General features: G+C 46.4%; 8 protein-coding genes across 9 annotated transcripts; 4 read left to right on the top strand and 4 right to left on the bottom strand.

Moving 5' to 3' along the window:
- Positions 1-27,823: 27,823 nt before the first annotated feature.
- On the bottom strand, positions 27,824-36,009 carry rab15 (RAB15, member RAS oncogene family). The gene is made up of 7 exons (XM_067242063.1): positions 35,742-36,009; positions 31,500-31,560; positions 31,012-31,072; positions 30,628-30,705; positions 30,112-30,201; positions 29,942-30,007; positions 27,824-29,490 (listed from the first exon to the last, which is right to left on the bottom strand). The coding sequence occupies exons 1-7, from the start codon at positions 35,863-35,865 to the stop codon at positions 29,332-29,334; spliced, it is 639 nt and encodes a 212-aa protein (XP_067098164.1). The 5' UTR covers positions 35,866-36,009; the 3' UTR covers positions 27,824-29,331.
- A 419-nt stretch (positions 36,010-36,428) lies between these two features.
- Positions 36,429-44,438, top strand: fntb (farnesyltransferase, CAAX box, subunit beta). Its single transcript, XM_067241736.1, has 12 exons — positions 36,429-36,623; positions 37,281-37,345; positions 38,677-38,749; positions 39,175-39,266; positions 39,680-39,826; positions 39,993-40,076; positions 40,339-40,425; positions 40,674-40,803; positions 41,927-42,059; positions 43,430-43,541; positions 43,802-43,916; positions 44,053-44,438. The coding sequence occupies exons 1-12, from the start codon at positions 36,525-36,527 to the stop codon at positions 44,179-44,181; spliced, it is 1,266 nt and encodes a 421-aa protein (XP_067097837.1). The 5' UTR covers positions 36,429-36,524; the 3' UTR covers positions 44,182-44,438.
- A 506-nt stretch (positions 44,439-44,944) lies between these two features.
- Positions 44,945-51,010, bottom strand: max (myc associated factor X). Its single transcript, XM_067241490.1, has 4 exons — positions 50,876-51,010; positions 47,555-47,662; positions 46,604-46,742; positions 44,945-46,417 (listed from the first exon to the last, which is right to left on the bottom strand). Exons 1-4 carry the CDS (start codon positions 50,909-50,911, stop codon positions 46,230-46,232), a joined length of 471 nt encoding a protein of 156 aa, XP_067097591.1. The 5' UTR covers positions 50,912-51,010; the 3' UTR covers positions 44,945-46,229.
- Positions 51,011-54,464: 3,454 nt separating this feature from the next.
- On the top strand, positions 54,465-59,286 carry LOC136947373 (hepatic sodium/bile acid cotransporter-like). The gene is made up of 9 exons (XM_067241411.1): positions 54,465-54,579; positions 54,941-55,004; positions 55,261-55,470; positions 55,556-55,642; positions 56,148-56,260; positions 57,774-57,978; positions 58,258-58,436; positions 58,536-58,735; positions 58,897-59,286. The coding sequence occupies exons 1-9, from the start codon at positions 54,548-54,550 to the stop codon at positions 58,965-58,967; spliced, it is 1,161 nt and encodes a 386-aa protein (XP_067097512.1). The 5' UTR covers positions 54,465-54,547; the 3' UTR covers positions 58,968-59,286.
- A 147-nt stretch (positions 59,287-59,433) lies between these two features.
- On the bottom strand, positions 59,434-63,989 carry srsf5b (serine and arginine rich splicing factor 5b). 2 transcript variants are annotated; one of them, XM_067241412.1, is made up of 8 exons: positions 63,884-63,989; positions 63,233-63,369; positions 63,053-63,123; positions 62,856-62,969; positions 62,531-62,603; positions 60,980-61,053; positions 60,712-60,819; positions 59,434-60,521 (listed from the first exon to the last, which is right to left on the bottom strand). In XM_067241412.1, exons 2-8 carry the CDS (start codon positions 63,356-63,358, stop codon positions 60,206-60,208), a joined length of 882 nt encoding a protein of 293 aa, XP_067097513.1. In that variant the 5' UTR covers positions 63,359-63,369; positions 63,884-63,989; the 3' UTR covers positions 59,434-60,205. The 2 variants fall into 2 exon arrangements, with proteins under 2 accessions (XP_067097513.1, XP_067097514.1); XM_067241413.1 differs by having other exon boundaries at positions 62,531-62,600.
- A 417-nt stretch (positions 63,990-64,406) lies between these two features.
- On the bottom strand, positions 64,407-84,012 carry susd6 (sushi domain containing 6). The gene is made up of 7 exons (XM_067241604.1): positions 83,869-84,012; positions 79,198-79,371; positions 68,217-68,411; positions 67,934-68,128; positions 67,640-67,778; positions 66,738-67,144; positions 64,407-66,607 (listed from the first exon to the last, which is right to left on the bottom strand). Exons 2-7 carry the CDS (start codon positions 79,328-79,330, stop codon positions 66,582-66,584), a joined length of 1,095 nt encoding a protein of 364 aa, XP_067097705.1. The 5' UTR covers positions 79,331-79,371; positions 83,869-84,012; the 3' UTR covers positions 64,407-66,581.
- Positions 84,013-84,267: 255 nt separating this feature from the next.
- On the top strand, positions 84,268-86,502 carry acot20 (acyl-CoA thioesterase 20). The gene is made up of 3 exons (XM_067241602.1): positions 84,268-84,891; positions 85,070-85,275; positions 85,423-86,502. Exons 1-3 carry the CDS (start codon positions 84,369-84,371, stop codon positions 86,029-86,031), a joined length of 1,338 nt encoding a protein of 445 aa, XP_067097703.1. The 5' UTR covers positions 84,268-84,368; the 3' UTR covers positions 86,032-86,502.
- A 1,739-nt stretch (positions 86,503-88,241) lies between these two features.
- gpr176 (G protein-coupled receptor 176) lies at positions 88,242-92,926 on the top strand. The gene is given in 5 exon segments (XM_067241601.1): positions 88,242-88,334; positions 88,337-88,457; positions 89,899-90,151; positions 91,704-92,358; positions 92,360-92,926. Coding segments are annotated over 5 exon segments (1,689 nt in total).
- The last annotated feature ends 25,900 nt before the right edge of the window (positions 92,927-118,826 follow it).

Below are 118,826 nucleotides of genomic sequence, written 5' to 3'. Positions count from 1 at the left end.
AGAGAGAAAGAGAGGAGAAAGAGGAGAGACAGAGAGAGAAAAAGAGAGGAGAAAGAGGAGAGACAGAGAGAGAAAGAGAGGAGAGAGAGAGATGGAGCAAGCGAGAGAGAGAGAGAGAAAGAGAGAGCCATAGTGTAATTAACACAGTGGGTGAGAGGCTGGACTGCCAGGCAGGGGGGACACAGGGAGACTGAAAAAGTGAAAAAGGTTGGCAAGAATGAAAGGAATGGGAGTAAATTAGAAAGAAAGAAGAAGAAAGTGCAAGACAAAGAGAAAGAGAGAGAGAGTGAGAAAGGAAAAAATAATCCTAAGCAGAGAGGAGGAGGATGGGAAGAATGCAAGAGAACACCATGTGACTCCAGTCGTCAGCGCGCTGGAGAGGTGGAGGGAAACTTGGAAGAGGGCCAGAGATCAGGCCAGAGATCAGACCAGAGATCAGGCCAGAGATCAGACCAGAGATCAGGCCAGAGATCAGGCCAGAGATCAGGCCAGAGATCAGACCAGAGATCAGGCCAGAGATCAGGCCAGAGAAGGTGCTGCTGCTGGGGCTGGAAAGCTATCCAAGGTCTCAGGGAAATCCAAACAGTGGAGGAGATCCGGTTTCCAAACATAGAGGAGTGAGAGGGGCTTAGCTCCTGCACTGCCCCCCCGGCCTGGGCCAGAGGAGCGGAGGGAGAAGGGAGGGGGGTAGAGGAGGGGGGAGGAAGGTGATAATTACAGGATGTCACCTGCCGCTCTAAAAACACCAAGGACAACAAACTGGACCAGAACCTCAATGACTCACCTCCTCCCTCCACCCCCTCAAGACGGACAGAAAGACGCTAAATCACAGGTAACAACAAGGCTATTTGTGTGAGGAGAGGAAACCTGAAGGGGAATAGAGAGGACGAGGACTTGAGGTGATGATCGGCAGCCTTCCATGTCTGGTCAGGTCTTCCACAGGCGGCCTGATTAAGAGACCATCACGCTGCTGGGCACAGTATCCAGAGTCGTACGCAGTTCTGTTGCTGAGATCCAAAATGGCGCCTGTGTGTCTGTGTGTGGGCGATGGTGTGTTGATCGGTGTTCTGGAACAGCATTGCGGTGGGGAGGAGAGAGAGAGGGAGGGAGAGAGAGACAGAGAAAGAAAGACAGAGACTAGGGGAGAATCGCTCTCACTTCGAGTCTGTCTGTACGTTGACTCTGCACCACCATCGCTCAAAGCAGGGGAGGGACAGGCAGGCAGGCCGACAGCTGAGTAGGAATGTAACCTGGCGTGTACGTTTGGGAAACATCCTGCTGAGAAAAAAAAAGCTGGCAGCTGGTTGGTCCTGGACTGTCCGGCCAGGACCAATCACCTGCCTCCTTTGTGAGAGTCGCACAGCCAGCACTGGGCGACACTGAACAGGAAGCAGCCCTCATCCACTTCCTGTGCCGCTCTATGGCTTGGGGAAGTGACAGGGTCTTGCCCTTTTTTGGGGAGGTTCTGGTGAAAAGATGGTGCCAGAGGGTTCATGATGTCCACTATAACCCCTGCTGACAGTAATGTTGTGACTATGGTTTAATTACTAGAGCAGGGCCGGGCCAGGCTGCTGTGACTAATGAGAGATGGGGGGGCCGTGTCGGGGGGAAGCTCATTTGAGGCCACAGCTTGACAGTTGGACTGGTGCAGCTTGGGAGCAAAGTGGTGGTGAGACCACAGGAAGAATGTGAGATGGAGGGAGGAAAAATGACTTCACTTAGTGCGAGTGTGTGTGGGAGTACATGAGCTGGGGAGAGAGAGGGAGCGGGAAAGAGAGCAAGGCAGAGAGAGAGAGAGAGAGATGTAGGGATATGAAGAGAGCGAGCGAGTCAGACCGTTATCTCCTCCCCTCCCTCTCTGAAGCTGTACAGATAGCTGAGGCAGGGGCAGGAGTCAACATTGACCTCCCATCTCTGATATACGGCCAATCAGAGAAGGGCTTTGAGGATCTCAGAGCCGGGCACCGTTCACACACAGTAGAACTGCCATAACACAAACGCAGAGGAAACCCACTTTATCAACACCTGAACAAAGATGAGCTTCCAGTAAACGAACTGAGCAGAGATAGGGATCAACGTCAGACTGATGTCAGATGTATTCAATGTAGTGTGAATATCGATTCAGTTTCATTCACTATTTGGAGACATTACAACTGTCATTCAATTCTGCCTGTGTGTGTGTGTGCGTGCGTGTGTCAGACTTCAGACATCTGTTTGTAGCTCAGTCACAGATGAGTTATCTTAAAATGAGTTGTCAGATGTGTGTGTGTGTGTGTGTGTGTGTGTGTGTGTGTGTGTGTGTGCGTGTGCGTGTGTGCGTGTGCGTGTGGACTGTGGCAGAGGTGACAGGAGAAGAATCAATGAAATGGGATGAACCTGGAGCAAAGGGCATTGTGGATATCTAGGAAGGTTGGACAAGGGCAGAACCAGTCACCTCGCCCCACGAAACACACACACACACACACACCAGATCCATGGCAGCCCTAAATACACCAGAAAATGCAGAAATGACTGAAAAAACACCCCACCAATGGCAGATCTACCTGGTGGGTTGAGCCAATGACAGAGCAGCATCACCACAGGAGGTGAGGAAGAATAGGAGACAGGCCTAAGCCAAGGTGGAAATGTTTCTCCTGCGAACAAAATGTAGCATTATACTGTAGCATACGGTACCACAGCATAAAACCAGAGTCTAAATGCGACATAATCCAGAAATGGTGATTATAAGTGAGTCCACATATCAAACCTGAGAGATTTCTTTCCTGAGAGATTTCAACTGTGAGAATTAAATCTAAAAAATCCACATTATCCCGGCTTGCCAAAATATACGGCTTTTAGAAATCCGTCGCTGGCTACACCATAACAAGAAGAGGACTTCTTGTTTCGGCTCCAACTGAAACTGTCACCCCGCCTCCATCGCCAACACCCTCGGCAACACCACGCTCATCCATAGGATGAAGATCCAGCCCAACTGCTGTTATGATTAAACGCATGAAGAGCCTTCAACTCCTTAAAGCATTAGCAGAAAGGGCCTGGATGACTGTACTGGGTTGCTCGGTAACGATGCATCACCCTGGTTACGGTACTTCTGTACAACCTCGGCTAAGTGCATGTGGAGGGGAGGGGAGATCAGGGTTGCAGTAGTGAGCGGTGAATCTCGGGGCTGGGCGTGTACATGAAAGATAGATCCTGCAGGAGGGACCTCACAGGCGAGGCCCTCGTGTAAATACTCTCCCACCAGCTCAGAGAGACAACCTGTCAATCACCCTGACCCACAATGGACCCTGCCACACACACACACGCTCACACAGTGAGGTCTTTGTTCGAACATGGTGTTTCATGAGCTGGCCTATGAACGGAGATGCTCTCAGCATGCGTTTATCTCCAAACATGCTCCAGTCCAGTCTGGGCCCGGCCTCAGATGGCGCCCATGTAGAACTCCTCAGCAACACCGTGTGTCATGTTCACGCTTTCTGAAGTCCTCTGGCTTCATGCAGAAGCAGTGCATGGATCCCTAACCCTAACCCCCCCCCCCCACACACACACACTTGCGAGAGAGAGAGAGAGAGAGAGAGAGAGAGAGAGAGAGAGAGAGAGAGAGAGAGAGAGAGAGAGAGAGAGAGAGAGAGAGAGAGGAAAAGGGGGAGAGGAAGTGAGATGAAGAGACTAAAGTGATTCGCAGGAGACAATTAGACTGGTACAGCAGTCATTTTGTGAATAGAAGAAAAAATATATATACTGTTTTTAACACGACACACTGTCCCTTGGATCCCTTGGACACACTTTATTAGATAACGGTCTTTTGACAGCTAGTTTGGGAGTGAATACCTACTTTGCCCCCTGAATATCGCACAGGCTTCACAGACGGTCCCTGAGGTGGATACCTGAAGGAGATGAAAGAAAAAACAAGAAAAAAAAAACATCAGCAACATCCTCGACATCTTGTTCTTCCTCCTCCTCTGCCTCGCCACAAACACGCTCAGACATCTGAAGGCTGCGCGCCACGTGTGAGTGGGCTGGCAATGAAAAGCAGGAATTGATTCCAAAGTCAAGTCGATTCTTCTGTGGGGTCGAATCAGGAACGTGGACTCGGTTCCATGTTTCGATTCATTCCCGATGCCCATGGAGACATGGCCTGTTTTCTAGAGACGAGGAACGAGGAAGGCTGAGAACAGAATGACCAGGTCTGGAACAGGTAGGACTGCTGGCCTGGGGGTCATGGTCTAGGTTAAGTGGGAGTCAGGTGGCTGAGCGGTTAGGGAATCGGGCTAGTAATCAGAAGGTTGCCAGTTCGATTCTTGGCTGTGCAAAATGACGTGTCCTTGGGCAAGGCACTTCACCCTACTTGCTTCGGGGGGAATGTCCCTGTACTTACTGTAAGTCGCTCTGGATAAGAGCGTCTGCTAAATGACTAAATGTAAATGTAAGTGGACAGCACTAAAACACAGCTGTTCATCCTGGCTTCTCTGTCATTCCACTGTCTTCAACACCCCTAAACCACTCGACCTTTTCACCTTCCACCCTTCTCTCAGTCCTTCATTCCTTCCTTCTCTCATTCAATCCTTCCCTCCAACCATTATTCATGGAGCATTTGAAAATCTATCTGGTCCCACCACCCATCTTACACCACCACCCATGGACACACACACACACACACACACAGGATATTCTGGAACAGCTGATGAGCTACTCCACACAAGATGGAAGGCCATCACGGCCCTGTTGTACAGGGACGCCTGGAGGAACGAAACACACACACACTTAAGTCAAAGGAGCCAATAATACATCTGATGTCTCAGTAAAATGGTGGTTCAGCAAGGATACAGCTGTAATTATTGGCTGAGATCGGCTGAGTTCTATGCACCAGACGATCACAACAACATCACTTTGACAAAACAGAGAGGGGGGGGGGGGGTATTAGTCCAGTAACTATGGAGATTTAATTATAGTGTTATAAAGAGCTTTTAGAAGGGAGAACTGGAAAAAATATATATTATCGCATACATAACAGGGCAGATATTGTCTTAACACAAATTAAAACATGCCTTGGCAACAGGAAACTGTGCCCCATTGATGCACAACATTATTGGGTGTGCCTGCCTTCTAATGATCGATCGCATAGTGAATCAATGGATTTTCCTTTCGATGGAGTCTACCACCCATTTTCTCCAAATGTTTAGATGTGTGATCTTAGTTTAAACAATAGGTTTGGAGGTGATACAGTAAAAAATAAAAACAAATAAAAATGCCCAAGCTTTAACCAACGCAAGCACACCCTCTCCAGTATACATTTAGTCATTTAGCAGACGCTCTTATCCAGAGCGACTTACAGTAAGTACAGGGACATTCCCCCGAGGCAAGTAGGGTGAAGTGCCTTGCCCAAGGACACAACGTCAGTTGGCATGACCGGGAATCGAACTGGCAACCTTCGGATTACTAGCCCGATTCCCTCACCGCTCAGCCAACTGACTCCAACCACGACTATACAACCATGTCATACAGAGTCGATGAGTTGATAAGTGAATTGTACTATTGTTCCGTCCCTGGTTTAAATGACTGGAGCCTCTGAACTGTGACCAGCTTTGATTCAACTAAAAGATCCCCCAACGATAGTGGCGTTAGAATCCACTCGGAATTATTTACCATATTTTCTTTATCCACCGTTGGCTTCCTCCAGAATCGTCCCCCTGATCAGTAGGTTTGGGTTAGGCTCATTAGAACTACATTAAACATGAAGCTGTCAGTGGGAAGCACCGAGTTTAACTCTCCCATAGAGAGTTGAGGATGAAGCCATCACAAAACCTTTGCCTCGAGCCAACTATCTAAGAACAGAACTCACTCCTCCTTCCTATCACTTCCTGTTTAGAATCACGACATCATGGGGCCCAACTGTGTGGAAGCTTATCTGCTGCTGCTGGCTCACAGATACTTCTGAAACACTGTCCCTCCCTGTTTGTTTTTAAACCTGGTGACACACACACTTCCTGTCCATTGTGCAGGTCTCCTGCTGTGTTTCCTGAGGATCTCTGTGGCAGCAGGACCGTACCAACAGGACCAGGAACACACAGGCTGGACCGTACCAACAGGACCAGGAACACTGAGGCCGGACCGTACCAACAGGACCAGGAACACAGAGGCCAGACCGTACCAACAGGACCAGGAACACAGAGGCCGGACCGTACCAACAGAACCAGGAACACTCTAATGCTCAGCATAAAAAAAAGAAAGTAAAGCAGCCTGTATTTATCCTATAGAAATTTTTTCGCGCACACACACACACACACGTAAGATGAACATCCTGTAAATCCCAGAATAACCAAATATTCACTTGAATCCTTTCTGTCAGCATCACACCCACCATCCACACCCATCGGTGCAACAGCAGCAGAGCTAACATGACCTGCACAGCACCATGCTGTGGCTGGGCCTGTGGCTGGGCCCGTAAGGGTCTAAAGAGTCTACAGACTAGCTCAGAGACAGACAGTCCTGGAGCAGTCTTATGTAAACAGAGGCCCAAGTGCTGGGGTGCTGGCTGACTGGAGGACAGGATTCTGGGACTCAAAGCAGCACACCCTTCCAGCTCACACGACAAATCCAGAACGAAGGGATCACATAAATACATAAATGTGACTTTGGCTCTAAGATGTTCCGGAGGAGTGTGATAAGAGGGAGGTGTGTCAGCCCTGGGCTGGAACACAGGACGGGAGCCTGTGTAATCCCACAGGTTGAGGATTGGGAGCACTGTGTGTGTGTGTGTGTGTATTTACACACTGTGCGTGTGTATATGTATCAAATCAAATCAAATTTATTTGTATAGCCCTTTTTACACGCAAGCATGTCACACAGGGCTTCACATATGCCCATAGAACTGCCCCTCAACCAACCTAAACCCTCAAGTACGTACTCAATGTAGAGTACGTACATGTGTGTGTGTGTGAGAGGGCATGCGTTGCTTCTCTCCTTCCTGTTCACCTGGGGGCAGGAAGAAGCAGCGTGAGACCAGGACAGAGGGAGAGAGGACCCGTCACACACAAGATGAATCACCTCGAGGAAGGCTTGGGCCTGGCTGCATTCCTCCAGTCTGACACACTGACTCACCTACTGGGGAGGGAGGCAGGGGGGGGGGAAGGCAGGGGGGGGGGGGGAAGGCAGGGGGGGGGGGGGGGGGCAGGCGTGGGGGAGGAAGAGAGGAGGGGCCAAGAGACGACAACAGGAACAGAGGGGGAAGAGAACACAGCAGGTAGGGGAAAAAACGGGGTTGAGGTGAAGGAAGGAAAGAGGAGGAGGGAGTGGGAGAAGAAAGGTGGAGGTGAAGAGAAGAGCCCAGTGGGTGTTTTGGTGCAGCGACACACAGAAAGCTGCCCTGTTAAACCCATCTTCCTTCTGCTCAGCAGTTGGGGCCAAACCCACAAGGCTTTCCAGCTGCTTTCGCAGGCAGCCTGAACTCAAATTCCTCCGTCTGACGATTTATTTCTTCCAGCTCAACAGGGAGAGAGAAAGCAGGTCTCTGTGTTCGTTGGTTCTGGTCTGGTTTGTTTTCTTGGTGAGGTTTGTCCGACGCATTCTGGTGTCGCCGCCTCAGAGAAGGCTGGGGTCTGCGATTAGAGCTTTGTTCGGTGAAGTGGGTGTCAATGACAAGTTCAATCGGAGAAAAGTTGCTTATAATCTCAACGATGCACTGAGTGTGGATTCCACCGTGAGCCTCCATAAAGGTCTATCATTACTAACCTAAAGCCCATCCAAGCTATCCACAATAAATCCAAATCTAACAGGTTATTTGGATGGTTAGCTGGCCTTCAGCACAGTTTCCAACCCTACATGCCGGTATGGATTATAGAAGTGTTACGTGGGAGTCTTTAGCAGCCATATTTCATTCTGCAGTTTTCACCAAAATCCCAACACGTATCGGAGTCCAGAGCATTAGCTCACGTTACAGGTCGTAAAAGCAATCATCTCCAGATGTCTCCAGTCTGGAGATCACAAAGGAGCCGGGCCCTGCAGAATGGAGAGGCTTCTCCAGGAGCATTCTGCCCCTCTGTGGTCAGGATACTACGGATGTCTCCCCTGAGAGGAGAGCAGTGTACTGGATATCGTTTGTTTACAGTGTCCATCCCTCTCACGTTACCGTGAATGGGTACACATTGGCAATCTGGGTGTTTCTTTTCCAACAGGTCCACAATGTAGTTGCCACTGAACCCATTTGGTACCAAGATGGGGATGGTAATCTTGGAATATCACCCACAGTGTCTGGTCTCCATCCCTGTGGGAGAAGCTGTTCCAGGGCTGGCCTCTCTTGAGTTCTAGTCATTGTGTTTCTTTGACACCCTCAAAAGACCACAGAGAGGACACAACATGGCCGACATGAGAGCCTGGAAATACCCAGCTGCACAACGAGACTGTTGCTGCTTCTGGTCTAATCATAGCTGCTGGTGAAAGCTTGTGTCTGTCCACTCTGAGACAGGGGCACATTATTAGGCCCACACTCTCGGCTGAAAGGCACACAAAAGAGTTTTGCTCAGAGAGCTGTAAATGGTCTCAAATCTAAAATATCACAGAATTAAAGTGCTTTTATTAAGCAGTGCATTACGGACTCGCAGCGAATGTCAGGAAGCAACACAAAACGCAAGTGATGCCACACATTAACCCTGATCTCTCTCTCGCTCTCCAGATTTGAGAAGCTCCCCAAAGCTGAGAGAATCATTAACACGATTAAAAGTACTTTGTTATTATGTAAACTCATGCTCTTAAAAAATCCTGTGACATAGGTTTGAGTGAAAATGCCAAGTCTGTTTAAAAAAAAAAAAAAAAAAAAAAAGGCTGCACTCAAGTTCCTGATAAAAGGGAAAGGTGTTGACTTTACAACCGACCATAAAAAATATCAGCCTTGTTTTCCCCCCCCAGACGAACTAGCAGCTGCACTTAACACACGGGCAAGCAGGGCTTCCAAGCTTGAGGCAGGCTGAGGTGAAAAGGAACATCAGTTACCATCCCAGAGCTGCTGTGGGACCTTCAGCCAGGATCAGAGACTGAAGTAGGAGAGCTTACTGACACTCTTCCAAACGGGTTTGTGAGAAAACCGTTGTGACGGATTCACTTCAAACCTGCCAGAGTCGGCACAAGCCTCTTTTGGTTTTCTCCGCCTATCGCAACTTTCCCTCAGAATCGTGCTTTTTCTCTCTCTAAAGCACCTTTGCTCAGCCCCTCCACCTAACTTTCCTCTCTTTCTCAAGTATCTTCTCCATGTCTCCCCATCTAACTTGACTCTGTCCTCAGATTCACTCTCTACCTTCACATAGCTACTTAGCAGACTTTTCCGATCAGTCAAAACAAAGTCCAGGAAGTTTCTTCCCACGCTCCTCCCCTCCCACGACAAGGAACCCGATATGGTTCAGTGAGGGTGTGCATTTGACTGCTAGCTAAACATTCCACTGAGCACAGCATGGATTGGTGAAAGATTTGGTCAACACACATACACACACACACACACACACACATATATATATATATATATGTATCTATAGGACATACGGTGTATACACACACACACACACACACACACACACAGCGCTTGTCGCAGTTTAGAGCCACCCTACTGCGTTGCACCCATCAATTAGGCGATGAGAGGGTGAAGTGACCCAAGACTTCTCAGGTTAGGCGTTTGTGTGTGTTTGCGTGTGTGACTAAGTCCGGAAGTACCCATTGGTGCGCATCACCTCCCTATTAGCGAGGGTGGAAGAGGGTAGAAGTTCATGGAGGGGCCAGTGCTGGGAGACACGCTCCCAGCCATCATCAGAGGGACTATGAGCTGGGAGACATTCTCCCCACGCCTGGAGAGTCTCAGCCACGAGGACCAGCACACAGCCAGGGTGTCCTGGCCGCCTTCACATCAATCTGAGGGAAAACCTGGCAGACCTGAGGTCACGACTAACACTAGATATCTTCCAAACTCGGCTGAAGAGATGAGCAGGCTTCCAGAGAGAGAGAGAGACAGAGACAGAGTGAGGAGAGAGAGAGAGCCAAAGAGAGAGAGCGAGCGAGTGAGAGCCAAAGAGAGAGAGAAAGAGAGAGCTCAGTCAGCAGAGGGGAAATAGTGCAAAGGCAGTAAACTGTGACCGGACCAAACCAGGATAAGTTATTTGGGGACAGTGAGACGTAAAAAGAAAAGCGCAGAGCAGGAGAGATGGAGAGAGCAGAGAGGAGGCAAACAGAGGAGGAGGAAGAAGAAGCAGACTAGGACGAGATCTGTGTCACACACTCTGTCACACTCTCTCTCTGTGACCTGAGGTACAGGGTTATGGAGGGGTAGGAGATGAGAGACGTGCATGCCGCTAACTAGCCTCCCCGACGCTAACCCCTGGAGCTAACCCTTGATACTGATCTGAGGTCAGCTCAGCCTGTCAGCGGTTAATGGTCCCAGCTATGAATTAGAGCAGGTAAACTGATCTGGGGTCCAGATCACAGGACAGCCCTCCCCAGGCCCCTGATGAAGCCTGCAGGAAACCCCAGAGGAGCAGGAGAGCACCACTAATGAAAAACTGTAAATCAGCAGAGTCTCAGTCTCTCTGCTCATTAAACCTGGGCACTGCTGTCCGCCCCCAAGACACCCACTGTCAGCCCCTCTCCTTGTCTCTCAATCCTGTCCTCGCTCTCTCTCTCTACTTCCCTCTCTCTCTGTGTCTCTCTGGTCACCGATTAAACAACAATAGCTGCAGGGGTAGTCATAGGAAAGCTTAGTCAGCACAAAGACTCTCACCTCCACCAACCCCCCCCCTCACACACACAGAGAAACCCCCCACACTCAACAAACACACACACAAGCTTTCTTAGACAAGACAGATGCGAAAGTTTGGGGAAGCACACACACACAAAATATATGTGTGTAGCGGGTTTAGAAACTGCGTTTGAGAAATAACAGTTTCAGTGATATGTGTCTAACCCGTCTTTATCCTCAAGCAACAGTAAGACTGCTGTCCAGTGTCCACACACCAAAACACACTGATCCTCCACAAACCCCTTCTAACACAAACACCTCAGGACACACTGCCTTTACTCATCCTAATAAAGCTATTGTCATGTCCTTATTAGTGTTTAGTCATTTTATCCAGACCTAGTGGAGGTCTCCATCTCATCAAGCCATGAAGCAGTCGACACAGAGGTGAAGGGGAGGGCAGACCCTGACTAATGCTGTTGTCAGCGGCAGGTCTTCAACACACAAGTTCATTCTCAATCCAAGACAAGCACTCGCCGCTCTCCCTCCCAAAGCCCCTTTGTTCCCACTCCTGCGTTTTACACAGCCGCGTAAAAAACCCTCGAACCTAATAGTAAAAACATGTTAAAATTCATGGGACGGCATTGTGCTGATCGATTATGCGAGCTTCTGACTGAAGAGCTTGTCTGTGTCCGCCCATCCTTCACGGCACTGAGGGAAGATTGACAAGTGCGTGGTTAATGGTCGTGAGAACCGCCGAGGCTCCTGGGTAATCCTGGATGGAAGGCAGAGAGGAGGCCAGAGGCCACATGCCTGCTGACACTTTGACAGATGTGGGGCTTTGCGCCTCTGTGGACTGGCACACAACAGGGAGAGGAGGAGGCGGGAGAAGGAGGGGAGGGAGGGAGAAGAGGAGGAGGCGGAGGAGGGAGAAGAGGAGGAGAGGCCCAGGGAGTGAAAGGGTTGTTCTTAAGCTCTCCCCGTCTCTCAGAAGCCCTCACCCATGCAGGCATCTGGGGCTGCTGTTTGGCAAACAAAACAATGAAGTGAGACTGCACAGGCTCTCTCTCTCTCTCTCTCTCTCTCTCTCTCTCTCTCTCTCTCGTCATCTCTCTCGTCATCTCTCTCGTCATCTCTCTCGTCATCTCTCTCGTCATCTCTCTTCTCTCCTCCCTGTGGAGCAGTCAGACAGCAAGGCTGAGGTAGACAGAGGCGAAGGCAGACCCACAGGAAACCCTCCTGATACCTGACCTGCTCTCTCACACGCTGTCTGAGGGGGGGGTTAGAATCTGAGGGGCGGGGGGAGGCAGGGCTGAGGGGGGGGGGGGGAGGCAGGGCTGAGGGGGGGGGAGGCAGGGCTGAGGGGGGGGGGGGGGAGGCAGGGCTGAGGGGGGGGGGGGGGGGGCAGGGCTGAGGGGCTGGTCTGGAGGGGGGGGGAGGCAGGGCTGAGGGGAGGCAGGGCTGAGGGGGGGGGGGGAGGCAGGGCTGAGGGGCTGGTCTGGAGGGGAGGGGATGCGTCAGGGAGGAAGAGTTAGTTTGAGGAACGCTGAAGGGAAGGGAGGGGGTCCACTGAGGAATTCCTGTTGAGTGCTTGCAGACAGCGCAGCTTCAGATTGTTGTTGCAGTTTCATCCATCCATCACCTGGCCCCCGGGCTTCCTGTGCGTGTGGTCCTGTCCTGTGTGACAGTGTCTCTCTCTCTCTCTCTCTTTCTCTCTCTGCTCACAGTCGACGAGCGCGTGCTCACACACACGCACTGGGTAGCATGAGCAACCACGTACACAGGCTTTTGCTTGTTGGTTTCACCCTTGCTTGCTTCCACTCAAGACAAATAGCAGGCAATTACATGTGTGTGTGTTTGTTTGTGTGCGTGCGTGCCTGTGTATGTAGGGGCCAAATAGCACCTGCTTCGAGGCATGGGCTCGACTTCATTCTCACCTAACTCATTTCCTCCGCTCTTTACCGATGGGGGCTGAAAATGACTTTTTAATCGCAGTCAGAAATCGGTGTTAAAAATAGTGTCTGTAGAGGCGGACAGGCGACCAGGCTTCTCAGACACGTGACGCTTCTCCACCTGGCTTCCATTCATCCTCCCCCAACCTCTCCCTGGAGCAGCCTGCCCCCTCTCCTTCTGCCTCTCTCTCTCTCTCTCTCTGCCTCTCTCTCTCTCTCTGCCTCTCTCTCTCTCTGCCTCTCTCTCTCTCTGCCTCTCTGCCTCTCTCTCTGCCTCTCTCTCTGCCTCTCTCTCTCTGCCTCTCTCTCTCTGCCTCTCCCTGGAGCAGCCTGCCCCCTCTCCTTCTGCCATCTCTCTCTCTCTCTGCCTGTCTCTCTCTCTCTGCCTCTCTCTCTCTCTCTGCCTGTCTCTCTCTCTCTGCCTCTCTCTCTGCCTCTCTCTCTCTCTCTCTGCCTCTCTCTCTCTGCCTCTCTCTCTCTCTCTCTCTCTGCCTCTCTCTCTGCCTCTCTCTCTCTGCCTCTCTCTCTCTGCCTCTCTCTCTCTGCCTCGATCCCACCATCGCTCAGCACACCATCCTCCCCACAATGGCAGGGGAAAAAGAGAAAACACTTTTTTATTTCTTTAGCAGGCGCTACGTTTGTTGTTTTCCCCAGCAGTCGCCGCCTGTACGAAACAGAGGCATCAGAGAAACGGAAGGCTATTGCTTGTGGGTTGGTTCTGTATGGATGGAAGGAGATGAGGCAGCGTTCTGGAGGCAGCGTTCTGGAGGCAGCGTTCTGGAGGCAGCGTTCTGGAGGCAGCGTTCTGGAGGCAGCGTTCTGGAGGCAGCGTTCTGGAGGCAGCGTTCTGGAGGCAGCGTTCTGGAGGCAGCGTTCTGGAGGCAGCGTTCTGGAGGCAGCGTTCTGGAGGCAGCGTTCTGGAGGCAGCGTTCTGGAGGCAGCGTTCTGGAGGCAGCGTTGAGCTCAGCGCAGAGGGAAACGTCTGTCTAATTACTGTCTTTAAAACACTATCATTACACAGACAGGATTCTGACTCCACAACAACTCGGTTGCCGTGGCAACGCCGTTTTGACGAATACCAGGGGATTGCTACTTTTCTTTTCTCACCTGCTCCACTGTCGGAACCCCCCCACCCCCATGCCAGCAAACCAATCACAGGGCACTGTGGGGGTTTTGGCCATTTTGCTGTATTCCGTGTTAGCTTGACCCTAACCTTTAAAAGCAGGAGCACCACATCAGCATTGTCTACGTAGGTTACATCATTAAAAAGGATTTAATCTGATCTTCCCGAGTTCTGTTCCGTCAGCCGAACCCACACAGAGCGGGTGAAGAGAACATAGCAGTCTGGCGCTACACACTAACACAGCTGGGTTGTTCTGCTATTACGCAACACTCCAGCACCACCCCCGCAAGCCCTCATCATGCCCATCCTCCCTCCCTCCCTCGCTGTATCCCCCCCCTCCACCTCCCTACCCCAGTCACCTCCCTCCATACCCCCTCCTCCTCAGCGCAGCGCTGGCTAATCACAGGCAGAGGTGTGCAGCTAGTCGCAAACACTTCAGAAGAGCGCTCTACGGCCAGGAGAGAGAGACTCAGAGATAGCTCTGTCTACTGAGGGGGAGGAAGGACAGAGAGAGGATAGAGAGAGAGAAACACAGAGGGGGGGGGGGAGAAACACAGAGAGAGGGGGGGAAGAGAGAGAGAGGGGGGGGGAGTAACAGAGATAGAGAGAGTGAAACTGGGAGGGGGGAGAGTAACAAAGAGAGAGAGAACTCAGAGATACACTGAGACAGACAGCACACAGATAACTAGCTTTTGGGACTGAAGCTCCAGAAGATATCTAATCTTATACGGAGCCCCGCTGCCTACATTTTAATATATATCTGACTCTCTTCTGCCTGTTAGGATATCCAGTATCAGCACTTTGCTATATCTGCCCGTTCCTGACTCTCCCAAGTATTAGAGCTTTTATATACAAGAGAATGTCTATAGAGCCTGACTCAGGCATCAGGAAATTACTGCACACAGTCAGCACCTTGTGTCAATACAGAGGCCTGGTTTACGGCTTGGTTGTGAGGTGCAGGTACAGCAGCCTTCCTGAGCAACCCCATACCACTTCCTCGCATCGAAATTATTTCACACAGACATAATGTTATACTTTATATACTGTATAGCTATGCACATTTGCTGACCCCAAAAAATATGCCACTGGTTTTGATGGTGGCGTCTGAAGGGAGGTGAGCACATCAAACTCAGAGGATCGCAAGTCAGACTGTAGATCAGCACCCTGGTAAACTTGACCCAGAAAGTACTGTTTTTTCAACCGGCTCTTATTTACCACAGGAAAAGAGTTCCAACCAGCAGTCACAAGAAGTCTCTTCATTCAAACCAACCCTGTGCCAAATCGGGCTATACCATTTCATTAGTAACATGGGGACACGCTCCTGATTTTCTAATGACAAACAGCAGCTTAGAAAGCAGGGGATCCCATCTTGCGTAACAAACAGAGCTCGCGAGTTCCTTCCAGGTGTCCATCAACTACCTCGCAGCCGCGGGGGGAAAACTGGTGTTGTTTTGAGAGCCGTCACGACGCCACCGCCAAGGATGAAAAGCGCATGGCGGCGGGATGCAGTTCCTGATGGCCGTTTAAGCACTCGAGTGCTGCGGAGCGACCCACTTCAGATGAGTGATTGGGTAACGAGGCAGCATCGCTGGTCTGAGTGATTCAGTCCTCCACATCATCACAGAACACAGGTGGAGGGAGGGAGAGTGAGGGAGGGAAAGGAGGGAGAGAGAGGAGGGGAAAGGAGGGAGGGAAGGCTAGAGAGAAGGGGGGTAAAGAGTGAAGGAGAGGGAGAGAAGGAGAGAGAGGGAGGGAGGAAGCAAGCCAGAGGCAACAGGTGCCATGAAGAAGGCATGAAGGAGGCGTGCTAAGGCAGAGGTCACAGCCAGTCTCAGCCTTGTACAAATCAGGAAGTTATCTGGAGTTTGCCGGGTCTTCACCGTCTTAAAGCACACACTCAAGAAGACTTGTCTGTTTGAATGCTTCAGGTTAACCATTAACCAGGTACAGCCCTGTTCATGTTTCTGGTCGAGTGTCAGAGAAACACACAAACACTCCCAGGGAGGGGCAGGGAGCGAGGGACACGACTGTTGGTGCATGCAGATCTCATTGTTCTTCACAGCGCCCAGCTTAGCATAAGTTGAAAACGATGACGTCACCTCTATTGTGTTGGCATAGGTCTCTCACACATTCCACTGTCGGCCAGTGTCCTGTTCGTCCACAGACATTGTCTGGAAAGGACAGAGGAGGAGGCAGAAGAGACCTCATTAAGCTGTGCTGGTGGAACCATGGCCTTGTGGTGGAGAAGCCCTCACAAACAAAACAGGACGCTTCAAAATCAAGTCCAGCTTTATTTGTACAAGCACTGTCACAGAGGGCACCACAGGCCAGCACCAACACAACCAATCGAAAACCTCAAAGAAGCCAAGGAAAACTACCAGAAATCTCTGAGAAGACTACATTTTACATTTACAATCAGTCATTTTAACAGAAGCTCTTATCCAGAGCGACTTACAGGGACATTCCCCCCGAGGCAAGTAGGGTGTAGTGCCTTGCCCAAGGACACAACGTAATTCACGGCGGGGGAATCGAACCGGCAACCTTCTGATTACTAGCCCGATTCCTTAACCGCTCAGCCACCTGACTCCCTGGAATGGAATAATGGAAGAATCATGGCAAGGAGCAGTTCAGTGAGAGATTCCCTCTTCCAGAGACGGTTGGCGATGCAGAGGCGCAGCCCTTCTGACGAAGACAGTTCTACAACGTCTAACGGATGTATTGTGGCAGACCGCGAAAGATTCCCCTTCACCTCCGATGTTCTCACCGCAAACACCTGCAAACCAGATGTCACTGTCTGGTCATGATCTCACTTCTCTGGATACAAGTTGCTTCGTACTCACACACCGCCCCCATTAACTGAAGTCTTCACTTGCTACTATGGTGATCGTTTATACCGTCCAAATGTCCCCCCCCCCCCCCCCAAAAAAAAAAAAAACCCAGCAGAGCTCTGAACGTTCACCAGCTGAGTGAAAGCAGGGAGGAATCTGGAGTCAGCGTTTTCCCTGGCAGTGTTTGATACCGCGTGGCTCTGAGGCGGGAAGAGTATCAGAGGGTCAGCCAAGAGCTCAGGCTACAATCAGTAAATCAGGATTCCCGTGCAGGCGGCATTAGCAACCCTGGCAGGGAGAGCGGGAGGCTCCGCAATCCATCATGGATCAGATTAGGAGGAAGTCACAGTCTTCTTGGTTTTGGCCGAGGTAGTGGTGGAACATCCATGGGCCTCTGGGGGGGAAGGGTGAAGGAGAGCGAGGGAGAGGGGTGTAGAGGAAAGGGAGTGAAGGAGGGAGATGGAAAAACAAGGGGGAAACAGGTGCTGAGAAGAGGGCATCAAGGAGGCTTGCTAATACGGGGGGGGGGGGGGTGACCTGTGATGATGTTTGACTCTTGGGCTCGTGTCTTGCTACAGCGCGGGGTCTATTTAAGTGAAGTTCAGAACCCCTTATCAGAACTCTGTCAGGCGAAGGACCCAACCCCTGAAGGCCCCAACCCCTGAAGGCCCCAACCCCTGAAGGCCCCAACCCCTGAAGGCCCCAACCCCTGAAGGCCCCAACCCCTGAAGGCCCCAACCCCTGAAGGCCCCAACCCCTGAAGGACCCAACCCCTGAAGGACCCAACCCCTGAAGGACCCAACCCCTGAAGGCCCCAACCCCTGAAGGCCCCAACCCCTGAAGGACCCAACCCCTGACCTCCCCCTCATCATCCCTGTCTCCTCTGCCCTGTGACAGCTGACATGGGGAGATGGGATCAGAAATAGATGGTGTACGAATGTTCCCTGCACCACTTTCACAAGTCTCGAATGTTAGTGATTCGCTGATGAGCACAATGGCTAACTGGGTGACTCAACACATTGCACAACTCAATCAATGGCCGTATAGAAATGGATAGACAAATATTTGGAATATCATCTAGAAACAACATCCAGTATAAGTCTTGTGTAAACCCTGCAGTCCTTTTCAACTATGGCTGTTGAGAGAGAAGTCCTCTAAGATTTAAGAATGAATAAATAGCACTCCAGTCAGGAAAACTCAACTGGCAAATTTTCCAAGAAAGTGTTTTACATCATAAAGACAATCATTTTACAATTGCCCATTTGTTTTTCCTGATTATTGTCAAGTGCCACAACAACGAGAAACCATGAACCAGTGTGGGTAAGAGTCAAACACAGTAGCTAAAGTAGAAAAGAGCAGCACAAACTGATCCCTGTGGGATAACAACATAATATAAATATACAAAATACTGTCTGTAGACCAAAACTAGAACTAGATTCACTGTGATAACCTCCAGAGGCCACAGACAAAACCAGATGGAAACTGACTCAGGGTCCTGAACTGTCACATCTCGAATCCTCGCACAAATTCAGGCCACAGCCAAATGGCACAGAGAAACAAAGAGGTGATTAACAAGCCCATGGGTCAGGATGGAAAGCACTTCTATTACTAATTCTAGTCTTGAGAGCCGGTGGAAACAACACCAATTTTTAATCACCATGCTAGCTACCGAGGGTCACCCTGCTAGCTACCGAGGGTCACCCTGCTAGCTACCGAGGGTCACCCTGCTAGCTACCGAGGGTCACCCTGCTAGCTACCGAGGGTCACCCTGCTAGCTACCGAGGGTCACCCTGCTAGCTACCGAGGGTCACCCTGCTAGCTACCGAGGGTCACCCTGCTAGCTACCGAGGGTCACCCTGCTAGCTACCGAGGGTCACCATGCTAGCTACCCAGGGTCACCATGCTAGCTACCGAGGGTCACCCTGCTATGCTACCGAGGGTCACCATGCTAGCTACCGAGGGTCACCCTGCTATGCTACCGAGGGTCACCATGCTAGCTACCGAGGGTCACCATGCTAGCTACCCAGGGTCACCATGCTAGCTACCCAGGGTCACCATGCTAGCTACCGAGGGTCACCATGCTAGCTACCCAGGGTCACCATGCTAGCTACCCAGGGTCACCATGCTAGCTACCGAGATTCACCATGCTAGCTACCGAGGGTGGAATCTGGCAGGCAAGAAAACATCTGATTTGAGAGTTCTGTCTGTCTGGAGTACAAACAGATGGTGAGCCAGAGGCAGTTGGTGGGAATTTCAGCAATGCAGCAAACAGGCTACATTCAGGGATTTAAAGACTTACAAAACTTGTCATCTCTTTCATTCATGGGCTGAGCAGACTGACTGGGGGGGAGGTTGAGAGCATCCTTTGCTGAGAATGGAGGCCACAAAAAAACAAAGAATGGATTAACCTATTGGGAAACAATTCTTGGGAGATCAACCTTGATTATTGCAATATGGTTCTGGAATGACAGCAATAAATTGGCTAACATCGCTGGCTTTGGTTGAAAGTCAGAACAATCTCCCTCTGAGCCAATATAAAATCAATTAATAAAATCAAATAAAAAAAATATCTGCCAGATTTACAATAATACAAAGTACATTGTAACTTCTGGGCTATGTTGGATTAGGAGTGCTGTGTGCCTGTTGTTCAGTAATGTTTTGAGAACCTTCCTGTGCCAAAAGCTGATTAGATTCCAGTTTAAAATCATCAGGACTGTCCTCTCTGGGCCCCCATCTGTACAGGCTGTTCCATCTGTTTTCCTCTGCTTGGATTTGCCAGCCTACTTATTGTTTGGTTGTGTTTTTTTATAGATTTCTCGCTAGTCTGTCACAACTGAAAATCTATGCCTTTTTTTCCATATCTGTTTTCCTTTCATCTGCCATAATCCTCTCTCCCCGCCCTAATTAGACTGTTTCTTCACCATGGAATGAGAGAAAGAGAGAAAGAGGGAAAGGAGAGAAAGAGATCAGTCATGTTCCTTTTTAAGCCTGTTTCTTTACTTTAGCTTGAAGTTAAAGTGATAAACACAATTTTTTGTGTCAATATAAAGTTCAACAATGAGGAACTGTGGATTTCAATAAATGTTGATGCATTATTTAGAGGTTGCCTAACAGATTTTGTCATTACATGTAATTAAAAGATGGAAAGATGAAATATGAACCAGATAACTCTTAGCATAACAAAATATTTTCAGATATTTATTTAGTTTAGGATGCATATACTGATCCCATTCATTAAAATCCAAAATTATCATTCAAAACACATTCAAATATATTTTATCAGGCTTCAACAGTTTCTTGATGGCTGGTCAATAATAAAGAACAACGGTAAACATTCTTTTTTTTCTTTCCCCGCAAGTGAATTGATTTTCTAATTAAGTCAAATTCCACAGCGTCTTCTACTTAGATCCATCCCTTCTGACAAAGTGCACTGCTTCAATATGGGCTCGACCATACTCCCTCCAAATGACGGGAGAGTGGGAAGTAAGACTACAAGGGGATGTAGTCATCGACCATCTGATTATCCTGCTACGCCTGCAGATATTCTCCCATACCCGTGTGCCTTCTCCCTCAGAACTCTCTTTGCAACTTCCATGAAAACACAGCCCACCAACAGACCACTCAATCACCTGTTAGAGAGAACTGCCAGATAATGTACCAAACCCCTCTCTTTGAGGAGGAGAGAAGAGGGAGAGAAAAGTTCATTTGGATGTCAGCCCAGGCCTGGCTCTACTAAAGGAAGGAAGAGGTGAGAGCAAGCTTGGGAAGGAGGGAGAGGGTGAAAATGGTGATGGAGAAGGAATGGAGTGAAGGAGGGGGAAGGAGAGCGGGGGGGGGGTGTAGCTAGAAAGATCCGAGGGGGTGGGTGTTTGAGACAGTTTCTGATCCTCTCAGAGCTGTGTGAGCAGCTAGCTGGGGAGGGGAAACTGACGACTGGGGAGATGCAGCAACACTGAAATTTCCTCTTTTTCCTGACTTTGCGAGAGCCAGTTAGTTTCTCGTTCTGTGAACGCACTGCCAAAAAACCTCCCCTCGCTGTCCTAGATCCATCTCTTCGTCTTTATGTAAGAATGATCTCTGCTTGGTCAGAGAAGTGCACGAGGAATTAAGACTTATTTACGTTTTTTTTTCCCCTTGCTGAACATGGGTAGGGCAAGGTGGAAAGAAATGACCAAACTACAGTCAGGTTGGAGCTAGACAGAGCCTTGCCTTTCACAACTATTTCATCTCGGCCAGCACCCGCTTAATCCTGAAATACCTTTAGAAATGTTCTAGCCGCTCTACATCTGAAAAGACACTTGATAATCCTTCATCTGTCAATCACCCACCCAGGCGTTCTCGGGTCTGCTCTCCTCTCCCTTCTCTAACTACATGTTGCACAACATGTGCGCATCCACCTACACACTCCCTCTTAATAGGCTACTTATTATTGAAATGCGACACTGCCTCCAGATCTGCACAGCCTTGGCATCCATGGGCAGGAGGCCCAAGAACATGAGGTGTTTACTTGCTAATTCGTTTTTTGACACTACGAGACTCACAGCAAGCTATTAGACCAAAAGGAATGCAATGTATTTTTATTGTGTTTCACTTTACCCAGACTAGACGAACTGACCAATAACCACTACTAAGTAAATACTAATAAGGTCTCCTGACAATTTATCCTAATCCCCCATCTATGTGTGTTAGTACCCCCCTCCCCCTCCACTGAGAGAAGACTGGTTGCCTAAGGACACTCCATAGGTAGATGAACCAGAAATAATACACAGAGGACAGAACATTCACAGGAGGTCCACTGACAATGATAATTGTGGTCAGGAAGATCACACACACACACACACCGAGAGAAGGCATCTGTTGTCATTTTAACTAGGCTTTTCTTTCCAAAGCTATAAATTGCTGAGTGGAGCATCGGCACCGGCGATTCCAAGACTCCTTCAAAGACCAACACTCAATCACAAGTCTCCGCAGTCCTGTCTGACCAACCACACAGAACACCTCCAGTGCACCCTGCAGGGCCATGGAATACCAATTCATAGAACAACCATACCTTCACTTCGTTTGGTGTTCTACTGGTGTATGACAGACAATGGTGCTAACTGATAAATCTATACATTTACAATATATACATTTGGCGAACATGCAATCTCATAATCGACCAGGTGAGGCTACTGAAAATGTTACATAATGAGCAGTGAAGGAATTTAAAGAAGCCACTGCCTATAATTATAATGCCAGTTGACAGGTACCAAACAAACCGTGATCCCATTATCTGATCGTTTCTTTCCTGTTTCAATATTGAAACAGCGGTGCTGTTTAGTTGCTGTGACTGACAACAGCGGAGGATAAACTTTAGACAAACGTGTATGGACGATATTTTTCAAAACGGGTGTCAAGTCAGAGCAAACAATTCGATGACAAATACCGTCATTTGTTGTCAAAACATGTACAGCATAAAGATGTGTTTCTGGAAAGGGACATTCTCGCCTTGCTAGCTACAAACTTCTCATGCTGCTCCTCAAGGCATCCGAATCTGTGCACAGGCATCCAAAACGCGTGCTCGTCTAGCTAGATAGTTAGAGATGGCAGGAGCCAAGATATAAGGTGCAATCACAGGAAGAAACTACAAAGCTAGATAAGGGGTAATGACTAGGTAAAGGAAATGCAACAGTGTCACAACATGGTTTGCTGGCTAACTAGCTCGTGGCTAGATAGACAGCTTGATAAATATTTTCCATCTGGTTGGATTCAGAAAATCGGACAGATCTCGCGCTCACAGGCAAACTAGCTAGCTAGCTACAAGCTACATTAATTCCAAAATGCGATAATCAGGTTACAATCAGTACAGACAGGCACATCCTCAACTTTTCGATCTATCTGAGAACATTTAAGAACGTTGCTTATTTCATTCAAGTGACTTGTCCGTCAGAATGAATCCACATACTTCACAATAAAGGATACCCGTTTCATTCTCACACAAAGTTGGGTGATCTTACCGAGATAGTCACTTAGCAGTGCATGCATGACAAGCAGGACAATTCTAACCTAAACTTCTGCGAAAGCTCACCTTTTGGCACCTTTCAGACGTTTTTGGTAGATGAGTGAAAATGCAACGAGATCCCAGACAGCGAGAAGCTAAAACACTGTCACGTTTTTTAAACAATTCAAGGCTGACTCTCTCACAAAACCTCCAAATAGTCTTCCCTTCACCGTTAACTCCAGCGTCCGCTTCACGATTGTTCAACTACTAAGTTCATTCAAAGTTACAGCCAGTCGCTCCGCCTTGCTTCGCAGCTGCTGGGTGGATGAGATGAGGTCACTGCAATGCAACCCTCCGCGGCTCCCCTCTCGCGATGAACAGGATAGAATGGAACCCGATTGTAAAAGGATGGGAAACCGTTGCTCTGACAACTGCTTCAGATAAACCGCTACGCAGCAAGGAATATGCGTGCAACTGGTGTTGGTGCAATTAATGTACTGTTTACAAAGAAGAAAATCGGCAATTCTTGGTTATATTAACCACTCTGCTGTGTTTCACACATATTGTCTTGTGATCACAATCATTGTAGTATTCATTAAGCAGAGAGAGCACATATAGAAGTGCTGTATAGATGAATAATGCAGACCCGTGGACTCCAGCAAGGTTACTGTATTCATACATTGTAATTCAACATATATATATAGATGTATACAGGAGAGTTATGAGTAAAAAAAAAATCACAAGACCGTATGTAAGATCGATGGAATTTTACATCATAGGCTCTCTGTCTCTGCCTCTCTCTCTCTCTCTTTCACTACACCCCTCCCTCTCTCTTCTTACCCTTGTCTATCCATCTCCCTCCCTTTCTTGCAGATATTCTCTCTCAGTCTCTCTGACTCACTCTCTATTTCCTTCTCCTTTATTCTCCTTCTTTCTTTTCTCCCCCTCCCTTTCCATTTTCCAAGTCTTAACGGTGCTGACTGAAAAGACAGGAATACACATTATCCATATAGCTATGTACTTCCCTCTACTGTTACCATCATTCCAGAATGTCAATGAGATTACATAATAATCTAATAAAGACAATTGGAGACAGATTACCCTCATTAAGAGCAGTATACTTCAGAATCACTGTGCATATTTCCAACGCCCACTCCAAACTATCAAGGGACATGTTTGTGTGGGTGTTTTTTTTATTGTTCTTTGGAAATACCATCTCTCCAGGATTATGAGAAATAATTTGTTTAGCCTTGCTGGGTATGGGTGTGAGGATTAAAGTATTAAAGGTCCATCTCAAATACCTGCTGCAGTGTATCCTTGTTTGTTTTGCAGGAAATTGTCACTTTTTCAGTCTCATTTATCAAAATATCAGAGAGCTCAAAAGATGACAGGAAGAAGAACTCTCCACAAAGTGATTTCATATTCTTTTGGGATTATGAGATTTTAAAGTACAGAGTTACTTTCTATGCTTTACTATTCTCTAATCCTGCACACACCCCCGCCCTCCCCCTCCCTCCCCCAAAACCACCATCTCCTAAAGACATTAATGGTTTATTAAAACAATCCAGAGGTAAAAACCATTCTTGGACCATAATCCCTTTCTCATTGGCTACTAATCCATCACCACTTGTTCTGGGAAAACACTGAGTTTGTATAGTAGCACAAGCACTTTGTAGCCAATGCACAACGTGACAAGCAGGTCCAACTTGGACAGCTTTTACATATGTTAATACAATGTAGCCAACAAGTTTAAAGTAATAGAAGAGACAGCAAGAAAGCTCTGTTTCAGTTTAAACTGATATTGACCACATTCACCAAAGAGTGATCTCATGCAGTTGCATTCCTGGTCAAGGTCGCCCCTCAATGCAGAGGAATGAGAATAATGGACCCCATTCACATAGTTCCACAAGAGCAACGCTCCTACACTAATAGAGATTGACATGAATAAAGGAGACAAGTTGCTTTCACATACACAAGGTCTTTGTTTCACAGACTGAGGGGCGTAATGCAGACAGTGTGTTCTGAAAATAGACTACATCAGATGCACTTGTTTGAGCTTTGTGTTTCGCATGCAGTACAATCAGAGAGGTTTGAGTGGGATATTTCATTCTGTTGACGAAGACAGAACCAGTTGATGATGATTCTGTTGGTTCAATTGCCCCATTTGAAATTACACGTAGCTTAAGTTTGCGTCTCAATGAGTCCATTGACCACATGCACATGTCCTAGTTAATCATATATAGTAGAAAATCTAACAAAAAGAAGATAATAACTCTGATATCTTTATATTGAATACTCATGGAACCTGGGAAACCAAACATTTTTTTAAATGTTTACATTTTACAGAAGTATTTGGGTTTCACTCGTGAACATGTTCAAAGCAAAATAAATGACACAACACAATTTTCAGATTTGTTATAGTTATGCATCTGTAACTCAATTAACTAACTACAACGACATGGCTATTCCTGAGGTAGTTCGCATTTTTGGACATTGTTAGAAAGCCCACAAAGGGCAGTATGACTGCAAAGTTTCCAATGTCCACTACAGTGAGTTGTCAGGGACTCAGGAGGATGTATAAAATATGAAAACATAGGTCTCCCTCTTCACATGTTCAGAGTTAAATCATTAACTTGAGGCACATCATTGGGTCTGACTTAGTTAGCTTGCAGCAGTTGGAGATAAATAAACAAACCTTAAACAATCACCTTTATTATGCCTTATACTTGTACCCACAAACCTAAACTTTTGCTACCAGAACATATGTGGAAAAGAGACGTCAAAGAAGAAGGTAAGTCATAAATGATTTACTGTCTGTGTGTGTGTCCGTTGTGTTTCTGTGTGTGTGTCTGTGTGTGTGTTTTATGGGTGTATCTCTCAAAGGGTTAGCAGCCACGTCATGACTGTATTGCATACAAGTTATGCAATTGAAGGACTATGATTAGGTTGGATGATTGTTCTTGCACCTGAAGTCCCTAAGGTCAGTGACTCATTTCTTTATCCTGATCTCACATGACTTCAGGCCCATTTTCTTAAGCAGGGAGACAGAGAGACAGAGAGACAGAGAGAGAGAGAGAGAGAGAGAGAGAGAGAGAGAGAGATCCTCACCACCAGTGAATTTTGTGCTTTACTTTAACTTGTACTCGCGAGAAGTCTTTAACTTGTACTCGCGGGATGATCTTTTCAGAAGGAGTCGATGACTACAGATAGGAGAGAGAACAGATAAGAGAGAGAACAGACAGGAGAGAGAACAGACAGGAGAGAGAACAGACAGGAGAGAGGAGAACAGATAGGAGAGAGAACAGACAGGAGAGAGAACAGACAGGAGAGAGGAGAACAAATAGGAGAGAACAGACAGGAGAGAGAACAGACAGGAGAGAGAACAGATAGGAGAGAGGAGAACAAATAGGAGAGAACAGACAGGAGAGAGAACAGACAGGAGAGAGAACAGACAGGAGAGAGAACAGACAGGATAGGAGAACAGACAGGAGAGAGAACAGACAGGAGAGAGGAGAAAGCACCCAGCAGCTTCCTGCTCTGCTTGGCATACCGCAGTGCACACCTCCCTGAGCTCTGAGAAGCTAGAGCGAGGGGTGACTCACGCTGGTGTGAAAGCACAGCGGAGAGGTGGGAGGATGACATCACAGCACTCTCTGCCTGGAAGACCCCCCCCACCCCCCCCAAACCTCCACTCCGACCCCCAGCACAAACGCAGACATACCTGCAGTACGTACACCTGCCCACGCTAACCAACCCCATTCGTACGCTCGCAAATTCTGATCTTCTCCATCAACCCCCACCGAATTTCCCCAAATACTGCATAAAACCTTTCTCTGGCTGTCCTAAGGAGACATTTCAGTTGTTTTTGTTTTTCCATCTGTCACCAAGCAAACAAGAGGAGAGAGTAGATGGATTGGCCAATGGTTGGGAAGGAGATGGCCACGGTTTGATGGGATTTCAGGGATGGGGGCTCAAAGGAGGGATAGAGGGAAGGCGTCAAGCAGAGACCTGTGTGTGTTTGTGTGTGTGTCACAGCCGGCCCTACCCGCACAGCTTAGGCCGATCTCCAGGACCTGGGGTGCCAGGATGGAAGACAGGGGCCAGCGGAGTGTGATTCATTGCCAACCCCTCAACATGCTCACACATACATTTTTGAATGTTTCTAATTGGATTGAACAAATGTTATATCATCATTTTATATTAGTGCTGTATGGAGTTGTGTGGTGTTTCTTTAAAAAAGTAACCTTTCACACAATCGATCAACTGGTAATTCTACATAAACTTAAGATCTGAATTTCGGGGTTATGTTACAGTTGTTCTCATTGATTATTTTGAGCGCAAGAATCCTCCTCTTGGCGTTGTCAGATTGTGGTGTCCATTCCAGCTCTGCAGGGCTCTGACAGCAACACAGGAAACAGGGTTGTTTTGGAACATGCAGGCTGGAGGGTGTTTGATTACAGCTTCTGGAGAGGGACTCGGGCCAGGAGTTGGTGTAGTATCACGGAAGCTTCTCTACCTCACCTCAAATAGTTGTGGATGATTACAAACATCTCTATATCTCTCACTATCCATTTGTCTCTCTCTCTCCCCCTCTTTCTCTCTTCATACAGTATATCTCTATTTCTGTCTCTCTATCTCTCTGTCTCTCTCTCTCTCTCCGGTTCTCTCGCACCCTGCCCCAGCTCCCTTCCTCAGGGTGCTGTCAGCAGTGGGCCTAATGAGGCGTAGTTGTGGTTGTGGATGGTTCATGAGGGTCTATAAGATGATGGATGCTCATCACAGTAGAGTCACACAGTTCTGCCATGTTGACATGACCACAGCCAGGACATGACTCACTGTCACTAAGCTGAGGGCTGCGTGTGTGTGTGTCCTTCGACACTGATATAGATACGGAATTGTCATTTCTGTCACCTAGACAGCACGGCAACAGCTCTGACACATCTACATACATATTCATCACCCTTCCGACTGTTCTGATGGCTCACATGCAAAGACGTCAAAATCAGCATCAGACTCCTCCTTGCATGATATGTAAATGAACCATGTTACTGAACATAGAGCAAGAATAAGTAGGAATATTAATGAGGACCACCTTATAATACAGTGATCTACAGCTGCTCAGGAAGTTCAGTTTAGCAGAGTGCTGTACAGGACAGATGAGGCTTGCATGACAGTCCAACGCTGCCATCTAGAGGGGAGGCCAAACCAGACAGGTGACGCAAACAACCGTTTATCTACAAGGGTTTATTCAACATCTGACATTTTCTGAAATAATTACAATGTTGCACATAATATATTTCCACTAATTCAATGTTGGTAGTCTAAAAGAGATGAAATACCCAATCACCAAACAACACAGAGATACAGTTTGTATCTAGAGCATAGTCCAGTGTATCATTCAACATACCATGATCACTTGCACACAAACAGTTGAGTAGGATTAGTAACATTGAATCAGTTGCAATAGATGAAGCCAAGTTAGTCCTATTAGTCCATATAGGTTCCCAACAGGCAACTCTGGTCAAATGCGATAACTGTATAATGATGTATTGAATGTTAACTTCATTGAAGTTGCATAAAAAGAAATGCATGAGAATTATTTGTGGACGCATGCAAATATTTTGCTGGTCCTGTCAACTTGCATGAAGAGTAAAATTAATTGTGGAATGAAATTTCCTCCATATCTTTAAGTAAACAGCAGGTGTATAATGGAATATGTCAAGATAATCTACCAAATCACGATGGAAATATTTTAGACCATCAATACCAAATGTCAACACATTTCACACCTCTATTAAAGTAACACGTTCAGTTTGTCACATGGTCACCGTTCTCTTAAACCTCTACACTTCCCATTCTTGAATTATCAATGCAATCCCATTGCTAGTTCTATGACTTATTAACATTAAGTGAAGTTAATTATAATTAACATAAAGGAAGTTTTGACGGAAATGTGAAAAATGATAAGGGATATGTTAACACTTACCAAAGGGTGCTGTAGCAGGCAGTGAAAACATTGGCTGTTGGCCTCTTAGCTTGGATCAGCCACTTAGAATGACAGCAAAATCATCCTCTTCTCAAGAAAGAATCAAGTCACCACGATGAAGAAATAAAAAATCAATACTATTCTTTGGACACTGATATGAACAAAGTCAGTCACATGATATAGATACAGACAACCACGGTGCTTCTAATGTCAGTCAATTGTAACCAAAAAAACAGGGTACACAATCTTGACCATTTGCCCATCAGCTCCCATGTTGATGGTGCAGACTGCACCCTCATGTGGCAAAAGATACGGCCATTCAAAAAAGGGAATGTTGCAGATTGCGATTCATGCTTACACTTTGAACAATGTTTAATTTTTTTGTACGTTTGTACGTATGTTTGCATTCCTTTTTCTTTTTTAAATAATTCACACCTGGAGTTTCAAAACCTGGAGTTCCAAAACATCCTGCATGATGTAGACAATGTACATGTATTTAGCAGTTTTCAATGACTCACGAAAAAATACCTATACAAAGCTCAAAGCATCCATTGTTAGAGAGACAAGGCAACTCTATTGATATACCGGTACCTAGTTTAAACTGAAAACAAACCAAATCAACTGGTTGACCCCTATGAGCCAAATCATCACACCATACAGCGTATGGATGCCTAAGTGTCAGGGACATGTGATTTGTAAATAGTTTGTTAGATGGGCTGTGATTAATTGATTGGTTGATGATAACTTCCTGTCTCTAACACCAGCAGGCTTTTTGTGAGTCAGCGGTTCCGTCGCAGATGCCCTCCTCCTCCTCCAGGGCGGTGAGGTTGAGCTCATCGGTGAGGGAAGTCCTCAAAAGGTCCAGGTCCTTCTTGTTCGCCTGCAGCACCTGCTCAGCCAATCGTGTGAAAGACTGGGGAGGAGCGAAGACGCGGTCACGAACACATGGAAAGCAGAGACACAGGCAAGAAAAGGGACATCTCCAAATCTGCATTTCGGCAATCTTCGTAGGGTAGTCCAGTGGTCTTCAACCCAGGTCCTCAGGGCCCACTGTCCTGTATGTTTTTCCCTGCTCCAAACTACACCTGATTCAAGTGAGTGGCTGTTTACAGTATTCCGCAGAGCTTGATAATGACCATTCATTTGAATCAGGTGTATTGGAGCAGGGAAACATCTAAATCATACAAGACAGTGGGCCCTGAGAACCAGGGTTGAAGACCACTGGGGTAGTCTATCAGACATAACTAACTCGTTACCCCTTAACAACAGATAATTGTACTACAAAAGACAAATACTAAATGTTTTTACCCTACCTCAAGTGTCCTAACAATGGGTACTGTACTGTTGTCCGAACCAGTCCTCACCTCTGTAATGTTATGATTGGTAAAGGCACTTGTCTCAAAGAAGTCCATTCCATAGGCCTTGGCCAGCTGAATGAAACACAACATGAATATGGTCAGTGATGGTTCTGCGGTCTTGGAGGATCTCACAGTAACTCTGCAGGGCCTGGTCTGCTGTGGACGTTCAGACCAACCTTGTTGCCCTGCTCTGTGGCCACTTGTCTCTTCTGTTCCTCATCAGACTTATTCCCAACAAGGATCTTCTGCACTTTCTCAGGTGCATACTGAAAGAGAATGAGGAAGGGAGAGAGGGAGAGAGACCCTCAGACACACTCATCTTTGGAAATATTATCCTTCATGAGACTTAATTAAGGAGAGGGAATGATCTGGGAACTGGGTCAGGGAAACAGGAGAGACAGAGGGGGGCAAATTAAGACTGAGAAGGGGAGAAATACGATAAATAAAATATTATTTTTAGGGTTTATTTTTAAACCGATTTATTCGAATTACCTACTAGAACCCTCATTTCAATATTTTGTGTTAAGGAATGATTATTCAAACTAGTTTGAATTTTTTGTTTGAAGTTCTAATTGCCAGAAAGGGAAGAGGCGAAAAGTAGCTTCCTTCCAAGCAGTGACAAGAGGACTCTTGTTGTTGTTTGGCCCACAGGAGATGACAAAGTGATCCTTTCGCTAGGCCTTGGATCTCACCTCATCCACATCACTTGCCCACTTCATAATGTGCTGGAAGGATCTCTCGCTTGTGATGTCATAGACCAAGAAGATTCCCTGTGGATGTGAAGGGTGAACAAACCTTGGTTAGACGGCTCACTCAGAACACTGCTGTGTTAGGATTGTTATGTTGTTGTGAAAGGGCTTTGCGGGTACGTGTTGGAGAAAGGTATTGGTACGTCGCTTTGGAAAAAAAGTGTCTGCTAAATGGGGCCGTGAAAAATGACGTTGTGTCCTTGGGCACTTCACCCTACTTGCCTCGGGGGGAATGTCCCTGTACTTACTGTAAGTCACTAAGATAAGAGCGTCTGCTAAATGACTAAATGTAAATGAATTAAATGCAAACGGAAATTTTTGTCTTACCTGTGCTCGCCTATAGTACTGTTTGGTGATGGTCTGGTATCGCTCCTGGCCTGCAGTATCCCTGCAGGAAGGGAAAGGAAAAAATCACCCATACATACACACACACACACACACACACACACACAATGATGCACACACGCACACAATGATGCACACACACACACACACACAATGATGCACACACACACAGTTTCTCTTCAGATCTCATTCTGTAAAAACTGACGATTTTGATTCCTGATTTTGCACCATGACTGGGTTCATATCTTTTTCAATCGGGGTGGGTTTACGTATCATTTCTATAGGTATATGTATCAGAGACTAAATGTGCTTATCAGTTGTGATGTAGGGCATTTGCGTTAAAGGTCACTCGCATGAGCAGCACAGTATGAGGTAGTGCAAACAAGCTTAGCTTCTGACAGTATACAGCCCATCCCAGTCTACAGGCTTATTCTGAGGCTAGTCCTCTGCGTATACTTTGGCCTACTTACCATATCTGTATTCGCACTTTGATGCCATCGATGACAAGAGTCTTCATTTTGAAGTCAACTCCTGAGAGGAACACGACAGCACGTTCACTTAGTACTGAGACAGACTGGGAAGTGATTAGAGTCATCATGACACTCCCAACCTGCCCATGGGAGTGTGGTGAGAATGCATAATAACAACCCATAAGCCATGACTGAAGTCTGCATTCTGTGGCCTGCTCTTATTTCTGGATAGGTGAAAGCTCGGTTTGAGCTTTTTAACACCGAAGATACTGAGATCCATTTGATGGCACAGCCATCACCCTTGCAAGAGATAAAGTTGAGTCATGTCTTAATCTTCTTTAGATCAGCACTGTATTGATCACAGGGGAGTGAAGACCAAGAAGGTGAAGAGGAGAGCTTTAGAGAGAAAGAAGAGAGAGAGACAGAGAGAGACAGAGAGAGAGAGAGAGACAGAGAGAGAGAGAGAGAGAGAGACAAACAGAGAGATAGACACAGAGAGAGAGAGAGCGAGAGAGAGAGAGAGAGAGAGAGAGAGACAGAGAGCGGGAGGTGGGGGAGAGAAAGTAGACAGCTTATGATTCGCCCCAATCCCATTTTCATTTCAGTGTTTTTACTCCTTAGTGATTTTCCTATCTACTCACGACAGCCGTTTCTCAGGCTAATGTGGCATGAGTGGAAAAAAACATACATGCCTTTTCAGAGCAGAACAATACCTGCGGGATCAATAACCAGTTCAACCCAATTAACCTAAACGGCGCCGACAAACCATTACCTACACTGGGTGTGAAGGGGTAACTGTGACAGATCGATTTGCAGACCCACAGAGAGACTAAAACACTGAGAGGTCTCTTTTCCCTTCAGATGTGCATTGTTTCTGCTGAGCTAGAGGTCCATGAGAATCTACAAGAGCTGTTGACAGGCACTCGGCGCTTGGTGTGCGGCTTCACTACAGTCTCCAACTCTCCAGACTAAAGTTCACTTCACTTCCATTGAGCGAGGCTCCATTGACACAGGGGAGCGGGCGTACCTTTCGACAAGAGAGCATTCAGACAGTGACATGCTGAAAGGCCACCGACACAGTCAGAGGCTTCCTTCGCCCGGGGCTGGGAGAGAGTGCAGGAAAATAAAAAAAGTGTTCTCTCTCCCTCTAGCTCTCAATCTCCCTATTACACTTTCTCTCTCGCACTCACTGTCTCTGTCTCTCTCTCTCTTTCTATCTCTCTCTCTCTCTTTCTATCTATCTCTCTCGCTATCTCTTTCTATCTCTATCTCTCTCTCGCTCTCTCTTTCTCTCTCTAACAGTAGTAGGCCTGGTATTTTGTAAAGATGGGGTCAGAAGCCAGTCATGCGTATGTGAGATGATGAGAATGGATCACAGTCGAGCAAAGGGGAAAGTATGCTTCTATCCTAAGGCAACCCTGAGTGTCATAAAATGCATTGCAATTATTATTTCCATTAGTCCAGACACCAAAGATACCTACTTCTGAGTCAAGATACTGTAACTTTAAACCTGTAACATTCCCATAAGGTCATAACAAATTAAAGGAAAGGCAAATTTGACATGGCAGTTGTCCACAATGAGCAAGTCGGAGAAGCTGTGCAGGGGCTAATAAATAAAATGAAATGTTAAAGTGACTTGTCTAATTACCTGGAAGACAGTTTGAGGTTGTTGGGTCTGGATTAAGGGCTGTTGACAGGCACTTAAATGCCTGCCAGCCATATTCTCACAATAGTATTTGTAAACTGAAAGTATAGCTCCGCAATCTGACAAATACATTGAGGAAGGCGAAAGCAGCAAGTCATTCAAAGGCAACCACATGACCATTCAAACAAATGCCCAATTTAAGGAGTTAAACAAGGGCGTAGATTAAATGCATCAACTGCATCGACAGTCAACAGTTTTATGACTGGAAAAGTATCTATGAATTGTGTCTGCCAGCACCTGCCTGGTCGTCGGTCGGCCAACGCTGGACCTGGTCGTCAACCGGAAACCAGTCTCTATGACGGCCAACAGCAAGTCTCCCGGTCCTGTCCTACATCTATAAAGTTGAACAATGGATTTTGGTGTTTCAAAACCCATTGACACTGTATGACTATGTTTAGCCTGTGTTCTGCTCCTCTCTCTCACCAACCGTCTCTGGAGGAGGGGATCCCTCTCTGAATTGCTCCTCCCAAGGTTTCTTCCATTTTTTCTCCTGTTAGGAGTTTTTCTGGGAGTTTTTCCATGTCTTCCTTGAGGGTTTAGGTTGGTTGAGGGGCAGTTCTATGGGCGTATGTGAAGCCCTCTGTGACATGCTTGCATGTAAAAAGGGCTATACAAATACATTTGATTTTATTTGTGTCTGGGAGCCTCTCCTCTCTTCTAACAAGCTCTCCAACCCATGCCTGTGTCCCTGACCATCCAGGGCTGTAACAGATATGGGTCACAGCCATGAGTAGGGCTGCTTATTCAGCCATGATTTAGGACAGGGCCTCGGTGATCCCTCATACTCTGCATGGCAGCCAGGCGCTCACAGGAGTCCATTTAAAGACTGCTCAGGTGAGGAGAGGAAGATTAAGAGTCACAGCGTGATTGAATATCATTACTAAATCATTTCCACAGCTGGGGTCTGTGCTGGGAGGAATTTGTGACTGGAGCCTGAAGGAGATGTAATTATAGGATAGTAGGACACTATTACAGCTTAGTTTTTATTGTGAGTGGCCCCTAAGATAATCTCCAGCCATTCAAAAGCTATCAACTGCATTTAAACGGTTAAAATTCAAGATATGGTGTCGTTATTTTGATGCCATCCACCAAATAAAACCAATTGAGGTTCGCCTATTTTAATTTCAAGTAACTGTCCTAGACACACACATTTCCGTTGGGCTGTGTGTAGATGTGGTTACTGTGCTTTGTTGCTGTGTCCTGAGGTGCCTTGATGGCCCTGGTGTGAGAGGGGGATGTCTCCTGTGGAGCTCTGAATGAAGGTCTGAATAAAATCAATACTGTCTACATAAAAAACAACCGCACATAAACATGCAGACTGAATAAAGCTGAGTAACGACGTGTCCTAAAGAAATGGCAGATTTGTTGTTTTGTGGGAATATCTGTGATCAGTTGTGCCTGGTTTAAAACACAGTAGTCAGTGTGTTGAGTTCTGTAACTCACTGTTGTTTCTGCGTTTTTCAGATGCGCTGGTGTAGAAAACAAACAAGTTTGCCATTAACTAAGATGCGTAGAGGAGCTGAAGATGCCTGGCGTTGTTTGAAGCTTAATATGACCAATTAACTCAAATGACAGCAACTTCCTATGCAGAGCGAAGCCTAGGATAGCTCAATATGCATTCTCACACACAAACTGGTTTCACAGAGTATAGATAAGAGACTGCTGGAAATAATCTCCTCCAATCTTATTTTACTTGCTGGAAAGCCCAGCCATATGAAAGCCCAGTCGAGTACTTTTCATGGCCAGTGCTGAATAATAACTACATAGATATGACAGTAGATATTAACTTCAGGGTGAGACAGTCTGGTTGGTTCCACAGAGGATTAAAGCACTCCAGGGAAGGTGCTAATCCATGACTGAGGAGAAGGAACAGGTGAAATTACATTATAAGTGCTGGACAGGCACGTCCTTTAATGTGTAGGCCTATATTGAAAGAGAATGTGAAGTATGTGTTATTCGACCAAATGGGATTACAATCACACTTCCATGTGCAATGTTCATCAACAAGAGATCTCAATTTTTTCCCCAAAATTTCTTTGGGGGAAATTTTTCTTTTTCTCACGGTTGTCCGTTTTGTCACAGTTTTAAACCTTCTTACACTTTCATTGTACTAAGTATATTCTATTATACTTGTATATAGCCTAGACTAGACTGTCCATCTGAATAAAACAGTGACCTGGAGCACAGTTTACAGTATTATAAAAAAAATACTTTTACAATACCATTACTTTCCATTACATACATTTGCGCACAAGTTGCTGTTTTTGCACCTGTCTTTTGATTATTTTCTCTCTACATTAAGAATTACTTCCTGGCTGTGCTAACAATAGAGAGAATGCATTGTAAAGGCCAGCTTCTTCAGGATGTGATATTTTAAATGCACTTAGTACATGAATGACAAAGAACAATGCAACATATAGGAAAAAGCTTTAAAATGACATTTAAGAGACATTACTGTGTACATTTAACGTGATTGTAGTGAAATCACAAATACCACAAATAACAATGCACGTCATAAAATAAGAAGCCGGGCTTACCGATTGTGGAGATGTGAGAAGGATGAAATTCGTTGTCCGTAAATCTGCATAATAAACATGTTTTTCCAACCCCAGAATCTCCGAGAAGCAGCAGTCGGAAGAGCACATCATACTGCTTAGCCATAGTGTCTTAAAAATAAGAACGTTCAGCTAGCTCAGCGACAAATTACCAAGACCGTCCCACATAAATCCCATGTCTGCAGATAATGTCAAATAAATAGTGACTCTTTGTTTCGGAAAGAAAATATGTCTCTGTGCTACATCTGTGTAAGTGTGCTGCTGCCTGCTATCTTTCAGCGACAAAGCAGGGACTGTCCAGATTCCCACCCAGCCCACAGTCTCAATGGGTGCGGCGGCAAGGATGCGCTCGGCAGCATTCGCTTTTCTTTCGACATCACTGACGAGATGGGTAATAAAATAATGTAGGAGGGACTGTTGACCCAACCCTATAATTTTTTTTATTTATTATTGTTTGGCTGGGGGGCTGATATTTGTACAAAGCAAGTCTATGTGTTCAAATTAATATCTAGTTTATGTTGTTGTTATATTACAACTGCCGGACAAAGGCTCAATTTAAGTCAATCCATCGGTGTGTTTTCGTGCAACGCGAGATTTGTGCGTTTTAAAGATTGTCCCATCCGACTTGCCGTAACCCCGCCCACTACAGGAAATCCTATGATTATTTGATTGAGATAGCGAAGCCAGAGCTTGTTAACAACTAAACTGTTATAAAAAGCTAATTACATGAGACGTTGCTGGGTAGTCTTCATAAAGTAGATTATAATGGAGAGAATACCCCCGACATTACGTTGCCTCGGCGAGTGTCACACTTCAGAATTATTCACAGACGACGGAGTGGAAACCGTGACTTCAGTGGAGCAGGTGAGCCAGATGGTCAAGATTAGCTTAATGGCTTGCTAACTGTGTCAGATATTGTAGTTTGAGTATATGATTGTATGGCTGTCTAACATAATGAAAGCCGTCTTTAAAAGCGGGTCATAAAGCAGTAATAGTGAAAACCACAAGTGAAATCCGTTGCCACCACCGTGGTTTAGCTAGCCTAAATGTTTTGGGCTAGCAAAATAGAGAGCCGCATGTCCATGTGTCAACATCATACGGCTAACTAAACGCTGTGGGCTGTTATTGAGCTAATTTATCTCAGACGTGGTTATACGATCCATACATGGATGCATTAAAGGGTGCTAAAGTTAGCTAAAGGATGTGTCTTTAAAGATTTGGGGGGCATTTCTGCCTTTGGTATGTTTTTAAAGTGACAGTGTAGTCTTAAAGGGGAGAAAGGATGATGGTTGATATGCAAGCAAAGAGTCCGAGCTGGAATCAAACCGAAGCCTCATCCTCATGTGTTTACCGCACGGATCCGGTGTGCCACGGGGGCGCCACTAAATGATGTTCATAGGAGATTTTCTTGCTTCTGTCAGTTATCATTGTCAGGAAAAGGTCATTGTCATGCCTCTGTGAAATCCACTTTGTGTTTTGTTTGCTGTGTCTCACTTACTCCCACGTGTTTGCGTTATCTAGAAAAAGGTCGAACGCAGTATTCAAGAAGTAATCAGTGTTTACCAGCAAATACACAGCTTACCGCAGTAAGTATTTTTCAGCGTTCATTTTTGTTTTTGAATTATATTCAGAATCCATCACGTTTACAAAAGCGTATGAACTCGATGAAGTTCAATTGGCAAAAAGAGGCAAATTACAATGATAATCAACTGAATCAAATTAGTTTATCTCTGAAATACTGGAGAAGGCTTTCTTTAAAGGCGCATATGAGGAACAATGCAATGCCAGATTTCTTAAGTACCTCACCATCTCCAAGCTCACATGGGTAATATTCACCACCATATAATTTACTGTGAGCAAAATTTGTAATTGTGCGTTCAGAGTGCATTTCAGCTATTCTCTTTTGGTGGGTGTATAATATATTTAATTGTAGCCTTCAATCAAACTCCTTTGTAATCACTGCCTAAATCCCTGTACCCATATACAATAGTTTTTACTTTACAACATTTATCACTTAACCAGCAACTGGTTCTCTCACCTGTTTCCTTGACAACCATTTGGCACTGAATGTATAATTGTATTTGTATTTCATTTTACACTATTAAGTCACTATTAATGTGAGTCATCATAGCAATGCACTGTATTACAATAATGTCCATGCTGCATGTGTGTCTTGCCTTGTTGCTTGGTTACCTTTTTTACTAGGAAACTGCCTCGCCTCCCTGCACATCCATTTTCATTTAAACAGGAAAGGCAGAGGACCACATCTGGAGATCAATAAATGTGGATGCATTCAAACACACACTGACGTCCATAGATGACTGAGGGATTCAGAGAGGCCTCCTGGTTTTCCTTGTAAACTGTGCCACTGTTTGGTCCTGGCCCACCCTAAGGCCGTTATAGTTGTTTTAAATCCTGTCCGCGGTGAGATAATGTTATGCCAGCTGATCCATGACTAACCCAGAGCAGGTAGATGCTAATTACACAAGCTTACAGAGACCTCCGCTGAAAGGTTACTTGAAGGGAGAGGCTGGAGTTTCAAGGGCTTATTGTGACTCATAGGCTGGGGATGTTAAGACGTACAGAGACACACACTCTGTTGTAGGGAAGGGATATGACAGTGGCAGCTGTTCGTATCTGGATGTAAACAACTCGTGAGCTAGGTGTGTTGCCTGACTGAAGATGCCCTCAGAAGATTAATAAACTGAACTCCTGTAAAAATTGTATATTGTATGTCCTAGGCTGGATATTGATCAAACATAGTCAGGCTTGATTTTGGCACCTGTAGATTTTGTTGACCAGTTCATTAGGATTCAGAACAAAGCTTTTGTTGTATCCAGACTTGCATATCCTCTCTGTTTTAGCTGCTGTCAACCTTGAGCCCATGTATTGATCTCCTGTGTATCTTTCTGTCCAGGCCCACTCTCTTGCGGGAACAGCACTACCAGTATCTCAAGAAGGGTCTACGTCACCTCTCTGATGCGTACGAGGTAGCACATCTTCTCCAGTACCCACCAATCCACATTTACCAATATGAAGCTGAGCAGAACCACTCAATATCTGCATGAAACTTACAAAACAAAAGACCAGTGTGAGCTACATTTACATTTAGTCATTTAGCAGACGCTCTTATCCAGAGCGACTTACAGTAAGTACAGGGACATTCCCCCCGAGGCAAGTAGGGTGAAGTGCCTTGCCCAAGGACACAACGTCATTTTGCACGGTCGGGAATCGAACCAGCAACCTTTGGATTACTAGCCCAATTCCCTAACCGCTCAGCCACCTGACTCACCTGAACTAGAACCAAACCATGGCCCGATACTGGCCAGTGATATCTCTGAGTGTGTGTTTTGTGCTTACTGGTGCATTTAGTGGTCTGTTTAGTGTGGGGTGTGACGCTCTGTTCTGTCTGCAGTGTCTGGATGCCAGCAGGCCGTGGCTGTGCTACTGGATCCTTCACAGCCTGGAGCTGCTGGAAGAGCCTGTCCCCTCCACCATCGCCTCAGAGTCAGATACTCAGATACTCCTGTCCATATACACACACACACCCATGTACTCACACAGTCATATACACACACTGCATGGCCAAACGTATGTGGACACCTGACCATCATACCTATATGCTTTATAGTGTGGATATCATACATTCATATTCACACTTCAGTGTGTAACTCCTCCCACTGTGCCCTCAGTATGTAGCTCCACCCACTGTGCCCTCAGTGTGTAACTCCTCCCACTGTGCCCTGCAATGTGTAACTCCTCCCACTGTCTGTCAGTGTGTAACTCCTCCCACTGTGCCCCGCAATGTGTAACTCCTCCCACTGTGCCCTCAGTGTGTAACTCCTCCCACTGTGCCCCTCAGTGTGTAACTCCTCCCACTGTGCCCCTCAGTGTGTAACTCCTCCCACTGTGCCCCTCAGTGTTTGCCAGTTCCTGGCACGATGCCAGAGCCCCACAGGGGGTTTCGCCGGGGGTCCAGGCCAGCACGCCCACCTGGCGCCCACCTACGCTGCTGTCAACGCCCTCTGCATCCTCGGCAGCGAGGAGGCCTACAGCGTCATCAACAGGTCAGTACAGCCCAGACGGTCCAATCACAACACGGGATATTGGACTGTGGAAGAGTGCTGATCCAATTATCAGCACTCACACTAAGGTGTCTCAGTTACATCCTCTCTTTCCTCTTCTGGAATCCCCCTTCTCCTCTTCCCTCTCCTTTTGTGCTCTCCTCTCCAGAGAGAAGCTGCTTGACTTCCTGCTGTCGGTGAAGCAGCCGGATGGTTCCTTTGTGATGCACGTAGGAGGAGAGGTGGATGTCAGGTAAGCACTATCGCCATGGTTGCGGCGTAGTCTGGGGGATGAGAACCCTACACCCTCGCTTTAGTCTGTCCCTATGTCTGTCTTTCTAGCTCTCTCTCACTTTGTGTGTGTGTGTCTGTCTGTCTGTCACTTTGTGTATCTTTGTTTGTCTCTTTCTTTGTCTCTGTCGCTCTCTGTGTGTCTCTGTCTGTCTTTGTCTCTAGCTCTCTCTCTCCCTCTGTGTGTTCTTCCTTTGAGAACATGTGATCTGTGTTTCTGGCAGGAGTGCGTACTGCGCCGCATCGGTAGCGTCGCTCACCAACATCCTCACGCCCCAGCTGTTTGAGGACACGCCCACCTGGATCCTCAGGTAGAGAGGACCCCCGTTCTCATCCTCATCTCACCAGTGATCAAGAACCTGCTTCAACCTGTTTCAGATGGAGGGATGGATAAAAACAGATTGTTTATTCTTCCCCTAGGGGAGATGGCGATACAGCTGTGTATCACATCACGCTTTACAAATCTGATCCACAGACCAGTACCACACATTGACCCATCGTAAACCAGTGTTCTGGTCCAGTGAGGTGATGGCGTGTGACTTTCTGCTTGCTCCCCCAGGTGTCAGAACTGGGAGGGGGGTCTAGGGGGCGTGCCGGGCCTGGAGGCCCACGGAGGGTACACCTTCTGTGGCACAGCTGCCATGGTGATCCTGGGGAAGGAACACATGCTGGACCTCAAGACCCTGCTGGTGAGACAGACCACGTCATCACGATAGCCCCCTGCTTAACATCCCTGCTCACCGGTGCTGCTGGTGGTGGTGGTGTTGCATCACTGATAAGAGTCCCTGTTTGAAAGATGAAACTGTACTACTGGCTATAAGTGTGGAGGGACTGGCTTCCCCTGTACACATCTCCTTCTGCACCAGCACTGCCTGACCTCTGCTGAGGTGTCCCATGTCTTGTCCTCTGGGACCATCCGATTTAGAGATGTCTCCATAGGAGGTTCACCACAGAGACAGGGGGAGAGGATATACACAGGTCTATGTCAGAGTCTGTGCCAGTACCACCAGGCTGAAAGGAGACACCAGAGGCTGCTGCAAGAGTCCCAGAATACCCTTTGCAGAATTACCTGCATCCTCTCTCAATCCCACATCAAACCTTAACCCTGGTCCTAGAATGGTTGCTGTGGCTACATCACAGCCGCCTGTGCACTGAGATTTAACTGAAGAACTGCTCTCAGATCAGCTAAATGACCTATCGGGGAGCTCTGACTGCAGTGCTGTAGTCGCTAGTGAGTCATCCGACTTCTGGGAGCCTCCAGGTCTCAGTGACCTTCAGTTGGACCAAACCGTTTCTTTTTGAACAGCTTTCGTTTGAAGTTTTGTTCATTTAGGTTTGCTGTAACAGACTGTTTGTCACTCCCCTGCACCAAAAGACACAAGTGTCCAGTTAGTATTTAAACCTGGTTCCAAATCACGATTCAGTTCACGATTTTTGGAGTGGTTCTGATTTAGGTTTGGTTGCTGTGGAAACCATTTCCAGATCCCTCACCGTTTCCAAATATCAATTTAGATTCCCTCCTCCTCCGATTGTGGCCTGATGGGATTTGACCTCCCCCACCCCCCTCTTTTAGTTGCCTCACTGAAAGCTGAAGAGGCCCATGTGTGTGTGCCATACAGTTCGACGCTCTTAAACTTGTTGACAACTGATAACGAGGAGCATATCTCGTCTTCATGCCTCATTTCCATAACCCATGCGAGTAGCATTGCCATGTAGTGTAAGTGCCGAGTGGTGCATGTTAATTGAAGCCGTGTGTCATCTATACTGGCTGCCGTGGAGTGACAAGTTGTTTCTTCTGTTCCTGCCCCTCAGCGGTGGGTGGCCAGCAAACAGATGCGCTTCGAGGGAGGCTTCCAAGGGCGCTGCAACAAGCTGGTCGACGGCTGCTACTCCTTCTGGCAGGCAGGACTGCTGCCTCTGCTTCACAGAGCCTTCTATAGAGAAGGTACCCTACCTAGCCTTCTATAAAGAAGATACCCTACCTAGCCTAGCCTTCTATAGAGAAGATACCCTACCTAGCCTAGCCTTCTATAGAGAAGATACCCTACCTAGCCTAGCCTTCTATAGAGAAGATACCCTACCTAGCCTAGCCTTCTATAGAGAAGATACCCTACCTAGCCTAGCCTTCTATAGAGAAGGTACCCTACCTGGCCTAGCCTTCTATAGAGAAGATACCCTACCTAGCCTAGCCTTCTATAGAGAAGATACCCTACCTAGCCTTCTATAGAGAAGGTACCCTACCTAGCCTAGCCTTCTATAGAGAAGATACCCTACCTAGCCTAGCCTTCTATAGAGAAGATACCCTACCTAGCCTAGCCTTCTATAGAGAAGATACCCTACCTAGCCTTCTATAGAGAAGATACCCTACCTAGCCTAGCCTTCTATAGAGAAGATACCCTACCTAGCCTAGCCTTCTATAGAGAAGATACCCTACCTAGCCTAGCCTTCTATAGAGAAGATACCCTACCTAGCCTAGCCTTCTATAGAGAAGATACCCTACCTAGCCTAGCCTTCTATAGAGAAGGTACCCTACCTAGCCTAGCCTTCTATAGAGAAGATACCCTACCTAGCCTAGCCTTCTATAGAGAAGATACCCTACCTAGCCTTCTATAGAGAAGGTACCCTACCTAGCCTAGCCTTCTATAGAGAAGATACCCTACCTAGCCTAGCCTTCTATAGAGAAGATACCCTACCTAGCCTTCTATAGAGAAGATACCCTACCTAGCCTAGCCTTCTATAGAGAAGGTACCCTACCTGGCCTAGCCTTCTATAGAGAAGATACCCTACCTAGCCTAGCCTTCTATAGAGAAGATACCCTACCTAGCCTAGCCTTCTATAGAGAAGATACCCTACCTAGCCTAGCCTTCTATAGAGAAGGTACCCTACCTAGCCTAGCCTTCTATAGAGAAGATACCCTACCTAGCCTTCTATAGAGAAGGTACCCTACCTAGCCTAGCCTTCTATAGAGAAGATACCCTACCTAGCCTAGCCTTCTATAGAGAAGATACCCTACCTAGCCTAGCCTTCTATAGAGAAGATACCCTACCTAGCCTAGCCTTCTATAGAGAAGATACCCTACCTAGCCTAGCCTTCTATAGAGAAGATACCCTACCTAGCCTTCTATAGAGAAGGTACCCTACCTAGCCTAGCCTTCTATAAACGAGATTTGATTCCGGCCTGGTGTATAGCTTGGAAGAGTGCCGTTGACTGACAATTTGGATGAAAGCTTTTGCAAAAATAATTCTTAGCATTATTTAATGTAACTGTTTTGTTCCAGACGTAGAGATGTTTTTTGCTGTGTGCGTGCGTGTGCAGGGGACACGACCCTGAGCATGGAGAGGTGGATGTTTGAACAGCAGGCTCTGCAGGAATACATCCTTCTGTGCTGTCAGAACCCAGCGGGAGGCCTTCTGGACAAGCCCGGCAAGTCAGTACCACACACACACACACCTAGATACCAGCTCGTAGCATGGAATGTGCTGCTGCATGTGGATTTACATAACATATGCATTCAAAGTGCAGATAGTAAGTACAGCAGATAATCAAGGATTAGAAGTTCACAGTTTGACCACTTTTTTCCAAAATTTGTGCAAGGTAGCTCTCCTTATTTTTACCAGACAGTGCAACAAGATCATCTCAATTACAATATGACATCATTCTGGATGTTCTCCCTCCGGGTGTGACCAGGTCTAGAGATTTCTACCACACGTGTTACTGCCTGAGTGGCCTGTCAGTGGCGCAGCACTTTGGGAACATGGACAGCCACAATGAGCTCATCGTGGGCCGCCCAGAAAACCGACTGGTGAGATTCCTCCGGCCAGGCAGACCTCCTCCCAGACACTCATTCTGGACATGTCAACCTAGAATATCGGCCATGAATGATATTGACCCGTGGTGGAACCTGGTAATGATAAGTGTGTTTCTCTGGTCCTGTTCAGGCACCGACTCACCCAGTTTACAACATCTGTCCAGAGAAGGTGGCTCGGGCCCTACGGTACTTCCACCAGCTGCCTGTCCTTGTTCCTGCCCAGGCCCACAGCCAGGCTCCCACTGCTGGGTCATCCTAAGGCCCTGGAGCCCTGGAGCCATCTCAGGGTGTGTACATTGTGTGTAACCGCTGAGGTAACTGGAACTGTCTGCAGGGGTGCCAGCGAACACGCTGCCTTTCTCTGAGCAGCCTGCTGCAGACAAGGAGAGGTGGGACAGAAGGGCTATTCAAATAAAGACCGACTCATGTGGAAATGTTGTCAGTGATTTTTGTTTTGAAACCTTGTCAGTTAGATTTTTGTTAATTAAAAAAAATGTATACTACAAACTGCATTGCATCTTGCTTCCAACTTTGCCTCATTTTTAAGTATTGGGTAAAATATCATGTAACTGATTTCTGGACACTAGAAAACTCAAATGTAGCAGATTTAAGTTGTGCTGGGATCCTGTTGGTAAACTTAGCACTTTTTCAAGGCAGCAATGATGTTTGGGAAGGTGTCTTCCTTTCTGGGTGGTGCAAATCAAACTGCCCTCAGTGTTCCAGAGCAGAGGTAGTGGAGGGAAGAATGTGCCATCTGAAAGGACAAACCACTTACATAATTACACCTGGATGTGCCCAAAGTGTACCATGGTTAACAAGCAACCCTGCTGCATGAGAAACAAGAAAAACCTGAAAATGTGTTTGCACACGTCTTCATAAACAGGGCTCTGGCCAGGCTTAGACCAGCTCAAACGGCTCGTACTGCTGGGGTGAACACTGGACAGCTGGGAGTCCTCTCTCATCTGCCACGTTATCAGAACTGTCTGCCAACATCACAGAAAACAAGTCATCAGACGCCTCAGTAAAGGATAAAATAGTTTTATTTATAGTCTTCTAGTAGAGGTAGACCTCGACTTCCAAGACAATTGTTGGCAGTATGTACAACATACCTGTAATTTCCATGGAATGGAATCGGACAAACAGAGCTATTCAGTATACACTAATCATACTCAAAATGGAAATAAAATGGAAAAGATATACATACACACAGATTTCCTAGATAAGCAAACTGCTTTCTTTTTTATCCTTGGGGAGTCAGCAACATTAAGATTTTACGGTGTAAAGCACAACACGACAGGGCCTCCCCTCCTCCCATACTCAACTACCTTGTGACATTCAATATCTATTTTATACCCAGAAGGAAAACTACTAGTGGCAAATTGGTATTTTTCCCATGATTTGTAAGAATACTAAAAATGCATAACATATTTTTGAGAACTTGAAAACATCCGATCAATGCTTTTTTTTTATATTGAGATGCCTAAATATTTTCAGCCACCTAAATTCATTCACTAGTTCAAGCTAAAAGACAAAATACAATACAAGTTTGGAATTCTCTCCTGTTTCTCAAAACATCAATTTCAACTAATGGGGATTATATTTGTTTTTTTGTTTTTTTTTACCTAACAAGTGTGTCAAAATGAAAACATCTGCAATCTAGTTGGCCTGAGGTGGGTTCAAACTTTTACATCAATGTTCGTTTTCATCAAAGTATGTTCACATTCTTGTGTGGAAAAGTACGCTACAAATGTTTAAAAAGGTAAACTTCTCCATCAGGACGATTCTTCGAGGCGTGTGTGTATTTTCTAAACAGGTTCTTATCAAGATAATCCAACAAAATAAAACAAAAACTACACTTTAGCAGTGCTTGAGGAGTGAACCTCGACCGCCCATCTCCCCTGATTCAGCCGGGAGGACGGAGCGACGAGGTCACGCAAGCATCAAGTCCTTATGTAGCAAAGCTGCCTCATTTGGGGTATGGGATTGTTGATGTTGCTGAATGGATACCAATACCAGGGAGTCAAAAAGAGGAGAGAGGAGGAAGAGAAAGGAATGGAGAGAGGAGGAGTGAAGAGGGGAAAGGAAAAACAGAATCTCGACACAGATTTAAATCGTTCTTCATTCCGCCCTGCTGGCTTCCCTCGTCCTGCAGATGGTGTGAGGGGGACAGATCAGTGGGGGGGGGGGGGGCTAAGGGACGGACCGCCTCCTGTTAGAGCATGCCCAGCGAGGAGGGAGGGGGGGGGGAGGAGGTTGTGTGAATTCCGAGAGCGGTGAACTCCTCCAGACCAGAGGTGGCGCTGCTCTCTAGCTGGCCTCCACACGAAGCTTCTTCCTGTTGGGGGGTTCCTCCGGCTCCGACTCTGAGCTGGAGTCAGAGCCTCCGTCGAAGGCGGACACGGCGCTGCCCTTGGGGTTGGTGTACAGGCTGCTGTCTGACGAGGAGTAGTTGGCCTGGAGCTGAGTGGACCCCTTCACCTTCTCCAGCGCCCGCACTGCATGGGGACGGGGCAGAGAGAGGGAGGGAGGAGAGGGGTGGGGGAGAAAGGCAGAGAGAGGGAGGGAGGGGAGGGGGAGATGGGGAAGAGACGAAAAGATGCCTCAATGGACTGAGCCACACACCAGCAAACTGTAAGTATGGGATGTGGCCAGGTGGAGTGTTGTACCTCACACTGACTCACCTTGCTGCTCCAGAAGAGCATTCTGTCTCTTCAGGTCGTCAATGTCCTGCTGGTGTGTGTGATTTTTCCGCCTCATGTATTGGATATATTCTGTGGCTTTGTCTAGGATCTGAGCTCTGGACGCCTGTTTGATAGATTGCTGTCAGCAACAAAGGAAAAACTCAAATAAGACACAAAAGGTGCAGGGTCCTTAACACATTAACAACACAGCCTGTCATCAAGCTAGCCCTCAGGTCACTAGGATGCAGTCTAGAAAACAATCACAGATAAGTCTGTAAATAATAAACGTACTGCAATAAAATCTAAAACTCAATTTAACAATCATAAACATACCTAATGCTATGCACCTAAAACATTCACTGATTCCATACCAACAACTTCAGCATCATCTACCCTTTCTGTTGTCAGCCAGAGGCTGCACAACAATACACATGATCTGTATGAACAAGACCAACCCTCTCCCTCTCCTTAACAAGCTGTCCATCTGGATGTCTGCATCCCCCCCGTTCCTCTACACCGACAGTAACCCCTCCCCTTAAGCCTGCGCTGACCTAGTCATATGATGAGGGAGTCGAACAACACACTCTAACCCTACATCTGTGAACAGAGGTCACCAGCACACACCTGCACATCCCAGCCCTCCTCCTCAGTCAGGGAGACTCAGAGAAGGGAGGGGAGGCAGACTGGACAGTTTAAAAGACAACTATTTGACTCTGCAATGCCCTAGATGGTAAAGACGTCAAAACAGACATCCCTCCCTCCCACACATCCCTCCCTCCCTCCCACACATCCCTCCCTCCCTCCCACACATCCCTCCCTCCCTCCCACACATCCCTCCCTCCCCCACATCCCTCCCTCCCCCACATCCCTCCCACACATCCCTATCAGCGATGCAGCGCCCCTGGTGTTGCTGCCTGGCAGGTGGTACAGGCCAAGCCAGGCTCTACCAACCTTTTCCCCTTGCAAGGCGGGCACGGAGTCCCGGAGGCTGTGGAAGCTGTCTTTGATGTGGTCTCTACGTTTGCGCTCCAACGCATTGTGGTGTGCCCGTTTGTCTGCCTGCAATGAAAGAGTCACAAGGGGGCTTCAGCCAGGCAGCAGACCATCGACAGGAGACGAGGGAGATACAGTCACACACAGCCTGGTTCTCCAGCTGTCGTCGTCCAGTGGAGTCAGTGGAGCTCGTCAATTGCAGTCTCGATGTGCGTCTGTTTTTGCCCTGCAGTCCCTCTCCTGGTGCAGTCCTATGCCCTCAGCACCACTGTCTCTGGGTGGTCTTGCAGGCTTGGCCTGGTGGCCTAGTTCATGACCACACCAGGATGAAGATACTAAACCCATTCAGCCATGGTGAGATGTACAAGAGGATACCGTTTGTGGCTCGTTTGATTATAGCCCAAATGACTAACTCAATTGACCTAAAGAGCTGATCTTGATATAAAATGGTCTCAGGGAATCTTTTTGGGATTGAAAATGTTAATGAAATTATTCTTTCTGTTGGCCAACTGTTTGGTTGGGCCGCTTAGCAACAACATAATACCTCTCTGTCTTCTTTGTGTGTATAAAACAACTTGTTTCCAGATACTTTGACCCTGAGGGCAAAATAGACCTCAGCGACAACACTGCTGTGTTGTCTAGGACTCAACAGACGCCGCCTACATTTGCATTAGGGTTGGACCATATTAATATGGCCGCCAAGTTGACATAACTGAAACTAGGCAGAGAGCACTATACCAGCCCATCTGTGACACTGCAACCTGTTCCTGGCGTGAACGACACCATCATCAGACAGGTTCTGGACATACTGAACCTGAAGTTCAACTTGACTCGCAGCATAACGAAACTAAACCAAACATCAGATATTCCAATGACAGTTGAGGCTTTGTAGGGAGTTAACTGAGCCCGGACTCCAGGGTGTTGTCTGGTCTCATGAGAAGTCGTGACTAGGCACCTGACTCAAAACGCAGAGGAGACAGCTGCTCCCTGTTGCACAATCGCCGCCTGAACCGTTCAGGAAGAGCGTGTTACCGTTCAGAGGGACAACGCTCCCACAAGCACGGGACCAGCCCACTCCCTCGATCTGGCCCAGTGTAAACACACACACGTGACCTAGCATTAACGGCACATGCGATTAGGACTCAAACTGACATTTTCAAGCATTCCTGGTGAGGGAATGCGTGTTGGAAAGTTCAGTGTGTGTAGATGACAGCTCCAGGGTAAACGAGGATGATGAGGTGGGGTAAAACGTACAACGGCCTACATAGGCTTGTCTGGTTGTCCTTCATGTGCAGAAAGGAGGCTGCGCGTTTGCATGCCAGACACTAAAAATATGGGTAGGGAGGGCATGGCGTGTGGTCGTCAGCCATTAGATCCACCTGGCGCACAAACACACAGTGGCCTCCTGCTGTGATATTCACACTTTGGACTCCATCTCCTAAGTTGAATTCATTCTTTCTAGGACCAAAATATTAGCAATCAGTCCATCCAAATGAGTCATGAGAAACTGATCATTTCCTAAGTGTGCAACATCACATGTTAAAACTGATATCATCTTTACACTGATATCATCTTTATTTAGAGGCAGTCCAGTTACACACTCTCAAAAACAGCCAAACATTGACTTAAATCCAACGTTTAAAAGAACGTATAACACAGACGGCTGCTGTGGGCGAGAGATGTCCGTTGTGAGTGGGTGTTATAGCCCAGCAAGCCTAGATCGGAATAGCCCAGCTAAATCAATGGTTTCTAACCTGTAGGAGTCTCCGCTAATGGGCTCGCCTAAATGTGTGGCTGGGAAACTACCAATGGAAAAATTAAAAACTGTCACATCTCTAAAGTCTATGCAAGGCATAATGTATCTTAAAATCTCTAAGGAAACATGATAAACAATACAGCCCAAATCGTCTGACCTCTCTAGTTTCAATCCCTATCAAATAAGACCAATGCATAGAAGTGTATGTGATGTAACTAATTAAAGGATGTCATTTTGTTAAACCAATATTTTTCAAATTGGTTGTGTGCAGGGCCATGTTCATTTGTTTTTACTGTCAAGAAAATATCATCATATTTTTTTCCGGTAAAAAATCCGTCGTGCATAGTTTTTTCTCGCCGGTATGCGACGTGGCTACGTCATTCATTTAGCTTGCCAGAGCTCACTGGCCTGTCGAGAAAAGATGGCTCTCAAATCACTAGTGTTGGCTGCAAAACACAAGAAAAGGTCCAACGACTCCCTTCCTGATAGCTGGTTCAATAAATATACATTTGGAGAAAAGAATGTGTGACTTCTTACTACAAATGGCCATAAACATAAAAAGATGACCAATTGGTACGTTAATAAAAAGACCGCAAAATGTGGGAAGCAGAAGCTTTATTCATGACATTTATTTATTCTATAAATAGCTTGCTAACTATGCCGTTTTTTCAACTCTAGATACAGCAGAATATACCTCATTATATATTGCATGGGGATGATCAGATGGTCGGTCAACCGAGTGAAGCTCTAATGCAAAAATGAGCACTAAAGCTGGATATCTGGGCTAGTTACAGCACAGCTCCAATCCCACCCCCGCTCTGCAGAACGTGCTGCTGTAACGTTAGCTACTGTATGTACGATACTATATAAGCTACTGCGACCTTAAAAACAAGGTTGAGTTCTGTATAACAGAGGCTGCAATCAAATATTCCGACATCTAATGTGCCAACAAAACAACGGAAATGTAACAGCTTGCTAAGGTTGACAAATGCCTCTCAATTGCCAAAGGACAGTCTAGCTAATAGAATGCAAACATTCCATTATTTCAAAAAAGTCGCTTTGGAACATTTCTCCCTTCATTACGCACCACAGAGTGATATCTGGGTGATTCTTCCTGTAAGAGAACAGAACAGAAAGTACAATTGTAGCCACAATTGTTCCCCAAATGTGACCAACTAGCTACCTTCCTACCTATGTAGTTTTAATGCTTTGGTCCACCGACTGGAAACCATGACTAATTTACCTTGTTAGTAACCTTTATACGCCCAACAATGTGGATACTGCTTTCAGACTTCAACAGTAACTAGACTTCTTGTGCAGTAGACAACAACTGTAGCTAGCCAACAAACTGGTAGCAAGTCTGATAATATTACCAACTTGGGTATGAGATAGGTAGCCTAGCTAGCCAGCGAAGCTAATTAGTCTCGAAAACATACCTAATGTGCGGTAGCAGCTAGCTAGAACTATCATTAAGGACCAGGGTGGGACGCTTTCTAGATACACAGGGAAAATAATATACTCACGTCACTATCGACTTCGATATCATCGTTATCACTCATTCTTTGATGAAGTGGTGGGGTTTAAAGGAACGGGCAGCTCAAAAACAACATCAAGCAAACACCTAGATCACGATAAAGCGTATGCCCAGACCGACTGGTATCCTACACAGAAAGGAACGAATCGAGATTCAACGAACTCCAGCTATCTACACGTGACTTTCTTCCACACGGACATCCACCGTTCCGTGACACGCCTGTGCGATTTTCCGTGGGTTTCTGGAGCTTGTAGTTTTGACAACGTAATTTCAGTTCATTTTGAACACATATCAACTTCATTTCCCATGAATCATGGCGTCAATGTGACATACATTTATATATTTATTTCCTGATGCACGTTGGCACTTGTAGTTTTGTTGTTAGTTGCTAAAATGGGACCTGTCATTCTTTCTTTTCATTTTTCATCCCTTCTTTATTTATTTACCTATTTGATGCTTCATTTCTTTCTTTCATAATGTGGTTGATTGCTCTCATTATAAGTTGTATATGACACATCTCTTTGCTCCCTGTCTAATTTCTCCTATTTTCTAATGCCCATACTTGGTCAGTATTGAGTGGTTTTAAAACTGTACTCCACAAGATGTGTGGGGGGTGGTCGCTAACCGAAATGGGAATAATCTAAGCTTTTTTTTTCTCACAAAATTGTGCTCTACATAAGGAGCTTACACAGTGGATTATTTGAGCTGGTTGCTGCAACAGTGGATCAGCAAGTGTGTAAAAACAAGCAGAGAGACGCATCCATTCCCTTACCGGGTCAGGAGGCCACCAGCATCTGCCAGTGACCCCCTCCCCGCTGACACAGACCCACAGAGATCCCCCTTTCCCTTCCTCCACCACCCCTCTCTTTTTTATCCCTGTGTATCCCTGTGAGTCCCCCCCTTTCTGCCACACACACACAGACCCACACACACACACACACACACACACAGAGCCATGTCCTGCAGCACACATAATACTGGAGGCTAACAGGGTCACCCAGAAATGAAGGCCGTAACAGTATAGCCTATTTAAGGGATGACAACACAATAAGGCCAGGCTTTAATAATGCATCCAGTGCAGCAGAAACACTGTCTTCGTTCGTGTTCAAACAACCGGCCAGCGTAAAGGCCTACATGAAAATATGTCATATTAAGCTATGGACACAAATCTAGTACCTAGTCTGATTCAAAATAAATGCATGATCATTAGTACCCTTAAGTCATAGCCCCTTGTTCAATTCATGGCTTTACAGAACGCGTTTAAAATGCTTTAACTGTGTCTTTATCCCTGTTGGAGCATCTGTACTCTACATCTGACGGATAATTCATTTGATCACTCCAGCAGGTCTATGACTGTCAGGCTACAGTCCAAAGCAGCAGCTAGTAGCAGTTAGGCATTGACTGGGCTGGACTTCTGTTACATTCTATTTAGCAGGCTCATGCAGGGAGGCTGAAGCGAAGTAAGAGCTTTATCCCAGGCATGTCTACCAGAGGCCTGTAATTACAGAGACTGATCAGTCCAGCTATAGGGCTCCCCTCCCCCTGAAAAGGTTGGTCTGGTTTTGGAAAACCTTTCAAAGGACCTTCTTTTGTCTCACTGTGTCCACACAGCCATGCCACATAGGGGAAGGCCCCTGGTTTTAAGACAATTGTTAGGCTTGTTTTTGTTATGTCTATTGTTGTCTGGTATGATTTATCAAAGGAGTTAGGGCTATTCGTATATCGTTAAAAGTATTGGATTGTGGATCAAATAGATTTGCTGAACCTATATCCTTGTAGTAATTACAGCTGCTAGACACCTTAAAGAAATCTTTTCAGTTCTTCCTTTTCCAACATAAAAGAAAGATTACGATTTTGTTTTAATTATTGATAGTGATCTCATGGTGAATAGGTTTTGAGTACCCTTTTGCAACTAACATACATTTTAATTATTGCCTCCTCTTTCTTTGCGACCTGGAAAAACCAAGTAAACACTAGGTGGCATAACAGGGCTCCATGATGGTTTGATGGAACACAATGCAAAAGAGGGAAAATACATTTACTTGTTTTGGCTTCTCATAATGTGATGTTCACCGAATATGAGTGTGATTATGATTTTTTTTTCCCTTTGTGCTAGTGGGCTTCGACATTGTTCAAAATGTACACCTAAAATACACTTTCAGATTTTAATTTCACAACTCCCCATAGGCTACACGCTTGTGTCACATTACATTTAAGGTCTTATTAATTTAACAGATGCTTTATCCCAAGCGAAAATTATACATATAGTACAGAGGATAAACAAGAATCAGGAATGCAAAATTCTAACAGTATTTCGGCGGTTAGAGGCAAGGGTCTGTATTTTTACAGAGCAACAATAACATCATTATCTCAATTAAAATATTACATATCTGATGATGGGACAGTGCCACAAAAGAATAACACATAATCAGTGCAATATCATAAATCATTTGATAGTTGCAAAGAGGCTACATCTGCTACAACAGAATCTCAAATACAACACGCAGAAAAAACATGCTGTCTAAATGTTCGGATATCTGTGTAGGAAACATAAGAGATAAGATGGACAGGTGGGGAGGCCATAGTACTACCTGTCCAAGAATTGCGTAGACACTTGCTCTCTACACAGATATTTATTCTCATAATAATTAGCCAGATGTTGACAGGGAGCAGCTTAAAGGTGGTGCCCTTTTCACAAAGAGTTCACACTTTTACAAGAAGAGACGAAGGTAGGTGACATTTAACTGATGTGAGAAATAATCATGAGATTGATTTTTAATGGAAAGTAGTGTTGAATGTGTTGAAAGAGAAACTATTCTGTGTAATCTGTGTATAAACAGGAAGTAGCCACAGTTCATTATGAACAGAGGTGGATTGTCCATCTGGGAAATCATAAACAAATGTGTTCATTGAAATTACAACTTAAAAAATCAATTGCCCCTCAACCGTAGCAAGTATAAACAGTATATTGTTTAATTTCCTTAGTGTTAAAATGGTTTTATGCCTTTTGGGAGATTTTCAAAAGCCAAGCTCCTTACCTACTTGACCAGGATAACAAACCATCCTGAGGAGACAATTATTAATTTGAATATGAAAATGAATTGATTTCCATGGTCACATGACCTAGACACCTTTAACCGTATATCACAGGTAAGGATTCTTGCACACCGTCAAAAAGTGTGCAAGAACTGTGATGAACAACATGACATTTTAAAGCAACTTTTGAGCAATAGAGTGTTTTCTCATGATACATTTCATAAATTGGATTGATATAATCACAATATGTTCTGTCTATCAACTTCCTCGTCAACTCACAATGCACATCAAATCACATTTGACTGAAATGAAACCGTTTTTTATGAAACACATATATCAGCTCACTGGATTCTGTACATTTGCATGATGGAATATAAATGAATAATACAAATGGATAAGTAAATGTAAAGGGATGAATATGCAAACTGATGAATGGAATTGAAGTGTGTGTCAGCTAGTGGAGGCACAGGGACGCTAACGTCTGTACAGGGTACGGAGGATGTGGTTGGAGGAAGGTGGAATAGCTTGCGTCACAGACAAACCAGGGTGAAACTGCACAGATTAGTTCAAAACTGTACATACCTGACGACGACACTAAATGTGACTTGCAAAGAAAAGACAAAATATGAAAGAAAAAAAGCAGAGAGGAAGAAACATGTAAGCTGTGCAGCATTTTCTAATTAACATAAAATGTAGCTATATGATTTGACAGTGGTTTGACAGCTTGTTTTGTTATTCTCATGACTGGCTATGAGAAATAAGTTACATTGCATTCTGATAAGCAGAAGTTAACTTGAAGGCCTTTGGAGTGCAAGATTTTTGCAGGTGTTCTGCTTCTAAAATCTATGTTTTGTTGCATTGGTACCTTTGTTCTCCTGCTAACAAGTCTCTATACAGTATACAGGTTTCTGTGTCTTACTTTCATTATTCAGACGCTTTAACTCATTAGTTTGTTCTGTGTTTGAGTGACAACCACTGAGGTACTGAAATGTATTTATTTTGTCCTCTAACTTCACAGTGGGAGCTTCTCCTCGTGCTCTGTGCAAATCCCAGAGAGATTGCAAATGACAAGCACATTACAAGTCAGTATTGTGTTAAAACAACAAATGTAAGGCAGATTTTGACAGTTTATAGTTTTGTGCATGTACAACTTTATAGACCATAGTCAAAACCATCTTCCAAATCCTTCTGTGCAGCACTGTGTATAAAGCACAAGCACAAACAGAAGGATGACAGGGAAATGGAAACCCACACCTGTGATTACAGTATACAAGGAAATAAGCCTAAGTCCAAAATCTGAATTTCTCTCTCACTCAAATGTATTTTGTAATGGTCCAGATACTGACAATTTTCCACAAAATGGGAAAAACCAACGTTATGGAGCTGTCCTTTCATGAAGAACTGTGGCTCAATGACAGTGCACCACACAACACCACAGTCTTGGAAACCAGTGCAATCCTGGATGGAGCCATAAGTATAGGAACTGTGATCGTCCTCTTCATCACCATGATATCTTTGGGCTGTACCATGGAGGTATCCAAGATCAAGGTGAGTTCACAATACATTTTCCTCAGATTGTGCTCGCTAAATCTTTTGGACTAAATCAACACAATCCAATTATGTTTCTACCCAGGATCACATAATGAAGCCAAAAGGAGTTGCCATAGCAGTTGTTGCCCAGTATGGTGTCATGCCCCTAACAGCCTTCGCCCTGGGCAAGGTCAGTGCTTTAGCTTCCTCACCATCTTTCTAATGGTAATCCAATATTCCCATGCATACTGACCATGTATCTCTGCTCTGTTTTCAAGATGTAGCATTGTTGAATGAAAACACAAGCTGGGCGTGGCTGATTGTAATCAATGCATATGTGAATGTGTATGTGTTTCATATGTGTTTGTGTAAGGACAGTCTGAATTGTTTCCTAAATGGCCCCTAATAGATTTGTCGTGAACACTGACAGAATTTAGTGTTGTACTTTTTATTTGATATTCGATAACTGGAGTAGGAGTCATTGTTTTATTGTTTTCTTTCTCTTCTTTTCTTTTTACAGTCTTACTTTCTCAGACATTTTCTGCACTGTTGGAGAAGCCTGAAAATCAAGCATTTCATTGAACTGTTTATGTGACATAAATGACACAAACTTGAAACTTTTAAAAAGCAGTCATGATGAGGAGGAGCCTGGCTGTCTGGCCAGCTGGCAGTCTCACCGTAGCTCTCTGCTCCAGGTGTTCCAGCTGAGGCCTCTGGAAGCCGTGGTGGTGCTGGTCTGTGGCTGCTGTCCGGGGGGTAACCTGTCCAACATTCTGGCCCTAGCTCTTCAGGGAGACATGAACCTCAGGTAGACAAACATTCATCCGGCCCCTGCTATTCTTACCAGGTGCACACCCAGCAAGACATAAAATGTAATGTGTGTATTTAGGAAGAAGCCTTTGCCATGTTGAATGAACGAATGAATTGGTCACCTTCCAGAATGTGTTTCTGTTGAGGGTTGGATTTGGAGTGAAGGTTGTTGTGAAGAACAAGAAAATCAGTTACCTTGCAGATTGAGTCAGGAGAGAGAGGCAGAGAGAGAGAGGTTGACAGAGACAGAGAGGTGAAGTTTGGATTTGTAGTGAAGGTTAACAATAAAAAACAATAAAACTGCTCAAGAAAATATACAGGTGAATCATGTAGTCTGAAAAACAACAACCCCAAATACACGAACCAGCAGATCCATAAACCCCTTTTCCTCAGAAGAATGTCCCGATGCAGAGGTGAATATAATGGGGAGAGACTGGGTTAATGACCGGGAGGTTGGTAAGCAAGTCATTATGGGACAGTGTCTGATTGCATAGATTAATATGATAATACATTTATGATCTCTTTGTGAACCATGGCAGTAATCTATTATTGCCTTATTGGTTTTTAAGGTAAGTCAGAGTTGTACGAATGGAATGTTCCAGCTCTCCCCCCTATTAGTACAGGGTTGAATGACCTTTACTGAAAGTGTTGTTAGATATTTCCCGATAATGCACACTTTCTCGTGTTTTTGAGTGCCATTAGTGCTTAGTCAATCAGCTCATCAGAATTGAATGGTCGATCTCACGTTGACCAAATCATGAAACAAAAAATATTATGAAGCAAATTAATATTCCCACACCCCATAAAATTTGTTCTGGAATCTACTGGAGAGGTAGGTACCCTTTAAATTCCTGATCTACCTTTAAAGATCCATTTGGGACCAGGCATGTCGTTTATGACACGCTGTTTATCAGACTCCTGGGCCTCTTATCTGGCCAGAGAACTATTTCTGCAACTTTCTCCACAAATATTCTTGGTCTGATAATGACAGTTGATTTCAAAAACATTTTTAAACAGATCTGTGCACACTTCTATATGTGGACCTACTCTTTTACATCTGATTTTGGGACAATACTCCTTATGCAAGACACACCTTAAACCCACAAACAGTCTGTAATGACCTTGCATGTTTGTCCAAGACAAAACCATAATTACTGTTTGGCTTTGAACCCAATATCAGGGTCATGTTCATTACAACACTTGCTACCTGTTGCTTCATTCTGTACTCTTTTGGAATGGTTCTAGACGTTCTAAAGTCTAGACAGGGTTAGGAGACCTTGCACTACAAACGGACATGGATTCAGGCCCAGTTCCACGGGGGAGGGGCCTGGCCCACCCAATCAGGAGCTTGTCCCATCCAGGCTGGCCTCGTATCTGATAGAAACCAAAAATTGATGAATGAAACTTTCAGTGTGAAAGTTCTATGTGAATTTACTTTTCTCCCTTTTCCGTCTAGGTCCATCCTTCCGTCTGTATATGAATCTGTCCATCTGTCTGTGCTTCCCCCCCAGTATTGTGATGACCACCTGCTCCACCGTGCTGGCGCTGGGATTGATGCCTCTGCTCCTGTACCTGTACTGCCACGGCATCGCTGACGTGGGCAGCGCTGTCCCCTACACTGGCATCACCCTGGCTCTGACCATGACCCTGGTGCCCTGTGGCATCGGCATCTTCATCAACCACTTCCGGCCGCAATACTCCAAGACCATCACCAAGGTGAGCCAAGCCAACCAGTACGGGTAATTTCTGTCTAATCAGGACTGATAAGGACAGCGAGCCAGGCTGGTTAGTTTGAGGGGTGTGTCTCAGGAAAACATGTAAGCTCCAAACAGAAAGGCTGAGAAGATAAATAACCCACCTGAGCAAAGAACAATGCCCCGGGTGGGAATCGAGCCCAGGACCTTCTTGCTGAGAGGCAAACGTGCACCGTGCTACCTTACCCCCAAGCAGTTAGCTCGCTACTCCTCTTATACCCCCCCCCCGCCCCCTCCACAGATAGGTATCTCCATCATGCTGGTGTCCATGGTGATCATAGGCATCTTGGCCGGCCTGACCATGGCTAACAGCATCCTCCAGGTCCTGTCCCCAACCCTCACAGCCACGGCTGCCCTCATGCCCCTCATCGGCTACACCTTTGGATACGCCATCTCCTATCTCTTCAGACTCGACGGATCGTAAGTGACGACAGCAATGCAACAGCAGATTGAGTTGACCCGCTGAGCGTCAGTTATTTGTCCGTTTTAAAACTCAGTCTCAACCACTCTCGCCGTCAGGGGCCGGAGGACGATCGCCATGGAGACAGGCTGTCAGAACATCCAGCTGTGCTCCACCATTCTGAAGGTGGCCTTTCCCCCGGAGGTCATCGGCCCTTACTTCCTGTTTCCTCTGATATACATCTTGTTCCAGATAGTCGAAGCTGGTCTGCTCATCCTAGTGTTCAGGTGCCACCAGCACTTCAGCAAGCCAAACAAAGGTATGCAGTAATCCATCTGTACTGTGATTAGTTACAAGCAGGAATAAGTTTTCATCTAGGGTCTAACCACCTTCATCCTATGTAACCGCACTGAACATTGTAATGTAAAACTTCACCATTCTGTGGTATCGCATGATCTTGACTCTCCCTCCCGCCTATAGAGTCAGAGGTGTACCAGGCAGTGAGCAGCCACCTGGAGGAGGTGAAGGAGCCAGCTGATGTGAACGTTTGACAAAAAGGCCTCACAGAAAAAGCTTGGGACTTTTTCCAGTGTTGGTACGAGCCCCCTCCAAGGTTTCTGAGGAACTTGGACCATCCTATAGTCTACACAGGGAGTCGAAATTGTGATGTCTCACTCAGGGAAAGGTCAAGCAGACTGAGAATTGTCACATTGGTGACCACATTAAGCTGTGGAGTAAGATAAGTGTTTGAGTCCATCGGCCTTGATGCGTGTTTGGACTTCTGTACCGTGTTCCAGTTTTTGTGGCAGGCAGTCAAATATAAAATGAGTTGACGATGTTGACAGGTATGTACAGCAAGAACTACCAGAGAAACCTTTTCCAAGTTTATTCTTTATTAAGCTCCGACATACACAAATAAGTTACTATGTCTTGTTTGAAAGTTTGGTCCTAACGTTGTCATTTTTGATCACATACAAATGTTGCCTTTCTATAAGATTAATAAAAACCGTACATGTATTATGAATACAAAATATTTTTATTTTTTCCAACGGTCAAGAGGATCATGTTCCAAACGTTTTGTACTAACAGTACGTTGTTGCACAATCCTCCAGACACCACCATACATTGTAAAAAGAAAACATATACATTGCTTTACAGAAACAATATTTCATACAACCACTCTGAACATTCAATACAATGCATAAAAAAGAACAGCATGAACAACATTTAAAAAAATGTATTCAAACGGGAGCATAAAAAAAAAAAAAAAAAACGTTTTAATAAATCACAGCATAAAACAACCCCAAACTGTTAAACCTTTAAGCTTAGATAAGTTCTATTCAAAGCATTTCCAAAACTCAATAATCACCGTGCATTATCTTTCATCGACAGTTCCTGATCAGATCTGTCAGCCTGGGGAGGGGTCATTCGCACAGGCGCTTTAATAATAAAAGAAAAAAAAATATTCCAACCATTATTTTAAGCCCAGATACTGACCACAACAAAGTAAATAAAGCCCATCTCTGTCAAAACAGAAGACATTCTTATCTCAGGACTTCTTCTGTGATCAGCGAGGACCATACTTGCACCTGACAGTGAAAGTCAGCCTTATCAAAAGAGGGGAGGTGAAAATGGGATTACCAGGACTATTGGGTGAAATAGTACCTAGCTTTGCTTTCATAAAATGGTTAGTGGGAACGTTTGTGTATGGGATGGTGGTGAGGTTGTATGTTTGCGTGTGTGTGTGTTGTAAATGTGTGTTCACATTTTTTGAGAAAGTGTGTGTCGTCTAATGGCGGCTGTCCGTGGACAGGGAACGGGAGCGAGATCGGGACCTGGAGGAGGCCGCTCTCTGGACGGGGGGTGGGGAGGCAGACTTGCTGGCCTTGGAGGAGCGCTTGGCAGGCTCCTTGGTCCTCTGGACCGGGGGGGAGCCACGGGGCGGGGGGGAGGCGCTGCGGGAGTGGGAGCGAGACCGGGAGCGGTTGTAGGTCTTGGGGCTGCGTGAGCGGGACCTCCTGGGGGTGCGAGAGCGGGAAGGGGAGCGGCCGCGAGAACGGGAGCGCGAGCGGGAGGAGCTCTCGGAACGGGAACGGCTCCTGGACCTGAGGGACAGACGGAAACAACGTGAGGAAGGAAACTTTGTTTATTGACATTTACAACGAATAGCAATAATGATCATTGCTGTATCCAATTAGGCCATTTACAGATTCTTAATTGGCTAACTATTTCGAGCCGTGTCATGCGTAACCCTTCTCTACCCGTGTGATGGGCAGGAATATGGTTGCTACTCACCTCTTCTTAGCAGCTTCAATAAGCTTGATTTTCCTGCCATTGATTTCCTTCCCAGACAGTTTCTCAAGGGCGTTTTTCAGATCGCTGTAGGAAGCAAACTCAACCACCCTTTAGAGATGCGATCGAGATATGTAGACAAATTAGGTTATAGACAATCAACAAAGTCACAGACAGGCTGTGTTTGCATTTAATGACAATTACTGAACAGGGTCAACCACCACAGTAGGAGGGGCCAGAGACCAGGTGAGGGGGCGCAATTCGTTCCTACCCTTCGTTGAGCTTGGGTCGGTGGGCGTCAGCGAACGTAACCTCTCCTGCCTGTCTCATGAAATCTTTCAGATCCTACACATAAGACAGTCCAAGTTAGCACAGCACCCCTGCACATGCACACAGGCTCATAAAGCATGATTTACATAGAGAGGAAAGGTTAGGAGGGCCTATACAGTCGAGCACTACAGAGACTACTGCAGAGAGAGAGAGAAGAGTCCAGGCACGTCCAGAGTTGGGAACCCCCACCCCCACCCCCACCCCACCCGATTGCCCGGCAAAATGCACTTGATCAAAATCGATAAGTTGCACTGCCAGTTTGCAAGTCTTCCTCAGCATGCATGTACACACATGCATAAACTCAGAAGACTTTGTATTTTATTCATTTTTCTTTTTACACACCAAAACGGCATTCCGTCAACTCTGAATCTGCTTGGACCACTCTCTCTTCCTGACTAATCACAGATAATGGGATATACCATCTGCAGGCCCTGCAGAGGAGCAGTGTGAGCAGTATAAGACAGCCAGAGCCCCGATGTCTTTAGGAGGGCACAGGGCTCCTCGCCTCCCCCTCTGCCCAGTCCTGGCAGCCCCCTCGGTAAAGAGAGTGAACAGGGTGGAAGAGAGGAAACTAATACCTGAGAGCGAACCCATTGGAGCGGGCCGCAGGGCTCGCCTGGCCCACACCATTACACCTCGGGATAACAGCAGATTATATCCTTGGGCACCTGGGAGGAACTCTCACTCTCTCGCGATGTGCGGAACACCAGGGGGAGGGGGGGAAGATATCGATCGATCGAAGCCTCTCAAATTAACGAACCATCGATCAATCGCGCCACCACCACGACTCTCTCTTTCCTCTCCTCTCTCTCTGCCACTCTGTTTGTTCTCCCTCTCTCTCGCTCTCAGCACGGCGCGCCCGCCCCCCCTGCCACCACTGAGGGGCGGCGTGTGGCAGCGAGCGAAGGGGCCCAGCGCCTCTAGAGCGAGCGCTCATACGACCAGCAGGCGCCAAATAGGAGTGGACACACACTGGCTGGCACCACAGGCTCAACCCAGAGAGAAGGACCCTGAAGGGGTTAACTCCACCATAAGCGAGCTCTTCCATACGAGACAACAGTCAGGCTGGCAAATAAAGGGGTGAAGAATTGGTTAAAATTAAAAACAACATTTTTTTTTCTCTTTTTTTAAATAAACTACTAACTGCATTTGTTTGTTTGCAGAACCATATGTTAGCCTATTTCATTAATAAACCTTGAAAGTAATCATTGAATTTCAAGAACAATTTTGAGCCTATCAGAACACACAGTGCAGATTCTTAAATTGGTTTTGCTCCAGGCCCATCATTAATTATAACATCCAATAAGATCAATCAGCTTTTTTCTTTTTTTTGTTCACTGTACGGAATTGCTGAACTCACATTAGGATTTCATGAGATGCAGCTCTGAGCCAGGCCTGTTGAGATCATTACTTCAGGTGGCTGAGCAGAGCTGGTCTCTGGATTCAGAGCCTGGTTGTGAGCTACTTGCTAGAGACGCCTCCAAGGACTCACCTGCCAGCTGACACGAGATGACAAATTCTCCACAATCAGTCGATTCTCGGTGCGCATTGGAGGAGGGTTTCTACTAAAAACAAAACAAGGAAAATTAGACCAGAGAATCCCTAAAAGAACAATCCCCTACGAGGGACACTAGATTATGTGCAAACCTATAACAGAGATAACGGCTATTTGTTTTATTAATGTTATCATCTAATGTGATTTACTGTGACTGCAATGCCACAATTTCACCAAGGTGCCAGATGAAGAATCCATCTTTTTATCCGTTTGTGCCCGCATCCCCCCCTGCAGACCTGCATATTTTAAAACTTCTGTGTACCTCCTACTCTCCTGAGAGCCTCTGCCATAGCGGTCGGGGAAACGACCTCCACCTCCACCAGCCCCACGGCCTCTGCCCCCTCGCAGTCGCACGCGGGCATGCTCAATGGTCACCCTGTTTGACGAAAACAACCAACATTGAGTAATTTCAGACAATGACTCATGAATATGTGTGCTATGCCATTAAGGATGAATTACCTCTCGTTGCATAGTTCTTTGCCGTCCAACTCATAAACCGCATCTTCGGCATCTCTGGGATCGTCGAACTCCTAAAAAGAAAAGAGAAAATCAGTCGGCATTGCATTTTTCCAAAACATTAAGCTGCTATTTCGCATGCACTGGGCCTTCATGCATATAACACTACGCCAGGTGACTCACCACAAATCCAAAGCCTCTTTTCAGGTCTATATCTCTGATGCGACCGAAACCTTTGAAGAATCTCTCCACATCTTTTTCCCTTGCCGAAGGATTCAGTCGGCCAATGAATATGCGACAGCCACTCATGCTTGTGAAATCTGAAAACAAACAGTTGGTTACGGATTTAGAAAATATTATTTCTATGCAATTATATGGAACGCTGGAAACAGAGCCAGTTTCACAGCCATCTAATCAACGCCGCCCATTAGTTATCATTCGTCGGTAGCTATTGCGCATTAACAAAACACTGCTACATAGCCTCTTTAGCTTGCAATCTAGCGTGTCCTGTGCTATAAATCTACAAAAATTCAACACATTTGCAAACATGTGCGAGCCAAAAGATAATCCACAATGAATTCACCGGTGAATGTTGCGGCCATTCGGCGTGACCTTCTATTAAATTCCCATGGCCTTGTGCAAGGCCCTCAAAAATATCCCAGTAGTAGTACTATTAGCTAATACATAAAAAGCTAGTTAGCTAGCTTGCGAATACCTAGCTGAACAATTGAAACGTGAAATGCATTATTTGCAAGTGTATAAATTCGGTACGACCGTGCATTAGTATTTTTAAATTATACTTTGGAAGTAATCCGTCTTTGCTAGATTGCATACCTTTCTCTTGTTTTCTCCGGAGAAATTGGGTTTCTTACTGTCGCTTGCACAGATGAAAAGAGAGTGGCGTTTATCCACACAAAATGGAGCCTGTTTTACGCTACAGCTCGCCAACCACGTCAGGACTTTATCTGACCACAAGGTGTCGGTCAGACACAAGACTCTCGCGACAAGGACGGGGAAGGGCAAGGGCGTCATTTGATGGGCTTCGTTCCATTTCGAAATGTTGTTCCCTTGTCAGTCACGTGACACCCTTGTTCACTAGCTACAATCCACCTAGTATAGGATTGCGCATATTTACGGCAACATCGACCAATATAATATTTCCAAAGCATAGGAAGCTGTAGATTCAACTTGATTCGATATTTACGATTATTAAAAAAAACCTCCTCTAGTGAAGATTTAAAGCACAGTAGATTGTTCAGTTAGTACAGCAGCATTGGGGATTTCTAGGATACTGCTTCCGGTATTCAGCAAAGACATCTCACAAATTATTCAGTAAAATGACAAAGAATAGTGTTGTTCACACTTCAAAAGAAAGCTTTAATTAGAAATAGTTATATACACACTGTAGAATTAAATTAAACTTTATACAAATATTAAAATACTATCTTCACACCCATTGCAATGTACAGAGAAAACCATAAACTGAAAGCATTGAAATGCAGAATCAAGACATGGACTTTTTTTCATTTTTTGTTATTTTCAGGGAAGCAGCACCGTACAACGGTGCTTAGGACGCAAAATTAGTTCAAAAGCTTTTTTTCCCACTCTGCATCCCTCAAATGCAACCACTGCAGCAAAACAAGGTAAGAAAATGTGAAATTGGTGGTGCTTTTAGGCGTTGCCATATCACAGTCGCAAGAGAAACCTCTGGGGGAGGGAAAAAAAGAGATGGACAATCTTCGTGTCCAAAAAGAAAAAAGAAAGAAATAAAACATACAAGACAGTTTATGCATAGAAAAAAAATATAAAGTAAGGCCATTGGGAACAGAGTAAAACGTGAGTCAATATCGTAAAGCAATATAGACAGAGGGATTTATGATTACAAACGAAATAAAAATATTTAGACGAAGAGGTGTAAGGCAACATTCTCCGTTTGCGTTCACGTAGCCGTTGACGATGCACAAATAATTAACAGTCAAACGAAATGGGGAAACAGCCAAAGAAACGTTGCCTACTCAAAGTTATGACGAACGCACCCTCAACGTCATTTGTTTGCCACAGTGACAAGCGCCAAACTAATATAAACAAGCACAGGGTTTGCTACATCCATAACGCCATCCTCATTTTCTGATGCATGAAGAGAGGTTCCGTAAGCAGATGTGACATCAAATAAAACTGTCCTTGTTCAACGTTATAATAAAAGGGAGAGGAGGGAGGGAGGGGGGGGGGGGTTAACAATATACGCTTACTACAACCAGTTGCAGTAGTGTCAATGATGATGATGGTACAGATTTGTAGCTGAAAATCTTTTTTTAGCTTTGTGTGTGTGTGTGTGTGTGTGTGTGAGGGGGGGGGGGGGGGGGAAGCGGCATTGAAGTTGGTGACCGTGCCAAACAACATGTTGCCGTGTGTGGAAAAAAAAAGACCCTTCCCTGACGCGGAAACACCTGAAGGCGACGCAGCCCTCTTCGGTCGAAAAGTCGAGTTGTGTTCCTGCTGCCAGACAGCATGTCCAGGGAGAAAGCCAGATATACGACACAGTCCAGCAGTCCAGCCACACCTCCAGCGAGCATCCTCTTACAACGAGTATGTCTTGTGACAGAAATACAAGCGCTTCTTGTATCCCCGCGGTGATACGGGGGCGTGTGCTGGGCTGGGCGCAGCCAGGCGTGCCCGCTCCACCCTGGTCTGCCCACATGCAGCAGGGAGAGGGGATCATGCTGGGTTAGGAGAGGCCTGTATGAGCCAGTGCTTAGTGAACATGCAGTATACAGGACTAGCACACAGACCCTGGGGAACACTCACACCTCAACACTCCTTCTGCTCTACCTCAACACTTGAGCAAGATTCACCATCGGTATCATCACCATCACCATCATTAATCATCATTATCAATCATCATCATTAATCATCAATCATCATCAATCGGATAATGCATCGTCATTCTTGTCTTGCTAGTTGTGATTTGGAGATGAGCCTTAGTGAGTGCCTATGTTCAGAGATGCACATGAAGTGTGTACGACGTACAGTGATACATAGCCTACAGTACAAAAAAACCCAAACAAACTTGACTCGAGTTATGTATGCTCATATACATATAGACTTTGATGCTCATATACATAACCACTTTAATGGCAGTCTGTCAAGAGGCCAGTCCTGTAGCTGTTGTCAAGCGGGCAGCAGCCCTGCTGACCTGTGGGAGGACGAGCCAGCATTACAGGCTACAGGGGGCAGAGAGAGAGGCCGGGGGGGAGGAGGGGGGGCCTGGACGTGGGCAGTAGACGTGGAGGACTCGGGCGAAGGGGGGGTGGGGGGTGACATAGTTGCTTTGCTGCGTTCAGAGGTCCCAGCTGAGGGGGCTGGAGGCCGGGGACAGCCGGCTTCCTTGTTGATACGGAGTGTGGCTGCTGGGGGTCGTAGTTCACAGGGCAGAGGAGGGGGAGGAGCCACAGTCACACTGTATCAGCAGAGAGGAGGGGGAGGAGCCACAGTCACTTTATCAGCAGAGAGGAGGGAGACGCTGGAAGGGGCTTCAGGCTTCTTTCAACAGGGGAATATCTGCCGAGGAACAGAGGAGAGCACGTTATTGAAGGGTCGGGGTCTTGGCAGTGTTCAGCTACAGCACCCATGTTTGTTCTCAAGCACGCACGCACACAGATACACACACAGATACACACACTGCACCTACCGTCAGAAAAATCGTCCACAGAGGTGACGGAGAGCAGGCTGTGCTGGTCGCTGCTCTCCGAGTCCCTGCGGAGGGGCAGGGGCGCGGCACACGCCCCCCCAGGGTGGTCTGCCATCCAGGAGGAGGAGGAGGGGGGGGCCTGGTGGACCAGAACCGTCTCTGCGTGACAGGAGGAGGTGGAGGGAAGGCAGATTTCTGTGTCTTTGAGGGGAGCTCTGCTGGGGCCCTCCCCACCCTCGGCACCCTGGGGCCCCTCGGAGAGGACGATCTGGACCCGGGACTCCTGGGGAGGGGGCAGGGACGCCCCCCCGCCACTGCCGTACACGGCCTCCTCGTAGGAGGGGAGAGCCACCTGGACCCCCTCCACCACCATGGAGGCTGGCTGGCCCGACACACCTTGCTCCCTCCTGGACACAGCGGACAACGGAGAGAGGAAAAAGGAAGCGGGGGAGAGAAAAGGGAGATGTATTTTTTGTAATTGCATGCCACACAGTATTAGCGGTGTTGTGATGGGAGCTGGCCCTCCCAGCAGAGTGGTGTCAGGGTGAGTCCAGTTCAACGTCACGCCCCGGATCACAGGCCGCCAAGCCTTCAGGCACACAACCTAATCAGCCCTGCTGCCAATCTCCATTACATCTCTCTACTGACTGCTATTCACATGACTGTGGCAGGGACACACACAGAAGTGGCTCTCAGCTGCTGAATCATTGTCCAAATTAGGAGCAGCACTTGTAAAACCTGTTGGCAAACCACTTCAAATATGTATTCTATACTAATAGAAGGAAGTTTTGAAGGCTCAGATTAGAATGCTGTTTAGTCGGCAGTGGATTGCCTGTATGTTGGTTTTGTGTGTGAGTGTATCTGAGTGAGTGTGTGAGTGAGTGTGTGTGTGTGTGTCTCACCTGCTGTGGTGGAAGGACTTGAGTTTGGGCTGCAGCAGAACAAACAGGACCACCAGCAGCAGGATGAGGGCTACGGAGCTGGCGGTGGACGCCACGATGGAGAGAGCAGGCATGGCCAGCGGAGACCGAGGCTCCTTGTCTGCAGACACACGGAGGGGTCAGAGGACAACACTTGTAGCAACACACACACTCTCTCTCTCTCCGTCTCTCCATCTCCGTCCCTCTCTCTCTCAGCCCCCCTCTCTCCCTCCTCCTCTCTCCCCCCTCTCTCTCTGCCCCCTCTCTCCCCCTCACCTTGGCTGAGGCGACAGCTGATCTGCATGGGGGCGTCCCAGTCCCCGTTCTGGCAGGTGAGGAACTTGTAGTCTCCCTTCAGGGCGTAGCCCTCGTCACAGAAATACTCGATGACCGTCTTCTGGGAGAGCTGGTGGCATGGCGACGGGTGGCAGCGGTAGCCTCCGTTCTCCGGCTCGGTGGGGGGCATGCACACTGCGGAGAGGAAGACCCCTTCAGCTCAACCCAGCACCGGGGGGGGGAGGGGGGGGGGGGGGGGTGGAGCAGGGGGGGGGGATCTTACCGTTGGTGCGGATGCAGCGGGGCGGCAGTTGGGACCAGGCCCCAGAGCTGGTGCAGGTGATGGAGGTGGGGCCGTCGGGGGCGTAGCCCGGCTCACAGCCGTACGTCAGCAGCGTGCCCGCGGGGAAGGAGCCCCGGTTAGCCTCCGTCAGGTTCATGAGGTCCCCATGCTGCACCCCGGCCGGCCGAGAACAGCCTGGACACACAGAGAGAGAGAAAGAGAGGAGGGTTAGGGCTGGGAGAGAGCGAGAGCGAGGAGGGTTAGGGCTGGGAGAGAGCGAGAGCGAGCGAGAGAGGAGGGCTAGGACTGGGAGAGAGGAGGGCTAGGACTGGGAGAGAGGAGGGTTAGGACTGGGAGAGAGGAGGGTTAGGACTGGGAGAGAGGAGGGCTAGGACTGGGAGAGAGGAGGGCTAGGACTGGGAGAGAGGAGGGTTAGGACTGGGAGAGAGGAGGGTTAGGACTGGGAGAGAGGAGGGTTAGGACTGGGAGAGAGGAGGGCTAGGACTGGGAGAGAGGAGGGCTAGGACTAGGAGGAGACAGCAGACAAGTAGTAAGGTAGGGGGAGGAGAGGGTGAACGAGAGAAGTACAACTCGTGAAGAGTAGGACAGGAAATGTTCCTGGAACACGTGCGTGTGTGTGATGAAGTGAGCTAGAGTCATCTCCGATGTTCTCCATTAGCTCACCTCTGGTCTCCAATAACAAAGTGAGAGTGCTTCTGACAAAGGGCCTTGACTCGACTGGTTCAGCCCGAGCTGAATCCCAGAAGGTAAACACTTAACCCCTCCACAGAAGGAGGGTGAAGCGGAAAGCCCTCAGTCACCTGCTGCAGGATCCACTTTCCAATACTCCGTCTGCGACGTCACCATGTCACGCGTTTGTGTGCGTGTGCAACTCACACTATGAGGAAGTGCTGGTGCGTGCCAGAACACTCCCAGAGTCCACACACACACACACCCTTCTGCTGACGGCTACCATCAGGTGAGAAGAGAACCACCTCTGAAGGCTGCAGGTCTGAACTCCTCCAGTACAGCCAGGCCAGGAGAAGCAGGCATGCCTACTGCCTGTCAGAACCCCAGATCCATGACTCACTGGTGAGCCGGCACTCAGTGAAAGCAGACAGAGCCTCTGATGGTGTCCAGATCCCCTGCCCTGACCCCAGCCTTTCCAATGTTCCAGCCCAGTCCGGCCTGCTTGAGCAGTCTACAACGACACAACACACACACTGGGCGTGAGTCTGTGTTTCTGTGTGCATGCTTACGAGCGCCACTCTGCAAAAAAAATCTTTCAACTCTAATCACCAGGGGCAAGTGTGCCCCTAAGCTGTAATCAGGAGATTAACTGCAAACATGCTTATAGACCACACAGTCTTCGCCCTGTGGTGCTGTGAGGATTCGGGCCCCGAGAGCCTCAGTCTGCCAGAGGATGTAAAACAGTGTTCGTAGACTCTACAATATCCTGCTGTGAGCGTACTAGTACACACTCCAATGACCTGCATTAATCCCTTCCTCCTCCGACAACTGACACCTTGACCCAAGCCTCTTCCTCCATGATGCTGAAGTAGGGACGAGGTCTGGAGAGGTAAGGATAGGCCTGCGGGGGTCTGGAGGCTGATAATTGATGAGGGTGTGCTGGGACCACGGCAGGAGGCAAAGCACCTGTGGTGCAGAGGACTGAGTAGAGCTGGAGGATAATAACCTTTAACAGACTGATAAACGATGTGCAAGTCAGAGGAGCCTCTAATGGCTGGCAGCTCAGTGTTAATATAATTCATAACCTCGCAGAGTGGCACTCTCTCTCCCCCTTTCTCACTTCACTGCTGCATGGCCCGGAGCTGGTAAACAAAGACAAGTCTGCTCAGAACAAGACCAACGAGTGCCGAGAAGGCAAATCAAAAAGACCGCTGACGGTTATATCAGAGTGGAATCCTAAACCCTTGAACGAGGGCGGAGCTCCGGACAGAGGGAGAACGCAGGAGCACTGAAGCACGCGAGCCGCTCAGCACCCTCCATACTGAGAGCAGAGCCGCTCAGCACCCTCCATACTGAGAGCAGAGCCGCTCAGCACCCTCCATACTGAGAGCAGAGCCGCTCAGCACCCTCCATACTGAGAGTGGACAGCCATGTCTGGCAAAGCTCAAATCTGTTTTCCTGGTCTCCTCAGTCGAGGAGGACAACATGCCAGGAGGCAGGGAGGAGCAGAGGAGAGCTGAGGCAGGGAGGGGGAGGTGGGGAGAGGAGAGCTGAGGCAGGGAGGGGGAGGTGGGGAGAGGAGGAGAGGCAGGTGGGGAGAGGAGGAGAGGAGAGCTGAGGCAGGGAGGGGGAGGTGGGGACAGGGAGAGGAGGAGAGCTGAGGCAGGGAGGGGGAGGTGGGGACAGGGAGAGGAGGAGAGCTGAGGCAGGGAGGGGGAGGTGGGGACAGGGAGAGGAGGAGAGCTGAGGCAGGGAGGGGGAGGTGGGGACAGGGAGAGGAGGAGAGCTGAGGCAGGGAGGGGGAGGTGGGGACAGGGAGAGGAGGAGAGCTGAGGCAGGGAGGGGGAGGTGGGGACAGGGAGAGGAGGAGAGCTGAGGCAGGGAGGGGGAGGTGGGGACAGGGAGAGGAGGAGAAGGGGAGGCAGGCAGCAGGTTCTCAGAGCAGAGGCATGGACAGGTTGCGGCAGGTAGTCGAATGTTTCCAGGAGAGGTTCTGTACAATAACAACAATGGGTTGAACACACACATACCATGGCAGAGGAGGGGCTGATGATTACAGCCAGAGTCAACAACAGTTTATTGTGTTAATGTAACTATGTGTGTTAAGGTAACTGTGTGTGTGTGTGTGTGTGTGTGTGTGTGTGTGTGTGTGTGTGAGAACAGTACCGAAAGTACAAAGTCACTCTTCACTGATTAACTCGTCCCCTTGCTGTCGGAAGGCGTTTACAGGAGCTGCAGGTAAGGATCTGTCTGACACAAAATGGCCACCGCATACAGCCGCATACGTCCACCAATGAAAACACCGCAGTGTTGCCTCTCTGAGTGCAGTTCCTGTCCCATGCCTGCAGACAGTAATGGATGACATTTCCAATGCAGCCACCATCATTGGGGCTCTAGTCATGCGGTTCCTCTGGCCCCTGTGGAGAGAGAACTGGGCAGGGGGGCGTTCAAATCCCCTCAACTCTAAACTGTGCTCTCCAAATCTCCCACCCCATCTGTCGCCAACGACAACGGCCTAAGAAAGGGATCGGGAGGGTGTGTGTGTGTGTGTGTTGGGGGGGGGGGGGGGGGGTATCTCAGGCTGAGGCAAATTGAAATTGTAATTATTCTTCATTACAAGCAGGGAGAGATCCAAAGCAGATCAGATTATTCTACTGACGCCTTAAATCTGCAGCTGGTTAGAGGAGCTGTGGGACAATAGAGCGGGCAGAGGAGGGGATGGAGCGGAGATTAGGCCAGCAGGGATAAAGCCCTCTCTGCCTCTATCTGCTGGTAAATATGTTTTGGTTTCTTTGTTTGTCACCCTCTTAAGTCCGTTGTTGTTGTTGTTGTTGTGTTGGGACAGAGGGTGTGTTTTGCTGTTCCGTCCCTCTCTGGAGAGCTAATCCCCAGGATGTGATCCTACGGCTCATGGCAGGACACCAGGGGAGAGGCTGAGAGCTGGCCCTCCTCCAGACACTGGGGTGTGTGTGCGTGTGGTGTGTGCGTGTCACTGCATTTCCCTAGATCTCTCGTCCATGTCTCGCTGTAGCAACATAAAACGAAGCTAATCTGTTCTGTCCCCGATAGCCACACTACGCGCTAGCTCTCGTTAAAACTATTCGATGGAACCTGATCTAATTCGTATGTTGGGCTGGATGGCTTCTTCGTTCACGAACGGGGGGACTGCATCACACGCCGGGTCAGAAACTTCATACAGTAGGAAGTACTAACACCAGGCCTGATACACACACACACACACACACACGTTCTGTAGAGAGCGTGTAAGACGGGAGGCCTGATATCTGCATGTGTGATACTAGCCATCTCTGTTTCCTCTGTGTACCGTGTTGAACCGCCATGCTGAGACACACACACACGGTGACACACACACACGGCTCATGTTTCTGTCCACTCAGAAGACAGCTGGGGTCTGCCTGAGTCATGAGAGAAGAAAATATATAGCTGCCTGTCTCCTGGAGAGGGTGAGGGAGAGAGAACAGAGAGAGATAGAGTGAGAGAGAACAAGCTGTACAGGTTCTTCATGACACTGCTTCGTCGACAGGACCGCAGGGAGAGGGCAGAGTGCTGTTGAGAGGAGAGTGGAAGTGAAGGAGAGAGGGAGAAGGAGTGAAGGAGAGAGGGAGAAGGAGTTAAGGAGAGGGGGAGAAAGAGTGAAGGAGAGGGAGTGAAGGAGAGGGGGAGAAGGAGAGAGGGAGAAAGAGAGAGGGAGAAAGAGTGAAGGAGAGAGGGAGAAAGAGTGAAGGAGAGGGAGTGAAGGAGAGAGGGAGAAAGAGAGAGGGAGAGAGGGAGAAGGAGAGAGGGAGTGAAGGAGAGAGGGAGTGAAGGAGAGAGGGAGTGAAGGAGAGAGGGAGTGAAGGAGAGAGGGAGTGAAGGAGAGAGGGAGTGTTTGAGGGGGAGAAGGAGAGGGGGAGTGTTTGAGGGGGAGAGGCAGCAGGATTGTAAGCACATGCCTGAGCACACAGATAAAGGCTGCCATGATGCGTGTTACAGAATGGCTAAATGGTGTCACACACGCACGCGCTGTGTAATACACTGCAGTTTGAAACCGACAGGTTGGAAAAATAGTTGTTTAACCTAAAACCTGATGGTTTACACACACACACATCTAAACACTTGAAGACTGTGCTCAACCGGAGCAAAAGGCTACACAAGGAACAACCCACGCATGCATTCCACAAGACTCAGGCTTCCTGTAGGCTTGCTCACTGTAACAACAGGCATCACATCCCCACTCTGATCCTGACGCTGACCATAACTATATAAAGTCCGAGAACTGTGGGATATTCCTGACACACACAGACTTCCTGAAACTCAGCCAATGCAAACCACTTCCCCAAACACTCCAGCCCCACCTCTACCCCTCTCTCTTTCCCTTCTATTCCTCTACCCCTCTCCTACCCCTCCTACTCTCCCTCCCTCTTCTTCTCTCTCTACCCCCCTCTCCCTCTTGCCGTCTCTCCCATGCACCAGCAGACACACACATTACATGTAGTCATTTAGCGACTTAAGTAAGTACAGGGACATTCCCCCCGAGGCAAGTAGGGTGAAGTGCCTTGCCCAAGGACACAACGTCATTTTGCACGGCCGGGAATCGAACCAACAACCTTCGGATTGGTAGCCCGATTCCCTAACCGCTCAGCCATCTGACTCACTCCTCACACACAGTTTCCAAACAGACACTAACACTAGCCCCCCCCCACTCCAACGCCCTTCCTGAAACGCCTGAATGCTTGAAACGAAAGGCCACGTGTACTGGTGTTAGAGCTGTTCTGCTGTGTAGCCAAGGGCACAGTCACAGATGTCAGAAGCCCGCCCCTGAATAGGACATACACATCCACACATCTATGGGGGTGAATATGCATGAGAGGCCAAATGGGGCCTCTGTTGTCTGACCCGTGGCCCTGACACACACACAGCCCCAGTAGTAGCAGATGGATGGACGTTGGACGAGGGGGGCAGGGGAACCCCCTTCTGTCTCCCTCTCTCTTTCTTCCATTCTCCCTCTCTCTCTCTCCCCTTCTCCCTCTCTTTCCTGTGGACAGCTGGGAGGCAGACATTCCTTCCTCTCAGCTTTCAGAGCAAAACAAAGAGATCAGTCGGTTAGACCCCCCTTCCGCACACACACACACACGCACACTCACACACACGCACACAATTTACATTACACACCATCAGCAAACTGCTAATCACATTATTTTCTAAGCATAGTGTTTCCTAAAAAGAACAGCAACAGTGAACATTGATGATTGAAGATGATTCTAGACAGGGGTCTTCCCATGACATTTGGTGTACGTGTCTTAGATCCATCGTGTGTGTGTATATGTGTGTGTGTTGACATTAGAGGGATATCCTGTAGGCTCTCCAGGTGGTCCACACAGGGGTTTTTTATGGAGCAGGCCCATGGGGAGGGGGGAGGGACTTGACAAACATGACAAATGTCACCTCCCAGCATTGGAGCAGCCGCCCCGTGAACTTGTCCACCCTGCTCTGGTGCCCAGTACGGCTGGGCCTGATGTCACGGCCAGAGATAGCGCCTGAAACTTGAGGAAGTCTGCCTGTGTGTGTTAAACACTGCTGTGCAAGATGGGGAGGATATGAGACACACACACACACACACACACACACACACACATTACACCTCCATCCCTCTGCTCGATTTGAATACAACCAGGAAAGAGGACGACACAGACGGTGAATACACGAGTCCCAAACCCACATCCCTGTCCCTGTGCAGCTTGCCCTGCTGGATTCTCAACCAGGTCAGGTATTGGTGAGAACACAGAGCTACTGTCCCATGTACAGATGGCCTGTGGATGACGGGGGTTCGCGTGGAGCCATGCCAGCTACTCTGTCAGCACGGGAACGACACGAGGCAGGCTTCTGAAGGCCTGTCAGGCAGCAGGAGGCCCGGGTTGTTGCTGTGCTGCTGACTGGAGGACTGGCCTGTACTGGACTGAAGGGCCCAGATTGTTGCTGTGATGCCGGCTGTGAGTCAGTCTCTGGGGAAGACAGGCTGCAATTCCTTTCCCAAGAACATGAACACCACATGGACAAGACTGCACATGCCCAGCCCAACCCTCACCGCCAGTCTGGTTAGGGGAGTGCGTCTTTACCCTCCTGCTCTGTGTGTGTGTGTGTGTACATACGATAACTTTGTCTTAATTTGTTTGACTCAGATCGCCTGACAGACCTACAGAATTCTGTCCACACGATGCTTTCATGTGGATAGGTCATGTCGAGGCTGCGTGTGTGTGATGTGTGATTGAGGGAGTGTCCGTTTGATGACTGCAATCGAAACATCTGCAGAAAAATGCTAGTTACTCGTTGATAAGGACTTGAGTGTCTGTGAATGAGTGTGTGGGTGACTAACGAAAAAAGAGGCTTTGCTTCAAGGGGAGAGAAAGAGGAAAAAAGATTGTTCTAGGAGAAAGAAGAGCGACAGAAGACAGGGGAGTCTAGAGGTTATATTTAGCAGCTAATTAGCCAGAGTGATTCTGTCCTCTTCTCATTCTGCTGGTCTCAACGTGAGGCTCTTAGGGAATCATTACGCTTCAGAAATCCACACAGACTGTTCAGTCCTGAACTCTGGTCTGCGCTCGCGTTCATAAACAAGCTAGGATGTGTCTCACGAAGTCCAGCTTTCCCATATGTCCCCTCCGGAACGAATGAGGTACCTGCGCACGTACCTGATCGCAGCAGTTCCTCCTGACTCTCTCTGCTCGGACTTTAACTAACCTTCCACCCCACAGTGCCTGTCAACCCTGAACCCAACACACGTGTCTGATCAGAGAAGTAAAACAAGATGGCGCGTTCTTCATCATCACAGTGAGAGAGAGAGAGCTCAAGTTCTCTCTCTCCTGCAGTGTCTGCCTGCATTGCAGTGCCCTTTTTCTGCACCAGGTCATTTGTAGGCCCTTTGTAGCCTTGATTGGCTGTGAGACAAAGACATTCCCAGGAAGCAGAGTGGCTGGGTAGCTCCCTGAGGTGATAAACACACACCAGGTAATGGCAGCACAAGACAGATCTATTTTGTTCCAGACTGATTCTAATGGCTGTGGTCTCACCTGCTCTCCTGTCCGAGAGCAGAAAGAAAAGAGAGAGATCCCAGACATCATGCTGGGTTCAAGACCACACACACACACACACACACACACACACAATTTAATGATGTAGCTAGAGCAGAGTGGAGCTGCAGCTTTGTGTGGTTTCGGGCCGAGGCATCCAACACTCTTCTAAAAGCCCTCTTTGTTCTCACGTTTCAGAAGGAGCCAGCAGCCAGCAGCCTGGTCCACATCTTCTCCCTGTCCGCAGGACGCATGGCCGCCGGCTTTCTAGGGGGCTGCTCAGAACAGGCAAAATACATAAATAAATACGCCCTCTGCTCTACAAAACCCCAGCCTATCGAGCAAACTTCCTGTGAGAGAACAAGCTTCACCACAGTGTGTGGGTTTCCTCTGAGCTTAGATAGTGTGTGAATGTGTGTGTGTGTGTGTGTGTGTGTGTGTGAGAGAGAGAGAGAATACAACAGCAGCCACCACTTTCACAGCCTTTGCTCCAGTAAACGATAACAGAAGTAGGGCAAGGCTCGTCCTGACATTTTCCTTTGTGGTCATAGCCCTGACGTAAGACGAGCAGCCCAGTCTTTCATTACTGACAAGGGACTTCTATTTTGCGACCAGACTGTCAAGGAAATATGCCCTCACACCCTTTGGTTAGTCAAACAAAGGTGAAGACCAAACGTCACCACAACAAACGACTCGGCTTGCGTGATAGTCGTCAGGAACGAGTGAGTGCTCGTTGTTGGTTTGAAAAAGAACTGAAGGAAGTGAAGCCAAGTGTCATCAGAACAAAACTGTCTTTGATACATGGGAAACATCTCCTGCAGCTCACTCTGCCCTCTTCCCCTCTCCTGCTAGTCCTCCATCTCCCCTTTACTTTGTTTAGTACACAGCAGTTTCCTGTTCTCACAGTGACACGCACACATCACGTTGCAGACAGACACACACACACACACACACAGTGAGTGGGTCTGTTTGAGATCAGTGACGAACACGGTTCTCTCCAGCAGTATTTCCTGTGCCAGTCGGTGTGAGCTGTATCAGGGACACGCCGTTTAAGTTCTGTTTGTGAGCGTACACACACACATTGATTTTCAACCCCAGGTTCCTAGTGACGTCAGGCTGTTATCAGCAGTTAAGTGTTACTAATACCTTGAGGAACTGAAATCTCTCTCCCATCTCCCTGTCTGGGCACATTGCCTCTTCATGAGACACTCAGAGCTAATGCTCTGCTAATACTAATACTGTGTCTTCAGTGGTTATTTAGTTCTAGTTTTTCATCCCTCTCAAGAGGTTTTGGAAAATGTCCCCCTTGTCTTCTGAGGGTTCAGGTGCTGATCTGTTTGAGAACACACACACACACGCACGCACGCACGCACGCACACACGCACACACGCACACACACACACATGCACGATCATTTGAACCAGAAGAACACAGTGTAACTGGTTGTGTGTTTAAAAAAAGGGAAGTCCCGGACCGGTTGACTTCTCAGATGTACATTTGTAGTACAGAGGCTAGACCTTTTAGCAGCGTCTAGTTACAGAACGGTTCCTGTTTCACAACGCCCTCTGCTAGCGGCTGGAGCCCGGTTTTGCGCTGCATTAACACACAAGTGTTCCTTCTGGTGTTCATGACCTGTCTGAGCCTCAGTGTCAGGAGTGATGGAATTGGACCATTTCATATTCATAGAAATTTCCAGAACAATCTCCACCCCTCTTTATGACCTGGGATTATCCGTTTGAATTATGCATGGGCAGAAGAGCGGGGGGGAAGCAACCCTGCTCAAGATCACCGGGAACAGAGTCTCCATACTGACAATGATGTGCTCCTCATCAGGGATGGCAGGGGGTGTCGCCATATCTATCCTCCCTGCTTGGGCCGCTGTCAGGGGGGTGGGAAGGAGCACACACACACACACACACACACACACACAAATACGATAACACACACACGACTAGCATCTTGATGGAGAAAATGAGGAATGCGCACAACACACAGAGACTGTACACGCTGCACGTGGCCAGGCAACCGAGGACACGGTCCTCACGCAACCTAGCACCAGTGCTGCCTGTGGACGGAGGGGGAGCGAGTGTGTGAGAAAGAGACAGAGACAGAGAGAGAGAGGGACAGAGGGAGAGAGACAGAGGGAGAGAGAGGGAGAAAGAGAGAGAGAGACAAGGGGAGAGGGAGAAAGAGAGAGAGAGACAGAGGGAGAGAGAGGGAGAGAGACAAGGGGAGAGAGAGGGGGAGAGGGAGAGAGACAGAGGGAGAGAGACAAGGGGAGAGAGAGGGGGAGAGGGAGAGATGGAACGTGAGCGTGAAGCGAGTCCTGCTAAGCTCTGTGACTCAAGCGTTACGTAAGGACCATACGGGAGAAGACTCGGTACAGTCAGAACCCACTGTAGCCACGCACACACACACGCACACACACAGAGGAAAGAGAGAGTTGTGAAAGCGCTTGAGGTGTGTTATTTTCAGGGGTTCGCATTAAAAAGGAAAATCAATTAAAGCTTTGAAAAACACCCTAGGCCGCTATCGCACGACACACCCTTCTGAACACCCCCCCCCCACACACACACACTCACACACACACACACCTCGTGTCCGTCTGCTTGCCTCGGCAAGGACATCTGGCAGCATTCACAAGCTGGCTGTGTGGAGTGTGTGTGTGTGCGTGCACACGTGTGTGTGTGTGTGGGGGAGGGGTCTGAAACAGCAGAGGAGAGACTGAAGGAGAGAAAGGAAAACTGGCACCAATGACGGAGTTCAAACAGTAGGTCTACACATCACCAGTCCTGTACTCTTCTATGGGAAAAAGGGAAAAATACGCGTTTTTCTTTATACTTAATTATCCTTAATCTAAAAAAAAAAAAAAGACACAGATTAACAGGTTTGGTTTCTCACATATACTGCTAGGATGTAGCAGAGACGTTATGGAAGCCTTGTGACATGACCGTGACTGAGGAGCTACCGTCTCCTCAAGTCAATAACTCACCACGTACCAAGTTTTGTGGTTCATTATTGGTGTGAATGGACTCCAAGGACTGATTGCTTATTGGGCAGGTTGTGAAAGCAGAAACCTGACCACCGTCCCAGGAGGAAATAAAATCTGTTCCAAACTAACTGACCACACCAAATGCAAACACAACCTCAATCAATTTTGAGAGGAGGAGAGAGAGAGAAAGAGTTAGGTACAGTATGTTGTGTGTGTTTGGGTCTTTTCTTACCTGACGCATGGACATGTGGCACCAGGGTGACGAGGAGGAGGAGGAGGGTGGAGGCAGCCAGTCTGAGGGCTGACGAAGAGGAGGATGCTAAAGAGAGGGCTCTCGTCTCGCAAGCTACCATTCCATCGCTCATCTTTTCCTCCCGCGACCAGCTCGAGTCCTCTACAGATTAACCTGCGGAGGGAGGGAGATTACTATCAACATTCAACAAGGATTACATAACTCACATAGACACTGCGAACGAAAGAGGAGAGAGAAAGAAGGGAGGGAGACAGAGTGAATGTGTGTGTCAGTTACACACAATGTCACTGTGAGCGTCCTGATCCAGTTGGACGGGCGGCTGCTGCAGTCTAGTGGATGACAGTGTAGCGATCTCTTTGCCTGTGATGAGAAGCTTACTAGGGTTCAGGCAGAGGTCCACCACGACCCCCAGGCCAGACATCCGAACAGGGAACATCACACTGAGACCCATCAAGTCCAGCACCTTCGGCATGCTACTTCCTCTGATCCCATCCTCTGTGGATCTGTCATAACATCCATATCACTGACCAAACAAAGCAGATATTACACACCATGGATGCCGCCACGGGGAGATCAGCTCACGCTGAGATGCAGAGGAAAAGTGGCCGTGAGAACCGGAGAACGGGGGGGGGGGGGGGGGGGGGGGATATAAACTAGTAGAAAAACAGTGCGGGGAGCAGAGAGGACCCACAGAGAGAGAGGAGGAGGAGGAAGAATCCTGTATCCCAGGCTAGGACTCAGAGGGGAAATGAACAATTGGGTTTTCCAGAAACATCTGGGAGGACAGAGAGGGTGGGAGAGGGAGGGAGAGAGAAAGATCCGAAGACTTACAGTCAAGCCCCCACCCCCCTCACACACACACACCACCCTCCACTTCCCCACACCGCCATCTCTCTGATAGCAACAGAGCATGAAAAGCACAGTGCTAAGCAAACTGCCTTTAGCCCCGACAAAACTCTGCTCACTTCCCAAAACTGACAAGGAGCTGGGGGGGGGGTGTTTGTGGTGATAAGAAACACAGGATCATTAGACAAATGAGATCCAGGTGCAAAGGCTTGATTGCTTAGCGAGAGCTGGTGATGAATTAGTCAGCGGTAGCAGGCTGGATCAACTGTAGGCGAGCCCCAGGAGGTAGCCTGGGTCCAGCACAGCTAGGCAGAGGAGGCAGGAGCCCGACTGAGGCCTTTCTGCAGTATAGCAGCTGAATCGTTATTTCATTTTTCTAATTCTGAATCAAGCTATTTTCTTCAGCCCTGCCACACACTTGCGTAGGCCCTCACCTCACGCACACACAGTATATTGCAGACCCACTTCATGATCACCTAACAGAGGTTTTTCTTTACGGGAGCTGCAATCACTTGGCAGCAGGATTCATGGAACGCAGTACCCAGTCACCTTTCCGCTCCCCGGCGTGAGGAGAGACGAGCGCCAGCAGCCAGCCAGCCGGCAGGCTGCTGCTGCTGCTGGGAGAGTGACGCAGGGCGAGGCGTTTGGCAGGACGGCCAGGGCGGCGCCGCGTGCCAACGGGTGGAGCGCCACAGAGGGCACCAGACACTTGACCAACAGACACAATTACAAGCCCCCCCCTTGTCGCCATGACAACGCGGCGTATGACGGCAGGCGCCGCAGGCCTCCGATAACGCAGATGGTTCTAGGGTTGACTTCCTCCGGTTCGATGGTTAACGTCCCTCCAACAACAAAGTACAAATCAACGACAAGAAAAGCTAAAATTCTCTAAAAACACCTCAGTGATTTTAAACGGTGATTGGAGCAGTGGGCCCCGCCAGGGCTGAAAGAACACTTCCTAAATGTGAGATGTTGTGAAGTGTAAACTTCAGCAGAATTATATTAATTGCCTTCTTGGGAGAGTGTTTGAAAAGGAGAACCACGTAAATCCAAGGTTGAAAAAATTGTGCACAATTAAACAGTGTTGATCAATCTAAAATGGACGGCCGAGGTAGGGCTATATCTTTTATTAGTCAAAGTCTTTTGACCTTAGTTCTGACTAGATTACTGGCCTATTGTTCAGCTTCTGCATTAGTGACGGTTAAGACAGACAGAATTGAATAAACTAATGGCAGGCTGGTAACATGTCAACAACAGCACAGTTCTTAATCTGTGTCCCACTGGGACACTTACAACAGCCTAGCATTCAAACAACCTAGGCTGTAATCAAATCATGGGAATTACCTCCTAGCTGGAAAATGTTCCTACTCAAGAGCTCAAACAAACTGAGAAAAAAAGTCTAAAGGTCCTTTGACCAGGAAGTTACGTGGAGGATTGTTCGGAAATTAAAGAGATCGACGGATCTAGAGGTGATTTCTTATTCAGAACCAGAAGGAATCCTGGCAATGGAGATGCTCTTACATGTCGTTTTGGTGTCTTGTGGTTGAAGAGAACAACAAGTGCCAAAAACGACCCTTCCCAAATTTAATTGCAGATTTTAAAATAATTTCCATCTGGACCAAGTTCAGAATATGTTTGAAGTAAAGACATCTCTAGTGCCCCATCATATCTAGCCTATCTGAGATCAGCCAACATCTTATATTGGTATAACATGAGCCAAAACAACAAAAACAACTTAAGAGTCAAAATAATCTTGTTTACCATGGAAATACACTTTGTAATACAGCCAGTAGATTTGACAACATCTCTCTTAAGACAATGCTCTCAACTTCTTAAAGGGAAGTGGAGGAGAGGAGGGGCAAGGACTTGGATCAGCTAGGGAAAGAAATATGCAACTCCCACTAGATCCACCAGCCATCAAGCCAGCTAGACATCCAGTCAGCCATGCAGCCAGCCAGCCACTGCAGTTTGTCAGCTGCTCAGGGCTGCTGGAGCTCAAAGGGAGTTGGGGAGAGCAGGCGTACATGTGCATGGGAACAGAGGGGTCTCAGTGTGCCAGGGAACCGCCGTGAAGAGATTGCCATCTGATAGGCCTGTGCTGCTAATGCCTTCAGCTTCTGGTGGGGGAGCCGGCCTGGGGTGGAGTGGGGCTGGGGCTGAAGGGAGGCTGGGGCTGAAGGGAGGATGGGGCTGAAGGGAGGCTGGGGCTGAAGGGAGGATGGGGCTGAAGGGAGGCTGGGGCTGAAGGGAGGCTGGGGCTGAAGGGAGGCTTGGGCTGAAGGGAGGCTTGGGCTGAAGGGAGGCTGGGGCTGAAGGGAGGCTGGGGCTGAAGGGAGGCTGGGGCTGAAGGGAGGCTGGGGCTGAAGGGAGGGTGGGGCTGAAGGGAGGCTTGGGCTGAAGGGAGGCTGGGGCTGAAGAGAGGCTGGGGCTGGGATAGTGTTGTAGAGGGAGCGAGGTTGGGAAGAGGGCCTAGAGGGGCAACGCATAGTAGCACAAAAAGGCCCTTTGTTACGAAGCATTATAGTGTTAAACCCTACAGGGGCATCCCTCTGAGCTGCTACTGAGGGAGAGAGATTGCAAAACAGAAAACAGTGAGAGACACAGATCCCCAGTGCTGAGAGTTCAGCTATGCTATACAGTCAAGTCCTGCAAGGATAACTCTCACATGGCCATGAAGCTACCCTTATTCACTAAGATATATCACTGAATTCCGTCAGTGGTACAGTGTTAACGGAATCGTTTTGAAAGTAGGATACGGGATATAAGGGTAGCCTATTTCCCTAATTTAATTATTGTCAAAGTCGTCTTTATCGACAATGCAAAGTAAAATCATTATTTAAATGTATGGAACTTCAACCCAGCCTAGAGACTAGTTCAGTTCTGGGGAATTTAAGTACTGTAGCCTGCATGTTAAGTCATGTTCCAGCCCACCTTAGTAAGCTATAGGAAAACTACCATAACTACTGACAAAAAAGGACTAAATGTGTACCAACATTGTCTATCACACGATATTAGAGAAGACCTATATAAACTATACGTTGTCTAGACTGGTACAAATGTAAATAGCAAATGCCATCACAGCACCAAATGCTGACCGTCACACGCGCCGACACGTGCAACTGTTCAGCGAGCTATTTAAACAAAGAGTGCAAGACTGTCTGACTGTACATACACACAGCCTTAACGCCACTGGATGACAAAAAGGAAACGGTCAAATAGCAGCCTATCTGTAGTAATATGGCTGAGGGAATTACTTTCTCATTACACACGGGGTAAAAGTGCATATAGTAATTACTAATAGGTGACACTACGATTTATCGGTAAACATTTCAATATCGCAAAAAAATGTCAATTGCGTGGAATACGTAGTGGGCCTGTTGCAACACAGTTCATACGATGCGACGACTCACATGAAAATATACAATTATCTACTGTGTAATGTTGATAGTTAGTATAGCAAATATGCCTACAGTTTGCTACTGTTTTACGTTTATTGTTACATTAACGACCTTGTAGAATCCAGGACTGAAAGACTGAAGGCTACATTGTACTAGTCACGGACGGAGACGATAAGCTACTAGACAGTCGGTTTCAGAAAAGTATTGATAGTCTAAGCTACAAGCTAGATTCTGACCAATCTTCCTCAGTCAGCATTACAATTTGAACCTGTTTCATAAAGATAAAAAGGGGCCCAAGGACACAGAGGCAGGATACTTCACTCACTGACAAGCCTACCCTTCCCTGCCAAAGCTACTGAGCTAGTGTCGGTGTAGTTCTGCTTGGCTTGCAAAAATATAGACTTACCAATGTAAAGGCAGCCAGCAAGCCCTCCCCTTGTTGCTCACTTTCGGAACATTAACGCGAATGTTTAGAAATTCAGACGATATACAGTTTGTGATAATTTTGTAGCGGTTAGACGTCTGTCAGCGCTGTTGTTCTCTTCCCCAGCTTGCCAGTTCTTTATTTGAGGTAAGCGGAAACACTGAGTGAATTCTACCAGCTGCCTCGCTTTCGGACGGTCTCCATGGAAACTATGGATCAGTCTCGATTGTTGTAATTCCGACCTTGACTTGTCTCCTTCACGTCTGTACGGCCTCCTTCATTGGACGAAATTTGTCACAGGTTCCGCCCTCTGCCGTTTCCTCGAATAAAACGAAGTTGTTTTTTAACGTCAACGGGACTGCACATAGGAATAGACACTGAGGACAATAAAACCTTAAGGTGGCAGTAATGCAACTACGTGATTAACTCAAAAGAAGAAGAATCCAACGACGTGGACGCAAACTATCTTAACAACTTCACAAATGCAATTTCAGAGCGCTTTACGTTTACTGAAAGTGACATCTAGAGCGTTTTCACTAATAGCAATGCGTTCGACATCACATCAAGTATGCATACAACTTCTTCCAGGCCCTGGCTCTTTCTTTGACGAGGCTGTGCAGGTGAAAGTGGAGGGACTTGCACCACAACAGCAAGTGGAGTTGAGATCAAGGTTGACTGACCACAAAGGGGTCGTCTTCAAAGCGTCTTCAGTGTACATTGCAGATGCAACCGGGCAGGTGGATGTATGTACCTCCCCTTCCTTGAGCGGGACCTACACCGGTGTCGAGCCTATGGGTTTGTTTTGGTCCATGGCGCCCGAGACCCCGCACAAAAAAGTGTTTATTAAGACTGCGTCGAGTCCGATACTTGTCAACATAGACGCCCTCAGCAATACTGGTGAAGTATTGGCTTCAGAGACTAGCGAAAGGCAGTTCATGATAGAGGGCATGCGTAGGATACCACTGAAGGAGGACAAAGTTCGAGGAGTCCTGTTTCTGCCACCGGGTAAGGCTGTGTACAAGTAGCCCCCTAACCCACATAAAACATTTAGTATGCACAGTAACAACAGTTTTTTCAACAACTATTGTCTTTCCTTTCCTTCTTTCCTCTCTCTCTCTCTCTCTCTCTCTCTCTCTCTCTCTATCTCTCTCTCTCTCTCTCTCTCTCTCTCTCCCCCTTTCAGGCGAGGGTCCCTTCCCAGGAGTTGTGGATATATACACACTGGGTGGTGGTCCGTGTGAAGCACGAGCCAGTCTGCTGGCAAATAAAGGCTTTGCGGTTCTGGCCCTGGCATATTATGGATATGAAGACCTGCCCAAAATTATACCCAAGAAATTTGACCTGGAATACTTTGAAGCAGCAGTAGCTTTCCTTGGAGGACATCCCCTGGTTAGTGCAGTACATACCATGACTAGTTTCCCTAGAAAGACATTTTTCAAAGCTGTGTTTTTTGATTCCTGCTTCTATTTTGTCTAAACAATGCTGCTCTCTAGTGGTGGGTTTGTTTTTCACAAAATCAACTTTCTGTTTGTCTAGGTCCAAGGTCCTGGAATAGGTGTCATTTCAATCTCCAAAAGTGGAGATTTGGCACTGTCAATGGCATCTTTTCTGTCTAGGATCTCAGCAACAGTATCTATCAATGGCTGCAATTCACCTGTCTTGTCCTCATTGCATTACAAAGACATCATCATCCCTTACTTGGCACCCGTGTTTGAGAACATCACCGTCACACCATCTGGTATTATTGACATCCGCGATGCCCTTCCAGACCCCATGGCGACAGAGAAGACCCGGAAGTCTGTGATCCCTGTAGAACGTGCCAGTTGCCAGTTCCTCATTGTTGCCTCAGAAGATGACAGGAACTGGAACAGCTGTCTCTTCGCAGAGCAGTCTGCAGCGAGACTGAGAGACTGCAAAAAAGATAACTTTGAGTTGGTGAGGTATCCCAATGCAGGGCATTTCCTAGAGGTGCCCTTCATGCCCCATTGCCCATCTGCCTTCCATGCTGCAGTGGGTAAAGATGTGATGTTTGGGGGGCAAACAAAAGCTCATTCAGAGGCACAGTTGGACCTGTGGAGTAGAGTCCAGAAGTTCTTCAGGAAGCATCTAGAAAACCAGACACACAGCCAGAAAGCTATGCTATAACACATAAGTGCTATAATACATATGTGCCTTTGCCTCAATCAAATTCTAACATCAAACATGAGCATAAACAACATAACTAGTCACAGCACTGTCAGTAACATCTTTTAAAATGCTTGGCACAATATCTATCAAGCTAATGAGTATGTTTTAGGCAGATGATGTGGGGGGAAAATCAATGATGGAAACACCATTTAAATGAAGCTTCATGAATTCACAAGGCGAGGTGAGTGTCTCTTAACCTGAACGAACACCTCCATGGAGGTGTTCGTTGGAGGCAGACTCCCTCTGCGGCTCTTTTATCATACAAGTGGACAGCCCTTGGAGAGTATGCAATGGTTCTCAAACCATTCTGTGGTAGCTGTAGATCTAAGAACTTCAGTCTGACAATTTAATGAGCCATTGATTTATTTCCAACTGACTCACTACCACTAAAATATCAGAGAACATTAAAGTTTTTTTGTAACAAAAAGGTTTTATCGTTGTGTTGTATTACTTTGCCTCAGTTATTGTGTGTCAAACCTGGAATTGACTAACTTTTCAAAACAAATTAACATAAAGGTATAACAATTCAAATAAAAGTATGTACTTACCTCCAAAACATATAGTAGAGACATTGAAATGGTTTGAAATAAATATTGTTTGTAATCTAAAAGTAAAGTTGAATCACAATAGTCTCAGAGAATTGTTTTGAATTAGGGGTTCACATGTTGGACCAGGATTGTAACCTGACCTGTCATAGGGAGAAAATTCATCTTACCCAAGAGGAATGTCTCATGTAGCTGTTAGAGCAGAAGCTCTTTAACCAGTGGCAATATAGTTGCAACATTTGGCTCCTAGAATTAATTTGATAGGCTACCAAAACAATTGTAGTATGTAGATTATATGAGAATAGCCCAACCCTGATTTATAAAGCGCAATAATTGATCACTTTGTTGATAAAAAATACAAACTATGATGGAATTGCTTTTTCCACTTAATTTTTCCTTCATTCATTGCAGTATTTTTACACCGCTAACTCGGAACTCGGGTCAACTCTAACCCTAGACATTTGACTGCAGTGTTTTCCTAAAATACTGTACAAAATCATATTTCTATAATCATTTCTAATATGTAATCAAACCATTTAAAACGTTATATAGGCCTATGTATATTTCAGAGGTTGGATTTTTCCCTCACTTCCAGACACCGACACAACCATTTTTCTTGGGAATAACATTTGGGAAACTGCTATACAGTCACTGAACAAGACCTGTGCAACTCAGTGCGAAGGTCCAAAGATTCCATAGCCTGAAGAGAGGAGTGGCTCAAAAATCGTCTTGCTAAACCCCTTGAGGAATATTCGGCGTCTCGCACCATCGCCGAGAGGGGACAGCCCAACCAACTGACAGACAAACGCGCGGCACCAATATTTTCATGCATGGTGAGACTATTCAGGCACGAACGGTTTTTAATAACACAAACTAAAATCTATCACGAAATGGGCATCATCACAATCCGCTGACTCCAGGTGCAGATTGTAATACCTTATCGGAGCTAAACGTAGCCTGAGCTTTATTTTTCAGATAAAGGCAAGACTATAATCGTATTGGGTCGACAAAATAACTCACGGAGGTAGGCTTCATTTATGGACATAGAAGAAGAAAGAAAATCTTATTCTATTTTTCCTTTTGGATAAATCAGATCAGTGTGATGTGGGAAAGTGCGGTTTGGGCGAAACATGCAGGTTATTTCTCCATGTAACTGTGAAGACAGAATAACCCATTGTGTCACTGTTTAGATTATTGGCATCCGAATATGAGATGTTTCGTGGCAGTGTTCTTCCTTTGACATCACCATTTAAAGCGTGCTTTTTGTAGGCTAAGTGCGCGGAATTGATTAGAGATGTCATTTTATTTAATGACAGAAGGCTACGGGTGTAGACGAAAGAAATGTAACCTAGGTATATGCAACTGGTTTAAATGAGGTAAAATCAAACGAGTTGAATTGTCAGTATTTTATTATGTGGGGTTTAAATAGAGAAATTAATGAACACATTGAATTATGTCTTGAAACACCACCAGGCAGGGCAGATTGCCATTTCGAAGCCAAATCCATTGGGTTACACATGCGGCAGTCTTGGAGATAATCCACGCCACTATCAAGCACTTGTTAGGTTTCCTATTCATAAATATGCAATTATTAGTTTAATTACCCCCGTGCGGTGATTTGAAATGGATGTTGGCAGCTGGGTACCGACCGCAGGGGACGGGTCTGCAAATTTGACTGCGGCCAACCTTTTGCTGGACTTCCAAAACGCTTCGGTCCAAGTACACCATGGGATAACGAGGTGACACGTTTGAAGAATCAGCAGCGCCTCACCCAAGAACAAGTCTACCGGGACTTTACCACCACCATACAAGTTCTTGACTTGATTGGGTGTCTGTTTGGTAAGTGTTTGTTCTGAATGACTGAATCCTAGCCGCACACACGTGCTTTGACAAGAACATCTGAATAAAGACATCAAGTAAATATTAAGTTACCAGCAGCAGTAGGCCGACAACAGGAACGTGACAGACATAAGTCTAAATGTAAACAGGTAATTCAGTTGAACTGTTAGTCGATGTGACAAATGGCTAGCAGATCATCAGACATAAAAGGAAACTTTAGTTATACTCTTATATATACTATTTTTTAGGAGGAAATGTTGTTCAGAAGTTGCACGTGAAATGCTATTTAAATTAGCATTGGGTTCAAACATTTGAGTTAGGTGTGACCACTTGATAGGCCTACTAGATCAACAATAAGATACTGTCACAATTTATTAAATATTGCCTCTACATACTTTTTACAAACAATACAGAGACAGTGTCAGAGGACTGCCGATTGTTTATGAAAATAACACAGCAGCTTAGGAGATCTGAGAGTTAATGGATTTACCAGAAGCATACAAGAGCCTATGTGTGTGTGTGTGTGTGTTTTACATTGCTGTATCGCCTCTTGAGGATTACAGAAACAGCAATCAGAGGTGTATGCTTAAATCATGGTATGCATTGATGCTATATTTGTTGCCTATGTAGCAGTCAAGACCCGTTATCAGAACCTACCCAAACATTCTCAAAATGTAGGGACTTATCTTTTACTTTCACCAGCACTTCTTAATTCAGGATTCATAAAAGACATGCAGATATGGGTATTACTTCTCAACTGCCCATCCGATTTGTTCTTTTTTTTTTTACTTTCTCCTTAACAGCAATCCGAAACGAGTCTTGACACCAGTCTACTTTCATGACGAGTCACATTGACGATAACAAAGTCTACACCCACTTTTGTACATGCATGATTTATTATTTTTCATTAAGTGTGGGAGCGTAAGAGGCAGGTTCAAATGGTGTTGAAGGGTGGTGCTAACTGCTGTGTGCACACATGTACTGTGCCATGTGGTTTGTGTCAATATCATGCCATAAGCTTAGAGGTGAAATCCCACCAGCATGTTGCAGGTTTCACTTCTTTCTTAACCACATTGAACTGTGTTGAACATGGTACAGTTATACAATTGTTTCTTATCTTATTGTGTGAGTTGTTTTTTGTCTGTTTATCTGGATCCTGTCTTCAATGAAGTTTGAATATAATTGAACACACCCTCACTATTCACTCTGTCATACTATCTTCTAACCATAAAACTTTCCTCTCTTCCCCTCCCTCCTCGACTCTCCTCTCTCCCCCTCCCTCCTCGACTCTCCTCTCTCCCCCTCCCTCCTCGACTCTCCTCTCTCCCCTCCCCCCTCGACTCTCTCTCTCCCCCTCCCCCCTCGACTCTCTCTCTCCCCCTCCCCCCTCTCCTCTCTCTCTCCCTTGTCCCCTCTCTTTTCCTTCTGTCTTCCTCCTCAGGCAATGCCATGGTGCTGTGGTGCACCTGCTGCACCAACGTCTTCAAGTCTGTGACCAGGTGCTTCATCAAGAACCTGGCGTGTTCTGGTATCTGTGCCGGCCTGGTGTGTGTGCCGTTCGACGTGGCCTTGGGCGCTAGCCCTCCTTGTTGCTGGTGGCTCCACACACTGTTGGTCTGCAAGACTATCAAGTTTCTGCACAAGCTCTTCTGCTCTGTCACCGTGTTAAGCTTTGCTGTCATCGCTCTCGACAGGTGAAGCACACAACAAACTTAGATACAAATACGCATTTGAGGCTATTAGGCGTACGCTATTAAGCTGTTTAGCTCTATGATGTTTTTGTTTTCACAAATTAAGAAATGGTATGTAGCCTATTTGCCTAGTTTCTCTGACTGCCCACCAGGCCTTGGCAGTTTGAAACCAGTCCTGTTGTCATAACATGACCATAAACGCTCACAAATCCATTCCACACAGTAGGAGATGCATCACATACAGGCGTCCGGAAGGGAAACTGTGTTTTTTATATCTAGAGAATTTAAAAAAACAATTTTCTATCTCCATCTACCCCCTGTGGAGTGGAGTTTGGGTGGAAATCAATGGTGCATGTGTACTCCACACTGAGTGGATGTCTCTAGCTTCTCCTGCCGTGCTCAGAACCGCTGCCAAAACCAGGGAGTCCACTGGGAGCAATGACACATCCACTACTACACACTCACACACCTTCCATTGAAGGCAACACGCATGCTCTCTCTCTCTCTCTCTCTCTCTCTCTCTCTCTCTCTCTCTCTCTCTCTCTCTCTTTCTCTCTCTCTCTCTCTCTCTCTCTCTCTCTCTCTCTCTCTCTCTCTCTTCTCTCTCTCTCTCTGTCTCTCTCTCTCTCTGTCTCTCTCTCTCTCTCTCTCTCTCTCTCTCTCTCTGTCTCTCTCTCTCTCTCTCTCTCTCTCTCTCTCTCTCTCTCTCTGTCTCATATCAGCTTTGTGTTACACAGGGATGATTTAAGACTGTAGATTCTCATTTTCAGTCCCAACCATAGCCCCTCAAGGGCCTGTGCTTCCATAGCAACATAGCAACAGTCAGAACCATCTATCCACTGAATAATGTATTTTCTGTTGAGAGCTGTTAAGAGAGGGAAATACAGCAGGCAAGTTGAGAAGGGAACATGCAAAACACATAACTGTGTGTACACAGACAAACATACTATCCATCTAACGTTCGTAAATGCTTGCTGAAGACTATGAAGTGTATCTGAAGACACAAGCGCCTTCACTCAGTCTGTATTCTGATCCCTCTCTCCTCCTATAAACAAGCACCACACAGAGACGAGACTTGGACTCTATTGTACAGCTCTCATACATTTGAATTACAAGTGGAAGACAGACACCTAATATCTCTCTGTGGACCACTGCATTATACTGTAGAGTTATCCTGCACATTAAAACACTAATGAGATGATTGTCTTGTGAGAAAGAAAGAAAAAAACTCCACAAGAAACTGGCATGTAGTGCATGCTTTAGCCTAAGTACCCTTGAAACCCTTGAGTCTCAACAGAAGAGTCCTTGAAAATCTGCCCTGTTTGTGATGCTTGGAGAGAACAAGATGTTAGTTTCTCAAAAAATGCTTTTTTTGTGACACTGGTGACTACGTATAAGGCACTTTCTGTGTTCTCTCTGAAAACCGATAGAAAGATATTTTACCACTGTACATTGTACACTTCAGGCAATGTGGTCACAAACACAACACATTGCAACATAATTATGCAGTATACACACTGTCTGATACGTTATCCTTGCATTCTGTTGTCCCTAGATACTACTCTGTCCTGTACCCTCTAGAAAGGAAGATCTCGGATACCAAATCTCGAGAACTGGTCATCTATGTGTGGATCCATGCTGCCGTGGTGAGCGTGCCCGTGTTCGCCGTCACCAACGTAACGGACATTTACGCCACGTCCTCCTGCTCGGACAGCCGGCCTCGCTCCATGGGCCACCTGGTCTATGTGGTGGTGTACAACGTCACCACGGTGATCCTTCCTCTGGCCGTGGTCTTCCTGTTTATGGTCCTGATCCGTCGAGCCCTCAGCACTAGCCAGAAGAAGAAAGTCATCATTGCTGCTTTGAGGACACCTCAGAACAGCATCTCCATCCCGTACGTGTCCCAGCGCGAGGCTGAGCTCCACGCCACCCTCCTGGCTGTGGTGCTGGCCTTCTCGGCCTGCAGCGCCCCCTACGGAGTCCTGGTGGTCTACCGCAGCATCCTGGGGGAGAGCGAGGAGCTGTCTCCCTCCCTGTACCTCACGGCCATCTGGCTGCCCAAGCTGTCCCTGCTCACCAACCCTCTGCTGTTCTTGACGGTGAACCGTTCCGCCCGGCGGTGCCTGCTGGACCTGGTGGCCCGGCTGCACAGACGCTACAGCCGCCGCAACGTGGTCAGTACCGCGGGGCTGGGTGGCGAAGGCGGAGCCGGGGGGGCCCGTGGGGCTGGAGGCCTCGGCCCGCTCAGGTAGCCAGCTTCTGGAGATGTTCAACATTGGGCAGCAGCAGATCTTCCGACCCACCGATGAAGAAGAGGAGGAGGTGGAGAATGAGATCCCCACAACAGGGCTTGGGACTCAGTTGAATGAGGACCTCCAGGAAAGGCCAAGACTTGTAGGGCAAGGGGAGGCCACTGGCCCCCACTTGGATACCTTGCCACAGGCTGGAGTTGGGGAGGGAACAGTTGTGGCCAAGGAGTTCCCTCCCCCTGCCGTAGCTCTGCGGGGGTCCCCGATCCACACCTGCGCTTATACCTCCTCGGCACAGGTGGCCCCGGCCACGCCCACGGAGCCTGAGGACGCCACCCAGTTTGGGTTTGGGCCCTTTGAGCTGCCGCCCCAGTGGCTGCCTGAGACCAGGAACAGTAAGAAGAGACTGCTGCCCCCCTTGGGGAACACTCCGGAAGAGCTGATCCAGACCAAGCAGCCCCGCCCACGGCCCGAGCGCCGCATCAGCAGAAACAACAAGGTCAGCACGTTCCCCAGTGTTGACCCCTGAACCCTCACCTATGACTAGACTTCCGACCTAGGACCCAGGCAGCGCTGGCTGGAAGTCAGATTTGACAGTGATGGACGTACCTGGTTGGCCTTCACACAGTTTCTTTCTTTCTATCTTTCTCTGAAACAATTGACTTGTACTGTCTGCTAAATACCAGAAGGGATGCCTATTGTGCTTTCCAGTTATTGACAAAAGAATCTTGACTAGTCATTCTATGTGACTATGTCACCTATAGTATGCCATTCTAGTCACTTATAGTATACTATATTCTGTGAGCATTCCAGCTTGTGATCAGGTTGAGGTCCGTGTTAGGATTTCATCACAGGAGCTGGAATCCATCTTTATCACATGGATAAAATTTCTTGCGATTTACAAATCCAATAATCTCGTTGTAAGGAAGCAGACACTCAAAGTTATAATTTATTTTCTAAAACAACTGATAAAACTTTTCTTCAGTCACTATTATTATACTGTATACTGTGCATTATTATGTTGCTAGGCAGGTTAGTTCAATAATGAATTTTTGTATTAATTCTTTCACCTCTACTGTTTGTGGAAACATTGTGCTTTCACACACTGTATAGTCTGTTAACTGGGGCTTACGTCATCAAAGTGAGTCAGTCATACTTTGTTCAGAAATATCTGTAATGCCTGTGCCAACCTTATATTTATGTTGTTTTTTATGTAGATTTTCCTTCTTGAGGTGCAGCGGCATAGCCTTTCTGCTCTACTGCCTTTGAGTTGCCCCCCCCCCCTCCGATTTGCACTCAAAGGTGAATTGAATCTAATGAATAATTACATGACAATGCAATTGTACAGTAAATATGTTGTATAAAAAAGACTTGTGGAGTTAATTATTGTGCTGTATTCAATTTCTGACTTAAAGGATATCTCATAGGTGGGAGCTGTACATGGAAGGATTGAGAAGGGTTTGGTTTGATCCTATGCCAAGATCGACCCTATTGACTTAACCTTAGGGGACCGTCAAATCAATGCCCTGCTTCATTTCACGTGTGCTATAAAAGAAGTATCACATCATGAAAAGGTATTTGGGAGCCACATTTTGGTATCTCTTGATATCTCAGAATGTTATTTAACATGTATCTTGCTGTAGGTAAGAAATTGGTCCAATCCGTTATCTTAATGCTAGCATGGAATATCTGTATCGTGGAAATTTCGCTCTTTTTCAGAAGCATCAACCAACATAATGTACTGTATCATCTCCTGAGATTGAGGTAAACATAACCAGGCACCGTTTAAATATTTGTCAAACATCTTTCCCTGGTGCACAATCCAGACATCCTATCCATAGTGATCTCAATCCATATTGGGCACTCAACCATGGACAAGGCAACATGGCTATCACAACCATGGAATAGGAAGATTGCTCTTAGAAGGTTGCTCTTAGAAGGTTAATAAATACTGAAACCTAAAATCTTTTCAAGTGAGAGTTTCTGGAATCAACAAATACCACAAATATCGAATCATTACAAACCCAAGCAAAAGCAACAGTCAGTCTGTCACACCACATTTAGTATACAAGCATTTCCATCCCTTCAGGCACTCCAGATAAATCCTTTTTGTTACTAGGCAGTGGAACAAATCAATAAAACCTTTAAGAAATCAGTTTTTATTTGCTCTAACTTGCTCTGTCTCTCTCTCTTGGGTTACGGTTTCCGAGCAACATGATTCATTAAATCATCCAACTGCCTCACTTTTTCCAAGGATAAATCTGCTCTAAGAGTAGATAATGTTCTCCAAGGGTGGAGGAAGAATGTAATTTCTGTTTTACCACAATGGGATTATGATTTTAAATGTTTTTGTGGTGCAGTGTTCTCTAAATAACCCTTGTATTATTATGCATGTGGTGGCGTAATAGTCTAGACAATAACCGATCGGCTTAAAACCCACGCGAAAGCTTCTAAATGCATTCTCCCGGTAACGCCTAATATGAAACTACAAAGGTGTTTTATTCCTCTTATAGCATGTCTTGGGAGAGGTATTTCACCTTCTCAATCCGATATGTGTAAGTGTGTGTTTAAGTAAAATACTTCAGATTAGGACTGTAACTCTTATGACCTGAATTTAGACAACCCATAGCTGATTGGAAAAAGGTATAATCTTCTTTGGAGTCACAGACCAGTGCAGACTGGGTTTAGGCTGGAGCACATGACATTCTCAAAGTACAGAAAAGAGAACAGAGTCTCTGATTGTTAACAGCTTTGGATTGTTAGATTTCTTATGCAGCCATTGTGGTCAGTCCTTACCCTTGCCGTCATCATCGGTATCCTCAGCTGTTACACGTCCCAATACAAGCAAATCATCATTATCTTTACTACCATTACAATGTTTACAAACAGGCTTTAAGCTGCACTTCCGGGGCGGGTTTATTAAATAGCTCGGAAAGGTATTGGTTTTTCTGGGTGCTGCATTTGAAGTGGTCGACTAGCTTACCTTTTTAGGGTTAGAAGAATAGGAAAAGATTTGAGAATTTAGTTGAATGGAAAGTAATATGGCCCAGTTGCCATTCATTTAAACCAGTCACTACAGTCACAGTATGACACGAATGTGTCATACTGGTTCCTGATTCACACACACACAAAAACTCTTGCTCTACTCTTGCACTCTTGCTTATTTTATTGTGACATAGTGTACCATAGCTACCATATTCCTGACAACTGGAAGCAACAGATTATTTAATTAGCGAGGTTGCTTGGCAACAGGTATCCTAGCTGCTTCAAAGCCTGTGCTATGCATAATAGTTGACTTAATTGGATGTAGTAGTCACTGACCGCACCCCCATTGTTGGCATGGAAAATGGTGCTATTGACAAAGTGAATTGAGTGTTAAGATTATAATGGTGGCCAGATGTAAGGGTCACAACACACAGCATTGGCTGACACTCTCTTTGTATCTCCTTCAGGAATATTCCACACCTTACTCTCACACACCACTTTAGTAAGTGGGGAGTCAGGTGGCTGAGCGGTGAGGGAATCGGGCTAGTAATACGAAGGTTGCCAGTTCGATTCCCGGTCATGCCAACTGATGTTGTGTCCTTGGGCAAGGCACTTCACCCTACTTGCCTCAGGGGAATGTCCCTGTACTTACTGTAAGTCGCTCTGGATAAGAGTGTCTGCTAAATGACTAAATGTAAATGTAGTAAACAACAGAACATCGTTTAAACGAATACTACTCTATACAGCCTTTCTTGATTGTATATTTAGTGCACAGTTTGTTGTTGTTAATCAGAAATATTGTTTGTGTGTGTGTGTGAGTTACAGGTCCTTGTGCCCCAGTAATGATGAGCAGAATTCTACCACCCATGAGCTCTTTTGGGATGAATGTACACTTATCTGCATTTCTTAATCCCCCCATCTCTAATCCAGTCATGAACATCTCACTGACGAATGAGTACATTGGCCATGTACAACTCTCTTCTATTTTCCCCTTTCCCCTTTGACCCCTCTCTCTCCACATACATAATTACAGTAAAACGTGTCAAATAAAAACTTTTAAAAGTTTATATTTTGTCCTAAGTGAGGGGTTTTGTGCTTGGAGTGAGAGCCTCTCACCCTGAATCAGATGTTCCAACCTCGACGTGCTTGTTCCATCACTGTCCTCATTTGTCTCACGCATTCTGCTTCCTCTGAACGTCTTCATTTTGATCACCCCAGAAGGACGGGTCTCTTCTCCGTGCCCCCTACAGAGGCCGCGGCCTGAGGTCCTCCCCTCCACAGTGCCCCCCCTGCAGAGTCTGCTGCAGTATCAATCTGTCCTCCCTCTCTCTCTCCGCAGAGCGGAGGAGAGCCTCATCAAGCCCCGGGGAGCCTAAGCGATTGGTGAAGATAATGACAGTTGTCATGGATTCAAGGAAAAAGGGTTGTTCTCTAAATGGCATTTTATGACAGCCATTATAGGGGTGTCATAGAGAAAATGCAATTTCCTCTTTCTGTGAATTCATTCATTCCGTGTGATGGTTGGATTTAAAGCATTGTATCTTTTGAAAATGAAAAAATTCTAGATTTAGCAGGTTTGGATAATACACTTATGATTGACATTTTTCACATGTTGTCAAATGATCTTCTTATCAAACTGGCAAGACGGTTTCATGAGCTAAACATTATGCTCACTGGTAACAAGGAAAAAACGATGGTATTTATTTTACTCAGCTCAAATCAATGGTTATTCTAGTTTGGCTCAGTCACACACTAGCTCTGAATATCCAGCTTCTTCCTGCATAAATGCATTACAGCTTCACACCCCATGTTTGAAAACACCCACATTTTGGATAGTTATTTTCTTCTCCCAAACGTCTGCGGTTTGCAATCAATATGGAGAGGTCACTCAGGTTGCATGTCAACTGCATTTATAAATCCTCTATTTACCTCGGAGCAATCTTACAGGTCATGTCTATGTAGCACCATGACAATTATCTCTAAAAGCAACAATCACATCTGCACAAAGGCAATGAAAGCAACAGTAGAGCCAGAAAGGAAAGGGAGTGAATGTGTGTATAAGTGTGTGTTGTGTGTGTGTTGTGTTTGTGTTGTGTGTGTGTATAAGTGTGTGTTGTGTGTGTGTTGTGTTTGTGTTGTGTGTGTGTATAAGTGTGTGTTGTGTGTGTGTATAAGTGTGTGTTGTGTGTGTGTATAAGTGTGTGTTGTGTGTGTGTATAAGTGTGTGTTGTGTGTGTGTGTGTGTGTATAAGAGAGTGTGTGTATCAGCCAGGTGGGGGAGGGCACGGAGAGGTGGATGAGGTGTGAGAAGGCTGATAGAGAGATCTGAAGTGTTCTTCAGAATAATCTGCCTTCCCACTGATGCTCTTTAACTGTCACTGTCCATCACTGTCAGAGAGGACAGCGAACCCTTTATTTCTTCAGGTTGCATCATGCAGAATTGACTTGGCAAAGTCAATTCTGAATGGTACAACATATTGTTCCTCAGAGAGAGAGAGAAAGAGAGAGAGAGAGAGAGAGAGAGAGAGAGAGAGAGAGAGAGAGAGGGAGAGAGAGAGAGAGAGAGAGAGAGAGAGAGAGAGGGAGAGAGAGAGAGAGAGAGAGAGAGAGAGAGAAAGAGAGAAAGAGAGAAAGAGAGAAAGAGAGAAAGAGAGAAAGAGAGAGAGATATGTTACAAATATATATGTTACAACAACAACTGTATACAATATATTTGGATAAGATAAGGAATGCAGTAAGAACGCTTTGGCAAACTGAAGATGATGCACTTTGTAAAACGTTCAGTGTCTTTAAATAGATTAGGTGCACCAGATAACTGACCTTTCGGCCTAATATATGTGTAGACGTGTTTTTCCAGCATTGGTGTCTGTGAAAAAATGGGATGTACTGGTGAAGGAAACAAGTGAAAGACTGAGAGAAGGAGGAAGAATAATCACTTTTGCTGTTCAAAGGAACTCAAAATGTATCCATGGCAACACCCCCCCCCCTCCCTCCAACTCCATGGGTAGAGAATCCTGGATGCAATATTGCAAGCCTGTGAGATCTACTGAAATCTCACTTATCTTCACAGAGATTGGCATCAGGGCTGTTGCTTTATTGCTGTATTCCCAGTTTAATGATAGAAGCAGGGCTATACCTTTGTATGTAATCTATAATAAATATAGACCAAAGATAAACAGTTCATATAGAATGATTTCTTAAAAGACATTCCGGTCTTTTTTACCTTTCCAATAAGAGGAAAATTGGAACCATAAAGAAGATGATGACATGATGAAAATTGCACTGTGCTCCAACTCACTTATACCTGATTCTGATGGAGACAAATACAGGTGCCTTTTGTGTATCTCTTCCTGGTAGTGCTTCTGCCTTACAACACTCTCCTATCTGTATTTATTTTATATTTTGTTTGATGGCATTTCTAGACCATTGCATGTCAATAAGAATTGTTATGTTGTTACAACAGTCCTGAACAAGCATACAAACTAACTATAGAGGGCACTGTTGTTTCACAGAATGCAAACACTGGAAGGGAGATACAACTACAAGCTACAGGTCTAAAGTGTGTGTGTGTGTGTGTGTGTTGGGGGGGGGGGGGGTCATGTATGTACTCCTGCAATAACCTGTTATTGTTCTGGTTCATAAAGCAGGCTGTGAAATCTGTCATTCTCTTAACTGCCTGGCTGGTATAAATCCATGTGGCTGAGTGGCTGGACAGGCAGCCAAACTATCACTGTGTGACCTCACACAAGCTCTTATTAGCCAACCATAAACAGCAAAGCTATATACCTATATAACCTATATAAAGCAATTGGTGTGGCAGTTATATATAAAGAAGGCCCTGTGCAAAGTGAAAGCTCCACACTTTGGATGGGAGTGGCGATTGATTTAATCCTTTTGATTTATGACAACAACAATACTTCAAGAAAAATCTATATGCAGTGCATAAATCGGTAAAAGCGACTTTGCAAACAGCGTAGACAGTTTGAAAACACCTCCGTGTCGAGTCAAACGTTGGATTTGAAAAGAAAACCAGTTGTGTAGCCCCACCTTGTGACCAACAAGAATAATGCATCCACTATCCACAGTGTGTTCAGAATCAGAATCAGAATCAGAATTCGGTTTATTCACCATTGTTATACAAGTTATACAAACACGGAATTTACTGTGGCAGGGAGGTGCAAACACTGAATTAACAGACAAAACAAGACAAAACAGAGCGCACCTAGCAACCGAGGCAGCCATCATCGGCGCCATCTTGGATCGAAAAAGTGTTGGATAAGACCGTGGAAGCAGGACTAGAGAATGGTGTTGATGCACGTGTGTGTGCATTCATGTCAGTGCATGTGAGCGTGTGTGCGTGTATGTGTGTGTGCTGAGGACTTAAGGAATTCATAATATTCCAACAGACAGGAATCTGAACCCCTGGACTGCAGACCTGGCCAACTTCAGATGGCCTGGGGGACAAGGTGACCAATCAGAGCAGAGTCACGCTATGGACAACCATCACACACACACACCCACACACACACACTCACTCACACATGCTTATACACACACACACACACACACACATGCTTATACACACACATGCTTACACACACACACACACATTTTCACACACATACATCCACATACTGTATACGCACGTAAACACACACAAACACACAAACAGATGTTTACACACTCAAACGCACACACATATACATACACACACACCCCTACACACATGGTCACTAAGGCCAGCTATGTTGTGTTAGCCTACGCTATGTCAATGAACGTCTAAAAGGCCTCACAGTGTTTCATGACATATACTGCATTAGACGAATGATAGATTTATTAATACTGCTCTCTGGGGAGAGAGTAAGCTGAGACAATATAGTATTTTGGTCTGGAAAGTCAAGTGAAAAAACGCCACAAATGTGGAACAAGCTTTCACCTCGGCTCCAGAAGTGACTAGCTGGTGCCAAACTGAGTTGTTTTTGGAAGGCGGCTCAAAATAGGAGCATGCGGGCTCTGACAGGATGTGGGCAGTCGTGCCGAACAACCCGACCCCCTCACGCTCTGTTCCGTAACCCAAAGACGTTTTTACAAAGCAGGTCAATACTTCTTTTAAATAACGAGGAACAAACAAGCTTCAGTGCAGCCAGCTAATAACAAGAGCGTTGACCACAGTTTTGTAAGAACTTAAATCACAGAGCCTGTTAGCTGAGTGGTGACTTGCGTTGCGTTCTGGTATATACAGTTCCAATACTGTGGAACTATACACTTCTCATCCTTGAATTTCTTTTGCACTTTTCATATGTAAGTAAGTAAGTAAAACTTTATTTATACAGCACATTTCATACAAGAATTGTAGCTCAATATGCACTTTTTGCACATCGCTTTGGATAAAAGCATCTGCTAAATGAATTACAATTAAATGTAAATGCTTGAGTTCTTAGTTAATCCATATAATGTATTCTCTTTCTCATCGTCTTTTGTCTCTATTTCCCTCTCATTCTCCTGCCCACCCACCCACCCACCCAACCAATCACCCTCTCTCTCACTCTCTCTCTTTGTCTCTCTCTCTGTGTCTCTCTCTCTGCCTCTCTCTGTCTCTCTCTCTCTTTCTCTCTGTCCCACTCTGTGTCTCCCTCTCTGTTTTATTAAACAAGCACATAGGTGAGTCACCCTTTCCCCCAGGCTGACATGTCCTGAGCCTGTCCAATCACACAGAGACTCTCCTTGTGTGATGTGCTTGTTAAGTCCAGCCAGTCCCATGCACCCTCTACTCTTCCATACATGCAGTTACTTTACAATGTTTCACATAAAGACATGGTGAGCTATACCCCTGTCACCCCTGTTTTGTGTGTCGTAGTCCTTGCAGTGTTGTTCCTACCGAGGCACACACAAGCACACACAGACACACAAAACAAGCTTTTACTGAGGCACAGCTTTATAAGCTGATAAAGCTTGCACAACGTGAGGCTTTGTGAGAACCGAAGTTCTTTTTTTTTCATGTTGCTCCCATGCAGGACTTATATTGGATGTTGCTATACATTGTGTGTGTTGCGTGTGTGAGTGTATATGTTATGTGTGGCTGTGTGTGCATAGGTGTGTGATCGAGATGTGTGTTTGTGTGTGTGTCTCTCTCTAACAGAAAATGGATGTTTGACACAATGCGTTTACAGATTTCCGTAGCTGGTTTCAATTTGCTATTAGTGAACCCACCTTGGAGTGACCTGTGGCCTCATTCAGCAGGGAGAAATTGACAACACATTTCTAAATATAATCCCGGCTCAACATGCTTCATTGTTTAGTATTTGTTTGTTTGTTTGAGTACTGATCAACCTCCCACTGTTTGTACTTCCAAAATGAAAACATTTCAGAGAAATACAACATTTGCCATAAAGCTTGCCGAGTGTTCATCATAAGGATTGGTGAATTAACTGGATATTTAGTCACCAGCGCAACAATCAGTGCATAGAGCTTGATTCATATATTTAGTTTGAAGGTCAAAATAGGGAAGTCAAAGGTCACCCACATAGTGTTTTTCAGAGAAAACCAAATGTACATTATTTTTGTCAGGACAAAATAATATTTTACATAACTGGTGCCAGAAGAGAATATGAAGCAACGGACAACTGATGCAATAGTTCTCCTTTTTCTTCTCTACTGCACAACTCTTGGTGTTGGAGGACAGAGAGTCGGGGAAATACAAACATAGCTTCCCATGCGAAAGCGGTGTTCCCTCACGAATGGGCTTAATTAGCTCGGATGGATGACTGAGCGCTGGAAAAGCTGAGCCCAGACTGCGTAGGCCTGACAGGGCGCAGCCCAGACGGCCAGGAGGGTGTGTTGGATCTGGTTCACCCTGGAGCACTCCGCCGCGCCCGCCTCCCGGGTTCACCCTCTCACCCCTGATCCTAAGCAGCTGTGCTCGGAGAACCTAGACGGCGACGGGAAGATGACGTTCTGCTGACACGGCTGACAGAACCCTGAACACGTTCCGTGGGAACGCTTCGGGTTCTGATGGAACTGTGAGCACATTGTGTGGGAATGTTGCAGTCCGTGTGTTCCACCCCTGGATCACATGCGCTGGTAAGGGCTCCCATTAGCCTCTCCAGGGGCTGGCCCCGGGGATTGAGCTAGAATGTGATTTAAGGCATGCTATACAATTCAACAATGTATTTTTTTTGTGCTCCATTGGCATATAGAAACAGAATATGCTTAGGGTACAGAGGACCTTGCCTCATAGACTGTCCTGTACATCCAGGGTTTTTGAAGAATCAAATCAATTATTTAATTTGATTTGTCCTTTTTACAGTTCAAGCAATGTCACAGAGGGCTTTACAGATGCCCACAGAGCAGCACCTATAACCAACCTAAACCCTCAAAGAAGACAAATAAAAACTCTCCGTTGACCCTCAAAGCTGGAGACGATTATAAAATAAGAATAAAAGCCAATAAACAGTTGTCTGTGAAGTCCCACACATTCAGAGTTCTGCAAATCAGCGGTGCCCTGCTCTGGCTCTTGACAGTTCAGGGCAGTGGTCAGCTACAGGGCTGGAAAGTCCAGGATCAGCAGAACACAAGAAGATCAGGTAGGAATCGAGATTTGCAGGTGGTCGTTCAGAGGGCTTTAGAGACCAATGTCCGACATCTAGTTTCAAAATGTCAGCAAACCGGTAACCTGGTAGAAGAACAGAAAGGGTTGTTTTAGGGCACGGCGTCCCTTAATCATCTCAGCTGTAGAGTGAACACACGTATTTTCAAACTAGAAGCAGAGAAAATTAGGTTAATAACAACCTTCTGCTTTGAAAGTGAGTCAAAGGTCTTGCGCGTGAGTAAAGCCTGACCTGCTTATTAAAAAGCCATCAATATCCTGTGGCAAACCAGGCAATAAAACCCCAAATCCTCCTGCTCCAACCTCAACCCAAGCAAGTTTACAGGCCGTCTGACACAGAGGTCAGCTACTCAATAAATCAGCTTCATTTTCCAGAGTGGCCCGATATTCTTAGAATGCAGCGATTTCATGACGGGGCACAAAATAAAGTATGAGTTTTTCCTGGTGTCTTTTCTTTTCAGAGGCAGCCCTGCATCTCTTCATTAAAGCCATGCAGCTGGTCAGGGTCCTAAAGCGGCCCTGCCTCTCATCTCCAGAACCACGACTCACACAGAGATGTTCTGAGACACCTGGAGAGAGAGGTAGAGGGAGAGAGGGGCACAGAGAGAGAGAGATGGAGACAGACAGAGAGAGAGAGAGAGAGAGAGAGAGAGAGAGAGAGAGAGAGAGAGAGAGAGAGAGAGAGAGAGAGAGAGAGAGAGAGAGAGAGAGAGAGAGAGAGAGAGAGAGAGAGAGACCGAGATCGACCGAGATAGCCAGAGTGGGTGAAACACTGATAGGGATCACTTCTCATTCCCTGACCTCCCAACTTTGACCTCTCATCCTGCTGTCTCTGGGCAGGCTGCCCTGTCAGAGCTGGATCTGTCGAGTGAAGGGAGCTCAGCGGTGACTCCTGACCTCTGTTCATCAACCCAGGGCCTGTCTGTCCTGTCTGAGACTCCGGCTGTGTGAATAACATCTCATGAAACTCAATTAGTGATGAGATGCAGGGCCGGTGTCACGCATCACCAGCCCTGCCATTCTCCCAGCCCAAAGCCGTGAGCTCCACCAGCTGACCTGGGTCTTCTCCTCCCTGCTACAGAGGAAGTCTGTGCTCCAGTTCATCAGATCATCTCACATCTGTCAGCAGTCAACCACAGATAAAAACATCTGGCCAATTGTCCCTTGTTCTCTTTTATGGACTTTCCATCCATCCTTCCTCAGGTATATCTTTTGACGTATAATTTATGTTTTTTTTTTTTGTGATTCTGGATGCGTCACTCACATTCTTTGCTGCTCAGCAAAGGGAAGTAGTGTATGCTGGCGGATGACAGTTTTGGTTTTCACAGCATGAAAAACCTGAGCATGGGAGATAGAGGAAACGTCTGTATGATAACAGAACTCTCCTCTCCACTGCTTTCCTCTCCTCTTCTCTCCACTGATTTCCTCTCCTCTCCTGTCCTTTCCTGTCCTCTCCACTGCTTTCCTCTCTTTCCCCAGTCTGTAAAAGACAGAGGGATGAAGAGAGAAAGTAGAGATAGAGAGTTGAGGCTCTCAGTGCCATTTCAGGGGGCCACAGGACCACAAAAATGTGTCCAAAAATGTGTCCATACTGCTTTTCGTGGTAAAGAAAGCACGACCTTTCTTACTGGACCAGCTTGTTGTCATTTGAAAGCAAATCATTTCATGGTGGCAGGACGAGGGCACGTGTACGAGGCTTTGACTTCTGACAGCAGCTGGGGATCAACCAATCACCATCACCGCTCCTTCTCTCAAACTAAAACACACTGGACCAGAGACTCGGGAGGGGGTGGAGACGTCTCTCACTCTCCTCAACGTGATTGTTTTGATTTGAACGCATCTCTCCCAGCCTGCCTGTACATTCCAGCGCCACACAGACTATGATATATAATACCAAGCCTGCTTTGAAGCAGGCCAGGGGAGCAGGTTTGTGCCACTGTTAATTTGTCAGATGTCTGTGCCAATAACGTATTCCCTTTGAGGGACTAGAGCAGGACCCGCGAGTAATAAAGGGGATTCATGGTCATATGGAGTGGTGTGGTTTCTCCTGAGGTACAGAGGGGTGGATGATGCATGTGCGACTTATGAAGTGAACCCCAGAGAAACCACATCTGTTTCCTCCACAGCCCCCTGTTCATTCATAATCTAATCATGTCGTGCACGTGAAGGGCTCCATAGGTTTCCACGGAAACCCACGGGCCTGCCTTTGAAGACGCTTCCCTCTCTGAGAAGCGAAGATGACCTGCCCAAATGACAACGTTTTAAAAAAAAAGATTGAGCCATGGAAAAACGGAGGGTAAAGCCTCGGCCAGAACTGTGGAGCTGACAGTATGATGGTGCTCTGCTGGTACCAGGCATGGCACCACATGCCACGCATCACCACCCTCTTGTTGAAATCCAGAGCAGGGGAACCATCTGTCCAACACAGGGGGGAGATGCTGAGGTGACTAGCTGGTTTAGGGTGGTGCGCCCAGAACGGTTATTTTGAATTATTTTGGAGCAGATTGGGGCTGGCTGGATGTAGGTCTTGGAAAGAAGGGAGGTTGGCAAGTTGGAAAGTGGGAGACGTAGGGAAAACTCAAAGGTTTTGCACGGTTGCTACAACACTGCGACACTAGAACAGCTTGGTGCCGAGCCATAGGTGTGTGTCTTTTGGAGCATTAAAGGATCAGCTTAATATGGCGGACGATGCCTCTGAGGTGGTGTTCTTCAGGTTTAGGTGTTCTGGCTATAAATGTAGCCACTCCCTATTTGACCAGATGCAAAACTTTATGGAGCAAATGTTCACATGGCAAGAAAATCATGATGAACTTAATTTGTCGGTGGGTCTGTCTTATCTTCCTCCTCTCTGTCTCTGGAGGGCACACAAGACAAGGTATTCAGTTGAATCCAGTCTGATTATAGGAAGAAAAGGCATGTAAGGCCCCTTTTTATCATCACACTCAGATTGAATTAAATAGCATTCAAACAGACATTTTAACTCTGTGACAGCCTGAGTACCCTCGTACCAGGTCTTAGCTGACACAGATGCTGATCGTCAAAGAGAGTTGTGGTCCTCTCCTCCCCTCAGTGTGTCATGGGTGTTTATAAGTCTCGGGAGGGATGTGATGCTGAAATGCCCTTTTGAATACGCGTGTGGTCTAGTGTCAAACATCTGCTAAACGTTTCCCCCTATGGATTGCAATTGATCTGGTTAGCAGTGCTGTCTTGCACTTGTAATGTACACAATGTTGCGATAGGATGATGGCAGTTCTTCACAGTAATGCCGTCAACTTTGTTGATAAAAGACTGAAAGTCTGTATATTAGCTCAATATTATCTTTGTGGAACATTTTTGTCACAGAAAAAAACACTAATAAGGTAATTTGACCACAGCATGAACCAAAAAAAAGAAAAAAATTGGTTATGTGGAAATTACTTATATTACGAGTTATTTTAACTTTCTCTGTCTCTTAAAGTTAATTTTTTCTTATGGCTTCAGATAGGTTGGCATTCCTGGTTGATTACAAATAGAATATATGGTGAAAGAACAGTTCGTCTTTTGACTTTGAATATGTCATATTTCTTTGTCGTATTGTTGGAGGATGCAGACAGCATCTGCTACACATCACTTTTCTGTCATTGAACCCTGTCTCTAAACAACACACTATTGGATGGCCCAGATAAAGGATTATGGGTAACTCATGTGCAACAAGAACTCAATTTAAGTGGGCCAATGATGAAGTCAGCCTTCATCTGGGACACAGATCATAGGTGGAATCTTTCAGGTGGACCCTGTCATGTTGTTTTGAATGGCAGGCCAGACTCAAAACCTGCCATCCAATATTTAGTCTGCTCTTTCCAGACCTGCCTGCTTTATTTCACTCTCACTCTCCATATGCTACTTTTTATGATCGTAATCATAAAATCCCAGGGACATCTTGTCCTCTAACTCTTCCCCCTCTGATACTGAACCCTGATATTGATATTGAACCCTGAATTATTTCTTGGCTCTTTTTTTGTTTTGTTTTTTGACCATAATACACTGATTGGTACACAGTCATCCACTACAGAAGAAGCTAACTGAATATAACTTCATGCGAAGCTTCCTGGCTCTCACGCTGTCTTTCTCTTTAGCTCTATATCTCTGTATCTCTCTCTCTCTCGTTTTCCAGACTGTTCTCATTCTCTCATTTGGGCTCTGGTTAGATTTTACGAGGAGCTGTTATCTATCTGACCGCAGCAGACACCCTACGTAGCCTGTGTACTGTTGAGTTACGTTGAGTCCCAGTTTAGAGATGCTTTCATGGGATGCCAATCCTTCAGTCGACGCATGAGCAACCAGAAAAACAACTCAAGTCACGACGACGTTGATGATGGCGTCGGCCAATATCAAGATTTGGATTTTTAAGTTTGGTCCAGCTGGTATGTGGACGATTGTCACTCAGGGGAAGAAGTTGGTTAACAACCGCACAGCTATGCTGAGTGACAAGACTTTACCAGCCATGCTGGAGATGAGACAGGCTAACACTTTCCGCTGATTGAAATGAAAGGTTTGGGTGTCCAAGATGGCTGCAGTACACGTCCATGTCGAAGGCACTTCTACTTGCCTGGTGGTGACACTGACACTTTAATAATGTGGATGCACGGTTCACGGTTGAACGGTTCAGTTCCTCCACATCAGTCTAATCCCCATCCCTGCTGCCCCAACCCCTAGCCTCTAATCCAACACTTGTAATCTCTCCAGCTGTGGTTTGGCCCACACTCATCTCTCTCTCTTCCTTTCTATTCTCCTTGGTCAACCCTGCGTTCACTGAGCCACATTCACCACTAGCACGGGCCAAAATGGCCCAGACTCCCTGTTATTCACCACCACACATGTCACGCCATAACGTTTAATCAGCAGCAGAACCCAGGTCTGGGTCACACTGACGCAGGCTTCCATCAGCAGACGGTTAAGACGGCTACTCGCTGTGGCGTCTCACTTGTGAGGGAAGCGCACGGAAACAAACTCCAAGCCGCCTTTTTTTCTTATTTTTTCCTCACCGCCCACTGTTTAGGAGGTGTCGCCATAATCGTTGTGAATGTGACAATTGTCTCCATCTGTTTCTGTTATGAATATTTTGGCAGCAAGAGTTGAGCGTAATCATAACGAGACCCCAATTCTCTGTGTGTGTGTGTCTGTGTGTGTGTCTGTGTGTGTGTGGTCTTGCGTTCAATCTGTCCATAAGGAGCTGTGTCATCGAGGGAGGAAAGGTATTGGGGGGGAGGGTCACTGAGGGTTTGGAACCGTGACCTGCGTGGTCGCCTGAATGTGTGTCCACCCTGCGTAATGACTGGTGTTCTCTTCCACTGAGCTATTCGCTGCATCGCAAGACTCATGGAGTGTGTGATTTTATGGAGACTTCTTATGATAATGATAAGTTGGTTGGGAACTTCCTAAATAGAATGGGCGATGGACGACAACTACAGGCCTTCTGGTGGGGCTCAGAGACTTGATGGAGAAGGAGGATATGTTTTGAGTACCACAGAGCTGAGCTCTACTGGGACGGTAGTTTGTTTACAGCTCATGTACTTATTCCTACAGTAATATTGATACTATTATGTATGTACTGTATGACATCATGATCTACCATCTTTAATGGGGACCAATATACACACAGTGTGTGTGTGTGGTATCTCTCTCTCTGTCACTCTCTCTCTCTTTCTCTCAAACTCGAACTGTGTTATTGTAGCTGTTCAAATGGGCCATTGTAAACACATGGTCAAAAAGCAACCAAATATTGGTCAGTTTAGTAATCCATTGTGTGTGTTGCTAGCATGGGCTGGAAATTGAATTGTTTTGAATGTGACCTAGATGCATTGGACAAACATAAAAGAGACATAATACAGAAAATATTTTTCACCAGCTATCTCACGTCACTCCTTGGCTGATCCACTTTTGATCCATTCAGCTCCAAGAGAGGACACAGAAAACATTTATTCCCAGAGCAACTGTGTTTCTTTAGGTTGCTAAGTTGATTTATCGTTAGTTGTGTTTTCTGGCTCAATCAAAGTCTCTGTTGATCCGATCTTCAGACGATCCAAACTTTGTATCATTTTCGTGGTTTGTCTCTCCCAAACCGTAAGAATCAATCATTGTTAATGGGAAGGTTGTCTAGGCAGTAAGAGTTACAATCCCTGTGCGATACGGCCAGGGAGTACGTCTGGGAATGGTTGGTGTGTTCGCCTCAGTGAAGCATTCCTTCTACTGGCTGTCCTCAGTCAGTGCCTCACACCACTATGACATGGAGGTTGAAAGTAGAATCCAGATAGGATTGCGGTAGATCAGGCATGTGTGAAAGCTCTTTAAGACCTGAGTTAGAGTCCCAAAACCTGAGAAGCTCTATACTGCTTGAGTTCCTTGTCATGAAAAACAGAATTTAATTCTACAGGGTGCAGTTTATCAAAACTAACGGTCTCTCTCTCTGTCTCTCTGTCTCTCTCTGTCTGTCTCTGTCTCTGGTGAGCCTAGCGAGCAGTAAGTGAGGGTTTCTCACAGCGTGTCTTGGGTTGCTGGTTTCCAGCCCTGAGGTGATCACTCTGTCTCCCCATCCAGGAGCACTCAAGGCCAGGCCTCTCTGAGGAGGACTGTGGGTGATAATGAGAGTCAGGAACCACCATGCTTCTCAAAACAGCCTGTTAAACATTAGTTTGGCTAATCTGCTGTAATGTCTCAAAGTGCCAGCTTCTTTCAGGCTAAGGATAGACCTGTATTCAGAAGCAACATTTTATACTTAATGGGCGCTGTACTTGGAAAATGTGCCATCTGAAAATTACATTTTTGAAACAAGGCCCTTAGACGCATTAGGAAAAAAAAAGATTTATGAATGTTTCTTATTTCCCAGAACTCACGGTTTACTATTTTGACTGCGCAGGCACATTTTAGCTTAGAGGGATAACTGATCTAACACGTATGGTGGTTGCGTTTTGTGGTCCCGATGTCAAGACTTACTGACCTATTGCCCAGCATAGGATAAATGACATGCTTGCACAGGGAAGATCCAGAAATAACACTGCGCTGGCCCAATGTCATTCTATGCAGAATCAATGCATACAAATTTAGGACACATGATACAGTTACTGTTAACGTACTGCATAAATTGGGCTGTGCAATTAGATAAAGGCCTGGCGGTTTTAACTACGACTAAATTTACCCTGCGTCTCCTGTTCCCGTCGAAGACAAAGAAAGATCCCATAAACGTGACCGTTTATGGTGGTCACAATTTTTTGTTTGGTTTATTGATGGCATTCTGAGGCTCAAACTTTGTGGCTTCCAGCAAAGCCCCTCTTACCATAGGATTCCACACTCTTACCCTGGGATTCCACACTCTTACTCTGGGATTCCACACTCTTACCCTGGGATTCCACACTCTTACTCTGGGATTCCACACTCTTACCCTGGGATTCCACACTCTTACCCTGGGATTCCACACTCTTACCCTGGGATTCCACACTCTTACCCTGGGATTCCACACTCTTACCCTGGGATTCCACACTCTTACCCTGGGATTCCACACTCTTACCCTGGGATTCCACACGTGACACTCTCACACAAGCACGCCTTCAGGCAGCCTTGCCATGACTTCTTAGACTAGGTGGGGTCGATGCCCTCCATCAGCTCCCCCAAAAGCTCCTTGGCCTAGATTGGTCTTCCTGGAGGCTTGAGCAGGTGTGGTAGATGTGCCAAGCCCATATAGAGGCAGGGCAGTCAGGGGAAGAAATATGGTCTACCTTATTTATACATTTAATGATTTACCGCCTTACCAGCCAGGCCGGTTGTTTACAAAGCAATTCAGTCGATTTTAAAAGGTCAGTTTGAGTGGATTCACCTTCATATTAATTTGTCTAAACACAAAAGTTCAGCTAGCCTTTTTCTTCTTGCATTTTGTTTTGTACTCCATGCTGTGACAACCAGTTAGCCTGCTATGAAAATCACTCATTCCAACTCCAGAAACAAACTGCCTGGGTGTCTTCCAAAGTAAACCAAAACACTGTGAACATTTCCTGTCAATGTACTCAGCATTCTCCAAATACAGTAGCACTTTCTAGCCTAAACAAAAGGGTTTGATCCGTGGTTAGACAAACAGCTTGTCTGGTTCAGGATAGAAACAACAAACAGTGCCTTCGTTTACGTCATTGTGGAGATGTTTGGGGTTCCCTGTTTGCTTGAGTTCTCCTACCAAGGTCCAAACATTCTCCCCCCAGAAGATTATACTGTTTGGGTTTGTTTAATCAAATATCTTAGCATGAATCATTTTGTGTCTTCTGTATTGGCCTACGTGCCAGATTAGACCTCAAAAACTACATCAGTTTATAATTAATGTATTGCTTTGTTGATGGGACAACTGTTTAGTTTGCTTTTGTGTGAACAATTGAGATGTCAATAATTGTGGACATGTAACAGTATCATGTGCATGAAGAAGACACACAGGGGATGGTGGGGCTGGAGTACGTGGAGTCTTCCTGCCGCATCACAGGATGTGAGACAAGCTACGATGGATCCTCTCAATGCACTTGAGCTGAGGGGGAATCTGAAGAGGGGAGATATGCCCATCGGTATTCCTGCCCCTGAGGGAAGCCAGACCAGAGGAAATAGCCGACGTTCCTAGATAAGTCAAGTCTGACTCTTCCCATCCTTCTGCGTTACAGAGGAGATCTGCACCATATTAAACTCCTGGCAGTCCTTTGTAGTTCTGGATTAGAAACCGGCAGAGTTTAGAGGAGTTGGAGGGAACACGCTGGTTTGGTCTCGGGCTCCTTCTGATGCATGCTGTTTAATATGTACGTTACATTTACATTTCTTCATTTAGCAGATACTTTTATCCAAAGCGACATAACAATTGTGCGTATGTACAGTATTCCAATCCAAGGGATTATATTAGACAGACCATGCACCAATACAGAACTTTGAGAATGATTGTACGAAATTGTCGTCACCTTCTTTTAATCTCTTTTTTCCATGTTGTTTTGTTTTGGTACAATCCTTGCCTATTTTCTTCTCACTTATAACATTTTCAGGGGGGAAATTAGGAGGCCAAAAATGTCTTAATGGTGCCATAAAGACGGGGAAGCTAGTAAGAGTTTTTGCCAGGAGCGAAAAGGAAAGTATGTGGTAAAGAGGCTCCTTCTAACATCCAAGAGGCTGAGTGAGATGGTGCCCAACTGATGCTGGGAGTGGAGGGGAGCCAGACTCCCTGACAGGCATCGAAAGACCTCATCACATGTAAAACAGGAAGATATCATGGCTGTTGTTAACCTGGAAAGTTGTCTCAAATACTTTTTCAACAGCAGTACGAAGAATGGGTAGTGAATGATCCTGTCGTTAAGTACAGACCCCAATGCATGTAGAAATGTGAATAATTTTTTTACATTTCTATTTCCATTCAGAAACATCAGTTGATTATTGCACAATTGTAAATGAACAAAATCAATAAAACAGTTTTAGACTCTGGTAATGATAGGGTTGTCACTTAATAATGAAATGGTGGGCATGGCTGTAACCACTGCAGGTACATATATTAGACTGTGTCTGAGTGTCTCCTCAGCTCTCTACACAGTTTGTCACTTATTATGAAAGTTCAACCATGATGTTAACACATTACGACAGTGACCCTGCGATTTGGGTGCTGCTATAAAAACCCCTGTCCTGAGGTGCAGTGGATGTGGCTTCTCAGTGCCAATAGCTCTGTTGGAATGAACTACGTTTCAGGGAAGGGGGGTGGACATAAATATTTACAATGTGAAGGCATTAAGGGGATGTTCTTCATTTTTCCCCATTCTGTGCCCAGTAGCTTCTGTGAGCGGAGTGAACAAGAGTGCTGGTTGGCATGGGACTCTCACTGTAGCCTGTGGAGGTTTTTACACAGAGCTCTCAAAGGAATTTCCAGACATCTCCTTACTGTAACGTATAAGCCTGAAATTATCCATAATGAGGTCCGGGGATTTAACATTTCAGTTTCATATCCATGTCTGCATGGGATACCTTTAGTAGTACCTTTAGTTAGCGTTAGTGAGACTCCATCCAATTCTGTCAAGGAGAACCCTTTCACCCTCACTCTTGCCTGGACCTCCCTTGGTTCATATTGTAAGAAGTACATCCACAGCCCTTGGTTACCCCCTTAATGACTTCCAGGGCCTTGATATCAAGCAAAGCTCAAGCTGAGCAACACTCCTGAATTGAAATATCCTGATGAGATATATCTGTATTGCACAGTCCTCACTCCCTTAGCAGGCCCTCTTCAGCCTGACTGCTGTGGAGGATATAGGACTGTACAAATCCACATCCTCACTTCTCTTTCCGACTAACAACACTTGAAGATTGATTGTGCCTTCCCGTACGATCTCCATGGGAGCCAGGAAACATCCTCCTCCTCTTCCTGATCGACCAGCAGAGAAAACCTGACCTGATTTGTTAGTCTGGCATCTGCTGGGACAGGGAGTCAGTGTTTCGGTGTAAATCAGCAGGAAGCTGGAGGCCTGGGAGGAAGATGTAAGCCACATTAAAGACAGGAGAAAGCTTAGGCGGCACCGACAACATTTACTGAAGCGCCGCTTCCCATTGTCAATTTTCTTTGTTGTGGTTGCCAGGACCTGGCAAACTTTTGCCGTAGGATGAAACCTGACTGCCTGGCCCCTACCACACAAAAAATAGGTGTGTTGGCTGTCACATACTATGACAGGTAAGATATTTCTTCGCTTAAGAGCTTTTAGGAAGACCCGGGAACTTAAATCAAGGATCCCTTGGACACTGAAGTTTGTCACTTCTGACAGTTTACCTGAACCACTAGTGTTTTAAGTACCTGTGATGAAGTGCATTTAGACAGATCCCTATCAACTAAGCTCTGTTTCACTCTAGAAACAGCTTCAGCAGCACCACCTTGGAAAAAACACAAGGAGGCTAAAAGAATGCAGAAGGAGCCACGTTCTCTGACAGACAGACATGAGTAAGGAGCAGGAAGAGGATCTCTGCAGCACGTGCAGCCATGGAGAAACAACGTTGACCCCTCAGGTCATCAAACACACGAGAGGAAAACGGGCTGGAATGGAAACCAGGGGAAGCAAAACAGTTGAGTGGGGAGCTGCCCTGTTTGATTGAATATATATTTATATAGAGCTCCCAAAGGCTGTAATCGTGGTTTTTTAAATATGTCCTTCACATCAAGGAAAGTTTATCTGAAGCCTATGGCGAAGAGACGAGAATAACCAACGGCAGAAAAACATGAAATACTGTACGGTTTTCTCAGCCAGGCCATGGCTGCTTAAAGCCTGCCTATTTTGGATCAGGAACTTCTGAAGTCATTTTAAGCTTTTTTCTTCTTCTAAAACCTCTCTGTAATCAAGGAAGTGAAAAAGCAGTTTAATCCAAGATGTGTAATTACTGCTGAAGTAGTCAAATGTAGTTTTATTTTCAAACAACATAAACACGTTGCTTTATCTGTTAAGCTGATGTTGTTGCTGAGTTTGACAGGTTTTTTGGGTAGCAGCTCTCAGCTGTTTGGGAAGGTTGCTGACCAGGATATTTTCACATGGTACTAGATCTCAGAAGACAGACACCGACAGCCGATTATTGAAAACTGTGGACCAGTAGGCTGCACTTTCAGAAGGGTCTTTGCATTTGTAAGCCAATAGTATCAGTCCATTTGAACAGCACACAAAACAATACTGAATATATGTCTAAATCACCCACTCCCCTGCGGTTTCCTGTTCCTTTGAGACGTCAAGAAACCTCTCAAATCCTATGATGGGTCGGTTCATTAATCACATTCATTAGCTGTCTACTTGTTTTGGTGCTCCATAGAGCGGCACTTTCGGCCTGCCTGAGCGATGTTGGGAGTCGGGAGGCGGCCTCCCGACAAGGTCGCTCCGTCGGGGTCTCAGTCGCAGCCCAGTCCCGCCCCTTGACTAGCAGACACGGCCGTCACACACAATCGATGGGCTTCTCTAAGACCTTGTTGCCAGGATGCTACGCTAGGAATGTTTCTGAGTGACAAAGGGTGATTAAAGGGTCTGATTTCCCCATATGCTGACATTTGTGAGTTTTTCATTCGCCTTTGTGAATGGGAATGTTTTTTTGTTGGGATGGGATTTTCCTTCGTCTGGTCGTTCATAGACACATTCGGAATCCATCAGTGTGATGTGGAATGAAGCATTGATTTCGATTTTCTGCTTGTCAATGTTTGTCGAAAAGTTTATAATGTCAGTTCATTTTTACGATAACTAGATTTGTCTTACCTTTTAAACAAGATGCATTCACAGGTTACCAGATAAAAAAATATATATAGGCCAATATGATGCAGCAAAAATAAAATAAATGCAATGCCCAAAATAAATATTAGCCAGTCACATGTCCGGCCGGACATGTGACTGGCTATCCGCTCTATGAGTAGGAAAAACCTCGCGTTTCTAGTGTTATCCACTCCAATCGTTCGGATACTGGAAGTCATTTGCTCTACAGCACTTACGATCATCATTTGATGCCCCTCTCCTGCCAGAATACTAGCTCAACAGCGCAAATTCAGGGAAAACAAATTGCTCCGTTTTGCTCCACGACCGCCGGACCGGTAAGTAACTTGTACAGCTCTGAGCTAACCAGTACGAAGAGTGGAAATACAGGGTGTTGATATCACAGCCTGGAAACAGCTAGCTACATAAGATGTTAATACCCTGGCCTGTGCCTGGGTGTTTCTGCAGCTGTCTCTTGGCAGTTTAGCTAACTAGTCATCTCCCTGAAATTAACGAGCCACTGAACTTGTTCTCATGTAGGTAAACGCTCGCAAGTTTGTGAGGTGATGATGTTAGTGATGTTTGTGACTGTGGCTAGCTAGTTAGCCACCGTTAGCTTCACTTTTCACACAGAAACTTAAATCATGCCTACGTTTAAATAGTTTTACACAATTCATTTATACCAAGACCAACCCTCCTAACTTGTCCAGCATCAAATAGCTTACATTAAATCCAATAATTTAAAAAATATAATTAACCCATTTCTCTAGTCATAGAGAAAGGGAGCTGGATCTGTAAATACATCCTGTTATGAAGAAGCAATTCTCCAGGCAGAACTTCTGTTTGTGACAGAACCCTCTGACAGAATGTACCCTTTCAACACAATGAATCTCTGTTCAGTTTATTACATTGTGTTGAAAATCTCTTTACATGCTTCTTAAACCAATCTGATTGTTTTGTTGCCACAGTATGATCACATAATCAATCCCTGTGGGCTTGAACTTGGACCCTGTTGCAATGTGGCCTTCCTAGGTTACATAGGAAAACAGTCTGCAAAGACTTCATTTAACTCTGGGTAATGGGCCGTTCTTAACTGGTCTCTGTCTGTCCCTCCCTCTCCTTCAATATGACATGCCTAATTGGCAATCAACTATTTGCTAATTTCCTCATGACAATCAGAGCGTGGAGTTCTGAAGGCATGGAACATAATATCTAAGTGTCCCTGAACACTGAGCCTCATGAGATTAAAAACGTTGACCTAAACTACAGTTCACATGTACAGTTCTTAGACACTTGATAAGGCCCCAACGTTTGATTTCAGAGGCGAGGTGAAAGGAGGGCGTGGAATCTAACAACAGAAAAAGTAGCAGTTAGCTTGTGTGTACATATATTGTGTTTTTGTGTAAAGGTATCTGGTGTCTAATGTGATTACTAGATGGGTATCATATCTGTGATTGCATGTGATGAGCTAATGGGATATAATATGTAACAGTATTTTGGAGTGTTAAACCCCCTGGGTCAGGCTTGACGCTGGCAGAGAAGACTTCAGGATTACCTCAGCGCTGATTTACTGCTCGGGACACGCTGGTGCATAAACATTTCCTCTGCGGTAATTGACTTAAGTGGTTTGTTCTTGCGCCCGTCTGCCCGTGGGCTCCCTGAGGCCAGGCCCTGGACCAGACTGGGCCTCTCCGGCCTCTCCAGCCACAGCATCTATACACACAGGCTCCGTCCATGACCAGCCTGTAATTACAGGCAGACCGTCCAGCTTGGTGAGGGGTATCCCCAGACTCGCCCGGAGAAGCAGGCCTGCAGCACAGCTCCCTTTTAGTGTGAAAGCCAGGGGGAAACAAGCACTGCTCCCAAACACACACGCACAAGCACACACCCACTTGCTCAGGGAGTTGTGGTTTCTATCATGGCTCTTAAATATGGCCTAATGTGGCGTAAGGCCGGCCTGATCTCTGAAGCAATGCTTCAATTTGGAATGCTGATCTAATTCATGATTTACTGGCCAGGCCTGACCACTGTGCTGTTAACCTGCCAAAATCTACCAGAGAGTGATTCCCTGTTCAGAGGCAAAATACCACATCCCTGGCTCTCTGCTCTCTGCTCTCTCTCTCTCTCTCTCTCTCTCTCACACTGTCTTTGTCACTCGCTCTGTTTCTCTCCTCATCTCGCTCCTTCCATTTCTTTCTCTCTTTCAAGCCGCTGAAAGAAAGCCATGCTTTCTATCGCTTTTGTGAGGTCTTTACGGGTGACATGGCTTCACTTGCAAATTTAATTTAGTCAAGATTATCTCAATTTGACCATGAGACAGCCTGGAAACAAAGAGGCTGGCGCTGAGAGAGAATGGGGGACAGGACAACGGCAGACATGAGTGGAAATCCGATGAGGACACAGAGAGATGTGCGTCTGCATGCTGGTGCGTCCAGAAACCAGCCACAGCAGGACCGGGCACGCTGACTACTGCTGCAGACGCCTCTTCTGCCTCTCACTGAGGTCTGCTGGATCGGCTTCACCTGTCCTCCCCACGGGCCACCTTCACAGTCCCCCTGCTTGGCGTGAAACTAGAAGAGGTTGTTTGTGATGGCAAACTCCGTCCGGGGTCAACACCCCGTGGTGTTTTTCTCTCGGTGCTTGTGGTCCAGTCAGAGTGCACTGCTGAGACTACCTATTCATGTCTGAGTGGATGTCCAGCAAACCACATCAGGGTGTCAGTGGCTGGGGACATAAGTGGAACTTAATCAACCGTGACGACCTCTTTTAGGGGGATGGCGTTGAGTGATGCACAGCAGTGGGTCAGACTGGTGTAACACTGAGATCCCTGTCTCACAACAGGAAACAAGCAGCCCTACCAGCCTTCAAATGAGGAAGGAACCGTGTTCAGTCTGTGCAAGTGTTGCTGAATGCATTGAGGGTCCACGTACCAGAATTTCAAACTAGACAGTAAGCAGGGTGACCAGGACCACACAACCTGTTACCTACAGCGAGGTAGGGGTTCAAAGTACAGATCAGATCAAAATGATGTGTGGTTTAAGCGTCCCACCCTTTCGCCTCAGAGATAGGGTCCCCTGACAGGCACACCCATACCCACCCAGCTGCAGGTCTGAAAGGCCATTACCCAGCTGGTAAACCATCAGAAGATATCTGCAGCAGATTGCACTGCCATTCCTCAGCACTTTTAACGAGAACAAGGCAGCATTTTTGACTGTAATTGGTTTGACAGAATTACAAGGTTGATGGTGATGCCAGGCTGCAGTCTCACAAGGCAAGCTGGTTTAAATACGGCTTCATTAGCAGCTTTCTGCGAAGCCAGCACCCCTTCCTCAACCATGCCTTCTACATCCGCTGGTCACTGTCTGAAATATGGTCATAATGACTACCCAGTGCGGAGTTGTGGGGAAGCGTTTGAGGTGGTGGAAGAATGAGAACTATTCCTTTTGGCCTTTTTGTGGTTGGCAAACCTAATACTCTTTAATTCCCAAATAACCATGTAGATAACACCATAAATACCCAGCCGCTAAGTGACTGGAACACTTTAAGCACTAAACGGTGTAATTATAGGAGTCTTTGTTCCAATTCTAACAAGGAGG

Source organism: Osmerus mordax, chromosome 8 (genome assembly GCF_038355195.1).
Source record: "Osmerus mordax isolate fOsmMor3 chromosome 8, fOsmMor3.pri, whole genome shotgun sequence".
Lineage (NCBI taxonomy): Eukaryota > Metazoa > Chordata > Actinopteri > Osmeriformes > Osmeridae > Osmerus > Osmerus mordax.
Note: the sequence above shows the minus strand (reverse complement) of the source record. Positions and strands in the feature narration are given on the sequence as shown.

Bases quoted from the DNA above. Each gene is read 5' to 3' on its own strand.
- rab15 (XM_067242063.1), bottom strand. From the start codon at position 35,865: ATGGCTAAGCAGTATGATGTGCTCTTCCGACTGCTGCTTCTCGGAGAT. The intron at 31,561-35,741 runs GTAAGCCCGGCT...TGTTCCTCTCAG, and splicing joins TTCTCACATCTCCACAATCG to GAGTTGACTTCAAAATGAAG. The intron at 29,491-29,941 runs GTGAGGACTGGT...GCTCCTCCCCAG, and splicing joins CCAATCATAACATTACAGAG to TCTTTCACACGATTGGCTGA.
- fntb (XM_067241736.1), top strand. From the start codon at position 36,525: ATGGAGAGAATACCCCCGACATTACGTTGCCTCGGCGAGTGTCACACT. The intron at 36,624-37,280 runs GTGAGCCAGATG...TGCGTTATCTAG, and splicing joins CCGTGACTTCAGTGGAGCAG to AAAAAGGTCGAACGCAGTAT. The intron at 37,346-38,676 runs GTAAGTATTTTT...CTTTCTGTCCAG, and splicing joins CAAATACACAGCTTACCGCA to GCCCACTCTCTTGCGGGAAC.
- max (XM_067241490.1), bottom strand. From the start codon at position 50,911: ATGAGTGATAACGATGATATCGAAGTCGATAGTGAC. The intron at 47,663-50,875 runs GTGAGTATATTA...CTTTCATTGCAG, and splicing joins ATATCGAAGTCGATAGTGAC to GCAGACAAACGGGCACACCA. The intron at 46,743-47,554 runs GTTGGTAGAGCC...TGTTGCTGACAG, and splicing joins CCGCCTTGCAAGGGGAAAAG to CAATCTATCAAACAGGCGTC.
- LOC136947373 (XM_067241411.1), top strand. From the start codon at position 54,548: ATGAAAGAAAAAAAGCAGAGAGGAAGAAACAT. The intron at 56,261-57,773 runs GTAGACAAACAT...CTTCCCCCCCAG, and splicing joins CAGGGAGACATGAACCTCAG to TATTGTGATGACCACCTGCT. The intron at 58,437-58,535 runs GTAAGTGACGAC...TCTCGCCGTCAG, and splicing joins CTCTTCAGACTCGACGGATC to GGGCCGGAGGACGATCGCCA.
- srsf5b (XM_067241412.1), bottom strand. From the start codon at position 63,358: ATGAGTGGCTGTCGCATATTCATTGGCCGACTGAATCCTTCGGCAAGG. The intron at 62,970-63,052 runs GTAATTCATCCT...TTCGTCAAACAG, and splicing joins AAAGAACTATGCAACGAGAG to GGTGACCATTGAGCATGCCC. The intron at 61,054-62,530 runs GTGAGTCCTTGG...TCTTATGTGTAG, and splicing joins CATCTCGTGTCAGCTGGCAG to GATCTGAAAGATTTCATGAG.
- susd6 (XM_067241604.1), bottom strand. From the start codon at position 79,330: ATGAGCGATGGAATGGTAGCTTGCGAGACGAGAGCCCTCTCTTTAGCA. The intron at 67,779-67,933 runs GTGAGGGGGAGA...GTGTGTCTGCAG, and splicing joins CAGCTGTCGCCTCAGCCAAG to ACAAGGAGCCTCGGTCTCCG. The intron at 67,145-67,639 runs GTGAGACACACA...CGCTGTGTCCAG, and splicing joins AAGTCCTTCCACCACAGCAG to GAGGGAGCAAGGTGTGTCGG.
- acot20 (XM_067241602.1), top strand. From the start codon at position 84,369: ATGCAATTTCAGAGCGCTTTACGTTTACTGAAAGTGACATCTAGAGCG. The intron at 84,892-85,069 runs GTAAGGCTGTGT...TCCCCCTTTCAG, and splicing joins AGTCCTGTTTCTGCCACCGG to GCGAGGGTCCCTTCCCAGGA. The intron at 85,276-85,422 runs GTTAGTGCAGTA...CTGTTTGTCTAG, and splicing joins TCCTTGGAGGACATCCCCTG to GTCCAAGGTCCTGGAATAGG.